This window comes from Neopelma chrysocephalum, unplaced genomic scaffold (assembly GCF_003984885.1).
Source record: "Neopelma chrysocephalum unplaced genomic scaffold, ASM398488v2 Primary Assembly neopelma1_96942, whole genome shotgun sequence".
NCBI classification, from domain to species: Eukaryota; Metazoa; Chordata; class Aves; order Passeriformes; family Pipridae; genus Neopelma; species Neopelma chrysocephalum.
Genome location: NW_020925585.1, coordinates 603403 through 747581, shown reverse-complemented (window position 1 = coordinate 747581; position 144179 = coordinate 603403). Strand labels below are relative to the sequence as shown.

Genomic DNA, 144179 nt, shown 5'->3' with positions numbered 1-144179 from the left:
TCAGTTTTCGGTCAGACTCTTTCACATTTTTCAAAATTTAACTTTCGCAAGACTAATATTTTCCATGGAAATTAATTCTACAGAAACAATGATAAATAATTGTTACAAGAAAACACCACTGGTTCAAACGTTCCTGTGCCAAGTGTTCTGTGATGGCGGTGCTTAGAGCAAGCCAACAGTGCTTTTTCCATGCTACCCTTTTCTGCTTAACAAACTTCTGTTGTCACTGAAACCCTTAAAATGCCCAACGTGCATCATTTGCTTACAGTCTTGGCAAGAGCAGTGTCGTGTGTTCTGCTAAGCAACGGAGATCTACTGCAAACAAATTTTAGTACCTGTTTCAGACTGAAACTTTTGGTGTGGCAGGTATGCTGCTAAAGCAGACATGAAGCAAACCTGTCAAATGGGCTTCTACAACACTGTGTCCTTCAACCATGTGAATTCCCAGGCCAGAGACACAAAAAGGAAAATTACAGAAGGCTTTCAGAGAAGTAAAATCAGGTTGTCTGATCAGAATGAGTTGCATTGCAAAAAACCAGTATGCGAAAGAGGAAAGTAATAGTAGGCTAGGCCTTCTGACACTGCAATGCCAGTAAGATCAACGGTTAATTCACCTTAATGCCATGTATGGCAAAAGATGTTTATCAAATGACTAGCCCTTGAATCAAAAGCAAATGCCATTTAACCTCCACTTGGCCTTAGGGGTTAAACAAAATTTGTATTGCACAAAATTTATTGTCAGCATGACACAGAGCTTACACCGTTTAACACAATTAAAATGCAGATGGTCTTTTTACCAGTCTTTGCAGAATGCTTTGATGCCAGGAAAAATACATGAAAAAATTATTTTACCTCCAGCACTGATGCTATCACTGCAAGCTGTTGACTTCAAGTTATTTGAGGTATACAAAACTGTGATCACTGTATGTGACAGGTAAAAAAATAATAAAGAATAGTGTAGCTACAGAATTGAAATCCAGGAAAATTAAAGTTACCCTTTGCCTCATAGATCTAACAGAAAGTTTATAAATAGAAATATAAGTATGCTTGCATTTTGTAAACACCTACATTCCCTTATGGTACAAAATTGCTTTTAATCTCTTTCTGTTTGAATCTTTTCAGTACTCCACTGTCAACTCTCACTGTCTAGATAGAATACAAACAAAAGACACAGGAATTACTTTTACCAGAGGAAGAAAAACAGCATAAGTGAATTGCTTTCCATTGCATATCTTCTTCAAGCCAAACTCAATCACATAGTGGACAAGATGCTTCTGGAACAGGCTTTATTATATGAAGTAATTTACATTTCATCTCCATATTTAATTAGGGCATCCTGGAACACTGGGAGGGTAATACAGAAGCCATGGGAAACTTATCAAAGAATATCAATGTGTCTGATAATTTCCCAAAGGGTCTGAGGAAAACATCAATAAAAATATTTGTATCTCAGCAAGACAGGAACAGCTCTGATATAATTACTTTGCACATATTTTTGTAACCATCATTTAAATTAATAACTCTTTTGCTTCTGTTGCCCTTTTTTTTTTCCTGCAAAACTCTGGGTGGGATCCTATCTGAAGGTCAACTTGGAAGCAGCAGAGGAACAATAAACAAACTATGAGTATGAAAAATGCCTTAAAGAGCAGCTTCGATGGGGTGAAGGTGAGAGGTCATCAATTGCTAGGACTTCTTTATTTTCACTGTTTATTATAGCTCATTTGCTCATTAAGAAAAAACAAATGAGGAAAGTCCATTTCGTTACACGTTTTTTTTTCTTTCCGGCTTGCTTTTCTGAAAGTTTGGAAATGTTTGTTATATGTCTTTCCCATTACCAGTCTTTTTTTTCTCCTGTGTGTAAAGCAGCAATGTTAGGTTCACTGAAGATTTTCCTATGACAACATGTTTTGTTAACTAAAAATTTAAGAACTTGACTATTCAACCCATTAAATCAGTCTGTGTTTCATATGATTCAGTTGTTGTGAAGGCATTACTTAGGAGACCAATGTATTTATTTTTTGACATTGCCCTGGTAGATGCCATGCTTTTGCTTTACTCTACAGATTAGCATGCATCAAAGCATACCTTCAACTGACATCTGAAAGGATATCAGGAAATGAATTACCCTCCGGGTTCAGGAACTTTTCTTTCCTGAGAAACAGAAAGGTTACACTGAGGCCGAGAGGACCATGTGCCATGTTTTCATTACAATTTCCAATGGACAACCAGAAGACAGAAAAGATGTTTCAGCTAAAAACACAGTTCAAACTTGTACAACCAGATTTCCCTTTGAAGCTGGAAGTTTTCCAGGAAGATGGATATGGCTGCAGCTGAAGCAACAATCATTTTTCATTCAGTGAAATACTACCACACATTCCAAAGCTGGACTATTCCAAGCAAATTACACAGTGCTAATGACATTCCCCTGTGTGACCACCGAAAAATACCTTGTGCTATTTTTCCCCAAAACTGTATTTACCTCACAATTATACTCCTATGATACCTCTGATAATACTTCTCAGTAACAGAGATTTGTGGGACAAATATCAGATCCTCTGAATTAATATCATTAACAACAGGAAGGGAAATTCTGAAAAAGAATTTTGAAACTCAAAAATGCAGTAAGAGACAGGAAGGATCCTTGTTCTTGGACACAAAAAGAACAAATCCAGTATTTAGAAGAAGTAACAGAAGAATAAATAGCAGCATGAAGATTGTAAGATGATGAACTTCTCAAAAAAAAATCTTACAGAAAGAACAATTTTAATTGATGCATCAAATTTCTCTCTCTTGGCAAAAGGGGATAAAATCATTGGTTATTAAAGACACCTATATATAAATTTTTTCTGTCGATGGTTGTGCAATGCTTCAGCCATTAATCTTACACTGCTCACTCTATCACAAAGGAGGCAGTTTATATTGCCCTGAACACTAGGATTAGTTTATGCTCCCTCTTCAGGGCTGTTGTTGCAGGACATGGTAACCACATTTATTGGCCTGCCTTCCCAGAAGGCGGCCCGACAGTCATCACTCCACACACACCAGAGCGCTCTGCTGCAAGTTTCCTCCCCTGACTGCCAAGAACTTCAGATGAATTGGATTTGCAGAAATCTGAACTCCTTGCCTCCCGCTCGGGGCAGCCCAATGCTCCTTTATACAGACTATACGTTTCTTCCAGCCCTCTCGGAGGGGCTGACTCACTGCAGCCTCACACAGTCTGACATTCACTCCTTCTCCCTTTGCAACACATCCCAAATAGGCAGCCACCATTGCCAAAAGCTGTCCCAAGAGCTGGAATCACCCTGTCTCCAGGGCAGCCCTCTTTACCCTGCTATTGCAGTGTCGAGCCACAGGGGAGCCAGTGGCTTAAATCCCTACCACTTCTTTCTGCAATTACATGCTAAAGATTTTTATTTTTAATCTCTCAGCCTTTCTCTTCCTATTTCTTCACAGTACCCCCACCAAAATGGGTCTACAAGCAGAATAGCTACAAGTGATATCCTATTCTCTCTCTTTTTCCATTCATTAACTGCATTGGAAATAAATAAGACAGGAATAATGCCAGCAGAAAGGATTGATTTCCAGATCTTCCTTAAAAATCCCTCACAAGTAAGATCCAGAATTTAATTACAGCCAAAAAAAGTCAAGAACTGCACTTAGACAAGTTTTTATCTCATACTTCTAAGCCAAGATGTCACTAAAATAACAGCTGCATATTATAAATGTAACATGGACTCTAAAATCTCTCTCACTCAAACAAATAGCGGAGAAAGTCAGAGATTCTCCAGTCTTCAGATGGGTTTGAAAACACTTCTGAAAGAGGACAAACAAAGTCTTGGTGTGAGAAGCAGAGAGTGTCCGCTTTGCAAGATCAGCAGTCCCGTTGAATTAATAATGAATGAAAGAATCTGTCACTCTCGCATTGGTCGCTATCTCCGTTTCTTCTCTCTGCTTCCTCTTTCTTTTCCTATTTTGCAATCTTTCCTTGTCTCTTTTTGTTTATTTTTGTACTCTATATCCTCCTAACTGTTGACTTTTCTAATGTTTTCTTCTGTGGCACACCTGTCAGTGCCAGCTTCCTTCTTCATCCTCTTTTCTGTCACATGTTCATGTCCCCAGACATCTACACCTGCCATCCATCTTTGTCAAGGATACTCTTTTAGACACCTGTTTTCTTCAGGCCCATATCCATTTGCTATTCAATATGTGTGAGTAACCTGTAACTGGGAGCACTTTGTTATCTCCTAATTCACCTATGTGAAAAATACTCCTAGTTGTCCTTCAGTATTTCTGCTACTTCCTCTCAGTCATCTTCTAGATTTCTCTCAGCCTTTCTAGATACCACCACAGCCCACAAGTTCTCTAGGATTTTCCGTCCTCCTCATTATTTTGTACACAGTTTTTGCTGCTGGAGAGAAGCAGGAATTGAGGAATTGAAAACATAGCATGGGAGCCATTTCCAGTTGCCATCACTTGCTTAAGTTGTCCTTTGTGCCTGGTGAGAAGCAGGAGCAGCAGCTGCACCCTTCCTTATAGCCTAATTAGGAAAAGCGGGGAACACGACAATCTGGTTAAGCACAAGGAGGGGACCAGCAAGGAGATGAGGCGAGTGATATACCACAAGGTTTCTGAGAAGGTAGAGACCAAGGTACTACAGGAGAAACCAGAGGGTCTGCGGAGGAATAAAAATGGCCACAAAAGGCTTCTAGAAATCAGATGCCTGACTGAAATGAAGGAGCTTATCCCTTTCTTGTAGGAGGGGAAGCCCCTTTTATCTTCTTGCTATTAAGTGGATTTAAAGCCATTATAAAGGAAGACAATGGAGTTAATATTTTACCCATTTTCTCCCCTGATGCTGATCCCCACATATTGACCCCTTTCAGTACCTGCTTGAGTATTTTCTCTTTCTCTATCCTCCTCATCTCTCTGTCTGCATATTCAACTGAGCAGTTCACTTCACATTCCCTAAGCTCAGAGGATTTCCTCAGCCCTTCCAAGTCCTGTATGATGCAAGCGTGCCAGACAAACATTTAGCCCTCAAATGTACTTATGTGGCCTCTTGTTTTCCCCTTGTGTGGCTCTGAAGGGTTATGAAAATAGGAGGCCAAACAAATTCATGCCAGCAGTAATTCCAACCCCACCCTGCAGAATGGGCAGACACCACAAGGCCCAAGGAACAGCCAAATTTCATGATTATATTTAAATAAATGTTAACGGTTGAAAAGACTGCTCTGTTTCCCCAGTTTTCCTCTCTCCTCGTGTTCTTTCACTGCAGGGGGCTATCAGCACCTTGGCAAACTTGGCTGCAGCATGAGGAGACCTCACTTTGTAGGAACAAAAAGTTCCTTTGAAAGCTTGACACTACTCACGTAACAAAGCAATGTTAGTAAACATAATTCCAGCAAGCACCACAATGCTTAATGATTTCGGGAGTTAAGAAAAGGCACAGATGAGGTGGGGAGAACCAAACGCTTTTCCAAATATTTTAAGTTCAGTGTTTGCCAACACTGAACTGTTGGAGGAGGGAGACACAAACAGAAATATTAATAACAAGAAAATAAAGGATTTAGAACAGTATTTCACTTCATTTTGTAGGCGGTTTGGGTACTTTGTTTACTCTGATTTTTTTTTTCTGTACTCGGCTGAGAGTACCTGTGTATTATCTAGACACTCCAGGCAGGAATTTGTAGTTGCCTTTTGTTGAATTGTTCACAAATGGTATGGGCAGCATGTTTCTGTATCTCTTTATCCCCTTGGTGTTCTTCTCATCCTTGATTCTACAGCAGACTTCTTTGCTCTGCTTCTGACTGTGTATGAACAGTACTTTTTGGTATTACCAGAATTAAACAAGCACTTCCATAAGCCTTTGGAAAAGTGGAATTTTTGTCACCTGCTTTGAAAAGAAAAAGAGAGATATTGTCTATATATGAAACTTATTTTTTAAAGGAGATATAATTAGGAAAAAGTCGAGACTGTGCTCAGTCCTATTGTTTTCTGGGAACTGAGAATATGAGTGGGTTTTTCAGCCATTTCACTTTAATTTCACTCTGTACTGTGATTTGAATGCTGTCAATACAAATTAAACAGGGCATATGAGGTTATTTTTAAAGAACTTTGTATGGCCAAATAATTTAGAAAGGTTTACTCTACAATGTTTAGAATCCTGCTGAAAATTTTACAAATCCTATCTCCATAGTGGTTTTGTTTGCTTGTTTGTTTATTGTTTTTAATGGCATATGCTCCATTTGTTTATTTTTTAATTGTGTTAATGAAGAAACTTGCAGTGTAGCTCGGACCTCACTGTAACTCACTATTATTACATCTTCTTGATGTTGTTTGTATTACAAATAACAGAAATATTAACAGCCACCTTGCGATAGGTAGCTGTCAGCTGTAAAAATACTATGACACATTTGCATTTTTGGCTTCAGTATTTTTTAGCAGTAAGAATGGGGCTCGTGTTCTTATTGGCTTGACATCAGTTATACTATCAGTGCAATACCATGATGAAAAGTTTTGAGTCTATTAATTAAACATCAGAGAACTTGACCGATAAAGACATTGTATAAGTTGGGCAGTTTTGGATATATGCTCAACGTAGATTACTTTTATCATCCTTACACATTTGTTTTTTCCTTCTCATCTCCCCTATTTCTGTTTGCATGGATTGCTAGTGGCTGACTCTTGCAGATTTGACTTTAAAATGCTTGAGTAGGTTGTACAAGGTAATAAGAGAGCAACAACATTGTATCAAGGTTTCACAGACAGCACAGGGCTGTTTGACTCCCATATCCTCCTTGCAGATGGCAAGACAGTGAACAACAAAAAGCCAAGTGGAATAAGCATAACACATTCTCCATATTCTCTGTATTTTCCTCACATGGCTACTTGTCATGTAATGGATCTGTATAGCTGATTAACTGTGCCACAGAAGACAAGACAGTGCTGACTCTGCAAGAACCTATACAGTCTCCTTGAATTGCTACCTTGGGGCAAAATGCAAAAGTAGTGTGGCAGTTTTAAAGCAGAATACAGCACTTGGATTGGGTTTGGATTGGGATTAACTCAGTGGAGAGCCAAATTTGTTGTCTCTGCACTGCACACACTGAATGAATACTGTGGAACCCTCTGGAGCTGCATCCAGTGGGCTCTTCTTTGCCAGCTTGACGCCAGCGGATTTTATGCACTTGTGTTCATGCCATATCAAGCATGATCTGGCTCCTACTATGCTGCAGAGCACTCTGGATTCCTAGAAAGCTCGTTAGCTCTGTTGCAATGTGGTGCACTCAGAGAGCAGTTCAGGTCGGGTGCTGTGTCTAAATGAGTCCTCTTCCAGTTTGGAGTGTCAGGGGGATGCAGTGCAGGGATACTCCTAGGTCTGGCTAGTCTTGAGACTGCTCCCAGTACTTGCATCATCCATATTTTTCTGCTATGTTTGTTTCTTTCCATCAGATAGTGGAGAATTCACCGTAATTATTTTTGGCTAGAGTACTGCTGCTAAGAACTATTTCAAAGTGGTGTAATGCAGAATGGGCTCATGCCAACGTACAGTTCCTTTGTTTTAGAGAAAATGGTTACTGAAGGTCAGACTAAGAGATCAGAAACCCCTGTAAAAATCGGCCTGATGCAGGAAAAGGATTGAACCAATGTTACCTACTTGTCACATCAGTGTCCTTGCACTGGGGAAGGCAAGTTTAGAGGAAAGCCTTAACCTACTCTGTTCAAAATGCATTGACAGCTATTGGGACAGAAGGACTTTCCAGCCTGGTGGTAAACATAATTATCTTCCCTGACAAAGCAGTGTCAGGCCAAGGGATTTGAGAGCAGATCCATCTCAGTACTTTCTACCCTCCTGAGCAGTAGCTCTTCTTTGCTTCGGTGTTCAAACTATGACTACCGTGACCTAAGGGAGGTGTCAGATCTGCATCCTCCATATCACCAACTGCTCTGAAGACTTCAATTATCATTAAAAGTACTGCTATCAGCATTCCCTGTCTCAAAAACATATGAACTGCCTGCATGATTTCTTTCCTATACAGGGAGTTTATAGGCCTGTGAAAAGAAAGAAACAACAAAAAAAACAATTAAATGCAGTTGGTCTGAAAAATACATATATTTTTATTTATTTTGTTCATCAGAATGTAAAAATACCTATTTTTCACAGTCTAATCATTGTTTAACTGTCATGGTAAGCTGTCACCTTGTTTCTCACATGAATATCCCTACCACTGTATTCTTAAGCTTACACAGAGTAACTCCTGCAATCATTGCTTACAGGCCTCTCTAAAATGCCACAATCAATGGAATTTACTTTCATCCATTTTGTGAACAAAGACAAAACCCCATCCTTTTCAAAATTTAGTCACTGGACTCTAGCAAGATCCTCTGGAGAAGTTCTGTTTTGAAAGAATGTTACAAAAAATGTGAAAGCTTCTACACTGGCATAACATGAGAAGACCCTACAGAAATTGAAATGCCAGACTAGTGAGCTGGAATTTGCCTGCGTTGCTAACTGGGAAGGGAGAAGGGGAAGAACAGTACACATTCCTACTCCAGAAGGAAAAACCTGGTTGTGACTCAGACAGGGGAGAATTTTTTCCAAGAACAGTTCATCCTAGTGAAACTAAGATACTCAGGTCATGTTGCCAAGGTCATTGACATTTTTGTTTATCTGATCCTTAAAGGGAAGTTAAAAGTCTTGGGCTATATCCTCAGTAAGACAAACTGCTGCTACTCCACTGGAGGCAGTTAATGACACTACAGCTTTCACAGGAGTTTCTTAAGAGTTTCTTTCCCATGTTATTTCAGTTCTATATGACATCCAGTTTTCATAATCTTTCCACAGTTGATTTCTGACTTTTCACAGTCTGGCTTTCCTATATGTAATCCTGTAGCTGCATGGTTACAAATAGAATAGTGGAATGCATACAAGAAAACTTGCTTGAAGTCAAAAACAATGTAATGGACATGTTGTATTAATATCTACAGCAACATTGGACCATAACTTGCTGGCACTTGCTATCTCCTACCTCCTTCATTCTCAATCAGCTCGTTAGATGTCTGCCCTTTTCCTCCTTTCATGTACCCTCTTGAGATAAAGCAGCTCTCTTAAGCCATTAAACATCGCATTTAATAAATGTTAAATGACCTCCATATAGAATAAGCTGTACGAAAAACTCCTAATAGAATATGCTGCACAAACCCCATCTTCATTGCTTTCACAGCAACTCCTTGCTGGAGGCAAGAATTTGAAAATAACTTCTCACTCTAGATAGTGTCATTTTTGTTATCTCAATGTGTTGAGTTCCCTGCGTAGTTTAAAAATCGAGGGATTTAACTCTAGCACAGTATCAGGGTTGAGCTCTTCTTATTTGCCTTCTGAGTGGACAAGCACTCCTTGCTGGCCAGATAAGGAAGTATGAGTCTCAGATTCACTGGGTGTGAAGTCAACCAAATGCCAGCATTTCATTCTCCCTGTTGCTTCAGCATTTTGCAGGCCTATAGTGAACCAAAAGGCCAGATTCAACAGTCCTGGGTTCAAAAGTTATTTGACTTTTCAATAAAAGCAGTGATCCTCACACAGTCTGATAGCTAGGGTTTTAAGAACAACTCTGTCTGATGAGAATTCTCCACTCATACGTTTTGTCTTTGATCACACACCTGAACTGTGAACTTGGCAGGGCAAGTTTTCTCTCTCCTATGATCAGACAATAGAGAGTAACTTTGATGCATCAGAGGTCCTCTGGAAGTTTCGTCTTCCCAAGCATCATGGGGTAACCTGGCATATACAGTGTCACTATGGAGAGTTTTATGTACAAACATATTCCATGTTATAAACAGATCAAATGATTGATTATTCTCGGTATCTTTGAGTCATTTATCCAACAGAGTGCAGCATGATAGTTCCTGGTAATACTCCTCAAGGAAAACTTTTGTGTAGGTTATCTCTGTATCTTCTCATCAAGAATAGGGTCCAGATTTCCTCAACCACATAAAACCAGTCAGTCAGAAGCCACTGCCATTTTATGTCTGACCTCAGTATTGCTTAATAAAACATTTTTTCTGTTTTGGAAAACTTGTCTATTCAAAGTACAAGTAGAGACCCTAGTAACATCTTCAAGCAGCCTCACTGTGAAAAGAGTATTCAAGAAAAAAGTATACTGAAGGTTTAATAACAAATATATTTAGAAAACAGTAATATCACATGGGAAACCACATATTTCAACATATTACTCTGTACAAGTTTTTTTGTTACAGAACAATTACTAAATCAAAGTGTTGACTATTAAGAGAGAGACTTATTTCATGACTAAACATTCTCCTTATATAAAATTACACATAAGATCTACACAAAAAATACTAACTTCATCAGACAGTTTTGTCTACAAACAAGGCTCTGCGTATCTCTAAAAAATTCAATAAAATCTTGTCTGAATGTATTAAAAGGCCATGTCCATTAAACAGTCAGTTTTTGTTGTTCCCCTGAGAGACTGCTTGCGGCAAATTTTACTGTATTTCCTTCCCTCCTGGTATTGACTTATAATAAAAGAAAAATATTTTTTCCCTGTTTAATGCATTTTCCAAAATTACATCAGTGCCCATCCACTTCAAACAATTTTTAACAAAGGCTTTGTCCAGCTGGGTAAACAAAAAGATTTTACATATATTTCATTGTGCATTTTTTACTTTTTTTATTGTGAAATATTAAAGCAACACTTCTTGCCACTACTTAGATGAATAATATTTTACATGTTTAAACTGAGCTCTAGGTGCTTTTACTGTCACAAGAGTAGTTAAGAAAAACATCCTGGTGTAATAAGCTTGCAACCTCACATGAAAATAGGGCATTAGTACGCAGCAGGGATATCTCTGAAACAATAAATACTGGCTGAAAAAAAAAAGATGAACTGCTCATGCTGATACACCTGTCATAAAGATGAGCGGCATAAGATATCTTAGCTTGTTTTCTTTTTCAGCAGATTAAACACAGATCGTTACCAAAGTGGATGAACAGATTTCCTGAGTGCACAACTATTCCCAAAAAAGTAGCAACACAGGCAGCATACCCAGTGCCCCCTAAGATAAAACTGTTTTTATCTCCAGCTGTTGAGGGCATGCACTTGGAATATGCTTAGAATGAAGCTTTAAGTATAAACTTTTGTGTTTGGGATTTTTTTAATTAAAAACATAAAATTCAAGGAAGCAAACCCAGTATGAGCCATTCTTCTTTCTTTGGTGCTTTAAGCAGATTCTGTTTAAAGCTGCATTGGATTCCATGTGACGTTAAGGAAAGGAAACCCTGTTCCTGAGGACAAGCTGAGTGGCAGGGTGGGCAAAGGAAGAGTGCCCCTGTTTATGGATTAGTTTCAACAGCTCAGGTTCCTCTTCCTTTTTTTTCTTAAGGACATAAAGACAGCAAAAAAGAAGTTGACAATACAGAGGAGAGACCACATTTGACTTTTATATAGCCCTGAAATAGTCTTCAAAACAAATCCAGCTTTCACTTACATTGTCATGATCTCAGTGGAGTCAAATTTTCTTGCAATGTGCTGCTATTGACTAGAAAAAATTTAAGAGAAAGGCACTTCTTCCTCCACTGAATTTTAAACACACGGATGAGTGCTCATTGCTGCCAGAGTTATCCTGGCTGTGGTGTCTCACCACAGAAAGTCCACTGAATCCAGAGTCTCTGAAAGTTGCAATGTAAATCAGTAATTACTTGTAATATGAGGTACCAATCAAGCTTGCATGTTTCTTTATGTCAAGGTTTCATCTTTCCCCAGTGGCATGTATTTTAGACGATCAGAGAAACTGGTGACTGTGCAGCTAATTCACAAGTACATGGCAGAGGAATTCTGGGTCTTGCTCCAGGGTGGTCTTCCTGCATAATCTTTACAGTTAAGGGTCATTCCTTGTCTAATGACAACTGAGACCTTTGCATGCCACATAACACAGTAACACGTTGTGGTGTGTTAGCCCTGGCTAACAGCCGAACTTCTGTCCAGCAGCTCCACTATCCCTCTCCATCAGGACTGGGAGAGAAAGGAGATTGAGAAAGTTCATGGGTTGAGATAAAGAGAGGGAAATTGCTTACCAGTTGCTGTCATGGGCAAAATATACTTGGGGAAAATAAATTTATTTTATTACCATTTAAAATAGATTCAGATGGTGAGAAACAAAGACAATCAGTGAAGCCATCTGTCCACCCTCCTTTCCCAGGCCCACACTGGCTCCTTCACTCCTGACTCCTCTATCCCACCCTGAGTGGCCCAGGGAGGCTGCAGTCAGTACAGAGCAGTTGTCCATCTTCTGCTCCTTCCTCCTCACACTGTTCCCATGCTCTAGCATGGGTCCCCTTCATGAGCTCCAGTTCTTCAGGATAAACACATGCCAGAATGGGTTTTCTGTGGTCTTCAGGGAATTTCTGTTCTGCCATGGAGCACCTCCTTCTCATTCTCTGACCTTGGTGTTTCCCTGTGCTGCTTCTCACTTTTTGTTCTGTCCTTCTCTTTTTATGGCATTTTCTGCCCTTTCTTAAATGTGTGTTCCCAGACACAAAACCAGCATGGCTGAATGGCTTAGCCATGTCCTGTGGTGGGCCCATTGGAGCTGTCTTAAATGGCTGTGGTGGCATGGGGCAGCCTCTGATTTCTTTTTGTTTTGCAGAGACCACTCCCTTGCGCAAATCTTGCCATGGACACAGTTCAAATGGAGAACAACATATTTCCTAACTGTGCAAAGAGGTTCCTGCCATAATGTCTGTTTTGCCATATTACTGTGTGCTGTGACATTATGTAATGCAAAGTGACAAAAATTTGTGATTGGAATGTGGTATAAAACTTATAGTTTGCTAGTATTGAAGATTTGTAAATATACTCTTCATGACCTTTTTTTCTAGCAAATTTCATTTCTCTGTATTCTTCTCTCACCTTCCAGAAAACCTTATGAATGCTGTTAGATTGAACTAGGTGTGAAGTAAACAGAAAAGAAATGTAAACAAAGGAAAATAAATACTGTATCTACAATAATTTAATAATCTAAACAAAGACAGGAACCAGATACATATGGATGTGCCTCTGTATGTGTGCTTGTGTGTAAGAAGAGAGAGAAAGATGAAGGGGAACTTGGGAACTTACACACTCTGGGCATTATGAGGCAATTCAAATAGCCACAGATGCAGTTATTTATGGCAAAAGAAAATATATGCATCGGTGCAGACTGAACTAGGCTCGAACAGTGTTCATCTGCCTGTAACTTAGCCAGTAAATCTGAACCATAAAAGATCCCTCCATTCTTCAGCTGGAGTGCCAAGGCTGTGAGGAATGTAGAGTTAAGATAAAAACGATTAATGGAGTAGTACCTGATTTCAGGCATGGAAGGTGATTTGTGGTGTCAGACCCTGGCTGAAAAAAAGCAATGTGTTGAGGACAGTGGTGGCTAAAGCACATTGGATCCAATCTGCTACAACACATGACAGAAAAATCAGCATCTGTTTAATATTACACCTATAACAAATATTTTAAAGAAAGGAGTTTGGAAGGCAACTGCAGAAACTGCAGACTATAAAATAAATTCTTAACTCTTATGACCAACAATCATTCCTGTATCAGCCCCTTAATACTAAATGGCCTGAGCTTTACACAAATTATGAGCAGTAAAATGTAGTGTATCACATGGGCAAGGAAACAGAAAAATCTGTTTGGAAATTTCTGAAAGTGAAAAGTCACATATGCAATGCAAACACGTTTTGGCTGCACTGGATCCTGAAGTATGATGAAGTAAACAAGGAAATGCTTTCAAATTTAATTGCCTTTTTGAAGTACATTAATGTTTTCAGAAGAAAAGGTTTTAGGTCCTCATATATTTGATTCTAGGAGACATTTATTTTTCCTAGTCTCCTTTCTTTGTTCCTTTTCAGAACTTCAATAGTTCTCAAAACAGAAGCAGAGTAAAGGAAACTTACGGGAGGAAATGAGAAAAAGATATTTTTGAAAGAGAAAAAGGGGGTATGTTTAGCCAATATATTTCAATTGCTGTCCTAAAGGAACTTGTCTGACAGTTTCCTGCTGACCTGTGATTTGTACTGGGTCACTCAATGTATATGTGAAATAAAACCTCTCCTGTTTTTAGTACTTACTGGCACACAAGGAGAGATGCAGTAGATTAAGTACAAAGTATTTTAATTCAGTTTACAGAGTGTCTGCAGGTCAGGGTAGGGGCAAATTGACTAAGCACGGAGAGGATGCCACTATGAATTCTTCTAGAGTAGTTATATGGACAGTTATATGGCTGTCAACCTGTTAAATTTCATAGCAGCACAGTTGCTATTTGTCTGTTTTTCCAGAATGTTTATAATCAAAATAATTTCTTTATTAAAATACAGTGATGATTCCTTACACCAGGGATTTTTTGTGCCTTCAGTTTATTGAAACCATAACAGAAATACTTTCTGAATACACAGAAATAATTAAATTACTAAGTAGTAGTTTTACTTAGCAGCTGAATTACTGGCTATTGTATGGAATGATCATAGAAGGTTGGAAGGGGATGTCAAGGATCATTTAGCCCAACTCTATTCAGCCAAATCTTAAAAGTGTCAAGTGCTGGGGAATCCACCGCTTTCCTGGGGAGATGAATCCAATAGCTGATTGTTCTCATTGTGAAAATTTTTCCTCTAGTGTCTGAATGGAATCTCCCTGTGGAGTAACTTGTACCAATTACCCAATGTCTTTTCCATGTGATTCCTTTTAAAAAGGGAGACTCTACTTTCTTTGTAGCCATCCTTTAAATACTGAAGCATGGTTATTAGGTCTCCCCAAAGCCTTTTCCCATCTGGCAGGCTTCCTGGTTCTTTGTGTCAGTTCACTGGACCCTCTCCAGCCTGCCCACACCTTTTTTTTGTATAGCAGAGACAAAAATTGAATACAGTATTCCAGGTGTAGCCTGACAAGTGCTGAGTTGAGTGAGATAAGGACTTCTCTATCTCTGCCCATGATATTCTTGTTGATGCAGCCCAGCATTCTGTTGGCTTTCTCTGCCACAGCAGGACAATTCACTCAGATTGAACTTATTGTTCACTAGGATCTCCAGGTCCCAGCCAGGTAGATCCCAGCCCATGCTGCACTCATGGATTATGTTTTCCTAGGTGCAAGACCTTACACTTGTCTCTGTTGAACTTTGTAAGGTTCTCGTTAGCCTACTAATCCAGCCTCTACAGTTCTTCTGGAGAACTATGCGCAGTTTTGGGCAACACAATATAAACTTCTAACTTGGCATATTGTTTAATTCTATGGCTCCTGAGGGGTGGCTCTCTCTTTCACAGTGTCCACACCCCCACCCAGTTTGGAATCATCAGCAAACTTTATCAGGGTACACTTGATTCCATTTTCCAGATGACTTACAAAACTATGAAACAGCATCGGGCCCAATATCAATCCCCGTGAGACCCCACTTGTGCCAGGCTGACACTTTTAAAAGGAGCTATTTGCCACCACCCTCTTGGTGCGACTGGGTAGCCAGTTACCCACCCGCTGCATGGACCACTTGTCTAGGGCCATAACACATCAGTTATCCTCTAGGAGGAGGCTGTGGGAAATTGTGCAATTTATTCACTTGTCTTAGACATAAAATGACACCTACTTTGATAAACACTGAGCACTTAGGTTTTTTCTAGTTTTCCAGTCGCTATACCTGTTTTTCCCTTATGCAAGAAAAGAAGCAAAACTTAGCCACAGATACATAGCATCATGTCCTGTCCTAAAATGAGGCGAAAGCATGACAGCTATGTTAGTACAAGACTATGTGCTCCAGCATTTCTTGCTTCATATTGCTTGTTGAGAATTCTCCCATCTCGTCCTTGTAGATTTAGCTATTCATCCTTGTAGATCTAGCTGAAACAGGTGAGTTTTGCTTCACAAATAATAACCTTACTATGACTATAAACTGCAATAATATTTGGGAGCAATGTTCTTTTCCTTTTAAATTGGGTAGCCAACTAAAGTAACTAGTGCTTTAGTTCCAATTTCAGAAGTAGTTCATACTGACTGAAAGCCTGAAATGGCGGGGCCACCAGCTGTGGCACTCTCCATTGTCAAATTGTGGGAATGGAATTGTCAGCACGGTAGTACAAAACAATGGAATAATCATGTCCTGTTAGCTGGGACAAAGCGAGTTTCATAGGATAGCTTAACAGAGATGCACACTTGGAGTGAGAAGCCAGAGAAAAAAGAACTGATGGAAAAAAATAAAATATGCAATACCTTATACTCCAAAAAAGATAAAGAGTTCAGAGCAAATTTCTATTTTGGACAACCATAATTGAGCCAGGAGCACAGAATTATCTTGATGAGAAATCACAGACCATCAGATTGCTGGCAGCCCCCAGAAAATCTAAGTACCATTCACAGGTATAATTAAAGCTTTATATAGAGTTGTGTCTGGTTTAGACTATATAAAAATTCTTAAATTAAGTGAATTATAAATACTACGAGCATATCAGCCTTCCAAAATTCTGTTTGTTTGCTTATACATGATAGATATGTTATTTTAACAAGGAAGTAAGTTATAAATAGTTTTTGCATCAATCAGTGTGATGCAACTATAAAGGGAAATTTGTATGGGTATAGTTGTTACTGTTCATATTATCACTTGGCTTTTATGCCAAGGCCAACATCTTTCTTTCTTGAACAATTCTAGACATATAACGGCTGCCAGTTATTTAAACCCTAATTCTCCCCTCATCTCACGTAACATGCTGTACCTCAAACAACACAGCATTCCTTACCTTTGTGCTGGACAACCGGGTTAAACTCAAAAGAAGGCTGTCACCTACTAAGTTATCACCCTATAGTGCAGTATTTTATAGCAGTGTACTTTCATAAAGATGGAGAGAGCTGACCAGAGCCTACCTTCTTCTGGACTACATTTAAGACATTGCTTCTCACCTATTCTCTTGTATTGTTTGAGCCAATCTCCAGCTCTCTGTTTAAAATTACTTTATATGTATGTTTTCTTACACAGATTTAAAATATTTTTTAAAAGAAAAATATTTGCCTCTCTTCAGTCTCTAGTGGGTTTTCTGACTTCAGTTAAAATCACATCACTAAGAAATGAGCCTGGAGTACAAAATTCCATCAAAAATACAATGTTTTAAAAGTTTATAAAAAAATCTCTGCCTGAATATTAATTTGGTACTACTATTTGAAAAATCAGATTAGTTAATCATACACAGACACGTGGCCCTCAAGCTAGTAGAAGAGTAGCAAAAATCAGTCCTGAAGGACAAAGGAATCCAGGAAGGCCTGATGTGCTTTAAAAAGGAATTGTTAAATATTCAGGAACAGACAGCCTCCATGTGTAGAAAGACACAAGTCATCAGGAAAAAGACCAGCCTGGTTAAACTTAGGCTGGAACTTAGACAAAAAAAGAGAATGTATCACCTCTGGAAGGAGGATTGGGTAACTTGGGAGGACTATAAAGATGTCTCGAGGTCATTTAGGGAGCAGATTAGAAAGGTCAAAGGCCAACTAGAACTTGATTTGGTAGCTACAGCTAAATAAAACAAAAAAAGCTTCTTTAAATACATTGTCAGCAAAAGGAAAGTCAAGGAAAGTTTCCATCATTTATTGAATGCAGAGGGCAGTGTAATGACGGGATGAGGAAAAGGCAGAGGCGCTCAATGCCTACTTTGCCTTGGTCTCTAATATCAAGATCAGTTATCTTCATAACACCCAGCTCACACAGCTGGAAAGTGGTGATGGGGAGATGAACGAAGCCCCCACAATCCAGGAGGAGATGGTTAGTGATCTGCTATGCCAGTTAGACATGTGCAAGTCTATGGGGCCTGGTGGGATCCACCCCAGAGTAATGAGAGGACTAGCTAAAGAACTTGCCAAACCACTCTCAATCATCTACCAGTAGTTCTGGTTTACTGGAGAAGTTCCAGATGACTTGAAATTAACAAATCTAAAACCCACTCACAAGAAGGGTCAGAAGGATGATCTGGGGAAGTCCAGGCCTGTCAGCCTGACCTCAGTTCTGGGCAAGGTTATGGAAGAGATCATCATGAGTGCCATTACATGGTACATGCAGGACAACCAGGGGATCAAGCCCAGCCAACGCAGATTTACAAAAGGAAGGTCCTGCTTGACTAACCTGATCTTCTTCTTCTATGATGAAGTGACATACTTAGTAGATGAGGGAAATGTTGTGGATATAGTCTTACCTAGACCTCAGTAAAGCATTTGACACCGTCTCCCGCAGCATCCTAGAAAAACTGGTTGCTCATGGCTTGGATGGGTGGGCCCTCTGATGGGTAAAAAACTGACTGAATGACTGGGCCCAGAGAGTTGTGGAGAATGGAGCTAAATCCAGTTGGTGGCTGGTCACAAGCAGCATTCCCCAGGGCTCAGTTTTGGGGATGGTCCCGTTTAACATCTTCATTGATGATCTGAATGTGGGGATTGAGTGCACCCTCAGTAAATTTGCACTAGGTTGGGTAGGAGTGTTGATCTGCTTGAGGGCAGGAAGGTTCTACAGAGAGAACTGGATCAATGGGCTAAGCACAACTGCATGAGGTTCAACGAGGTGAAGTGCTGGGTCCTGCCCTTGGGTCACAGCAACCCCATGCAGCACTACAGGCTTGGGGAGGAGTGGCTTGAGAGCTGCTCATCAGAAAGGGACTTGGGGGTGCTGGTTGACAGGCAGCTGGATATGAATCAGGAGTGTGCCCAGGTGTATCAAGAGTAGTGTATCCAGCAGGACTAGGGCAGTGATCATCCACCCTGTACTCGGCACTGGTGAGGCCAGACGTGGAGTATTGCGTTCAGTTCTAGGCCCCTCACTTTAGAAAGAACATTGAGGAGCTGGAGTGTGTCCAGCAAAGGACAACAAGGCTCACGAGAGGTGTAGAAAACTTGTCTTGTGAGGAACAGCTGAGAGAGCTGGATTTGTTTAGCCTGGAGAAGAGGAGGCTCAGGGAAGACCTGAGCTTTCTACAATGACCTGAAAGGAGGTTGTGGTGAGGTGGGGGCCGGTGTCTTCTACTGTGCCTGCAGTGAGAGGACTAAGGGAAATGGCCTTAAGCTGAGACAGGGGAGATTCAGCTCAGATATTAGACAAATTTTTATGCTGCTAGAGTGGTGAGGTTTTGGAATAGGTTGCTGAGGGTGGTGGTGGAGTCACCATCCTTGAAGGTGTTTAAGAGGTGTGTGGATCTGGTGCTGGGTGATGTGGTTTAGTGTTTCAGGGGTTACAGTGGCAGTGCTGGGTTGATGGTTGGACTTGATGATCTTAAAGGATTCTTTCAACCTTGCTAATTCCAGGTACCTATGATTCTATGAAATGGCTACCTTATCAAAGAGTAAATAGGCTGATGGTGATGATAAAAACCAATTTAGATTATAAACTTTATACACAGTAAAAGACAATGTGGGAAATAGATGTGAAACCACACAAAATTTTTTGTTGATGAATTTGAGTTGGTTTCACCAGGGAACATTATTTTTTAATAGAAATTAAATCTATATACTAAGTAGAAAAACTATTGTACAAACATGAAGATTTACTAAAGGAATTACAAAGTGATGCTTACCTTTCTAACAGTTTTCATGCATTATTTCCCCTTAAAAGTCCTGAAGTTTTTCATGGATTTGCTATTCTGAATTGTGTAGATACATAATGAATAATCTACATGTAGTCACTGCTGGAATATTTCTTTATTTTCCATTTAAACTATAAGACTATCTCACCTGGAACTCCAAGACACTGATGTGCCTTAGATATCCACACCCTCTACCTGACACATGAGGTAAGCTCTTTCATACTCTGGCTATGGATATACCTAGAACAACATAGCATATGATGCCTTGTGGCTAGTGTGCTAATAGTCACTGTATATCTGCAGCTGTAGGACAGCCAGAAGTTCTAACTTTTTTTAGTGTTACCATGTTATAAAAAGCCAAATTTCAGCATGTGGACATTTTCACTGAAACCTACCAGAATGTCTGTTAAATCTGGCAGGCAGATTATTTTGGGAGCACTATGAAGTTATTTAGACAAATTCTTTAGTCTAAACAGTCAGTTTAAGTCTCATCCCAGAAGTTAAAGACTTCTCTTACTCCTGGGAGGTCTTGGAACTACCAACATTCCTCCTGGACAATTTGGGATCTGAATGGAATTATCTTCAAATGGAGATTAATAAATAACATAGCTAAAGGAAAAGGGAAGTTTCAAGAATGTCCCAATATTCTGGCTTTCATGACAACATTGTATCCACATGTTTGTGAAAGTCTATGAATTTGTGAAATCCCAAACTTTGCCATAATTGTAGATCTTCATGCAAGTCTTCTAACAGAGCAAGTAACTAGGAATTTGGTGAATTAAAAATGTTGGTTTTGCATTATAAAACACGGGGCCTTGTGATTCAAAGGAGGAAAATCTGGGATGATTTAGTACTGTGTCTCAATTTCACCCCTAAGCTTGCTGCTTATGTGACCCTTATGAAAACGTCCTTCCAAGACACCTGGTTTGTTCGCTGTCTCTCACACTTCCATGGCTGGGAGAGTCTTTGCCCAGGTATGGGTCTTCAAAAATCTCTTTTACTGCTCCAGTGTTTTCATTTCACAGAAACAGCAGACAGCAAGTCAGAGAATAACTTTCTAAATTAAATGTAGTGATCGTGCTTACATTTAATACATGCATACATAAAAGTATAACACACACAAAATAAGTATATGTAAAAATAAAATATACACGTTATAATATCTGTTTACAGTGCAGGTGAAAACGAATTCCCGATACATGCACAGGATATACATAGAAGTAACACACTTCAGCTTATATGGCAATCCAAGATGATTTCCTTCAAATTTATAAACATGGGAACTCAGATCCCAGCTCCAACATAAGACTGTTTATGTGAAGTCAGACTCAGTGCTACTTCTCTTTCCAACATCTTTTCCAAATTGTGCCATCGAAGTTGCACTTAAAATTTCTCATTCTTCTGAACAATAAATGGAGGCTTCAGGGTTCCTAATTCAAAAGCTTTTACCATGTGTGCCACTGCTATAATTTATGCTGCCCCTGCCAGTGCTCAGCACAGGATGACTAGGGGGGCATATAGCAGCAGGCTTTGTCTGGGGTGATCTCCCTTGGGAACACATTTCTAACCAGGGGAAGTCAGCAGACTGCAGTCGTCCTGAACACAGCTGCTTTTAGGTCACTGGGTTTAATAGATACATATGTGTTCTATCTTCCATTAGCTTCTCAGTTTGGTTCACAACTCCAGCCCCAGAAGGTGAAGGCTGGTGAAAAAAAAAACACAACAAACCGAATCATTTTAGTGTGAACTTGGAAATGGTCGTATTTTTGAGTACTAAAAAAAATTCTCCCTATTTCCCTTCCCTGCACCAGTCATGACTTTTAATCTCTATTGTTCCTTTGCCTGCATCAGTTTTCTCCTTTATGAAATGAAAGGTCCTTCCTATTCCAAGGGACAACCTCATCAAATTAGAAAGTAGAAAACTTAATATTTAAAAAATTATCTACTGCAAGGGTTCTGAAACACTTAAACAGGCCCAGAAAGCATGAGGGATCTTCATCCCTGAAGACACTTGGAATCCATCTGGGCATTGACCTGAGCAAGCTGCTGAAACTGGGCCTCGTGTTTAATGAAGAAACATGCACTTCTGCACTCTGAAATATCCCTACCTGTAATGATCTATTACCTCATAACAGCTTCCTGTCATTATAAGTATTTCAGTCAGGATGTTACCAAAAGCATTAAAAAAACCCCAAAATCGAGCATTGACTGCATGGCCCAAGTCAGTGACACAGACAGGTACCACAGCAGCACAAGGAGCAAACATCTCACCAAGTCTGACATGAGTGATGCCTCTCAGTCTGGTACCACTACACTGATGAGAGGAGTCATTTGTACTGCTGAAAAACCATGTTCACAAGGGATTGGACGAGGCAAGGCAAAAATTCTGTTCAAAGAATGCATAATGTTCTCAGGAGGCCCATTTTGGATATATTAAACCTGAAAAATTACCAGACGTAACCACGAGAGGGCAATGAGCACACAGAATACTGCTGATAGCTAGAAAGGCCTGCACTATTGAATGATATGCCATTTTCTTCTTTTTAATCAAGGGCTAAATATTTGTTTGCACCACCATTGGCTCTGAAGAAGCTGCAGTTCTGAGGTTAAATATTACAGCATTGCACACAATAGATCCAAGGGTCTCACAAAACAAAACAAAGGTTTCCACATCAGTCTTGCTAAAATAAAAATCAGTTCACAATTGCTGCCGAGAATTTCCTCTTGGGCTAAATGGAAGAATGTGTTTAACTGGAGAGGTTCCCAGAATTAATGCCACAGAAATTTGCATTAAAAAAAAAAGCCAAAAAAACCAAACAACAAACCAACAATCAGCATTTTGAAGTGAAAAATCCATTGCAAATGTCTGTTCTAAGAAATTGCTTTCACAACAGTCTTCGCATGAATGCACTCTGAACTGCTTCTTTCTCAACATATATTCTTTTTAAGAAGCCTGTTCATTTTAGTCTCTTTCAGAATGTTTAACTTTTGGTGAACTCTGAAAAATCTATGTGTTCATTAACAAAAGGAGGACAGTGTTTGTTTGGTTTCCCCAGAAAGAACGCTTGCTGCTCTATGTGTTGCTGTTAAGTCCACTGCAGACATAAACAACAATAAATTGTCCTGCTGGATTGGGGCATATAATTTTCTCAGTTTTCTTTAACAGAAAACTTCCTTTAAGAAGACAGGGTAAGTTTTAACTTCAAAGATGCTGTTAAAAAAAAAAAAGTTGCTTCAGCTGAAATAAAAATAACCTTCTCCAAAAGCAAATGAATAAGTTACATCATTATTCTCAGGTATAAACAAGTGCAGGGGTTTATACTGGAGGTTTTTTATAGCTGAAGTGGAAACATGTTCCATCAAAAAAAATATTTCAGAAGCTTAAGTCCTGATTTTTTATTTTTTCACCTTAGTAATTTAGGTGGCATGTGTTGGATTCTGTTTTTGTCCTAAAGGTATTGGTTTAATATTTTATAACATAATATTTAAAGTCCTGAGGAATTCAGAATACTTTCAGTATCCACAGGAGAAAACAAACACATATTGCCTGCATACCTAATAGTCTAGTGGTTTACTGCAGTGAAAATCTATCCCCCGCGCTTTATGGTTTAACATCAGTGCTTAGGATTTTATATGTTTAAATGAGTTGAGTTTGTATTTCTCAAGGGTATTGCTATCTCACACTTAACATACAAAGTTTGTTCACTGCTTGTAACATAGTTACAACATAATGCATTGTAAGTATCTGTACAGTTTATAAAAACATCGTTTCATGTGATATGAATAATAACATGACCATTTTTTTTGCCATAGAACATTACTGAATTAAACCATATTCTTAAACAGAACAAACTTTATTGTTTCTGAGATCATTAGTTTTACAATTGAGGTGCTGCCACAGCAAGCAAAATTAAAATGAAGGCAAATTTGTCTCAACAGTGTAAGAGATGTTCTCTAGATGCTGCATAGCCAATGATTCAAAAGAACAGGAAGGAATGTGCCAGTAATCTCTTTTTATTTGCAGGCTTCTTGGAAGAAGTACTTTTCAGTAAGGATTTCATCACATGCAGCATGGAGGTGCACAGGACTCTGTGGGACTGCACAGGTGAGGCATGACTGACTGGGTCACACTACTGCAGTGAAAATCTGTCCATTTTTCTGGCCTCTGCTTTTGACTGGAAAGAAAGGAATCTGGCCAGTTTCTTCAGGTATGGAATATAGTTTACCTGACATGTTTTAACTCTGAGCAAGAGCTGCAAATCATGATGAGCTCCACAGGGAGCTCTGTGGTCCCCTGGTACCAGGCTATTTTTGAGAAGTCCCTCCACCCAGTATGCCTTTTAACTACAATGTGCATCTTCAATGTAATTTTATAAACTCCAGCTATGATTGTGTGTTCTGAATATAAATTTTGAGTGGTGAAGGAATTCGAATTTTTTCAGGCAATGTAGTACTCACTCTGATCCCAATCTTCAGAAAGCAAAAACCATTTAACAAAAGAGAAGACTTAGCAATTTCTCTTAATTAATGTGTTTGATAACTCCATGAGAAAAGGATACCAAACTGTCTTCAGATGCTTGGACACAAAAACTTCCCAAAATGCTTGTTGGGGGGGGATTTAGTCGGTTTATTCCCCCCCCAGCTGACACTCACTAGTGGTGAAGCACTAGTCCAGAAGCACTCCATCACTTGGCAGCAGGAATGCAAAGTTAGATAAATACATTTTCAGCTCACCAGAAGCTGCATCCTAAATTGCTGCTTTACAGCAGCATGCCTCTTTCTCACAGTTGGAATACCGGGGAAGGACAGTCTCTCCGAAGACCAGATAATGGTAGGGTTCATTTCAAAAGGTGTTTCAAAGCTGTTGCAGCTCTTCAGGACATCCCTGACACTCTCTCACATAAAGGAAGTAGCCAGAACGAAAAAGTGAGGGACTGTATAAAGATGAGTGAGCAAGAACAGTGAACAAAACTTTGCTTTATTTTTCTTAATTCTGCCATCAACACTTTTCATGCTTAAAACTTTTTCATTCATGCTTATGTTAGCAGGTCTTTTCTTACTACAGATGTTGTCCTGAGGTGTTCAATTCAAATTATAAACAAGGCACAGTTTTGTTTTGTTTTGTAGGGAAGGAAAAAACTATTGCATCAGCTGACTTTGGGTTGTGGTGTGCTCTCTATCATTTGACCTCTTTAATCCAAGACTGTCTTTCTAAAAAAGATATCTTAGCTCAGAAACTAATTATGACCTATATGCAGAAATTACTGGGTGAAATTCCATTGCCTCTGTTATGAAGAAGATCAGACTGTACAGGTCCTTCCTGGCTTTAAAATTTTGAAAATGCAAATTCTTACACATGTAATCTCTACTTACAGATTTCCTCAGAGGTTTCTATAAAAGAATATTTCATTTTCTTTCTGTCCCACACTGCTCACTAACACTTCAACAGAGATGACGTGCTCTTCGTGAGTAGTGTGCAAAGAGCAGTGATGGGACAGATTTCTATAATCTCAAAAGCAAGTGCTTTTGAATCTTCCATGACATAATGCAAATCAAAGTTGCTACTTGCTGTTTTTCAGTCTTTGGCAAATACTAACCTCTAAGGACAGTGCAGTAATGATGGAAAGGCAAGTAGTAGTTTGAGAAATACAGTACCTCTTTCTTATTAGCTCAGGACTTTTAGATTGTGCTCTGGTTCTACTTCCCATCATATTCAAACTTAAATGTTAATTAAACAAAGATTTTACAACAGGAGAGTTTTGCTGGTAACCATTATAATTTTAATGTAAAGTGAAATCCAAAGCCAGACTTACAACAAATAGTTTTGGACACCACAGTATAAAAAAAGACATTAAGCTATTAGAGAGTTACCAAAGGAGGGCCAAAAAGATGGTGAAGAGTCTGGAGAGGAAACTGTATGAGGAGTGGCTGAAATAATTTGGTTTGTTCAGCCTGGAGAAGAGGAGACTGAGGGGAGACCTCATTGTGATCCTCAGCATCCTCACAAGGGGAAGCAGAGGGGTAGGTACTGATCTCTTCACTCTTGTGGACGGTGATAGGACTCAAGGAAATGGCATGAAACTGAACCAGAGGAGGTTTAGGTTGGATATCAGGAAAAGTTCTTCTCCCAAAGGGTGGTTGGGCACTGAAACAGGCTCCCCAGGGAAGTGATCACAGCACCAAGCCTGACAGAGTTCAAGAAGCATTTGACAATGTTCTCAGGCACATGGTGTTGTTCTTCGGGTGGTCCTGTGCAGGACCAGGAGTTGGACTTGATGGTTTTGATTGGTCCCTTCCAACTCAGCATATCCTATGATTTTATGAATTAAATGTGGAAAATACAGTATCTAGAAGAATTTTCATTCTTTAAAAAGTACGTCACAGGACACATACAAACATGTTAAATGCTCTACATTCAGCTCCATAGTCTCATTCTGGTGTGACTCAATTAACTTCCAAGGGAGTTGTTCATTATAACTCAGTATTGTCTACAAAACTTTTATCCACAAAATACTGTATTTCTTGCATGAGTGTGTGGGAAACATTTGCTTCTGGAACCAGACATTCAATAATCTTCATTCTCCTCAAGCAGCATTTTTGCTTCTTAAACTCACCGATGTTTAATCATGTTCTGTCTTCCTATGGAGTCTCTTCCGTTATGATTCCTAGAGAAGCCCTATAGGAGTTTCTATAGTCTCTGCTCTTCATTCCACAAGAGGTACATGACAGTGAGTAAAACCATGCCACCAAGTGAAGACTTTCTTACTCCTTATTAATTTCTCATGACTCTTTGGAAAAACTGTTTCTGGCTTCCCCTAAAAAGCTTGACTTCAATGGAGCAGGCACAGAAACCTTCCACTTGAAAAAGCAGGAAAATTAGGAGCAGGCACAACTCGCTACAGCCCTTTCAGATTGTTGAGCTAGAAAGTGTAGTCTGTCATACTATGACTGAGAAGACTCCATTCTGCAGAATAGCTGTCCCTGTGATGGAGGTGACCAGAAGTGTAAAATCTCCTGAAGGTTAGGACTGTATGTATTTTTTTAATGATGGTCTGTGTAGATCCAAGAACTTGATTTTGTTCGAGCAATTCAGGGAAATGGTACTTGTACCTAGATACAATGTTATATAGATAGATACATACACAAAATTCTGTTAAACAAGAACAACTACAGAAAGAAATTACCATGGTGAAACTACACCAAAATAAAACTACTTGGGCTTAACTGTAGATTTGTTGAGGAAGATAAGTATAGGGTTTAATTGTTCCTGTTTTTCCTCATCTCATGTTCTCACGTGATGATCCCAGTGTCACCACACAGATAACTCATACAAACCCAGCCACTGTGTGAAACCACAGCTTTTCCCTGTCGCTTTCAATGCTACAGAGAATTCAATATTGCACCAGAGTCAAGAGTGTCATCTGTCCACTCCCTCAGCCCATTGTCTATTCTTTTTAGGCCCTAGCAGCATCAGCCCATTGCCTCACCTCATGCTATCACACCACCCAGACATATGTCACAAGGACACAACACAAGTCATCTGGAGGGATGGAGAAGGGGCTTCACTTTCTCAGTTAAAGGCAGCAGCCACCTCTGTCACTACAGTATACAACTGAATGTATATATTTTTGAATCATGTACCTATTTTCATGGAAGTCTCTGTTTGACTGACATGACATTGAATGTTGGGATGATTTTGAATGCTTTGAAATGGCACACATCTAGTGCAGTTTAAACCAATTACTGTGTTAGGCTTCAACTCAGATAGAATAAATCCAGTGAAATCAACCTGGCATACCATGACAGGTTCCTAGCTTGCCCTCAAAGAACGGTCTTCAATTAGTAGCTGCTTGAGTCTGTTGACTGTGAGGGAAAAATAGCATTTAATGTCAACTTTTATTTCAGCTCATTAAAGCCAAATATAAACATTCCTTTCAATCTAACAGTATGACCTAATGTTTTACTTCAAATTTCCCCAATCACAGCGAATATCTAAAGTGAAGTCTGACAATCACCTGTGGATGAAAATAGGATTTAGATTAGGAATGTATTTCAAAAAGGATCTACTAAAAAGCAGAACAGTAAAAGAGTTCATAATATTGGTATGTAAGACAAAATATTATGATGAAATCTAGACCAAAGGGAAAACCACCATGGGTGTTTTATTTGAGTCAGAATTGCTGAGTGCCAGCTCTGTTCAATAATATACACAGCTGCATGAGGGTTTTCACATGTTCTAAATGTTGCATCTGTTCAATGTAGCATTCTATATTCAGTGCTGCTCTTCATATTGCAGCAGTGGCCAAAAGTAATAGTGAGACTCAGTGCCCTACTGTGAGCATCACTAAGCCTGCACATAGAAAGCCATGGTCCCTGCCCTGGAGAGTTTATAATCTGGCTTGAGAAAGGACAAAACAATTGGAAAAAAAAACAAGACAGCAGTGAGGAGGAAAGATAACAGAACCAAGATCCTGTACTGAGATAGGATGAGAATCTGACCAACAAACAACTTCTCAAAAGGTTTAGTGTACTCTTCATCTTATGAAGAAGGTAAATAAACAAAGCCAGTTCTTCCCAAGACTCATTCAATTAGGCACTGCTATTTTCAATCTTCCTAAGATAGTTAAATTAGTTATGCCTAGAGAAATAAATGCTCAGAAGCCAAGAAAGGCTCACCAGTCCAGACCATCAGTTTAGGCAAACTGACATACCTCTCTGTAAACTGATTTGTTTCAGGACTGGAAAGATGTCTATTTTCATAGAATCATAGAATGGTTTTGTTTAGAAGGGACCTTCAAAGATCATCTTGTTCCATCTTCTCTGACATGGGCAGGAATGCCTTTCACTGGACCAGGCTCCAAGCCCTAACCAACCTGGCCTTGAATTCTTCCAGTGATGTGGCATCCACTGTTTCTCTGGGCAACCTGTTTCAGTGTCTCACCACCAACATTGTAAAAAATTTCTTCCTTGTATCTAACCTAAATCTACCTGCTTTCAGTTTAAACCTGTTGCTCCTTGTCCTGTCACTACAAACCTCAGTAATAAGTCTCTCTTCATCTTTCTTTGTTATAAGTCACATCTCTATACTAAAAGGCTACTATATATGGTCTCCCCAGGCTGAACAACCCTAACTCTCTTAGCCTGTCTTCATAAGTAAGGTGATTCAGCCCCCTGATCATTTCTGTGGCCCTCCTCTGGACCTGCTCCAAAAGGTCCACGTCTTTCTCATGCTGAGGACCCCAGAGCTGGACAGAGTACTCCAGGTGGTGTCTTACAAGAACACAGTAGAGGAGCAGAATTGTCCAGGATGCAGCTGGCTGTCTGGGCTGCAAGTGCATGTTCAGCAAAGAAACTGTCACTCACCTTGGTGTCACACCAGAAAACTTTCTAAGAGTGCATTCATCCTACTGTCTGTGTCATTAATAAAGATATTAAGCAGTACAGGTCAGAATAGGGACCCTTAAGGGACACCCCTTGTTACTGATCATGATTTGGACACTGAGCTGTTGATAGCAACTCTTTGGATTTCACCCTTGGTGAAGCCATGTTGGCTGTCTCTAATGACCACCCTGTCATCCATATGCCCTGACATATCTTCCAGGAGGATGCATCAGATATGTTTATGTAATCCAAATAGAAAACCTTTTGCAGAGTTTACATACAAAACTTTCCAAACATAATTGTCTGATAAGCAAAATAAAACCAGTATGTGTTAATGATATCAAATATTTCCTTCCTAATAGAAAGCTAGGAATGAAGACTTAGTTGCACATGTGAGGGTATTTATTTTAGAAACATCCTGCCCCCTGATTAGGCATTTATGTTTGGACATCAGATACAGCAAAGCACTGCTGTAGATATCTCTGAGGGATAGATACCTTAACTATTCTGGTTTTCGATGTGATTTCGACTAATATAACTCACAAGTCTGAACCTGCCTCTCTTATCAGAAGACCTTTGTCAGGTTTCCGTGTCCTGCTAGAAGTAGATCTCACTGTGGAGAAGCTGGACAATCCAACTGTTTCTATTCTTCCCTCATTTCTTTTTGAATACAAATGACAAACTCTATTTCCAATGTGCTTGATACTCCCCTCTAAAACATTCTCTCTAATGCAAAGATGTAGAGAGGTTATTTGTTGTTTGTTCTGTATATATTTTTCAGTGAAAACAAAGTAGTAGATAATTAAAATCCTAGATGCAGGGATAGAGGAATTCTTCTGCCAGTTCTTTATTACCTTCATCAGTGTCCCACTTTTTATGTAATTCACATTTGCATTATGAAGGCAATATTGATTGCTATTTTAATTAAGCCTTTGAATGCACATTATCTGTATAACACCAAATTCTTTTCTAATGTAAATTATGAAAATTCACCGTGGGATTTGAAAGGGGGGGTCTTCTCCGGTATTTTTCCATCAGACATTGACGTTCCACAAAGAAAATTACCTGTCTCTGTGACAGCCATTCAAATTCAGGAATGGTTATGAAGACAAAGATGCTATACACTAGATGAAAAAGAACTATCAGATCAAGTTATATAGGACAGTTAGGAATTATATCTACTTGTAAAATAGTCAACCTACATATGATGACCAAGATATAATGAATCTAGAACTCCTTTATGCTATTTTTGGAATGAAAGCTTTAAAGACATCACTGCCACACTAGCTATTTTTTATGAGATGCATAGTAAAATCATGTTCCAAAATTTCTGCTGACATGTTCTGCTCTTACATTATGTTCGACAGTGTTCCCCTTTGTGAATGGTTTACAGGGACTTCTCCCCTGCTGAAGACAGAAGGTAAATGACAAATTTTGAAAGCTATTCATTCCTCTCCCTTTATACATAATGTCCATAATCTCAAAAAAGCCTGGTGAATGTCTCAATTCAAAACTAATTGTTCTCTCAAGGCTTTCTTAGCTTGGACTTACTAGTTGTGTTTTTTTTGCTTTTGTGCAAAATATGCAGAAGGAAAGACTAATTTTGGAGTGCTGCCACAGCAGAGACATGCCTGTGTATAGAAATGTCCAGCCAGGGTTTTTTGAGTTTTTCATGATAATGTCTCCTCAGTATTTAAAATCTTCAATAAAATTAGGTAGCTGTGTCTGAGGTGGTGGGCAGTTCTTTAGCACGTGCTCTGCTTGTGATGACAATTCAGGACTGAACTTCTCTAAACCACAAAGTACTGTTTACACATGTATTGTACTAATCTAATTTGCATTTTATTAACCTTGCTAAATGAAACTAACTAGTCCCTATCATAAGCATCAATGCATAGATAATGGCCTTTTCACTTCGAGTGTCTTGGATTTCTATTCCTTTGTATGTGTCATCCGACAACTTTCTGAAATCAAAACAAACGTACCTGATTATGTTGCTGATACTAAGCTTTGCACACACAAAGACAGTAGTTAGGGAAGCTTTCGTGACATGTAAGAGAAGAATTAACTCTGGTGGAGTTTCAAATCTGACTGAAATTGCAATAGCTGCATATTTATCTATTTATCTCACATTTTGAGAAATCTCACTTTTATAGAAATCTTGGAAGACAAAGAGAAACAAATAGAAAAGTTAGAAAAATATTAAGAGATGAAACACACTATAAATTCAAGAAATTAGAGGTTTTTTTTTTAATTTTCAATACGCTGCTTTAAAATCTAGGTTCAAGAAAGAAACTATGACACTGCATCCCGTGAAGCCACTCATATTCAGATTTAACAACACATCAATGATCTAGGTTTAAAAAATACTGCTATTAAAACCTCATTGCAAATCCATGATTTGACAAAAAGTCCATTGACATCAGAAGGCTTTGTCTTCAGCTCTCACATAAGAAAGAGCAAGAGCAGTCTCAGGTCCTGTAGATGCTTTTCTTGACAATGCTGTCAGATCCTGAAGAGATAGACAAGTGTGGTTAATTTACTTCATTTGGTATAGGTATGTGAAATTCAGCAGTCCTAAATATGATGTATAAGACAAAGCAACCACAAACTACTACAGTCATGCACATAGATAAACCCAAAATATTAGATAGGGAACAGGTGGCCATTAATTTTGAATCGACATTACCTGCTAATAAAACTCTAATAATTTTCTTTCTTCAACAAATTGACAAGTACATTGAATCAACAAAAATCTATTTGTTCCTTTATAAATTCAGATCAGAAAACAAAATGTCTGAAAGTTTCCTTTTGCTTTGGTAGTGGGAAGTTGCCTGATTAGAGACTTCAAAATCAGACATACACAGGGTAACTAAATTTAACCAGAAAACTAACTTTTGTAAAAATAAATTCTTACAGCCTGCTTCAAAGACTGCTGATGTCAGAAAAAGTCTACAACCCTTGCCTCTAATTAAGTTGGTTTGTTAAAAAAGTCTCATTACAGACCTGAATCTGAACATACTCAGAGTTCTTAGTTTCTAGTGAAGTTTATATCCTGTAAAGAATACCTTTACATCTTAATTCCAACTATTAAGGAGAATTCATTATAATTAGGATCCTTTTAATCCAATGCACTGACGAGTGACTTTCTAAATAAAGATACCTGAACCTTATGTAAAATATGCTTCAGAAAAATCCAGTGTTCTGGTTGCAACAAAATTACACAATTTTTAATGTTTGAATGCAAAAAATGACAAGTTATAAAATCTGTTTTAAGTAAGATCTACAGAACAAGATAAATTTGAATAATCTAGTTGCAACTCAGTGTTTATGTGAACAGAAGAATCAGAGTGTGTACTCTGTCTACTCAAGCATAAATCAGATGAGTATACTGAATTTTTCTCAGATACAAAAAGCTGAAACCAACCACGACTTTTTGAGATTTTTCTAATAGTGACTCCTCAATAACCAACCCTTCAATCCCAAATGAATAACAACCAGCTTATAAATATACTTAACAGATATTAAGTTTGTTTAGTTTCCTCTTAGGATTTTTAAAAATTATTTATATTTCTTTTTTTACATATGTGACTCTAGCTACCAATTTATCACTAAACAAGAACACAAATTAGCCATCCCACAACAACAGAATTGATATTACTTTAAAAATAATATTAAAAGTAACAAATAATGTGATTCATGTAAACTGTCATTTAAAACTACTTCACTTTTTCTACACTGAATATAAATTACCTCCTTATCTCAGGTTTTGAGACATTACTGCAATTACTTACTGATATCTGCTTCAATTAGTGTCATCTTTCAGTGAAGGAAATTTTATTTCTCAGCTGATACAGACTGTATTTATTTCTGCAGGTGGCAGAAATCAAAATCCCTAGTGAAACAAATACCCAGGCATACCAGTCATTCCAGGCAAAAAATAAAGGGGTGGGCAAATGCTTCAGTAACCAAGTTAACTATGATCCAGCATCAGAACTGGGCTTTACAAAGAAGCTGTATTGACCTTGTGAGAAAGTTTAATACCAGAGTGCTTGACAGTTTCTAGGGCATTTTTAAAGCAATCACAGTACTTGACTTGCTTACAAGACTTTTTAAAGTATTGCAGAAATGTTCACCTCCACACCTCGGGTCACAGAGTTGGGCTTTTTGATGGTCTAGACAGACGCGTGATGTAAAAACTTGGTATAAATGGGCAACCTGTGAGGAGAGGACAGTAGTTAAAGGGACATAGGCACCTAATGCTAAGTGAAGGACTTGACTCTCCAGGGGTGCTGATGGTGGTCTGCAGGCATTATGAAACCTAAATTAATTAACAAATAAAACTGGTACTATGGAAAAAATGACAAACAACATGAATGACTGATAGATGGGCAAAAATATTAGTCTCAAATATGCTTTCTCCAGTTTCATGACAAATAGTAACTTAATCAGGCAGGAAAAAAAAATGGCTAGGATCCCACTGTGTGGAAACATTGTCTAATATCACACATTGGGCAACAACCTCCTGTTTGTAACACTAGTAAGATCTAGAGGAAGATTAGAAAGACAGAAACCTCATTCCTTCAGTGTTGCATTTTCCCTAACTTCAACCTTTCCATTTTACTCAGTCTTAGTCACTGATTGTTCTGGGCAAACTCTTAAATGGAGAATAATGTTTTCAAAGCTACAATGAGAAAGATCAGAGGAAATGAGCAGCCTGCAAATATGATGAATAAGAGAACCCAAATCCAATCACATCTGTAGAAGGCTGCCCAACCCTAACTAGCTCCAAGCCGGACCATCATGAACAATCTGCTTGTGGAAAGACACCAGTTACTGCTCTAGTTGGGGGCCCAGTCCAGCAGATGCTCCCCACCAGCCTGGTGCTGGCTAGTAATGATAACAAGCACCCACTTTGCTATTGGATGGATTCTCAAGTAAGAAGACTTTGCTGTCTTTGATGGGTACCTCCCTGTGTTCCTCAGTATTCTCCAGACTGAGATTTTTTTCAGTTAACTGCTGATTTCCCAGTGATTTTAATCCTCTAGGTTGTTTGGGTGACTGGAGGGAAATGAAGTCCACAGGACTGCACACTTGTCTCCTAAGATGGAGACCAGGGCAAGCAAGCTTGCTCTGCTGAGCAGCTGGTGCCAGGCGCTGGTCACTGCCAATAGCCCACCTCTCCACAGGGAGAACTTTGACACTCAGGGTGGCATCACTGATTTCAGGGTGGTGAAAGTGCTTTAAAGACAAGTGCTAACACTAATAATTCGACAGCAGTGTAAATCAGCATTCACAGTCCATCACAGCCACAATGCAGGACTGCATTTTGCTGTTTTTCAATTATTAAATGTGAACCATTTGAAGTAATATGCAATTAAAATAAACTACAATACAACAAATGACTGGAGAACAACAAAAGGTAGTGGCAGATATCCACCTGGCCAATAACAGATAGTTTATTAACCTGATCTGGGGAGGCCGGCAGTGGTTGGAAAGTGCCTTGAATCTACCTGAGTAGGGTAAAAACCTCCAACCCCGGGCTGATCATCTTTGTCAGGAATCACTTAAGAAATATCCTCACCACCACACTTCTGGTGAAGGAGGACTTTTGTGTATTTTTCTCAGTTCCTTTGCAAGTATTCATAAGCAAACAGCCCCTGGAAAAATACAACCAAAAGGAGTTTTGGCAGAAATCCACGGACCTTAATTCTTTTGCCTTGCTGGGTGATTGGACTTATCAAAACATAGCCTTGATGAACTCTTGTAAAAGCAGGAAGGGAGGGAGAGGCTTTCAGGCCACAGTCTGCTCTTCTTCCCCAGCACAGTTTTGGGGAGACACTGCCCGAACTCGGTTTATTTGTTCTGGTGACGGGGCTAAGCCTCTCCCATGTGAAATTTCACTTTTCAATGAAAACTTACTCCGGGAGGAGCATCGCCAGTATATTTCTCGTGTGACTCATACGCACAAAACCCAAAAGTCAATAGTCAAGAGTTTATTTGATGGAGGTTTTCTTCTAATTAAGAGGTCATTAAGGGGATCCGACCGTTACTCAGCGCTGAGACGAAGGTCCCCAGCAGCTGCTCCAGCCCGGGAGATGTGCCGGCCAGCACATTTTCCAGAAACATGTTTCCTCTATCGCCAGCGGCCCCTTCCCCCTCCCCGTCACCCCGTTTTTAGTCTCTCCAGTGCTGATGAGCTAATAGCATTTTTCCTTTGCATACTTTGGCGCTGCCCCACGGCATACTCTGGCAGCCTACGTGTGTCTGAGCGCGCCCGCCCGCCGCAGGCTCGGCTCGGCACGGCTCGGCGCGGCTCGGGGCGCGGGGGGAGACAGGCAGGGAAGGAGGGGGGAGGTAGGCAAGGAGGGGGGGAGGCAGGCAGGGAGGGAGGATGGGGAGCCCCCGCCGACGCGCCGGCCCGAGCCGCCCCGTTCCCCCCGGGCCGCCCCCGCACGGGGCGGGCGGGCGGGGGGCGGCCGTGGGGGGAACTGTCAGGGCCGCACGTTTCCAGCCGCATTACGTGAACAAATGGCGGGGGCGCAGCCAGCCCAGCCAGCGGGGCTTGTGTAACTTTGCGAGCGTGCCAGCAAGTTTAAAGTCCCTGGTCTCTCCTCCTCCTCCTCCTCCTCCTTCCCTCGCTCCAGACACCAGCGCGGGCCGAAGGACGATGAGAGGCTGATTGTTTGCTCCGGCTCCCATTCGCATCCCCTCGCCTATAAATACTGGGGAGAAGAAAAGCCGCTCCCGCCGCCTCCCCCGGGCCGCGTTTCCTTTCCGACGGCCCGACCTGCCCGATGGCACCGCCCGGGTGCCGCAGCGCTTGAGACCCCGCCTGACCCTTCCAGAGGTGCAGCCCGCACTCCCCGTCCTCCCGCACCACCCCGCCCCATCCCCAGCAGGAAAGGAGCCCCTCTCTCTCCGCTCGGCCCCCTCCCCCCCGGTTTCTCCCGTATCTCTCTTCTCGCCGGCTCCTAGGAAAGAGGAGAAGATGCGATTCGCGCCGCCGGGGCTCCGGCTCGCCCAGCTCCTCGCGTGCATCTACTGGAGCTGCCTGTGGCCTGCCGGCTGCCAGCAACAGCAGCCGCTGCGCCGGGATCCCCCGCCGCCCCCCGCCGGCTGGAGGCAGCGGATCCAGTGGGAGAACAACGGGCAGGTGTACAGCCTGCTCAGCCTGGGCTCCCAGTACCAGCCCCCGCGGCGCAGGCAGGCGGCGGAGGCGGCGGGCAGCCCCATCCTGCTGCTGAGGAACAACGGGACGGCGCTACCCCGCAGAGCCGCCACCCGCGCCGCCGCCGCGCAGCCACAGCCCCCGCCCGCCGCCGGCACCCGGGGTGGCTCCGGTGCTCGGCACTGGTTCCAGGCCGGCTACCAGCCTTCCTCCGGAGGCCGCGCCGCCGCCGGGCAGCGGAGCCAAGCGCTCGCCACCCCCGCGGCCAGGAGCGCCTCCTCGGGGGCGCCACGACCCAGCGCCCCCGCCAGCCCCGCCGGCGGCCCCGGCACGGACGGCAACGGGAGCAGCACCAGGGCCGGCGGGCTGCCGCCCCTCAGCAACTTCAGGCCCGGGCGGGAAGATGTCATGGTAGGAGACGACCCCTACAACCCCTACAAGTACACGGACGATAACCCTTACTACAACTATTATGACACCTATGAGAGGCCCCGCCAGGGCAGCAGGTACAGACCTGGCTACGGCACCGGCTACTTCCAGTACGGTAAGAGCCCTCCTTCCCGCCCGTCCCGGCCCGGCCCGTCCCTCCCGGCCCCGTCGCACCGCCCCGCTAGCTCCCGCGCACGCCGGTCCCGGCGGGATGCGCTGCGGGGGTCGCCGGCGCTGCCAGCCCCCCTCCTGGGGCAAAACCCGACCAGGCGGGCGATCACCCGGCTCCCGGCCCGCGGGAATCCCGGCGGAAAGCCCGGCGGGAATCCCAGCGGCCCGCGGTCCCCGCGGCTGGAAGAGCGGGGAGCCGCGGAGGGCACGTCGATTAGCCCACCGCGGGATTCCGGGCGTCGTGCTTGCGATGTGGTCTTTGGGAAAAGCCGAAGAGCCTGAGCAAAGGGGAGGAGAGCGAGGTTAACGGAGGGCAGGGGTCCGTAACAAAACGACGGCTTCTAACGATTGGGATGGTAGCCAAATGTCTGCAAACGTGTCCTGGGTTGATCTTGCTGTTATGTGGTTGGTTTGATGAACTGCAGGTCTCCCTGACTTAGTCCCGGATCCCTATTACATCCAGGCGTCCACATATGTCCAGAGAATGTCCATGTATAACTTGAGATGTGCTGCCGAGGAGAACTGCTTGGCAAGGTAGGCATCACCTCAGGCTTTTGCCCATCCACTGTGAGTTCTTGCGCTTCTGTGTCCACTGTGGAGTACCTGTGAACATGGTGAAGAGTGGAGAAGAGTGAGGTTGGAGGCCCAAGGAAACACAAGCCAGTTTGAAACCTTCTTCCAAGCTTGTGGCAGATGGTGGGGTATACACATCAGAAAGCAATACTGCCATACTAGAGAGACAAGCTACAGATCTTTTGAAAAACCTGCACATTGTCAAAAGTTATATTACACATTTCTATTGTCAGGCTCATTTGAATATATCTGAATTTTGTGAAATGGAGGCAGCTAAAAAACCTATTTGAATCAGGTGGTTTTCATCTCCCTCCTCTAATCCCATAAGATCACATGCAACTCCACTAAAAAAAGACAAAACAAAAACCTATTCTTAACCAGCACAAGTTACTATTAAAATTATAACAAGCTAATTTTTTCTGGGCCTATGCCTTGTAATGTCTCTTAAAACTAAAATCTCCCTGAAAAGTGTTTCAAAGTCTCTTAAGGGGTTGAAATAACAGCTTTGCTATGAAGTTTGATTTTGTCCAGTTGGCAGAGAGGGATTTTTCCTGTTTTGTTTGGAAAGAAATCAGTATAGCTGTTTTTAACCATTTTAACTTGTTTGATACCTTATCATTTAAAACAGATTTATATATTTACCAGCATCATTAATTCATATCAGACTTTTTCCAGGGTCATGCTCTTCGTTCACTTGCTGGAAAAAGAAAACATGACATAGGAAGCAGTATTTTTATGCTAGATTCACAGTGAATACTAATTGAAATGTTCTTGCTAGCTATCAGTTGATTAAAATATTCCAGTATTTAAAAGACTGTAGATAATAGCTATGTGAAATAGGATAATACAACCTGTTCATATATATATATATATATATATATACTTTTTACAACAGAATCAAACAACTGTTGTGTGATCTTACATACACAGGGAGTTATTTCTGTTAACAGCAATTGATGAATTGTAATTTTGGTACCAGAGTAATTTTACAGTTTAGCAGAGATCTGCTTTATAGATGGACTCAATCAGTGGTCAAACTTCCATTTAGAATATTAGAAGTAGATCTGAATCTTACTCAGGTCTTAGTCTGACACCAGGCATTTCCACACCATATGGAATTCCTGTGAACCTCCAATGCATGAAGTTTAAGGGGGCTGAAAAGACCTCTGCTGTCAGTTACTTCTGAGACAATAGAAAGTGTTTTTTAAAATGTTTCTTGCATATACTTGCACATTTTTTTCTTTTTTTCCATTATTGCAGTTCAGCTTATCGAGCAGATGTCAGAGACTATGACAATCGGGTGCTCCTGAGATTCCCCCAAAGAGTGAAAAATCAAGGCACATCAGATTTTCTGCCCAGCAGACCCCGCTATTCATGGGAGTGGCATAGCTGTCACCAGTGAGTAAACTGATCAGTATGAAATCTTCTAACTATGTTTTTCACTAACAAATTGTCACTTATAAGGTGACATTTTCTGAAACTGCAGTGAAGCAGAGAGAAGCCATGAAGAAACTTCAGCCTTTTACTGCCTGATACATTTTATGTAGTGGTAATTACTCTTTTTATAGACACATGAAACCAAAAGGGATATGAAGCTTATGTAAGAAACTCATACAAAGTCTAAATTATTTAAAAATTCGAGTCTCAATCCAGTTTTGATGTAGATTATAGTCCAGTTACATTTAAGTGTAACCAGTTAATAAAAGTCCCAATCATGTTAAAATAAATGGAAACCCTAAAATGTACATCTACTAGCATGGTCCCAATGATATACTATTGTAAACAGTGACCCATACCTCTTGACCTGAATTTCATGAGATGGTTCTTGAATGCTCTGATCAATATGGAATTGAAAAGCTACTGAGTTGATTGATCCTATTATCAATAATATCCTTATCAGATGATGATACTTTGACACAGCAGCAAAGCTCTAAAAATAGCATAATTGTTGGAAACATGGAAAGGCAAATGAAGTAGGACATTTTCAACATTCTGGGAGCAAGTAACACAGCAAACTTGTATCTTTTCAGAAAACTCACATTCAGCAGTTTTCAGGTTTGTTGTATTTTTTGCTATTTCACAGCAGAACCAGTTGTAAAATAGTAGTACTTAGAATAGTTACTTCCACCTTATTTAAAATACAACTCTGCTGCTACAGGTACATAAATGATAACTTAATATTATTCTTTAAAAAAAATGGTATGCAATGTGGGCTTGATCTGAAGGCCTCTGAGCCTTCAGAGGCTTTAAGTACTGAATGAAAAATCAGTATCGTTAGAACAAATTCTTTCAAAAAAAGACTAGTATTATCAGTTTATAAATCTTGTAAGGATAAAAAGAGCTAAAAATAAATAAAATCAAACAAGAAAGCCTCTAAAAATGCTTTAGTTAACCCCCATTCCTGAAAAAAATCAATCACCAATAACAAAAATACCCCAACTCTAGTGCTTAAAAAGCTGATAAATAGATGAAATGGAGAGACCAATTGAAATCTTCCATTTGCAGAAGAGCAATTTCTTGCTCTGCCACAACAGCCCAGCTATTGCTGTCCAGATGTAAAGTGTCTCTGATGTTGATTCAGTTCTTGGACAGAACATACATTGCCACAAAAAAATGCATCTCTCGTGATCATTTCCATAACAGTGAAACAAGCTCATTTGGAAATGAACTGCAACTGCCAATTAGTTTGGCTAGCCATCAGACTTCAGTGTTAGTCATCATCATCTGTGGACTGGTTTTAGTGTTCTCGATGCACATGCTTGTGAGACTTGTGTGCTGTTTTGTTTCACCAATACATTTGAATTCTGTTTAATTAGACTTTTTTCATATACCTCTTGAGCTGAAGGCATTCGTAAGTAACAGCAGCCAAAGATATAGTGAAGGTAGATAAGACAAGTGTAGTTTAGAAAAAGTGGAATTACAAGAATAATAGATGTTGAACTCTACAGTAAGAGCCTGAACTCACTTTGTGTGAGAGCAAAAAAAATGCATCACTTTGCCCAGATCAAAAGCATACACACTTTTGAAATAGAGATGACATTAAGTACAGACTGCAAAAAGAGTTGACATGGAATGAAATCTGCATTGCCAGTACGCAGAAGTCCATTTCTTTACGCAGATTTTGTTTTCACCACTGTTATAAATGTGTTACATTGATTGAGGGCCACCGAAATGTGAAAGTAAATTGTTGGGGTTTTGCTAGCAAGTAGCAAACTTCCCTGGAATTTACAGTATGTAAGGTAAGCATTCCTAGTGAAATTCTGGCTAAAGGCAGTTTAAGATATACAATTCAAATATGAACTACTTAATACTTGCTATTGTTATTGGAAAAGAGCTGAAACAGGAAATTTTGGAAAAACAGTGCTGCTATGGAATCTTTCCCATGACAAATTAAAATCTATTATTTATTTACAGAAGATGGCATGTAGTAATTGAAAATCAGAGTAATAAAAATAATTGAGTAGCCAGTAATATGAAAGTATAATAATGCACAGATTTTGTTTAACAAATAAAATTTGGCCACATTTAACAGGAGGTAGATCAAATAGGAATATGTTAAAATGTTATTTATACGATCTGATCCATCTCTAATAATGTATCTATGGCTTAACAGACATTATCACAGCATGGATGAATTCAGCCACTATGACTTGTTGGATGCGAGCTCACACAGGAAAGTTGCTGAAGGACACAAAGCAAGTTTCTGTCTTGAAGATACCTCCTGTGATTATGGATATTATAGACGGTATGCATGCACAGCACATACACAGGTAAGAGTCGGTTTGGAGACAAGTTTTTTTCCTCCTCTAGTCTATATTTGGGTAACTTTTCTGCTAATCATCTGACTCCCTAAATTAACTGACGACCTAACTAACTTCTGAACTTCCTGTCAGAGGCCAGGATACCATCTTGGAGACTTATAATTTACCCAGGTGCTGCTAACTGGGTTTCTCAGTAAAATGCACTGACACTCATTAAGTTAGCACTACTGCTAAATGAACTCTATGAAAACACACCACAAGTTCTTGTGGCTATAGGTCCAGACAAGCGAGCTAAAGGGAACTCAAGACAGCCAGTAAAGAACTCGCTCCAATGTCCATCCCCCCACAACTGCTCAGTTATATCCTTGGCTGGTCCTAGAGTTCAGCACTAATATTTTCACCCTTTCAGAGTCTGAAGCTGTAAGGTTCTGGATTCCCTTAGTACCTATTGCTACTGGCTGGCAGTCTGACGCAGAAATCTTACAGCATTATTTTATGCCTGTATTTAAGGCATAAAAGATATAAAGAGAATGGCAGCCATGTGAACATTATGATGGGCCATGTACAAATGTAAAGCCAGATGCTAGGGCTCATTAAAGGAACAGATGAAAAATGGAATGAAACATTAAGACAAAAAAATCCTTGAAAGACTCCTACCTTGAATATTGCATCACCATCTCTCAAAAATGCTGCAGAAAAGCTTAAAAAATCCAAACCAGCCAACCACAGGAGAACAAGGATGATCAGCAATGTAGTATGGCTAAGAGATTTCATTGACTTTTTTTTCCATTTGGAAAACCAAATAAGAATGAAACTTGAGCGGTCCTGGATTGAAAGAGGAAATTGTTGATATTTATTCTTTCTCACAATACAAGAGTTTAAGACCTGCTAGACAACAGCTTTAAAACAGAAAGGAGTACTCTTTTGACACATGAATAAAGTATTAAATGCCTTGCCCTAGATGTTGCAGAGATCAAAAATATTTACACGTGTTCAAGAAAAATTCAGACAAAATAATGGTCGCTATTAAACACAAAAAAAATCTGATGGTACCCCATGTCTTAAATACAGTTAAATGCCTGGTGGAAGGAATTTGCCTGACATTACTCATCCCATTTCTTAGGTTCTTTTGTCCTCAAGCATATGGTGCTGACCATTGTCAGAGACATGACACTGAGCTTGATGGATCTGTAGTTTAACTCAATGTGGCCATACTTACACGTACATCTGTATCCCTTATTCTGCAGCTTTTAATCTAGGAGGTAGTTATTTTATCACAGAGAAATAACAGGTATGCTTCACTGGCTGACGTGTCCACATTCAAATTTTAACTATAATGAATGATGTGCAATACATAAAGGCTTTGAAGAGGTTTTATAAATATCTTTTCTCCTTCGTAGACTATGACATCTAACTAAGCAACATATGTATTTTACAGCTGGGGTATTTGTGTCACTAGAATCATGGCTGTGTCAGTGTTTCCACTGGAAGCCCATGTTTCAGGGGTTTGTAATTGGACTGTAAAACTTTCCTCCAGCCTCAGACTTGGCACATACATGCTGGGTCAAGAGGGAATTCCTACAGGACTTGGGTTTTCTGCACTCTGTGTGTTGCCAGAACAGATCAGCTTTGTCTAGAGCAATCTGTGTTGGACACAGTTAAAGACACCAGATTTGAACCACTGATACGTTCATAGTTAGGGATTCTTACTGATGTTCCTAACAACAAAGAATTTTTCAGAAAAGATTCATCTGGAAGAAATGCTACATTTTCAGTTCCCTCAGAATCTTGTGCTACTGTATGCCTGAAGAGACACCATTTCCATGCAAAACTCAATGTGAAAATAGCTCTTGAGTCTACTGTTCAAAGTTGGCACTTTGGCAGAGTACATCCATAGCAAGAAGTTGCATCATTCCTAAGGGTAGAGAGAGAGGTTCCAGCATGGTGATCGGGTTTGTATTCAAGGACCCCAGAAGTGATTTACTTGAGATTTACAGATACTTATTCTCATCTTATGTAAAGAACAGGAAATAATAACAGTCTTTACATGAAAGGAGTACTGTAACAAGTGATAATAAAATACAGATATCTCACAGATGAGCAACTGTAAATATTATAGATGTTTTCTCTTTAGTAAAAAAGTAATAAAGTGCAGTCTATCAAAATGGTATGTTTGACTTAGGTATTCTACTTTAGATACACAAATAAAACGCCAAGAAAAAACAAGACTAATTTTCTGAGTTAATTTTCTTAGTGAAGTGCGATGGTTAAGTGAACTTCAGTCTGAGTGTCCCTAATGTCTAGAATGTTACTATTCCTAATGATTAATTTTTTCCTTACATCCACCTTAACTTCATTTTTAAGGGTCTGAGCCCTGGCTGTTACGACACTTACAATGCTGACATAGATTGCCAGTGGATTGATATTACAGATGTAAAACCCGGAAACTACATTCTGAAGGTAAGTGTATTGGGAGTGGTGAGGTGTGGGTTTTTGTTTGTTTGTTTGGGTTTTTTTTGGTTTTGTTTGCTTTTTAAAGAAGCAAATCATAAGCATACATCCTTTTGAATGTATGTGAGCAGCTGAAACCTGGAAATAGATAAACACTATGCCTTCTCCCCTTAAGGTGAGTGTAAACCCCAGCTATTTGGTGCCTGAATCCGATTACTCCAACAATATAGTGCGCTGTGATATACGCTATACAGGCCACCATGCATATGCCTCTGGCTGCACAATTTCACCGTAAGTACTTTCCTTTGTTTTCTGTCACTGTCTTAGATTCATTGTAGTGAAGTTGACAAACAGATTTATAAAGCTTAGAGATTTACTTTATCTTGAAGAAAATAACTTCCACTATTAGTTCTACTGATATTAATTTCTTCAGTATTTTGTTTCTGGGGTTTCAGGAATTTAGAAGTTTGTGGGAATTTTGCTCTTGCACTTGTGCCATCAGAATATATAGCACTTTCAAAATTGCTCTTAATGTCTGGGCTGCTCTGGCTCACACCTTCCTTGTATTTGCACTAGAACCTTTCTGTGATCATTCGCTACCCATTTATGCCGCCCACACAGAACTGTTTAGCAGTTACAGAGCTCTTAAGACATTCTGTAAAATCCCACACATGTATGTTACTTTGCTGCTGCTGCTGCTTACACAGCAGCCATCCTCCCTGAAACAGTTCTTTCACACACACTCTATCTACAGTTTAGTTCTTCAAAAGTTTAAACAAGGCCAAATGTATCTTTAAAATCTTTTCTCCAAAAAAGAAAATTCATTTAATAAATGACCTCATGGTAGATCTACCGTACCTTAGTATCTGTCAAATACGCACACACACAAAGCAGTCTTCTGTAACAGAGAGGTAAGCAGTTCTCAGGATAATATTTTAGTTGCTCATCCAAAATATTCATCAAGTGATTTCATTTGGATTGCATAAGGAGTATTAACATTTTATAGAGCTTTATATGAAATAAATTCCAGAGCAGTAAATGAAAAGTAAAATAGATGACCAGTGTAGTCTTATAGAACAGCATCAGTGAAACAAATACACTGAATTAATGTGACTAGCTTAATTAGCTTGTAAAATATTAATTCCTTACTTTGCATTAGGAAATCAGTAGTTAAATGAGGCTAAAGGGAGGAATGTTTTTTCATGCCAGTGTGGAGATTTGTATTTGTAATCACATTTTGATCATACTCATGACAAGTAAAATGGCTTCAGCAAAGTCCTCTGTTCTTGCTGTGTGTTGGTCAGACTTCACGAAAAGGAGGAAAAAAGAATAGGTGTTCTGCAGGTCGTGAGAGATTATTTTTGGTGGACCTAAGGCAGGAGCTTTTCAAGCATTTCTATGTAACAGGACTGATTTCTCCTTCTTGGAATACTGCATCTGCTCACATTCATGTGGAAGGGAAACTTATGCTTCATACTTTTAACTTCTAGTCTCCCCATCTTATCTCTGAAAATGTTATGGAGTACAGAGAGTAAAAGAATTATTAAGGTTGGAAAAGACTTTCAAGATCATCAAGTCCAACTATCAACCTACGACCACCATGTTCACTATTAAACCATGTCCTCAAGTGCCATATTCACATGTTTTTTTGAACACTTTAAGTGATGATGACGACACCACTTCCTTGAGCAGTCTGTTCCAATGTTTTGCAACAATTTGTGTGAAATATTTTTTCCTAATATCTAATCTAAACCGCTCCTGATGCAAGTTGAGGCCATTTCCTCTTGTCCTGTGACTTGTTACCTGAGAGAAGAGACCGACCCCCACCTCCCTACAGCCTCCTTTCAGATAGTTGTAGAGAGCAATAAGGTCTCCCCGAGTGTCCTTTTCTCCAGGATAAACCACCCTCTCTCTCTCTCTTTCTCTCTCTCTGTATATATATAATGTACATATATTCATGCAGGGTGAGGAAACAAAATTTCTCTTAACTGTTTGCTGACTTGTGCCTTCAAGCTGATAAATGAGTACTTAGCAGATATTCTTTTTGTACCTGCTTGGTCACCTGCACAAAATTATTTCTTTTCTTTTCACAGATACTGAGCAAGGTACAAGAAAATGGATGAGATGGTGCCAAATGTTTTGAACTGAAGTATCATTATATAAACTTCAATAGGATGCAAACACTATAGAAACAAAACTACAGAACATACATACATACACCCACACACCTTATATGATTTCGAAGCACTCCAGCAGCTTCTCAACCAAAACTTTACTGGAGTTTAAGAATTTAAATTGACATTACTTGTATTACTATTGAAATGTGTGGAATTGGTGATTAATGCACAGATATTTTACATTTTGAAAATCTAACTCATTCATAAAAACCTGACCATGTCTTAGCTCCTTGAAATTTGGAGTTTAGATGATAATAGGCTTCAGTGGTAATATAACTGGTGAATGAGTTGAACATATTTTAAAAGGTAGAAAAAAAGTATGCAATATGAATCAAATAAAATGCAAGAGAAAGTACTAATGTCAGCTATCTCAGAAAATACCATAATGAAAACCAGCTTAAGAGTAATGATACAGTACCATTAAAAATACTTGCTAGAACACATTGATATGAATGAGAGAAGTATGTTCAGTTTTCAAGGAATATTAACATATAGCAGAGAAATACATATATATTATATATATCAGTTATACCCCTGCAAGAAAAGTTACGTTTACATTTTTAATACATTAGAAGTTTTTCCATTTTCTTAAGTGAAAAACAGTTGGGGTTTTGAAATACACCTTTCCTCTGTGAAAATTAGTTAAAAAACTTACCCACCTTTCTATGTTCAAGAGATTTTTCAAGGTGGGACTTTTAAAAGACTTCCGCAAAATTAATGCGGATAAAAATAATACCTATCAAGAAATGGGCTCTTGGAGATGAAGAAGAGCCCCTGATGTGGTCATCTGTGAGAAACATTCAACTTGAACAGATTAACCATCAAAATAATACTGGCAATTAACTCAGGTGGCACCACAAAGAGAAGTAGGTCAGAATCTTAATGAAGTATTTTTAGTGTGAAAAAGCCTACTACCTGCTTCCCCCTTAAGTACTGTAGTTGACTTTAAAAATGTGTATCTCAGTATTCAAAATAATGAAGTTGAAAATATACTATATAGAGAGGGAGAACAAAAGTCAGTATATTAACATCCTATTTTAGGCTATTCAGGAACCAAATACAACATTGTTAAGGGGAAAAACTTCAAGCTCAAATTAATGTTTTTTTTGAACTGCTTAACTGGTGCTGGGTACACTACTCCTTCTCCTCCCATCCCAAAATTATTTTGCTTTTGCAGTGCACCCTGCTGTAAGCTACAGTAGCTGTGATTTTTGTTTTAAACTGTGAAATGACATATCACAAGGGGATCTGGCGTTTTTTTCAGAAGATTTCTGATCATGTAAAATAAGGATCTACCTTTGAATCAATGTAACCTAGAATTATTGATTGGCATTGGTTAAATGTGATCAGTTCAAAACACCTAATGAAACAGGGAAAGCTCAATATATTAAAAAAAAATGAAAAATAGTTGTGCTATTGAAAATAGTTAAAAATTTAAAAATCTGAGGAGTATGGAGTATTTTTTGTTATCACTATATTATCACTGAGAATATTTCAGGCAGTATTTGGAAATATTTTATGCATTGGAACCCTATAGATTTAATTTGGATGTTTGATGAATTGCCATAATATCCTTTAAGGATCAGCTGTTCTTTAGTACATATATTTATTTCCTGATTATAAAGTATTTCCATCTTAATCATAACTTGGTTACAAATTTGCACAACTAGAACTTAAAAAGGACCTAAGAACCAGCAACCTGGTGATTACTATCCACCAGTGGGAGAGGGTGTAGAATGAATACCATTTATACCTGCAGGTCCCTTTTTGTTTGGTGCGAGATCCATTTTGGCAATCAGTAACCAGTATGGGCAATGAACAGAAGCAAAATTTGGAAACTTGATTTATTAGAAAGCCATTTGTTACATATGTCTGCAAAAATGAGGGTGTGTTCAAAGTCTAGGCTTCTGAAATCTCAGCCCAAAGAGCTTTTAAGTTTAAGAGGTGTTGAGGTATGCAAGCGCATTCACCTTTCTATAGACTTAGGTCAAAACTGGGGTGAAAGTCCTGAGAGCAGCTTGGGCAATGGACACAAAAGCTACTGAATGGAAGCTAGGCTGTGGGCATGAGCTTCTTCCTGGCAAGAGGTTGTGTGCTCGTACCTCATTGTGCCTGATGCTGAATGTGGGATATGAGAGCACTAATGGGAAACAGAGCAGCTGCAGAAAGCGAGATTATCCCCTGCCTCATGAGACAGGAATCTGCTCACATGACTGTACCCAAACTACTTGCAGAACTCCACTGAAGTCAGCAAGCAGCCAAAAGGCCTTGAGCATCTGTGTAGGTGGAGCAAGTGGAAATGGCCAGGTTCAGAAAGGTGTTGAACGCTGTAACTTTGAATCTTGGGGATATTGTAGCTACAAAAATGTAGCTTTTTTTTCCGTAGCAAAATATTGTATTTGTTTTTAAATGTGTGTTAAGCAACATTACATTGATGTACAATAGCACAAAAACTGCCTAAGATAACATGAACAGTCTATTTAGAAAAACAAGGGATTTTAGGATTAAAAAAAAAAAGGAATGTGACTTTAACCCTGTCTATGGTAAATCACAACGCAGTAGAAGAGTTTATTACATAGCATGTGTAGAAGTTCTAAATAGGGGAGTGCCAACCAGTATTTTCAGTATCTTGGCTCTGCAGATTTGACCCAGACACCTTAACTTACTTTTTTCATACTGGAAAATAATTATGGGATTATGTGCATTTTTGTTGAAAAAACATTTATAAAACTGTTTTGATAAAAGCTTTTGTTTTTACAGCAAATTATATTTGGATCCCATTTCACGAGACATTGGGTTGATTCCCATCATCTTTGAAAGGCATCTTGCCATTGGTCTCAGTAGGAGAAAAATCAGATTTAAATTTTGTGAGATTTCTAGTATAAATTTGCTGTCTTGCAGTCTCAAATTTCTTCTGAAAAGTCAGATTGTAAAAATGTATGTGAAGCAATTACCTCCCACATTTCAGATCTTAACATAAAAATTGCCTGTAATGAATATGTTGTATGTCAGGTTCATTACAGGAGGGGTTTGTTATATATTTTTTTTTTAATCCTGAAACACATTTGATATTTGCATATTTCTAGACAAAAGTGTAACAAAAATGACAGATTGGTCACCAATGGAACCAACATATTGTGTAGATTATGTTTTTGTGTTACTAAAGTCTACTCATTTTCTCTCTGCTCTAGAGTTTACTGGGCAGGATTGAATGAGTGCAAACACCAAATGTACCTTCTTATAGTCATTCATGCATTGTTTGCAGTGTGCTCATTCAAAACCAGCAGGGTGAGTTTCACAAATGAGACATTGAAAAGTGGTTTATCCTGTGTCTCACACTTATGCCGACAAGGCATTTTCATTTTCTCCAAATCCTAAAAGGTGCTGAAAGATTTTAACTTGAATTAAAACCAAAGAGTATGTTATTGGGAGGTTTTTATTATGCAACTAATGCTACAGATACAGTGAAATGCCACTTGTTTTTGCAACTTTTTAGAAGGTTTTTCGTTATTTCCTTCACCTTTCTTCCAAGAGTCTTAATTTCAGTAACTTTGCATCTTTACCTGAAGAGCTCTAATTTATAATATTCAGGCACTAGCTTTGTATTCTTCATTGCACTTTCATATTCTTGTGTTACATGCCCGTATTATGGTTGCAAGTTTATGTGAAAATGACTTGAATAAAATGTTTCAAGCGTTCTACTTGTTGAAGTATTATACTTACTGTATAGGCCAGATCCATCTCTTTATGAGATTTAAGGTTGTTATATCTGTAGAAAAACGAGGAAGATTTTGTCATGCTGACATGGTCTCAGAAAAAAAGTCACAAGTTAGAAACAAGAAAGAAAAATTACTCCTCACACTACACAAAGGATTAACATGTGAAGGCTAAACAGGACAAGGCATTTGGTTCATCTGGATACAGGATTTCCTTACCATATTGTCTGTCTTTGTAAAAGCAGGAACTCAGAAATCACTTTCAGAATTTCTGCTCCAAAAATTGTACTTTCATGGGAAGAACATTTGAACAGTACATGGTAGAAAGTCTATGTACTCTAGAAAATTGACTAACACATTAAATATGCGATTACTCAAAAAATATTTTATCCTGTTATTTACATTTTCTGAGTACAGACTCATGTCCTGCTGCCTCTTCACTCTGTATGCTAAACTGATGAAATAGTCTGAGTTGTGAAGCATCTCTTGTCCTTCACTGAAGGACTAATACAGAAAAGCATGGTTAAAAGCTTCGGAGAGTTGCTCTAGTAAGAGGTTGTTAAACACTTAAATATCGACTAATGGCACTCTTGGTTTCGAGTAAATGGAGACAAAACCAATGTAATAACTTTTAAGATTCATAAAATAAATGTAGAAATATTTCAGATATGAACCACTTTGTGTAATGTTTCTATAATTTATTTTAAAAAATTGTTCCTATTCTACTACTTATTAGAACTAAGAGCTTCAAATTGAGAATTTCTTCAAGTACTATTCCTAGAACATAGAATTTGGTGTGCATCAAAATCTGTGCAAATACAAAAATGAAGTAAAAAATGCATACAATAATTTCAGAAAGTATATTCAAATCTGTTGAAAATAAAGCATGTCCTACTTCCAAAATATCTTCTACGGACTATTCTACTATCTCATTTTCACATTAGATCACCTGTGTAGTATCACAAAATGATCTATCACCACTACACATTTACAAAGCAGCTCAACACATTTGGTTAAGAAAGTATTGCTGTAACTGAATTTTCATTCAAGCCCTCTTTCTCCTGATCTAATCATTCCATAAAAACTGATGTAAGAAGTATTTATGCCTGTTCAGAAGCCTTCAAGCTGCTGCTATCAACAGTACATCTGTTTTTTTTTAAAAACCACCAAATTTAAACGAGTAATGACTGTCTTAAAAGACACTGAAAAATCTGAGATTGTTTTGCTGGTAATTCTGAAGTGAAAAATTGTGAACCTGAAGCAGCCTAGTAATATCCAACCGAAGGGACCTGACTGAAGACACTTCTTATGGTACTGAACTGGAAAGCATGGTTCAACATTTTTAAATCTAATCATCACAGAATGAAAAAACTTTCCACATCACTATAAAAATAAATTGGTAGTACTTTGTGAGAAGTCTCTGTCTAAACAGTACTACAGATAAATGAGTTATGTTAAAGTCACGTATATACTCAACATGTTATGTTGTTACAATGAACATAATGTTGATAAACTTTATCAACAACCTCCAGGCAAGTTCATTGGGTTTATCAGTTCACAAATAAATTGCCCAGTTACATGTAAAAAATATTATCAAGTCTCCACTGTCACTACTCCTTTGTATAGTGTATTAAGGCTGTGATCCAGGTGAGTCACTAAGTACCAACTAAAAGTAGTAGTAACCCATTAAAATATGAAGCAATGCCAGTAACCTAATCTCTCTTCTCTCATTCACGTTTAGTGTACGTTATCTTTTTTCTTTTCTTTAAAATAAGAGCTCAGAAGTGTTTTTGAAGACAAAAAAAGAGATGTTTTGATAAGTCAGGCTTCCTTCAGGAAGAATTCTGTGGCCACAAATTACAGCTGTAATAATGCAGTAAGAAACTTGCTCATGTGCCAAGATAAACTAATGCTCCTAGATCTCTAAGCACATGCAAAAAAGCATTTTAGAACATAAGCTTCTTAGTGTCTTGGACTTTTTCCAAACTGCAATCATTAACTTTTTGATCTTTAATGTAAATAACTCTTAAAATAGGGTCCATCTGCTAAAAGAAAGGTAAGCTGCCCATGAAAAATTGTGTTATAGCTGAAAACATCTACCAAAAGTAATTTTCCTCGCCTTTGACTGGAACCAGAGAAGTCTATGGCATTCAGCTAGGATTTATTTACTTATTTTATTTAAAGCATTAAGGATTAACATTTGCATCTGGAAATCCTGAAGTTTGTATAAAACAGGTAAATGCATGGCTTTTTCTATGAAATACAATCCTTCACTATAAAACCACAGTACACGTTTCTGTGTTTTATTTTGATGCTTCTGGCCATAAATATTGTTGCATACAGTATAGTGAGAATAACAGCAAAAAAACCCACTGGAAAATGGAAGTTTATTTGAATTTCGCATTCCTCTAGAGGCAATGCCATTCAAGAAAGATAGTATCACATACACTGACATTTGCTCAAGATCCAGAAAAGAAAGCCTAACTAAGTGGGACAAAACATGCCTAGCTACTCATACAAAAACAGACGAACTGGGATGTTTAGTCTTCAAGAACTTAACACAGGATGGGAGAATGGGTCTGTTTTTATACGAGACTAGATCATGGTCAGCATTTTATCTTTCTACCTGCATTTAGCAAAATAAACAACTCTAGGTAAGTCCAATTATAACTCCATTCCTAAAATAATTCCATTCCTAAAATAATTCCATTCCTCCTTGTAGCCTATTTATTCCATTCTTCCTTGTAGCCTGTTTTATACTTGGAAATCTGGGCTCATTGTCTGGATGTTATTGCCTATCTACATATCTGGAGACCAGAGAATACCATTGTGATATTTGCTGGGACTTTAGGGAAAAAAATCCCCGAACGCCCATTAAGACATAAAGCCTGCAGGAGAAGGAGACAGAGATGGCCATACCAATAACGGAGTAACACAACATTAAAAAAACTGAAGTTGTTCCTGACATTTGACTCTAATGCCATCACAAGTGGAATACTCTGAGGTATTAAAGAATGAAAACATGTTTTAGACAGCTTCCAGTACCTGCCCTATGGTCAGGAGTAGATGTGGTAAGAAGAGACTTCTAAACATAATTTAGTTCAAACCCACTGACCAAGCACCCAACTTGAAACGGCTACCCAGGAATAACTCAGTCAAGTTCTGAATGTCTCCAAGGATAGAGACTCCACAATCTTTCTGGGCACCTGTGTATTGGGGAGCCCAGTACTAGATCCAACACTTTAGAAGCGGCCTGATCTGTGCTTAGTACAGGGCAAGAATCACATCTCTCATACTGCTGGCAGTGCTCCTTCTAATGCAGACCAGGAGGCTGTTGGGCTTCTTTGACAAGACATAGAAAAATATTGTTTTTCGTAAGACTGTAATATGTAGGAAGGCCTTCAACACTTTAAGGGATTACATATTCTACAAGTTTGCATGGATTTAAGAGCAGAAAATCTGCAGAAAGGAAATCCATAGGGGATTATTAAACACAATAATCTACAATAATCTACAATCTACAAAACATCCTGGAGCTGTAAAACTGGAAGCTCCAAGATATGGATGTTGCATGATGTATGACTGTGTGCTCCCTCTATCCTATGCTTAAAACATCCATTTTTGACTGCTTTTCATGATACTAGGCTAGATGGTCCTTTGGTCTGATGCAGGACTTTCCTTAAGCATGTAGTGGGTTGATCCTGGCCAGATACCAGGTATCCACTAAAGCCTCTCTCTCACTCTCCCTCTGCAACTGGACAGAGGACAGAAAAAAAAACAGCTAAGGATTCATGAGTTGAGATAACAGCTGGGAGAGGTCAGATACTGATTACCTTCACAGGCAAAACAGACTCAAAGCAGGGATAGTACTTAAATTTATTACTAACAGGATCAGAGCCAAAGAGTGAGAAATAAAAGTCTTAAAAAACACCTTCCCCCCATCCCTCCTTCCATGTTCTCCCTCCTCCCCCCAGCAGTGCAGGGGGACAGGGAATGGGAGTTACGGTCAGTTGTTGTTTCTGCCGCTGCTCAGAGAGAGGAGTCCTTCCCCTGCTCCCGTGGGGTCCCTCCCATGGGAAACAGGCCCTGACGGACCTCTCTGGCATGAGCCATCCCTCGGGCAGCAGTTCTTCCCAAACTGCTGTCCCGTGGGTCACTCCTCCATGGGGTGCAGTCCTACATGAATGAGCCCCCACAAGGGCCACAAGTCCTACCCAGGAAAAACTTGCTCCAGCGTGGGCTTCCCTCTCCAGGGGCTGCAGGTCTCCAGCAGGACCCTGCTCCATCTTGGGCCTCCTTCATGCATCCATCTGCTCCAGCATGGGCTCCTCCATGGGCTGCAGGTGGGTCTCTGCACCCTGATGGTCCTCCATGGGCTGCAGGGGCACAGCTGCTCCACCCTGGTCTGCACCAGGGGCTGCAGGGCCTCAGCTCTGGCACCTGGAGCACCTCCTGCCCCTCCTTCTGCACTGACCTTGGTGTCTACCTTGTTGTTCCCATGTTCTCACTCCGCTCTTCCCCGGCTGGAATTCTTTCTGCGCAACAACCTTCTGTTCTTAAATACGTTATCACAGAGGCGTTACTGCTACTCCTGATTGGCTCGGCCTTGGCCAGTGGCAGGAAGTCCATCCTGGAGCCGGCTGGCATTGGCTCCATGGGACAGGAGAAGCTTCTAGCAGCTTCTAACAGAAGCCACCCTGGTAGCCCCTCCCGCTACCAAAACCCAGCCACAGAAACCCACTATAAGGCATTACAAAATGCTGTATGAGTAGTACAGTGTATTATCTTACATCCACAAGTGTCATTTACCAAATTTCTGAATTAACTTGATTATGAAAGGTAACTATAATTACGTAAACACTGCTACAAATTAATTACAAGTTCAGAATTCGTTTCAATTAAGTAGTATGAAAAGCACTTGAATAAAAATTCCATGAACCTTTTATGTCACAACCCAATCAAATGAACTCTCAGTGTCAGACAGGCACTTAAAAGTCAAATGTTTCTTAATGTACAAAGACCCTTCAGTTTCTCATATTCTTTCACAAAGCACAAGCCGCATATGATAAAGGACCCAGCTATAACTACCAGAACAAAGTATTAAAGACACCCTTTTGGTTCTTCAAATTGGCAGTATAATCAGACGACAGAGATCACAGTTTAAAAGGACAATATTTAATTGATCTCCAGAAATTTTTGTATCATGCTTACAGGTGATCAGCTTTTCCAGCTACTTGATACATTCATGAATTTTTGAGGTCTGTTCAAGTTCAAAAATCTCTTACTTTTCCTCAGTTGAGATTTATTTGACAATCCAAATTCACATATAAAATACATTTTTACATTAAAAAAAAAAAAAAACTCCAAAGAATCTGTACTATTCCTACAGGGCAAAAATGATGTTCCTAAAAACCATTACTTTGTTAGGGTGTATTTCACAAATGGGGGCACTATGCAATGGAACTTATGAACCAACACCACATGGCCACTATATTAATCCACAGACAGCACACAGAATAAATGAAGCAACCTTGATTATTCTAAGACGGTAAGATCTAGCAGTTGCAGTTTTATAGGTTGCAAAGGATATGGACAGTAAAACAAAAATGTTCAAACAGCAGTTGCAAAAATCTTTTTTTTTTAAACCTTAATTTACATATAATTTAGTCATCAAATTTAATCTTTTTTCCCTGGAATGCTGTAATTTGAGACACTTGTTCTTTGCGTCTCCTGCTTGCTTCCCATGAAGGATGAAGAGGCTGCTCCAAACCTGCTTTCTTATTGTCACATTTAATACCTGAAGCTTTTGCAAATGGTTGCTTCTTCAGCTGTGGTTCTCTTTTAAGAAAACCTGTGCAAGTACAAAACAAAGCATTAACTACATCATGAACCTTCATAAATATATGCAAACTACTCTGGGATTGCAGATATTTTCAAAAATTTAATAATGACCCATGGGGAACACAGTCATCTGAATATTCACAGCAAGACTTCCTCACCTTGCAGCCCAGTAAATTGCCATTCAGCGGACTGCAGATAGTTAAGATTTATTATTACAGACTACACTTAAAATTTGTGTAGACAAATATTCAGCACAGTCTAAACTTTTTTCTTCACAACAAACCAATGAGATATTACACAATATAACTCATTATGACTGAAATTATATCCTCGATCAAATGAATTCCAAAATGGTATCATACAGTACAAATGGAATAAAATACTGTATTTTCAGGAGCTACTGGAGTAATTACTTAAGAGACAAGGTTCTAGGTACATATTAAAATCTGTACCTTTACCTCTGCACAAGTAAAACTAACTGCTTGACAGATGGAAAAGCACTTTCCTGTGTAAACCGTACTTTAAGTATTCCTAATACTAAAAAAATAGAACATAGCAGATAATATTCACGATTAAAATGAAAGCTCAACAATTTGACCATTTTAACAACAAATGTTAAAATATGTTCCACAAATTTGAAGAGAAAAAAGTATAGCTTATCCTAACTAGACTGCAGAGGCAACAAAATCTCAAGATAATTTTACTCTTGTAATTTTACCAGGTTAAGTAATACATACCTGTTCTTCCATTTTTGAGTGGCTGGTCTTTAGGATTTCTAAAAATAAAAAGAGAATTTAGGATTTTTAAAGAAATTTGTAAGACTACAAACATCTGTGAATAAAGAATCATTACCACCAAAACACGCATGCAATAACTTTTCAAGCTTATCGTGCAAGCCCCTTAAATGCTGTTTTACCTTTGTTAATAAAGAATTAAAAATAGAAGTATTCAGAAGTGACTGAATTCGGATGCAGGTCTAGCTAGGAATACTAGGTGTACATCAGTGCTAATGTTAATCTAAAAAATACCTAATGTCAAGAAAGCGCAAGAAGACTGACAGATAGTTTCTGTGAACATGTTCACAGAACATTTAATGGGCTCAAATTCTCTTTGTTTGGTAAGGAATACTAAAAATCACAACAATTTCCATTACTGTGAAGGAGGGAAGGAATGCAGAACATAACATGGGGAAAAGGTTTACCTTTTTCTGGCTTGAGATTTCTGATTAGAGGTCAACAAAGAACTGCAGAACACTGATTCTAGCCTGATTGCTTTTGCAGGTGGCTTTCTTTCTTCCATGATCAAATCTTGTGCTGTCCCAGGAACTGTGCTCTTTTCTTTCTTCACTACATTTTTCTGAAGTCTATCTTTATCTTTTGTTGAAGAAGGATTAGTTACTGCTGCTGTCTTTTTCTTTCTTTTTACTTTGCCAATGAAGAAATCATCATTGCTGTCACTGTCAGAATTTGATGACTCGTTATAAAACCTTTCTTCCGTACTATCATCGAAGTATTCCTTTTCACTAGGATGCTCCTGGTCACTATCACCAATTTTCTCTATTATTGCATTTAATTTGTTCATACTCATATTTTCTTTCCTTTTTTGATAGCTACATTTCTTTTCTGTTTTCTTCTCAGTGACTATTTGCATTTCTACTGCCTGAAATGAAGATTCTTCTGGAGCATATGCTTTCTCCATTTCCAAAGTTTTCTGCTCAGATGCACTCTCACAAAGTTCTTCAGCCACCCTGTCAGTCTCCATTTTCATACTCAGTTTTGTTTTGTGTCCACATCCTTGCTGTTTTTGAGCTAGTTTAGGAGCTTGGTCATCCAAGTTGCTATTGAATTGTTGTGCTGCTTTAGGCTGTTCTTCTGACTTAGCCTTTTTCAAAGGAGTGGCTTTGTCTGGGTTCTTTCTTGCATCCTTAAAAGCTTTCACAGCAGCTGTGCAAGGGGGAGAGAAAATATTTTGTTGCAGCTACATGTCAATTTACATAAGTTATTTTTACATAATAAAACATTTTTGCAAGTTAAATATGTAGTTTTGAATATGTAGCATATTTTGAATGTCCTTATCAATCATTTACTGAACACATGGGGCAAGACCATAGAGTACAGCATCAACAAAAGCGAGGACAAGAAATTATTATAAATGAAATACAATATGAAATTTTTGGTTTAACTGTGAACTTTAAGCAAATAATCTGCAGTTGATAATCATGTTCACTTAGGGCATTACTTTGAGTGTAAAACTGCAAACTAATAATAAATTGCACATATATAATTAAATGAATATTTGATATGCTCTGTTATTAATCAAGTAACTTTGTGACATTATTACTAGGACTTGACCCTTTTTAGCATCAATTTTATGTAGAAAATTTCCGTTTCAAGAGAACAAGAGAGAACCTAAAAAACCAGGAAAGACACCCTAAGGATTCTGGGGACAGATTTCGGGGAAGATTTAGAACGTAATTTGTAAAACCTTTTAGTTGCCTTTGGAAACCCAGTTGTAATGGTCCTTTTACATTCCCATTTAATTAAAAAATATTCCATTACATTAATTTGATTTTTAGAGTTCCCATTATAAACCCTGTTCATTCAACACCCTGTTTGTTCTTAAATGTCATATTGCATGCAGTCACATATAAGACCACTTCAACCAGTGTAAATGATTACAAGTTTGTGGCACTTGGTTCACTGCAGTTAGTTAGGGTAACTACAGAAGCTTTTAGTTTTGGGGTTTTTTTTCACTTTTGTTTGTGCCAGAAATATACAGGAACAAAGTACCACACCAGTAAGCTACTGAAGTAATAAACAAGTTAAAATATTTCATACCTTTAAGTTCAACAAATCTAGGCTTTAAAGTTGGATGTGTTGCAAGTCGTGCCATCGCTCGCTCAGTTGCAGTACAATTTGGCTGTACAAGAAAAATTCAAAGGCATGAAGTCAAAAAAATGGTGATTACTTACAGGAGTCTGTATCAGTTATGCTACAATGCATATTACTGTGATTCTGCACAATGAACTGAACAAGAGGAAAGCTTATGATACTGTAATAATTTTACTTTGCCTGTATTATCATAATTCTAAATGCAGAAAAATCTGACTGTCTAATCATGATAGAAACATAACAGATATGTAGATCATATGATATTTCTCAGGTACTGAATAGGGATAACATGATTTATTTTTTAAAGCATACCAGACACATCTTTTAGTGCTAGCACACTGATTTTACATTTACAATTTCTTACACATGAAAAGCAAATTCATGAACCCACTGAATGAAAGACATCATATTGGTAGAAGGCATCTGCTTGAAGAAATATAGCAGATTGCAAGAAGTGCAGTATGGATGCCATAAAATTTGGCAAAACGACACAGCAGGAAGGAATATGCATTAAATGTGGTTGAGATGCAAGGTCTAACTTGACCATAAAGACTAATAACCTTGAATTTGATGCAGTAGAATAATGGAACTCTGCCAATTGATTCAAAGAAGAAAACTGATCTTCTTGCTTTAATTTTAAGGAAAAAAAAGAGAAAAGAAGAAATTCCTTCTTTTCTGACTTTCCCTTTTATATCCTGGAAATAAGGTATGACACTTTGTAAAAGCTCTCATTTTCAGGTTCTTGTCTTCTTGTTAGCACTCTCCTTGATGCCTTAAGCCCATAATGATTTTCTTATTTTTCTACCTTATAAGTTTTATAGGTAATAGAAGTAGATTTTAGAAACCCTTTCTCCCTCCTCCCCATAGTACCCTTTAGTTTATACATTCCTTAATCATCTCACCCCATTCCATACCCGCCTATCACCCTACCCCCATATCCAGTAGAAAATGTTTTGTCTCTTGTCAAGGCAACCCTGTCTTGTTTGGAGAACGCTTGTATCTTGGCCTAAACCGCAGGACAGAGTCAAGGAACTGGGTCAACCCTGCTCTCTGTACACTGAAGATGATGAAGATGATGAAGAGGGGGTCCCAAAAAGCACCCCAGACCCAATTCCGAGAGGCGGGCCAGGGGGTGGACCAGGCCAAAAGTTAGAGGATGGACACACTTGGGATTGGCCAGATATTGTTATAAATGTAACATCTTGGGCACAGTCCGGCGCGCGTCGTGTAACATCTTTTGCCTTGGCATAATTAAACCCTTTCTTATCTCACCCCAGCTTACGGCTCCTGAATTTTTTCGTAGCACCAGCTCAGCAGGCATCACCTTGAAGAACAAAATAAGAGAGACCTAAGACTTCCAAAGGCAGTCTTAGGGTTTTTGTGGAGGTTTTTTGTTTGTTTGATTTTAAGGGAGGAAAATGAGGTGTAATACGTATGTAAAACACAAATTTAGCAGGAAGATTTCTTAAAGTCTGCTTTGGGAGAGAGTAAAGGAGATATAAATTTCTCCCTTCCTCCTAGTGGTTCTGTAATGGATACATGTTTAAAGTGTTGCTATCTGTGGTTTGAGCTATATGCTACAGGAAGTATCACAGCAGAAGGCACCCGAATCAACAGATGACGATACTTGTAAAGAACCAGGCAAGTGCCCTGTGACCCAATCTGTACTGATTTTGGTGCCCATCAACTCAAAAAATCTGTGGCCTCTCCTGTCCTCAGCAACCACCGCAATAGATGGAGCCTAAGCCACAGGTATGTAACCGGTAGAGAATAAGGGATGGAGGTACTGGCTCTGCCCTAGGATGGAGTTAACATTCTCCATAGCAGGCAAGATGGTGCTGTGCTTTGGATCTCTGACTAAAACATCTTAGTGTTGGTAACACACCAATATTTTAGTCATTGATGAGCAGCGCTTGCACTGTATCAGAGCCTTCTCTGTTTTTCGCTCTGCCCTCCCAACAGGCAGGCAGGGAGTGGACAAGAGGTTGGAAAGGAAACACACCTGGTACAGCTGATCTATATGGACCAAAAGGACATTCCATTCCATATCAAGTTGTGCTTAGCAATAAAAGCTTGAGGTAAGGAAAAGGAATGGGGGGATATGTGCGGTTATGGCATTTGTCTTCCCAAGTAACCTTTTAGAGGAATGAAGCCCTGCTGTCTGGGTTGTGGCTAAACATTTGCCTGTTGAAGGGAAATAGCAAATAAAATCCTTATTCTCTTTTGCTTGCACATACAGCTTTGATTCACATATTGAACTGTCTTTATCTCAAGATAGAGTTTTTCTCACTTCTTCTCACTGGATGCTATCCCCATCTTGCAGGGGAGGTAAGCGAGCAGTTGTTGGGTGCTTAGCTGCTGGCTGGGGTCAAATCACCACAACACAAACCCTACTTAATACATCAGCAATGGACATTTAACATAGCTGACTGAATTCACATAAGAGTGCTCAGTGGCAAATGTTACTTGTTTGTGTGTACCTGCTCTTCCAACAGAATCATGTGACTCAGAGTATAAACAATTATATATTAATTGCATAAAGATAGATGGACACTTCCCACCAACTACTAGAGCAGGAGAGTCAGTTTCAGTGCTTTGGTCTGAAGGAAAGAGAGCACAAGAAGGCACTACAACTACAGCAGAGTCAGTACTTCTAAATGCAGAAATATTTAATTGGTTTGCAAAATGTAAATCTTATTCCTCAACCAATGCAAAGCAAATCCCATTTTGTGTTTCTTTTGCCATAGTTTTATACAAAATATACTTCAGGTACATCAGCATATTTCATGTTTGAAGTGCAGAGCATCCGGGAATTCTAGCACTTTCCTTTTTCCTCAAGTCTCTGTTACTACAACATTAGTTCTCTCGGCCAAGAAAAAACTGGAAAAATCTTTTCTCTGAACACTGTCTACAGAACTATGAACACAGGTCAGAGCAGACAGGACAAAAGATGGGTCCATTTCCAAGGGCCACAGTCTGGCTTACTTTCAGGCTAGCCTAGGTCTGCGAACTTGAAATCTGAATTCTAATCCCCATGTGACAATGCTGCATGCTGACACCAGATTCTTGGGACAGAGAGCTCACATTTCTGAAGATCATATGCTATTTTCTTTGGAGATTTTTCTATAGCTGGAAAATCTATTTCTGAACTTAATTAATACACTTTTTCCCTCAGCTACTTCCTGTGGGTTTTGAAAGAATATACCATGAAGTTCAGAAAGCAGCAGCAGCTTCTGTGCAACATCTGGCGTCCTTTAATTCAAATATTTATAGAAAGGGTTTAAGCATGTACAGGCCAATCCATATGGAATAACCACATTTTTTCCTTATAGCAAAATATTTCACAAACACAATTCACACTGATAGACAGTAGCTAACAAACAATATGGCATTCACATTCTTTAAGATTTCCCACTTTTCTCTGTAGTTTGTTTTGGGTTTTTTTTGACATAGGCAATGCTCAATGTATTTTTCCTCGGTATTTTCCAGTATATAAAACCTTATAGAAACATAGAGAATAGAGAAAATAAAACTTGAAAGAAAAATGTCAACTCTCTTTACAAGCAAGAATACCCTCTCCCCACTTCTGCCACCCCCTTTATGTTTAATTAGATACTAGAATTGTACACTTTTATTCTGACATATTCCTGCTACTTCTTGTACTATTTTGCACTATGTATTTTTTATGCAAGAATGTACTAGTACTTTCTATATGAACACTCTCCCTCCTTCAGTGCAACTGAGGTGCTGCAAAGTGAACAAAGAAATGGAGCAGTACATAGTCACACTTCTTGGTGAGAAGTTGTAAGTTACTGTGATGGTTTTGGCTGGGGTAGAGTTAATTCTCTTCACAGTGGGTTGTATGGGGCTGTGTTTTGGATTTATGCTGAACACAGGGTTGATAGTATGGAGATGTTTTTGTTATTGCTGAGCAGTGCTTACACAGAGCCAAGGCCTTTTCTGCTTTTCGTATTGCCACGCTGGCAAGGAAGTTGGGGCTGCATGGGAGGTTGACAGGAGAGACAGCTGGGACAGGTGACCCAAATTGACCAAAGGGATATTCCAGGCCATATGCCATCATGCTCAGTGTACAAATCTGTGGGGAAGAAGGGCAGATGTTTGGAGTGATGATGTTTGTCTTCCCAAGTAACTGTTACATGTGATAGGGCCCTGCCCTCCTGGAGAGGCAGAACACCTGCCTGCCTATGGGAAGCAGTGAATTAATTCCTTGTTTTGCTTTGCTTGTGTGCACGGCTTTTGCTTTCCCTATTAAACTGTCTTTGTCTCAACCCATGAGTATTATGGCTTTTACCCTTCCAATTCTCTTCCCAAGTATCCTGCTGGTGGGGGAGTGAACGAGAGGCTGCCTGGGGCTTGGCTCTGGCTGGGGTGAAACCACGACAGTTAAATACAGAACCACCTGAAAGTCAGTCTCCTCAATCTTTTTATCTTGGCAAGTATTTCCATATATAATATTGAAACTGTCTGTCATCACTGACATCATGCATGCCCCACATAAGGGAGACAAACTTTGCACCAAGAGGCAGTGACTGGGAATAGAATGGACATTACAAGCTTGCTAAGATAAAAGAAGATTCACAACAAACAGCAAGGTTTGAGATGTGCTGGAACAGGGGTCAGAAGCATGGAATGGCTCCAAAAGCTGGCACCACAGGGTAAAAAAAACCCAACAGTATAATGTAAACATCAGGCATAACCTGCTTCATACAACGCAGTGAGAATGAGAAACTGAGCGTCTCACAGTCTCGGAGCAGATGGGATTACAGGAGCTGAAAGGCATGCCTTGGTAGTACACCTGAAACAGTAGAGCTTCAGGATGAATTAAAGGGCAGAAACCTGTGATTAACTCGGGAGCATGAAATGGAGACTTCTGACTATCGCTTAATTTTGATTAATCTTCCTGTTTCAAGACTAATTTTGTTTGTACCCTCTCTGCTACAGTTATGATCAATAACGGGAAAAAAAGAGCTCATACTTTTAATTCTTCATCTGCATTTTGTGCAAAAGGGAATTGCCTTGTGATACGTCTCATCAGAAACAAGACTGCTACTAGAAGAGTATACTACTAAAAAGACAACTACTAGAATTTCAGCTGGGTGACAGTGCTACCAAACCGATAATGTTTAGTGGTGCTGCATCTCTCATTTCAGATCATCTGTTATTTAAAATAATGACACTCAAATGGAGAGAGCCAGAAACCCCACTAACAAGTATGCAGTACATGGCAAAAACCATGACACAAAAAGCAATCTCGAAGTATGTCACACTAGCTTCTAAACTATCCAGAAGTACGCTTTAATGTCAAATGTTAACAACCCGATTTTAAGCAAAAAATGGCAGAGACAAGGCTAACCAGAGTAAGCATAAAAAAAGTAAGACCTAATTCTGGGCCAAAACAAGATGGCATTGCAATAGCCTTTGTAGCAGCTTAGGAGAAGAGCTCTCTACTGAAAAAAAACCCAAAACACCAAAACCCCAAACAACTAGAAAACCTGTTAACCCACATGTTCTTTGCAGAGCTCTAACTAGTTACAGCTGTCTTTCATAACAGCAGATGTGATTAATGTGAAGTCACAAGAGTGGTTGAAGATGCCAAATCATGGCTGCCACCCAAGTCCATACTATGTCCTTATACTACTTTGGAAGAAGATGCTTGAGAGAAGTTACTTTCTGACTGTGAAATGCAGCTAGGTTCTCCCTCTTTCTTTATGTCTGTAAGAAATACAGTATGTGATCTGTGGCCACCAAACATGGTGAAGATTTGGGTATGAGAGGCAACTGGTTAATGGTATCATTCATGACAGCATTGCACTCTCAGCTCCTGACAACAAGAGGTTGTTATTGACTGTGTCTCAGCTTAATAATGGGACAATGAGTGAACTAAGGGATGTAGAAAACAGGTTACATGTGGCAAGACTTCATAAGAGTGGTTCTCCCAAATACAGAAGTAACAGGAAGCAATCCCATTATAATCAAAGAAGAGAAATGCCAGCATTAAATACTTTAGAATCTGCACTGGAAATGGATAGCCAAAACCTGTCAGATCTATAATAATCTATTACTTCATTTTCACTCAAGCTTTACCAATGTTGCATGTAACACCAAAATGATGGTACAGGTGTTATGAAGTAGCAGTTATACCAGCTTAATAATAAGACAGGTGAGAAGTTCTTACAGAAATCAATTCTGTATGGATCTCAGGAAATCATCCAAGCTCCAGCAGAATTTTTTTTAATTGGATGATATATGATTTTTAAAATAGGTTGATGAAAAATTTCAAATTGAAGCTAAAATACATGTCTTAATAGATCTAAAAGCTTTGCAAAAACTCATAACGAAAATGTCTTGTGGTAGAACAAGAGAAGAAAAACTGAACAATTTCTTACAAAACTTCAAGATACACAAGTAAACTTGTTTATTATTGTTTTCAATGCTTGCCACAGTTCATATGAATTTACATGTTTTTCTGTTATTGTGGTAATTCAACCATGAAAATATTTGGATATTTACTTTATTTATCTTGCAAGCTGTGATGGGTTGACCTTGGCTGGATGCCAGGTGCCCAGTGAAGCTGCTTTATCACTTCCCTCCTCAGCAGAACAAGGGAGAGAAAATACAACAGAAGGTTCATGGGTCAAGATAAGGACAGGGAGAGACCATTCAGCAATTAATGTGACAGGCAAACAGATCTGACTTGGGGAAACAATATAATCTACTGCCAATCAAATTAGATCAGGGTAATGAGAACTAAAAACAAAATCTTAAACCACCTTCCCTCCACCCCTCCCTTCTTCCCAGGTTCAACTTCACTCCCAATTTTCTCCTCCCTCCACCCCAAGGGTACAGTGGGACAGAAAATGGGGGCTGTGGTCAAGTCATCACACTTTGTCATTCCTTCCTCCTCAGGAGGAGGACTCCTCACACTCTTCCCCAGCTCCATTGTGGGATCCCTCCCATGTGAGACAGTCCTCCATGAATTTCTCCAACATGACTCCTTCTCACAGGCTGCAGTTTGTCATGAACTGCTCGCGTGTGAGTCCCTTGTGGGGTCACAAGTCCTGCCAACAAACCTTCTCCCACATGGGCTCCTCTTTCCATGGGGTCACAGGTCCTGCCAGAAGCCTGCTCCAGCACAGGCTTCTCATAGATCACAGCCTCTTTTGGGCACATCCACCTGCTCTGGCATTGGTCCTCCACGGGCCGCAGGTGGATCTCTGTTCCACCATGGACCTCCATGGGCTGCAGGTGCACAGCTGCCTCACCACGGTCTTCACCACAGGCTGCAGGGGAATCTCTGCTGCGGTGCCTGGAGCATTTTCCCTTCTACTTCTTCACTGATTTTGCTGTCTGTAGGGCTGTTTCTCCCACATAATCTCACTCCTCTCTTCTCTGGTTGCAATTGTTCCTGTGCATTCCCCCCCATTCCTTCTTAACGATGTTATCCCAGAGATCCTGCCACCATTGCTGGTGGGCTCAGCCTTGGCCAGTGGTAAGTCTGTCTTGGAGCTGGCTGGCTCTGGCTTTATCAGACAGGGGAAGCTTCCAGCAGCTTCTCACAGAAGTCACACCTGTAGCCAACCCCACTACCAAACCCTTGTTATGCAAATCCAACACAAAACCGTTACGAAGAACATTATGAAGCTGAAGACTCATGGCAACATGGGGTATCCTGGGCAATCTTGTTGCTCATCTGTAGAGCTGCACACAACAGAAGGCAGAAGTCTGGAAAATCTAGCTGACCTTGTGCTACCAGCAGTAACATTGACTCAACTCATCACTGCCTTCCACAGACTCTTGGATCAAGAATCAGGGAGGAGCATGAGATTCTTCTAAATACTATGAAGGTACTTACACTGCCCTAATTTCATTTGAATGTCTGGACCACAGCTATTCTTTTCCCCATAAATTTTTTCACTTACATTCACATTCACTTCCACATTAAGTGTGGTTTGTCTTTTATCAAAAAGAAGTATGATGTATAAACATGTTTCTATCACTGCTCCTCTTTTAAAATAAAAGCTTCAAAATAGATTGTAAATTCAAACAAAAATAGATTTCTTGCTATTCTTTGCTGCATACATGATAAAAACACCTACTATCCAAGCATTTGAAAAAGTTTAAAGGCCCTTTCAAAAGCCTAGAACTTTGTAAGTGTTAGATGACCATATTTAACTGGAGTATAAAAGAGTCTATAATAGAGTTTCTTTAGATTAACCTGTCATAACTAATTAAGCCAATCATACAAGTGTGAGGTAAATGCTTATTTTTCACATTAGGAAATGGTCAAATAAAAAATGGAGCATTTAATCTCAAACTTCCAGAGTGATCTACAGCAGAGATTGGCATAAACCCCAGACCCGACCAAGTACAAATTATGTACTTAATCTTCTCAATTCTTTCTTTCTTCTCTTTATGCAAAGAATAATTCCCATGATTGTTTCAATAAAGGCAAGTCAGAGCAAAAAATTCCAGAATGAAGTAGGCATGGATTCTTAATTATTTCCTCATGGAGAACAGGGTGAACTCTAGGTGTAAGCAGAAACAGCAAGATTGTGGGAAAACTCAAATGCTGCTTCTCCAGTTTTTCCAAGGCTATAATACTCTCAGTTTGGCATCCAACAAGGAAAAAAAAAAACTTCTTAAGGTTATGAAAGAAGACATAAAGTGAGCACTGTGATAACTCCTCCCCCAGTTACGGTGGTCTAATTCATTGTGACTGTATCACTATAAAATATATGCATCTTGCCAAACTGAGTAAAAAATTTTGGGACACAGCACAGTAAAATAGATGCCACTAGAAAAACACCCAAACTCCACAAAAGAAAACCAAGTAAGAAAACCAACCAAATAAGGCAAGAAACTAAACTGCAAAGCAAAATACAATGAACCAGAAATCCGGAAACAAAAGATATACTTCAGGGGGAACAGAATCAAAACACATCTCGGGTAACAGACAGTAGCTGTGAACAATATATAGAGAAAGTTCTTTGCCTCAAAATTCACATAGTCTTAAGAGAAGCTAATGAAGTTTGGAGGAAATGTCATACATAAATTAGTTTAACACCCACTAGATATCAGATCTGAAACCAGAACTGACCTTTACAGAAAAGTGAAATCAACAGATCATTTGTCTGTAACTGGCCATCTAGAATGAGGATCTGAAAACTGAAAATAGGCAATTGTTTATTAATGCTGAATAGGGAGTTAAGCTGGTTAATATCAGAATGAAATCTGAAAGATAACTTTTGGGGGAAAAAAATTAAAACCTGATTATTTATACTTATTTGTTATAGAAAAGAGAGCAGAAACACAAAGGAGACCAACAACATCCAGGCAGTGCTGTAAACAGAATTCTCTGTTTACAGAGCAGTAAACAGAATTCTCTGACTTCACTGCAACATGAATGCACCTGAGCTCCCAAGGTTCAGCTGTGAACCCGGGGCATGTCCAAAGACTGAGTGAAAGTACATGGTAGCACAGAATTGGTGTGATAGAGGGATGAGCTCTGTATTATTAAAACTATCAATGGACCAAAACTTCACAGTATTCTGTTTTGGATGAACCAAAGAAGTTTCAGAATTGAGATACTGCTCTCCTTATGACATAAATCTGCTGAAAAAACTCCGTACTGAACTATCAGGGATGTAATCTTGATACAGCCTTACAATATTTCACTATAAAACAGATGCTCAAACCTCAAGTTACCACTTGTCAGATGAAGCCCAACACAGTACCATATGTATAAGCACATACAAAATTAAGTTTAAAGTAGAGACATTCGACATAGTTGAGATCTTCAAATTCAAACAATCTCCAATTTAATCAGGTATATTTCAGATAATTTACAATGAAAATGAAAAAAGGTTACCCTTGCCAACAAACCCCATCTTGCTCAGACCTCCACATTTACAAGCATTGCCACCAGGGAACACATCTATATATAACTAAAGTGCTGTCAAGTCAATGTCTTTAAATAAAACTCTTGGGAGAGACATATTTCTGCTCAGAGCACTGTTGATGGAACTAAATATGACAGCCAGGGATTTGGAAGCACAGATGACTTAAAGACTTCATGAACACTGCACGCACTAACGAGGGGTAGGCCATGTTATCATATGCTACTCAAAACAAGACAGCATTTCTTGGCATACCACACTGCAATTTATGTGCACAATTGAAAACAGATTTGGTTTTTTTTAAATATATATGTTTTTCAGACTTTTTCTGAAAAAGACAATGGAAATACAAATGCAGCTCACTAAAAAACTATTAAAACATCTGAGATAGACACACCAGTTCTTTGGCATCAAAATGTAGACTTTCCATCATTAAGTCTATTGACAATGGATTTGAAACCTACTCTAATGATAAACACATGTCAGATATATATGTAACCCCTGATATTACTTGAGCATATCAGCAGATGACGGATGTAAATTAAATGGCAATCCTGGATGTTCAGATTTTATAGCAAGTATTTCACTATATGGCACACTGAATCTTTATGCTTAGAGGCTCTTGGGCATCTTCTAGGCCAGTACATTATTATTACTTAACTCCGGCATCTAGAGTTTTCCTAATGTGAAATGACCACAAAACCATTCCAATCAATTTGGCAATTACTCATATTCCAAACCCAAGAAAAAACTAGACCATAATCTTTTAAATTTAATGCCATTATACTTCCACTAAGTGACTGGTTACCTCTCATTTTCTCTTATCTACTAATATTACCATAGAGGGGCAAAGTGCTTTAACCTTATGGTCTTATTTTACCAAGCTCTAACTTTTTAATATTGATGGTCTTAGCAGCTACATTCATTGACATCCCAATAGATAAGATTTTTAAGAACAGAATTCCAGTAATTCATGAACATCAAATTTTTCTCCTTCTAAAGTTAAGTTTTTAAAAGTTCAAGCAGTAGTAACTTTTCATTTAGTTTTCCACTGTTAATAAAATGATGGGCTTCATATCAAGTTGAAAGAGGCCTTCTAATTCCATAACTTCCTTTTTTTTTAATTTTTATAACTATCGATTTCTTAATTCTGAGTTGCAGCACTTTAAAAACTGATCCACACAGAAAAGAGAGGAAGAAATCAGAATGATATTGCACTTTATTTCTATATGATACATCATGAAAAACTGATAGAGTTTCATTTATAAAAATAAAAGGAGCAAAAGACAATAGCAGATGTTTTTAATTTTTAGAAATATCAGGAATGTCAGATTTACTTTTTTTCCTGTTTTTGCAATGCAATTCTGAGCCACACCACAAAGCAAATATACAGAGCCTTTCCAGTTAGTAATGCATGAGTGTCAGTCTTTAACACAAGTAATTACAATTGTTTATATAACATTAAAGACATCTTAACGTTTTAAGTTCTCTAAGCAGCCAAAATAATGTTTCAACTCGTAAATTCTGCCTTATGTTCTCTCTCCTTGCACTTAATTTCTAGATAGAAGTGCATTCACTTAGCACACTATCATAGAGTGCCAACTGTATGGTGCTTCTCAAAACAGGATCAAGAGATAATAAACTATGGCCGTTCTTCCCTCAAGGGTACACTGATCTTTGTTTCTTACATGAACACACACAAAAAAGCCCTGCTGGAAGTTAATGCTCTTAAAACAGCTTCATGAACCTTAGTCAAAAGTGTTCCATGAGTACCAATACTTACAGGATTTACAGACAGATCACAGAATCACAGAATATGCCATGTTGAAAGAGACCCACAAAGATCATCCTGTCCAACCCTTAGCCCTGCACAGGACATCCCCAAAAGTCACACCATGTGCCTGAGAGTATCATCCAAACACTTCTTGAACTCTTGTCAAGGCTTGGTGCTGTGACCACTTCCCTGGGGAGCCTGTTCGAATGCCCAACCACCATCCGTGAGAAAACATTTTGCTTTCTCCTTTGGTTGCACATATCCTTCTCTCTGTCCCTTCATGTGGATCAACTTTACAAACTGATTATTTTCCTGGTGGATACATAAAGGATGTAATTCAAAGATTCTGTCTTAAGTACCCATATGGATTAAGGGTAATTGAAAACTTTCACTATTATTATCTGTCCTAAATTTGTAGCTTCTCTAATCTCATTTAACATTTTCTGTTCACCATCATCATTCTGACTGGAGGCTGTAGGACATTGCAAGTATCAAATTTTTATGCCAGTTGGAAATTCCAATCAAAATGCTTCTTAGGGCTTTTGTTTTCCATTAATATGACTGAGCTGTTAAGACTTAAAATACAGTGCTTCACAGAACAGCACCACTCTCATGCATGTACCTCATATCCCATTATTCCTCTAAAGATGGTGAATTTCATTAATTATCTTGAAGACCTGGTGGAAGGAGAATATCTATTTTATATGTGATGATATTATATGTCAAGTATCCTAGTTTCCCTCCACTATTTTTTTCGGTGCAAGGATTAGTATGGAAGCATTCATAATATACACCCTTTCCCTGTAGCTTAGTATTGGAGGTGTCAATCAACTAGCACTGTAGGCAGTCTGATTTACCTTCATTATTTATTGGATCAAGCTGTTCCATTCTTGGGCTTTAAGAGACATCCTGAAAAGTAGCCATATGTTCCCTGTATGTCATGTCATTGTGAATATGATTTTTCTCCATACATATCACCTTCCCCACGCTCTAAAGTATTCCTTTATGTCCTTTAAAGTTTTCAGTGCAATTTTGACTATGCTGCAGGTCATCCTTTCTGTCCAGCTTTCTCTGGCCCCACAGGTACTCCAAATACCTAAACGTCTCATTTTTTATAACATACTCTCACCCATGCATTCAGATTCTGCCTCTTAGGCATTGTATGCAAGCCTGAACAATATTCTGGAGAAGGAGATGGTGAACGTCATTAACTTGGCCTTCCTGAATTTAAAAAAAACCCAAAGTTGCCACACCAACCACCATGAGAATCTTGCCATGACACATTTTTTGTCCTGTATTTTTTTCAAGAAAAGCATAGAAACAAGACTACTTCTAATATTTTCCTCCACTGTTCCAATGACAGCTCATACCCAGAAAGATATTTATACACCTCACTCAAATACTCATTTAAAATAAGAATGAAAGTTGTGAGTTGCTTGTCTTTCATGAGTGCCATGATATAAATCTTTTTGGGACTGAAGTAGTACAGCCATGTGCATGTGCAGCACCATGCATCACATCATCACTACCACAGGCATATCCGACCTCAAAAGCACTGCTCTTCCAACCCACCTTTCATCCATTTCTACTCTCTCAAGTATGTTTATTGTATTTGAATTACCCAGATGATCAAAGACAAATATCACTTACAAAAATGTGAATCAAATTCCTCTGAGCCTTACTGAGAATAATATGCCTGCCCACATTCTGGTCTGACACACCAAGTAAGTGAAATGAGCACATTCAAATCAAAGGCAATCACACCACTTTTGAGTTTGAGCCTGGTCTAGGGATGGGACTGTACTTTAATAAGCTTGAACGGTCTGTTCATCTAGGCAACAAAATTAAGAAATACGGCTTCACAGGAATGCAAATGAGTGGTAGAAAGATTCTTGGACTAGCAATTTAAAATTTGAAAGGAGACAGGCCTTTTGTATCAAAGATAAACAATACCTCTGTGGAAAACTGCCAAAGTTACTAGCAGTTTATTTCAACACTGAACTTAAAAAATATTCTTTCCAGAATGAACAAAATCAAAGCTGTAGTTAAAATGAGATCACTGCAATTTCTACTCTGCTATTGGAGATGATGCTAACTTTGGTCTAGTTTACCTCCTTGCTCTCAAACAGTGGTACTACAGCGGCATGTGTGTGGCAGCCTAGTTTGAATGCAAAGGGGCTAATGGAGAAGTGATCTACAAATTGTTCCAGAGACAGTAAGGGGAAGAGTGTGGTGGGGGAAGGAATGGCTGTCCACAGATGGGAGTGTGATAGACAGAACCTAATATACAGGATATGTACTTTCTCACTGGAAGCCTGGGGATGGATTGATACTGGCTAGGCTGGCAGACAGACAGACAGTCAGGTAGAGAAGTAGGTGGAAGAAGACTAGAGAAAGATTTGTCAAAAATCGACACTTTTATACTAACATAAAACTTCATTTGCAACCACAGCAATGGACTCTAGGCTCTAAAATACAGACTAGTATACACGAAAGCCATGCTAAACAGCTTGCAGTTCAGGTGATCAAATTTGTAAGGTGAGGAACCTTCAGGAAAAGAAAACAACGAACAATCAGTCACACAGAGAAACTATTTACGCCTCAATGTGATATTCATCAATGAATGTAAAATTCTTCACTTCATCAGTAATCTAAGGAAGACCACAGACATTCCTGTTTAACATTAACATCTGGTGTTTGACATGGAAAATTCTCAGAAAACAGTGGCTTCATACATTCAGTGTAACTGAATTCAAACAGAGTCAAAATACTCAAGACAAAAAGAATTCAACTCTGCAGTACTGATTCCCAGCATCAAGCCAATTATTTTAGTCTGTGATGCCAGAAATTTTACAACTAAATCAATGCATCACATATCCAATAAATATTAACATGTTGACAGATACAACTATTACAGAGAGAAAAGCATATCTGGCATCTGATATGCAAATGAATATCTATTGTTCCATACTGAAGTAAGAAGGGAAGATAACACTGTAACATATAGGAAAATAAATTGAATATAATTATTTTACTATTCTCAGCATAAACACATTGTTGGAGAATGGAAACGTGTACCTATAAGGCAACCCATTCCTTCTGGAGCAAAAGGAAGTAAGATAACAATATTTCCAATAATTAATATTTATAAAGAAAGGGGAGAGGAGTGAGATGGAGACTGTCAACCATGTCCAGATAGGCAATCATTAAACTATTAAATCATTCAGTGTAACAACAGAATTTAGATAAAAAGGAGAATGAAGTTTTTCATGGGTTCCTCAAAAACACCAGCCATTTGCCCCCATATAGCCAAAATTGAACCACAAAACTGCAAAGTATTAATGATAAGCACATTATACCAAGCTTATGGACTATCACATCATGATTCAGTAGTTTTCTCCCTATGGTTTATGGACTGCAAACAAAATATTTCCATAAGCAATGTTAAAAATCCATGTACATAATTGTCTCCTATTAAACGCAGTAAGAACAAAACCAGAAGTTTTATATCAATAATAACATCTATCCTAATCAGTATGTTGTGTAGTGAGTAGAATTCTTCAGGAGGGCTGGGGGGAGGAGAAGGGAAGGGATTTTGAAGAAATCCCCCAAACCTCAAACAAGAGACAGCAACTCTTTTGTGCCTGATCAAAAGCCTTTGAAGCTAACAGCAAGTGTTCAATTAAAATGCAAAAGGCTTTTTTTAGGGACCCTTTTTATGATTTAGTGCATTTCCTCAGATTAAATCTAAAGTGAATACAGAGGGGTTTTTCTAGATATTTTCCACCAGGGTGTACATTTTTAAAATAAATGAAGGCAAAGATCACAAGTGTACAGTTAGGATTTTCATTTAAAATAGAAACATTTATATTTTTCAAAGTTAGAAAATACAAATACGACTGTTCCTCTAGGGATGCAGATGTGTTTAATCAAAAATTCTACTTGATTCAGAAAATGCATCTGTCTCTGCCACAAAGTTCAAGAGTACTAGCACTATCAAGTTTAAAATTTCCTTAATAAATAAATGTATTTATTAGAACAATGTCTTGTAATCAAAGATTACCATCAAGTGAGATACCGTGGGAAACCTGATGCTCCAATTATTTACTTACTCACTGTTAATTGATGCCTCAAAGCTAGCAGCCTTTCATAAATTGCCTTTCACAAACCGTTGGTGTGAAAAATGTTTTCAATATAAATCTACAAAGAAGAACAAAAACCAAAGCAAGCACTGTGACTACTCCACTCTTGCTCTTTTTGGTTGGTGATAAGAGAGGGGTTGTGGATTGATATAGTAATCTCAGGCCATCATTTGCATAGTTTAAAAATTATATGAATCTGAGAAATGCTATTTTGATAATGTGACTGAAAGACTCCTTTGAAAAAAATGAAGTTAATACATAATCAGCCTGTAAACTTCATCCTTTTTCTTCCTGTCTGTCTTGAACAGAAGCACATTTCTGCCTCTTTCTCATACCCTTTTTGTCCAAGGACTTCCTTAGTCCTGCACCAGAGATCCAGTGAATTCAAGAAGTTTGGGAGATGAAACAGGGTCTTTTCATATGTGAATCAGTAAAAATCTCATCTGATAAATCATCAAAAACCTTTTCTTATTACTCTTAGCAATTTAATTGGTTCCCCAATCCCAAGTTCACTTAAGCCATATAGGTAAAGATATTAAAATCACTCATCCATGAAAAAATTCCCAGAACTTTTAACTGCAACATATCAGTTTTTGGGCATCTATAAAAATATCTGAACCTGAAGCCACACAGCATTAATGTACATCCTCCAAAATCATGTTAAGCCTAGCTGTCCTCATCAAGCAGCTTATATTTTTAATGATCAAAATCATACTGTGCACATGGTTGCTGTGCATGAGCTGCCTGAGATCCTGCTTTTAAAGTCTTCGAATTCCTTTTAAATTCCAAACAAGACAAAGCTGGTTCCTGAACATGAAGCAATCCAAAATAAGCTTGCCAGACCTTATATTAGCAAGAAAGAAAAAAAGAAAAAAAAAGAAAAAAAAAGGGCTTCTAAGAGCTAGTGATGACTTACATTTCTGGTCTAAAAAAAATTTCACAACACACTTAGAAACTATAGCAAGCTTTTCAGTAATCTTGAGACTCAGAGGGATGTGGCATTGCATGGCCCTAACAAACTTTAAGTATCATAATATACTCAAAATTTGTTGTGCAGAGTCCTCTTTGCAGAAAAGCATCTGCATGATTCAAACACAGCAGGATTTGAGCAATGGATGAAAATACAAGACTTAGTAGGAAAACGTGTTCTTTTCAAGGACCACAGATAAAAATCAGTGCAAAAAAAAGCAAAACCACGCTACTAAGGTTATGTGAAGATTGAATCTGGAAGCAAAAAACAGAGGTGGCATTTATCATCTGTGAATATTTGTTGGTATTTCTGCAAGTCAGAAGCATGTGCTCAATTCAGTCTTTGATAAAATTAATGGACACTGGTACTTTAGTCTTCACTCATAGAAAAACACAATAGGTCATTTCAATTTCAATCCTCCCCTTGCCAAAATTTGAAAGTCACTCAATTTCGAAGCACATGGACTTTTAGGAAAAATAAAAAGTATTTTCACTTAAAGCAAGATGACACTCCATATAGCTGCTTGTAGTAGAGAGTTCCATCATGCTGGAGCAGAATTCTGTCATTCTCAGTGTTTAAAGGACAGGAATTTTTTTTCATGTGCTTTACACCAAAAAGTTACTGGAAGAAAAGCTAAATGAGATGCTAAAAATAAGTTAGTCAATATCTGTTATTGCTAGTGCCGAGGCAAGAAAACTGGCTGCGGTTATCATGAAGGTGTTCACAGGTGGACCCATGTTCCCTTTTCTGGAGAAACAGCATAAATTATACACATACTTTTCTAATACTGGAAAAACATTAATAAATATTAATCTATTTATCCTGCTATCTTATCTAAATTACCTTAAATCTACGTTAGCAACAAGTTGAAGATAACAGTTAAGACCTTTGTCAGTTCTCAATTCAGTTTTCTGCTTGTAATGAATAGCATTTCTAGGACTGCCTTCCAATTTATAACTTCAGTATGCTGGAGCTCAAAATGCCATCACAGCTGCAAATATGAGTTTAAAAAAAAAAAATAGACAAAAGCTCTACCACATATTTTTCTAATTTTACTAAGGTCTGGCAAATATATTTGCTGCAGACAATGCACAGCTATGTACAGAAAGTGAATAAAGACTTAGTGAGAACCAAGAAAATACAGGTTCCATTTCAACAGTTGGAAATAGCACCAGCAATATAAACAACAGTCAAAGTTGCATGATAAGATTTACTACAATTTTTAAAATAGAATTTTTCACCTGTTGATAACAATGGTGCCAGCTGCAGCAATATTAAAATGGATTAAAATATTTCAGCAGAGGTGCACAAAAAACTGTCCACCTACTGCTTCTTGTCTTACAGCAATGTGGTAACCCTGTAATGCTTTTATAAATTTGGAAAGGCAGAAGTCCTGTGGCTGGTGACTCTTGCCAACTCACTCTGCAACTATTATAAATCTGATCTGCTTATTAGCAACCATGAGTATAGCCATATTGACAGATAAACCACAGGAGCTCACGGTAAACTGCCACTTGCTAAACACTTAGCACAATTTTATTGTACTTGACTGAAATCTATACAAACTTTCTTAAAATAGAAAAGTATGCTTATCTTATTCTGAAAAATATTGGGGAAACACAGTAATGGAACATAAAATCTCAGTGGGCAGAAGGAATTAAACAAATATCTTGACTACATGACCACTATGCAAAACTAATATTCAGCATTCCACAGTGAATTAAAAGCAGATTGCATTTTGTCAAGGAAAACAAACCTATTTTGACAATGAAAACAGCCACGGGATATTTTCCTTCAAATATTTTGAAATTCGAGTTAATGTAAAGGTAAACAGTGTGGTCTGCATTTCCTGAGACTACAGAATATTGCTAGGGATAGAAAATCAATTTTTTTTGTTGTTCATGTAATAGCTAAATGTGGGAAAATAAGAGATAAAATATTGGAAAATTAACTTTTGTTAAAGCACAGAAGGGATGCCTTCTTTAGCTGGGGATATTCTATGGCCAATCAACAGCAACCAATAAAGTCATGATGGCACAACCACTTGTCAACAGTACTGTACTAATTAATTGTACATATTCTTCTACTGCAGTGAGGTTAAAAAGTCTCTATGGGTTTAAAAATGCATCAGCATCAATCCATAAATTTGATTTGAAACATAAGTTCTATCCACTACAAAGTGTGACATTAACAGACTTTCACACCCTTGAAAAACAGGACCACTCTTGAAAAATAGGACCAGCAGCAGAAAATAACAGAAACAACAGATCAAACCCCCAAAACAATTCCATGAGGTTACCTGTATTATACGTTTTCAAGAATTAAAGCAAAATTAAAGCCTATTTTAAGTAAATATGGAAAGCACACCATCAGTCATGACCATGAATATATAAAAAATAACAGGACAAAATAAAAAAGTAAGTTTAATTATATTTCTTCAGCGTTCTTGGACAATAAAATTGTCCTCTTAGAAAATAAAATTCCAACTGTAAACCTATAAACTCCTTTAAAACAATAGCATCAGTTATTTCATTTTGGGGCTCCTACAGTTTATGAAACCAGCATAAGGCTTATGCATTTGAAAAAAGGTCACGTTTGAATTCAGCATCTCTCTTTGAGAACAAAATCCCTCTCTACATGTCCTCACTCATCCAGAATCTTCACTTCTGCATAATTTCTAACATTAGAGTAACCTGTTTCTGACTAGCTCACCTTCAGACTGGAAAAGCTTGGTCAAAAAAATTTAGAAGAATGCAGCTTTTTAGCTCCATGCCAGTATAGCTGTGACCTTTTCCTTACTCTGTTCTATCATTAAGAGAAGGAAAAGCAGTAAGATGCTTCTATCCAAACACTGTGCCATAAACACCAAGTTCCTATGGCGTTTTCCTATTAACTTGATTTTGCTAACATGAAACATTGAAAATCTTCCTGCACACTATGCTGATAACTGAACTACATCACACATGACTGTAATACACAATAGCATAGTTATATTACAAACGAATGGTGCCATTATACGAGTAGATTACCCAATTCTACATTAAAATTTAGCCTTTGGACTATAAGCATTTCAGATTTCAGACTCCCTCAGTGGACCACCCATAGCAGTTTAGGATAATGTGAAAGAAAATACACAATTTCATGTTCTGAGATTTTTAAATTCAGAATTGCTTTCTGGCATCGCTTCTGCAACACATGCCTTGAAATGGTACTGCTCTCAACCTCAGCTGCTTATTTCAACAAGGCTCTTCCCACTTCCATGTCATCTCTTACAGACAACACTACTCAGACAGTTAATATTTAATAATGTACCATCAGTGGGCTTCAAGAGAAACGTTACACTGAAACTAATAAGCCACAGGGGTGTTAAAATTCCACCTTTATTTCAAGCTAATGTTTGTCATGTTTTGTTCACACATGGAAACTTTTCCCTGCATTTAACAGTATTGAGAGCTTTTTTCCAACTGTTGTTGAGAGCTTAGATTATTTACACTAACGGAACCATGTATATGTACTATACAAACTAAACAAATCTATTTATAAACACTAAGAAATCACTACCATCTTCCTGGTATTCTGCTCCAATTACTAGGGATTAGCCCACCAGGCTAGATGACAAGTCACTTGCACAGATATGGAATTTTTTGTAGGTATGTCCTAGTGGATAAACTTCCTTAGAAAAGAAAGATCTACAATGAAGATGCAATACAAAATATAGAATACACCGTGCAAAATGCATGTACTTGCAACCACATATGCATCTTTTCCTAAGGAGTGCTCTCACACTCACAGAAGCAGGGGAAAGAACAAAAACCAGCAAGACTTACCTTTCTGCAGACACTTTCAAAGTTAACTTCGGTCCTAAGAGCAAGTCGGGTAACTTCATCTGGCTTTATTTCCTGTAGATGAAAGATACATTTATTCTTCATATGGTCAGACTTTAGGAAGCCTTTCTAAGGTTCACCTTCCTCAGGAACATTCTAAACATGGCACCTCCCCGAACTCTTAAAGGAAGAAAACCAGTTTGTTATATGGAGATTTTTTTGGTGTGTATGTAAACACTACATTTACTTACTTTTCCAAAACACTACATTATACCTAATATGACTGTATCTACTACTGCAGAAGGCAAGAGAGATTTTTCAACAGCAAAGTATGCAAAAGGTTTTATTTACAGAAGTATACCAATTGCCCACATTGCTGAGCTACAAATGAACTTTGGAAGGCTTTAAATACCCCACTTATCTTAGACTCTGAAATTATATCAGAACTTTTCAACATATGTGAATATATAAGTTTAAGACAATGAAATTGAAATAGAGAAGCAAAAAATATATCTCTTTTCTAAAGAGACTGACTACACATGCACTTTGCATTCCTGGACTCAAGCATTTCCATTGGCAGCCAAAACAGAAGAATGAAAATCCTGGACAAGTGGATTTTGTTAAAAGCTGAATATTTTATGAAACATGCCCCCATGACAGATTTCTCGCTGTTTTAAGACCATATTTTATATATGTTGTACTACAAAATGACCTATTAACCTTATTAGTTGAATTAACTGAATATTGTTTTTTTCCGCCTAGGGCAGTGGGACAAAAAATCATGTTACATAGCAGTTGTTTCTCAGATGGCCATTTTAAAAGCAGTTTAACTACTGTTATGCAGAACCAAATAACTTCCACACATTCATAACACTGGAAAACTGAAAATTCCGTACAGAGAAACTTAGTTATTCTGATAGCTTTCAAATTCAACAACTATATTTGTTGCTTTCTTTTTTTTCCTACTTAACTACCCGTGAAACCTATTCCAACACCTTCATTTTACATTGTGCTCCACTGTTAAGTTCCGTATTCTACCCTTTTTTTGTCCTAAATCTGGAGCAGTCTGCACACTTCCTTAGGTGCAATTTCACAAAAAACTAAGTAGCTTATCTTCTTATACCTTGCATCTCAAAGCCTTCTATACAGAAGGTACCTTACAGACAGTTGCACATTATCTAGATCTTTTAAGGTGTTGCACGAATTTCATATATTTTAAAACTATAAGCAAGTATCTAGTAATGGGGAAAAAAGTAACAGAACTATATTATAATAACAACAACAAAGAAGTATCTTTTTGTGAATGTCAGAAGAGCTTCCTGACAATGAGGTCTAGAAGTCTGCAAAATCATCTCCCAAGGGCACTACTGGAAGCTCAAACACTTAAGAGGACAGAATCCACACTGGAAAAACACCAGTGGATGTAGGAAACAATCTCCTACTGGCAGATGAACAGTTGGATGATCTAATAGAGATGAAAAAGACCTATGATTCAATTTTCCAAGGCTTTTCTAAGTGTTTCACAGATGGTGAAAGTAGGACATGTTGGTTACGTGACACGCTTACTGTCACATAGTTGGTTGTTTGTCTCTTTAGTATTTAAATGAAGCAACTTGTTTCAGAGGGGAAGCAGGTGAACTTCAGGAATCCTTACATGAGAATGTCAAACTTTTAATTTTTATATGACAATATTGCAGAATTCCAAAAACACCGTAGAATCATGGATAATAATGAATGAATTACACTTTGGAATGTGAAGTCATGAATGCCTTCCTGAAATGCCTAGGATACAGAATGAGGCCAAGAACCTCCTTTTAAGGCTTAAATTCCAGAATTTAAAAATCATCTCCTTCACTTGTCTTAGACTTCAAGCATTTTTGAGTTACATATCCTTCAGCAGCACCCTGGTTTTGTAAAAGCAGCCATGTGAGTCAAATTATTATAATGAGTAGACCTTTATTCTGTGTCTATTAATGGCAAGCAGTAGACAAAAAAACCAGAAAAAGGATATAAATATCTTTTCCTCAGCACAGTTTTCTCAACTTTGAGAAGCACATAGCTCAAGAACTCATGACTCAAAACCTTTGTACTGAGTATCTATAATGAAATCCTGTTTCACCAATTATGTTAAGGGATGTTATAAGTGGCTGCCACTTCCCATATCTCTGAGACCAGCCCAGGGATTCCTCCTGCCCTGCTGGTGCAGCCCAGCCGGCTGCATACGGAGACCTGGAGGTGTCTGTCCCAAGTTGATACATGTAGCAGTTGCTTTCTTATTGACAGGTTCAATCAGTAGTGAAGCTCAGTTATGCAGCACGAAGGACTCTCAGGACTCACAGGACTCACATGAATTTAAGCACAGCCAGCCAAGACCTCTTCCTCCTTTTTGCCTGATCAGGACTGAAACTCACTATTGACAATACGCTGCTCCCCACCCCTTCAAATGCACAAACACATGAGCATTCTTGGATCCCTCAGTATCTGCACAGTTTATCCTTCTGTCCATCTAAAACCCCTCTGCCTGGGTCCATAGCTCTTTCCATCCATCCAGAACTCTTGTATCCCTCTCATGGGCCTCCTACTTGCTGTCTGGCAGCAAGTCACTAACAGGCAGATGCAGGCACTCACACTCATCTCACAGGCAGCCCACGCCCACAGGTTCCTCCCAAACAAACAAACACCAGGCCCTCTACCCACTTGATACCCCTTTCAGACCATAGAATCATAGAAACATGGAATGATTTGGACTGGAAAGGACCTTAAGGATCATCAATTTCCAACCTCACCATCAGGTGCAGGGACACCTTCCACTAAACCAGGTTGCTCAGGGCCCCATCCAATCTGGCACTGAACACTTCCAGGAATGGGGCATCTACAGCTTCACAGGGCAACCTGCTCCAGTGCCTCACCACCCTCAGCATAAAGAATTTCTTCCTAATATATCCAATCCTAACCTACTCTCAGTTTAAAGCTATTACCCCGTCCTATCATTACATACCCTTGTAAGAAGTCCCTTTCCCACTCACTGCTGAGGTGAGTGGGAAACCAGTTTGAGGTTTGTTAGCGCATTACACATGCCAAAGAGGCACACATGCGAGGTCAAAGCACATGAACGTAAGACATTCTGCCTGCCCCTGTCAGCAGCAGGCACCAGGCACACAGTCTGTGACCTGTATCCCGGTCCAGATGTTGTGCTAAGAGCCTAACTTGCCTTCTTCCACCAGTTCTCCCAGTAGCTGCCACCTCTCCTTACAGTACTCACACAAAGGGGACAAAGAAGCGAAATTACACAGTTAAGATTTATAAAATGACAGACTATGGTGATCAGTCACAGTGCTTGGTCAAGCAAGTCTATGACTAGCACTGGTTGGGACTGGCCCCTTCTGATACTTATTCCCACTTACGCCCCCTAAGCATTGCTCAGTTAAGTTTTGTACATCCACAGGTCCTCCCATACTCACAATCCTCATGTTCATATCGTTCTCCCTTCTTATCACTTACAAAGTCCAGGCTGGCCTTCCCCAAAGCAGTATCAGTAGTTTATTAATGACCCATTACTTAGTGACTGGAGACTTTGTCCCTGCCTCTGTTTATCCCTTGACTACCAGCCTATTGCTCTCCATGTTTTTGTTCATCCCTTCCCCCTTCACTTTTGTCGTGGTTTGAGACCCCTAAAATCCCATTCCCGAGTCCAAGCCCCCCTCCCACATCTCACCCCAGTGTGAGATGGGTTTTCCAGACACAACACAAGACTCAATATGGGGGGAAGGGAATTATATTACAATCACTACACAAATAAATATTATAATACAGTATATACATAATCTTAACTATCCCTCTCCTATGCTAAATCAGTATTTACATTGGACTTCAATAAAAGTTCAGAAGGGAAGAAGGAAAAGATCCTTTCCACTTATGAGCAGCAGTGTCTCTCTTCTTCCATGCAGCAGCTGTAGCTGGACCTCTTTCCATTACACACGAGGGGGGTCTCCAAGCCTCTCTTGGCCCTTTGACTCCAATCGAAGGTCTCTCTCTTCCGTGGACTGCAATAGCCGGGACAGGCTCGCTTCACCATGTCATATCACAAAGCGCAGGGGTCTTCGCGACAGTCCCTTTCCTCAAGGGGATTCACCCCTGAGTCAGAACGTCTCGGGCAGCTTTCAGCTGAAAGTCCTTGCCTCAAGCGTTCCATCAGAGCTACTTTGCTCTGTCTCAGTTGCCAGCTTGGCAGCAGCAGTGGGGGGGCAAGGCCCTCCTCCACATTCCATCCGGCCGTCCCAGTCCAGCTCCGGGAGGTCTTTGAGCTTCTTAAGCTCTTCTCTCCAGTGCTGCTGCATTGCAAGACACCCCTCAAGTAGGGGTCCATCGCCTCCTCCTAGGAGGTCTCAGAGGGGTTTTGGGGGAATTGGTTCAGTTCTTACCCCAAAACTCTGTCTGTAGAGCTTAGTTCTCTCTCTCTCTCTCTCTCTCTCTCTCTCTCCATTAGACATCTCTGTGTCTTCCTGCTTGGCTGCAGGCCGGTTTTGCTCCTGCTTCTTATCTCTTGGCTTTCTGCCACAATTCTTCATTCACTGCTGCTCCACTGCTGCTTTTCAGTATCTCTGGCTGTCTACTCACAGGAAGGAAACTTCCCCCAGCTCTCAGCTACAGAACCCGGCCCAGTTTAGCACTGTTCCAAGTTCTTGCAGCCCCATCTGGGGGGCTGGGGGGCCGTGACCCCCCAGTGGGGCTCCTGCCCCTTCTCCTCGTGGCTTCACAACATGGCCACTCTCTTCCAACAACTACATCATCCTTCTTTTCTGGTCTGGGGTGATATGTTTAAATTTTGCAGGAGCGCTGATTGGGTCAACACCAAGTGACACCACCCCCTCAGGGGTTACCATTTTTATAACTCCAGGGGGAAAAAACACTTTTTTTCCCCGCCACAACTTTCTATCTCCTTAGCACTGAGAAGGTCCACTACTGGAGGTTCGTAACGGAAAACACTCACTGCTTTCCATACACCCTTTACAGATTACAGCTGTTTTCTGAGATCATGTTATTGCTTTGTGTCATAAGCTCCTGTGCCAGTAGGTTTCCAAAACTGATGAGGTGTTATGTTCCAAGTGAACAAGGAATACAAAAGAGGGAACAAGATAAAATGCTATTTTATGAGGCATCCGATCCACAGTAATCCCAGATTAGGGAAATACAGACAAAACCCCCCTATGCACACGCTCTTTCTCCTTCAAAATAATCTCTGATAAATGTTTTAAACAACTTCCAAATATCTGAAAAAAAAACCCAAAAAAACAACCCAAAGCCTTAAAAGGAAGATGTTGACCTACTGAACTGCCTGCTGAAGAATGATAAAAAACTATCGGGATCAACAGACCCTTCTCCCCTGCAGGCTGACTACGTTTTCTCTTGTGGGAGAGACAATTACAAGAGAGACAATTACAAGAGGTAATACACTGCCAGCACTAATGGCATCAGTGCTATTGCTGGCAAATGCAGACCTGCTGATGGATAGCAGGTAGTAAGCAACAACGCAAGAGATTGTTTTCTTTTACTAACAGACTGCACCCCTATCTCAATTTCTGTCATAAAACCCTTTAAGAGACAGGGACATGAGCAAGGGAAGACTCTCTGCAGGCTGACATACATGACACAAAGCACAGTGGTGTAGCTCTCTGTCCCGGTGCCTGAGCTGAGCCAAAAGCAGACACAGTAGTAACCAAGATGAGACTGGAAGTAGGTGGCAAAAGTGACAGAGTTGCAGCAGCAGGACCAGCCTGACTCAATTTTTCAACAATTTTCACAATGTGGGGACTGAGGCTCCTCCAGGTGTTCACTCCAGCAGGCACTGGAGGGTCAAGAACTGACCCATCAGTCAGCCCGTTGGATCCCATCAGGGCTGCAGGCAGATGACCAGGCCTTACCCTGAGATTAAGCTTAATTGCACAGGACGTGCAAAACTACTGGACATAAGAAAACTGCTGGTTTATGCAACACATAATGCAAGAAGCTGAAGAGTGGATGGATTTTACTGATCATCAGGGGAGAGTTACATGAGAAACAGATGAGCTTTGAGGAAAGGTGGTGTACAGGGCAGATTTCAGGAGTGGGACATCTTGCAAGGTACCAAGGTAACCGTAGTGGTACTAGCACACGGATTTGATATTGCCCACAAAGTTACACTGAAACACCAGATTTGTGTAAAAAGTAACAATGGGTGGGCAAAGACTGGCCTGTGTTGAGAAAATGAGTGCTGGGGCACAGGAAGGGGCAGCTGCAGGGCAGCCATTCTGCTCTGAACTGAACAACCAGAGGAGCAAGCTCGCCCCAGAACTCACAGAAACTTAGTTATTATTAAAAAAAGTCCAAACTTTGCAGTTCTATCTTACACAGAAAGACAAGACTATATTGAAGAGAAGAATGTCAAGCATAAATGGCATATGAAAATACGATTTCATGCTTATATTGATTGTAGTAGCTTCAGACAATACTTTAACCAAATGATACTGAGGAAGATAAACGTTCTAACTGAAAAGGCATGGAAATGCAATTTATTGAATAGCCTTTGGAAGACAGCAAGGACAAAAAACCCACTGTCAGATGAGGCTTCAACACATCTCAGAAATGCAAGATTTTTCACATACAATGTATTCCCAGCTATGCTGTCTCAGGCAGTTTTAGATGACTCAGAAAAAAACCAGTCTGCCAGTAGTGGCCTGTGGAAGCAATTTAGGAGCCCTCACACTATTAAAAACTACACGGTTTCAATTTTGTTTTGACTAGTATTTTTCTTTTACCTCTACATGCAATTTAATAATTTTCCTCATTATTTTTTTACCTTTTCTTAGCTGTACAAGATTTAAGCCTTCCCTTATGAAATGATGATTTTTATGTTAAAATGGAGAGATTTCTACAAAAAAAAATTAATAGAATTAGGGTATACAAATAGATAACAGAACACCCTTACCAAAAGTCAAATATTTCTGGTGAAATCTCAACTGTAGTTTGTTACCCATTACTACACTTTCAACTTTTTAAACATTAACCTCATTTTTACCCTTAAACATGTGTTTGAGACTACTTTCTCACAAGGTTTTTTGTGTTTTTCGACAGCATTCAGTCTCATTTTGTTGCTTTCTGTCATTTTTCTAGGTCCCTTGGTGAGGAGAAAGATATAGGAGAAAAAAAACAAACCTCATTTCAGAACAGGTTATCAGCTTCTTTTTTTCTACAATTTAATCCCTGCATGGTTTCCTGTCATCAACACCAGTTTGTTCCCCTAAGTCTGTAAAAGTTCAGTATTTTAGTCATTCAGAACAAAAGCAGTCTTAGATTCAAGAGTAAATACTACCATTGTTAAAGTACACAAAAATCGTTCATTTACAACATAGCGAAATAAATCAGCCGTGGTTCACCTGAAAGCTTACATGCTTTCCAAAAAGAAACTAAATCAATTATAAGAGTAGAAATTTGTTTCAGTTATGGAGCCCTGTTTTCAGGAAATGCAGTACTCTTAATTGATTATATCAAACTGATTGTAAAGAAAAAGTGCAATTTTTTCCCCTGAGTTTACAAACCCATATCCTTTGTCAGTAACGGTGACCTAAATATATACACAAGAATTTCTACAGATATAAGTCACACTAGTGGACCACCATATCAAAGTAAATAGCATTCTGCCTGTACAAAAAGTAAAATAAAAACACCCCAAGACATATCTCGCCAAGCTCCAATTTCAGCACATGTGAGAGCAAGATGAATAGCAATGTTGCGTGGAGAATCTGGATAAAATTAATAAACAGAATAATAGTACAGAAAATTTAAACTGGTAAGTAAAATCTGACCTTGTCAAGTGTGGCTTAAGCTTATTAGCAAGTTTATTAAATAGATCACTGCTACACTGCCATATCTGCTTTATTACAAAATCACTATGTAATTTTATCAACAGACAAAACTAAGCACTTTCAAGTAGCTGGTTGCCTTCCTGCCTCTCAAGCTCCCTTTTGAGTAACTGAATGTCTTGAACTTTATCTAGTACAGAGTAAAAATTTGAAGGTACATGAGCTCTGCAAGTATTTTCTGCATTTGCTCTGATTTTTTAACTATGACTTTAAAAATAGGAATAAAATGAGAGGCAGTATCTGTCTTGGTAATATCACACAGAAGAGAAGTCTCATTCTAGACAAAGAGCCTGCAGTCTTCCTTACTCCTGGAAATTTCATCTTTCATTTGGCTTTAGTTTTTTCCTCAATGGAATCCAGGCAATCCAGGTCACTCTCATCTTTATCCATCACCTTTAAATTACATAAAAGCCTTCCAGAGAGGTCTACTGATTTGTCTCAAATTCCTCTAACTGTAACCTGATGATAAGTAAACTCAGAACACTGTATTTGCTACTCATTTGTGACTGCACCTTCTGCAGTAACGCGTTTAACACCTGAAGACTCAGACTTTTGTTTTAATGATTTCCTGCTTTGTTGACTGTAACAAATAATCCCCCAAAATAATTTATCTCCTCTGGCTGAATGACAACATGAGAACACCCAAAGGATGCAATTGCACCATTTATTTCACTTAGTGCTAAGAAATAGATTGGATAATCTTTAAGATGTTTCATTCATTGCATTTCAGCAATTCCAAAACCACCCGCCACTGCCTCCTGTTGCAGCAGACACATCTGTGGATGTGAAAGCATTACACCACATTTACCAAGAGTTTCAGGTTACTGCTAAGGAAGACTGAGGTTTTCAACCCACAGGTGAGAATCCAGCAAGCGCCGGTAACAGTCTCGTCAGAGGTAGATTGATTTGATAGGAAATCCAGGATAGTGCTGTTGAGGCCATCCCTGTCATAAGTCTGAACATGACTGATGCCCAGAAAATTATGAAAGTATAGAAGACTGCCAAGCCACTCATCCTGAATACTATTGCCCTTCATGAATCAAGTAAGTATCTGGATATCTCCATGCTAGAAACTTTCCTGTTTTTTTTAAATTTTATTTTATTTTAACAGTCATTTGGAAAAAACCTGCAGCCACCCATCCTGGATTCATCAGCTCACTCACTGGCTTATGCAGCTGAAATAGGGATTTATTCTTGGAGTTCTTGGGTGAATCACACTTGGGGCTCAGGGCAGAGGATGTGCTGAGAAACTTCAGCACCTCTCAGTTTCCACAATCCACTCATACCACATAGAGAAGGGCCTTGCTTTGCCTAGTAAGCCACACTCAGTTCATGCTGGATTTAAATAAAATGTAATTAAACATTGCTTTTAGTACTCAAAAAAGACACAGAAGCATGTATAAAATCCTTAGGCAAAGAAATAAAAGACAAGATATGCATAATCTACACAAAGGTTAAAAAATTCTCTGCCTCACTCAGGTTGATTTGCCATTTTTCCTGGCAAGACGACACTTAGGATTTTCAATGTTTGTGCATATTTGTGCCAGAGCCTACACCTTTCAGATAGAAAAAATGAAGGAGTCTATTTTTGGGAGCTATTGTAATGGTTTCTTTGGTGATTCACTGGCATAAATTCTTGCTTTTTAAATTACAGATAGACACAAAATCTATGTGGTGCTAACAAGTAAATCTTTCTAGAAAACACAGTACTCTGCTGGGTGGTAAAGGAGACCATGAAAGACAGTAACTAACCACTGTAGGGTGAATGTGTGTAGGAAGATGGGATTCCAATTCCTTTTTATCTCATATGATGTAATATTCTGAGAAAGTAAAGACTGTGTGTTGAGATGTAGAGCGCACACAAAATTAATATAAACAAATCAGCATATCATTAATGTATTCTTTACTGTAAGAAAATTACATGTCACATTACAATGGAGGCAGAAATGTCTTTCCAACTAGCAATGTTCTGCATGTTGTGGGAACTTCTCACTATTGAACTGTTTCCATTTTATGAGTCTTAGAAATATTTACTAATATTTTTTGAATAAATACTATTTCAGAACTTTGCACATATTCGGGAACAAAATCTTCTTTTAATAAATGATTTCAAGAAGTTAAATCTTTCCTAAGCTTACACTCAGTGTACCAAGTCTGATAAAAGTTCAAAGACATGCGGATGTACAGATTTAGCTTTCTATGGCAGTCAAGTTTTATTGTAAATACCTGTGTCATAAAGGAACAGACAACTACAGGAAAGCAACACCACAATAAAAAAAAAGATTCCATGGGCTATTTTTTTTTTCCCATCAGCCTATCCAACAAAGTTTTCCCCGGCAACCTGACTGGATGACTTGATTCTGTACCACCACATACTGAAACGAGAGGTTTTATCCAGTAGAAATGAAGACATTATCTCTCTAATTGAAGACAAGTTAAGTGAATTATAATTTAAATACATTCCCCTGTATCATTAGGTTTAAGATTATTATGATGTTCTACAGTAATTATAGTATTTTTTTTAAATATAGGATCTCTCTCTTAAAAAAAATCTTCCTTAAAATCATTCATTTTCAATGTTGTTGGATTAATAGCAACCTGGTAAGGAACACTACAAAATAGATAAAGAAAAAATGGTAAAATTTAATTCTTATTTTAAAATAACCAAAGGCATCACCAGAGGGAATTACCAGAACAGAACTTCCCCAAAAAAATCAAAAGCTTGAGAACCATCTCACTTTAGATGAAATATGGGGTGTTTGATTTTGATGGGAGTTAACTTTTATTAACCTGTTAAAAAAGAAAAAAAAAGAACACTCTAAAATTACAGTTAATCATTAGGAATGCAAGAATGTACTTCAAGTGGAACTTGTCTCGCAATTGTTCTTTTTGTAAACTACACTGGTGTCAGGTTTTTGCTGGCATCAATTTTAAACATTACTAAATGTCTACAGTATTGCTGTCTCAGTTTAGATCCAAGTGAAATTCAGTGTCAACCTGTGAGTTTTCATCCAGTAAGTTTGACACTACAAAATTTTATCGTTTTCTGGTTTTATTGTTCTCTGGAAAATTAAAGTTATTAAAATACTCACGTAGCAAAACTACACAATATTTCTATAAATATAGTTTTGTCCAAATGGGTACCTTCTTCTAGCTAAATACCCTCATTCTGCTATGCTGCATAACCTCTTTTAAAAGCAGAGCAGGCAGCTGAGGGAAAGCCTATTTATTCATGCTTTAAAACCAAACAAAATGAACAAAAACAACTCCCCAAAAGAAGACTTAACATGGCTAGTTGCTTAAGCTGTTGTAAAATACCCAAACTTTATTTGGCAAGTATAGGCTGCTCTTTGCTGCCACGTTTATAAACTAATTTAATATTTCAAGAGGTATGCAAGTCAAATGCCAGCAATTACATCAGTCTACCGAGATGAACACTGTGAACTTGCCATTTTATTTAGTCAATTAGATTAAATGAATTGTTTCATTTTGGAGGTTTACATCTGATTCAGTAGTCACATTCAGGGAGCAAACAGTCACTGTTTTCAGCACAGTATACAAAAACAGCAAGTCTGCAAATCTTGTGACAATTTCAGAAGTAAAAGGTATTATGAAAGTTAACTACAATTACAAGCATATAAAAGAAAAGTTACAAAAAAGGAAAAAAACAAGCTTAAAGTACAGCAAGCATGATGATGCCAAAACTATTGTGATTTAAATATTCTTTTTTCTTCAAACATCTTTTAGTTCTGAATGTTAATGTTCACTTGGACTGTAATGCAATCTGCAAATTCACTCTGAACTGACAATTTGTTCCACAATGCTTTTCTAATATTAAAATAACAACCACATGCAATTTTAGGGTTAATATATTTCCAAGCAGCTCTACGTTGGCTAGAACTGCCTTCGGTTTTGAATTACTATCCCTGGTATTCACCACGGCTGCCAACACTGCTGCTGGCTGCCAGATGATCTGCTTTTGTGAAAACTACGGGAAAGCAGCGGCACCTGCCAGGAGAGGGCGTGAGGCATGCCTGGCACAAGGCACTGCTGTCTCCTGTCCTCTCCTCTCCCACCCCGCAGGAGCATCAGCCAGCTACCAAGGCAGCCAGGGAAGGGACGTGCTGTATTACCACAACATTCTCAAAGAACATGATGGTGGCTGACAAATGGGTGCAATCCACCTAATAATCCCCACCCGCTAGATTCTAGATTGAAATAGATGAGGAAACAGAAATGAAGACAGAAGAACCTGGAGAAAGAAATGCAGGGTGAGGTGGAAGAGCATGAATTTATAGACCCATATACACAACCCCTTTGTCTGCTTCCAGAAGGCATAAATGAAAGAGTTTAAAGATTAGACACAATGCAGAAAGAAAGAACTTCCTATTTCCATTCCTTTTCCCAGTATGCACTATCTCCAGGAAAACTACTCCTCCTCCAGACTTTTCTTCAAGAGGCATGGGGAAGAAAATAAAATACTTTTTGTCATTTCCTAGAGATCCTGAAACTTCAGCAAGGTAAACCTGTCACCTGATTTGCCAAGGTGAAGGATAAAGGTAGAAAGAAGAGATCTGTTAACAAAATGTGAAACAAAGAATTTTGCTTTTAGCATCTCCAGATTTTCAAATTGGTTGTTAAAAGCTCCTGAACAAAATATTGGTATGCAAACTGCAAAAGATTTATCCATGACAAACACATGTACTGTGTAAAACTCCAACATCAGTAGTTCACCTTGTATCCTAGGGAATCCTATTCCAATTTTGTTACACCTTCTATGCCATATTTTATTATCCTTGACACCTTTTTACATACACAAAGATGATTTATGCAGTATACGGTAAAATGATTGATTTTAATAGGAACAGACTGTCTTCTGTCTGAAGACAAGAGCAATATAGCATTTTCACAGATTTTTATGGTAACTGCTACATCCACTTCCTAGTACCTATTGGTAGTAGCCAATTTTGATCCAGTGAAAATGAACTACTGGAAATCTAATACTTACCTTAACCTTACCTAACCAGCACCACCACCAAAATATTATTTTACATTTATTGCCATTGAATTTCTTTAGTCATCTCATTGCCCAGTTAGTCAGTTTTGTAATATTATTCTGTAGTGTTTTTGTGTTAGTATCTTCAATATCCTGAAATTTTGGAATCACCAAGCTCTGTCATTCATTCTCTTTTTCTGAATCATTTCCAGCACTGATCTGCACAAAACTCCACTGTTAGCTTTCCAACACTATGAAAGCCAAGCATCTATTCCTCTCTTCACTTACTATGTTTAATTCTATGACTAAGAGAAAAAAACTTATATTCATGAACAGCTTTTAAAAAAGAAAAACCAAAACAAAACCACAAAAAAACCACTGGAGGCTTTGGTGAAAGCTGGACAATTGCTTTTTTTTAAAAAAAATTTAAAACAATATACAGACTCAATCAGCAACATCCACTGTGTATTTACTCCTTCAAAGAACTCCCACTGATTTGCAAGGCATGACTTTCATCTCCTAAAGGTACAATTATTCTGCCTTATCCTATTCATCCACGTATTCACTAAGCTCATACTTTAATAAAAGTGCCAATGAGTCTATCCAGCACTGAAGTCATGTTTACATTGCTATTACATTCCCAGAACAGACTTTATATTTTATTTAAGCAGGAGGCAGCCATGGGGGAAATAAGATTCTACACACAAAAGCATCAATTGGAATAAGGAGTAATAGCAGCTGCAGTCACAATTCTGAACTAATTAGTTTCCAAGTGACTATAAAGATACTTACAGTAGATCTCCGATTTCTTCCCCCCCTCCCACAACCCCTTCAATTAGAAGAAATAAAACCTTTACCACAATATTAAAGATGAGTTTCTTTTAAATCTGTGAAGAATGAAAGATCTATTTTCTGTGGGAATTTTCTTCAGGAGAAAGAAGATTAAAAAGGACAGTTGATTAAGGATATTGAGACAGTCTAATATTGATCCACCATACAAAGTGTTTACTATTTACTGGAGATATTCTTCTTAACTTCTCCAGAATAAATTAAATACAGAGACCAGCTATTATACAGCAAGAAATTAATTAGAATTGCTTCAGAGATCTCACAAGGATCATCTTATCTGGCAACTACTATTACACCTCAGCATGGGATGGTCAAAATATAAATGAAAGGCATGTAGTACTAACAGAAACATTCTGTTTCAGGTTCTCATGAATTACAGAGAAGGTTAGGAAAAAGGCCCAAGCTGATGCAGTAAAGTGAAATACATGTTGAGCTGATGAAAGACATCAACAAAAAAACCCCCCTATTTTTAATACGCATAAATATTTTCAAAATGAGTGCAAAAACATGATCACACTTCCGTCACTTGACAGAATAATAATAAGGTTTTGGTTTGCTGTCACTGTTCCATTTTCACATACACTAAGGCATATGGATTGCATTTTTTTTTTTTACTACAGCAAAGTTGCCTCTTTATTAAAATAAACAACAAAAATACTTAAGTAGAATTCAGAAAGGAGATGAAGTTTCATCTGCAAGCCATATTTCTTTAAAAAGTGAAAATAACTTATTCTGCATCCTTACCAAAAAAAAATAAGATAGTAAAATTCTTAGGCAAGACTTGATAGGAAAAAGCTTCATCTGCAAACCATACTTTTAAGATAGTTGACAACATGTACTTAGAATCTACTTTAATACTTTCCTTAAGTTGTCTCAAATCCAACAAAAAGCTGCCTTTGTGACCTGTTTTCACTTTGTAACTAGGAATCTAACACATATGAAAGAAAACACATGATAACTGCTTCTATTTAAGCATCTTGTCAACAATAAAGTCTTCAAAAATGAAGCTGATATTTTTACCGATTTTTATATTTAAGAAGCACGGCCCTTTTTTTTTTTTTAATGCAATCCAGGGCAGTATTTTGGTGTAAAAAAATTAAAAATAATTCTGTTACCATAATGAAATAAAACAGTAGGAATGGCTGTCAGGTTATTTTCTCATTCCAAATAAAAATTGTACAGTACAAGATCCCACCCTTATTTTTCTTTCAGTTTTTCTTACAATTTTAAGTATTTTTATTCTTGCTACCTAGGAAAAAATGTTTCATATTCTACAGCTTTCTTATGCTGGGATTGTTAAGATTGCTAATTTAAGATATTTTGACCCTGCCAGAGAAGCAACCAGGAGATGGACTGGGAAAAACAGTTAAGTATGGAGTTTCTCATTTTAGCATAAATATGAATGTAAGCAATGTATCAGTGAAAAGAACATGAAATTCTATGAAGATTAAGAATAGAACTCAGCCAGTGACTGAGTATACCAACCTGTCTTCTCACTATTTTAAGAATCATGTCAGAAAAAGGTGATAGGTAGGAATATTCAAGTAAAGCAGGTATACTGAAAAGACATTTATGTAGTTTCCTCATGAGCCAATCCTTCACCACTCTTACTAATCAATAAAAAAAGCATTAAATATCTCACCCTTTTCCATATCTCCACACTGAGCTGTGGACTCTTACTTTCCTTTAGCTTGACTTCTGTTCCCAGTATACCTAGAGAGTCCATTCCTGCAGAGCTTCACATTCCTCACTAGTTGAAAATCCAAGTTTTGTATTTTGTAACTCTGTGTGCATTCAGGCAGTGTCCCTACATTCCTCTCAGGCTGTCTGTTCCTGCTTCCACCTTTTGTGGACTTTATTTTCCTGTCTTGGCTCAGGAACACACTGTTTACCATGCCATCTTCTTCTGCCTTACATAAAGTGGTCTTTACATTGTGTTTCCTGAGCTTTCTACATCAGCCCTGACATAATCTGAGACAGCTGCTAAATGAATATTCAGACTTAGTTTAACAAAAATAATCCTCCTTGCTAGGGCATACATTACCTAGAAGAGCCACACAGTGCCACTGGCAAAGTATGCTCGTGCTGTTGACAGCACAAGCAGCAAATCTTAGTGTTACCTAACAGCACCTGACTTCTTGCACGTGTACACTCGAGCAATGTACCACTCAAAAGCCCCAGGCTTCCTGCAACACTGCAGAGAAATGCATCATGCATGGATAAAAAGTCAGACACTTGCAAAGCAACTGCTCCATTGAAGGAGGGCAGAATGACTTTGAGCTCTACCTCTTCTTCCTCCCCTGAAATGGGTCTGTCAGTGGCATCTGGCCTACCCCACTGTGAAAGCTGGATCACCCCTGCCTCCATCTTTTCATTGAGAAGCACCAAGGACTGTTCCTAAGCTCATTACACTAAAGCTTAAGAGCTTTCCATTACTCTTTCAAAAATCATTAGAGGTTAAAGATTCTATAAGATCAAGATGGAAGTCTGCTATCTATTATGAAAGAAAACATGCAAGACTGTTGTTGGAAACACATGCTAGCAGAAAGAAAAAGCAAAACTACAAAAAAGTGTATTAGTCCTCACTCTTATTTAAGACAATTTTACAACCAGATGTTAGCTGAAACCCAGGCTACAGAAGACGAAAGCATTAACCAAAAAAGAAAACACTACCAGTAGAAGAAAATGATGAAGCTTTTCAAAAAGGCCTGGAATTTCAGGATACAAAAATTCCACGCAAAAAGACTATTCTAAAAGAAAGACCTATCAAATTCCTTAAGGTGACGTACTATAAAAATAATCAGTAACCCAGTCCTGAGTAAAAGGCCCTTCTCACCCTTACCACTATTCCTTTCATGAAATTGGACGATTGCTGTCCCAAGGCCAAAGACTGTGAAAACATTCTTCAGACTGAAGCTCTACCTTTATAAAACAATTTGGCTTTCAAAACATTAATACTGGAGTTCACACTCAACTATACTTCAGTTTATACCTTGCTAAAATATAAAGTTGAGAGAAAATAACTTAAAGCATTATTTTTTCCTGTATCTCTCATACTAAACTCATTATTCTGTGATAAATATTGTGTTTAAGTGTATCAAAAAACCTGCATTGTATTAACTTATCTGTTCCTCCAGTGACAAACTTCAGGAGAGAGAACATGTCTTTCCAAGACATTTAACCATGGTTGCAAACAACTGCTGCTCATTCCTGAAAACTGGAAGATATTTTTCCTGCAAGCACTGCAAATTGCCTTTTGTCTATATTTCCTTAATGGGCATCCTCCAAATACAATACTGCTATAGCAACACCTGCCATAGTGCCAAGGTTTTCATTGTAAGATAAAGGCAAAAACTACTCCTAATTACATAATAAAGCAATGATAAAGTTATATCAAGACCTCATTTCAGCTAAAAAAATACAAACAATTCAAGACAAGCTACACATTGCTAAGAAATCATTACATCCACTATTTTTATGTAAAGAAGCTTTCAAAAATATCATGGCTAGGCTTTGCGAATGAAGATTTGGTATATATTTCAAAAATATAATAGCTTCCTAAATATGGTAAGAAGTATTCTGCCATGGATAATTAATCCATTTTGACTGGCTTGACAAACAAGTAAAGAAATTCCTGTAAGTATAGACAATTTTACATTTCAAAAAAGCAGTATCGTAGTAGAAGGACTAGAAAGGATCATATTGTTCTTTTTTCTCATCTTTCATGAATTGTTAAATGAATATTTTATATGGTTTTGGCAAAATGAAAGCTGAACTCAAAAAACAGTGTATTATTCCAATAGCTTTGAGAACTCCTGCAAACAATTAACCCAGTTCCTCCATCCACGTAGCTGGCTGGAATTTTTAACTGCTCTCATTTCTCACAATGTTTACTTCTGATTGTTGTGCTTGAGACATTTTTAATTGTATTTGCCAATTAAGTTATTTTTATTATCCAGTTCTAACAATGAAAATATAAAGAATAAAAAATTAAATGTCATTCCAACAATAATACAGCAATATATACTATTTGTAAATTCAAATAACAAAAAGTTTCTTAATACAGTTTTCAGCATATGCAGAACTGTGCATGTGTGACTGCGTATAACATATTAAAAAAAAGTAGATACACGAAGCATCTAATACTGTCCCACTCCCAGGAAATAGTGTATTTACAGTGAAATTACGTAAGCACTGCCTGTTTAGAATCTACTTGAGGACAGCAAAAAAGCATCCCCAAGAGCTAGTGATATGACAAGAGTTATCAAACAGCAAGCATTTTGTCTTTCCTATCATATCAGACCGTAGTTGATAAAGATCCAGAGCAGAAAGAGAACTTAAGATCTTGTAAATGAAAGTTCATATTTGTGTCTCATTCAGAAGGACAGTAGCTCTTTCACATGTCCTGCCAAGCTGCAGGCAGCCTCTAAGCATTGCACCATCAGGCAACTCATTTTTTCAGTTTTGATTTTCTTTCTACTTATAGCCGGTATGAAAGATAACAGCTGTTCACAAAATGGCAGCAGCCATAGTGAAACACTGTGTTAACCAAGAAACAGATTCCCTACGTAAATGAACCAGTACAAAAAGTTTGTGGATTTACAGGCAGCTGAATGTAGAAACGTAATTCTTAAGAAACCAAAGAATTCTCCCTGATTAGGATTTCAGCCCATTAGATTTTTTTTCTGAGTAAAAGAAACTTAAGCCGTTGCATTAAGAACTTCAATAAAACAGATAACAGCCAAGGTCCCAGAATTTCAGTCTTTCTTCCCTAAGCTCAAAACAGTCCCAAGTGGACTTTTTTTTTTCCTAGTTAAGTGATAATGGGAACGGTTTCTTCCATCTTGACTGATGGAAGAAAAATATGTTTAGAAATAGGTGTCTTTTGCAACTGAGAAAAATTCAGAAAAAAATCTGTGCTATTTTCTTTTCTTTTTCAAATATACCTTTTCTTCAACCTACAGCAACCCTTTATGCCTCCAACCAATAAAGAATTTCCAGAAGTTGTAAGCAACCATTTCAATAAATGTTTTATCCTGAAAATACACATGCTGTCAGACCCTGGGGTAATATCCACTTTCTGGCTTCAAACCACTTTGGCTGGTGTAGTTATTTTGTTGGTTTTTTGTCTTTTCAACTGAACTGCTTTTTGCAGTTTGCAGCTCCTCAGGACTCATCATTCAGTATGAGAGAAGACAGATATTTTTTCTTACATAGAACATGTGAGGAGAAGTTCATGGACTTCTTGGCGTAACATGAACAATTTCTATATCCTGCACACAGACAGGCCATCATTTTTTAAAGGATTTGAATCTCCTCTGACATGTGTTTGAGATCCACACAGTGAAACTGCTAGAATAGAGCAGGCTTGTATTATCCAGACTAAGTTGCAACTTCATTGACCATTTACCATTTCTATTCTGTCCATTCTTTCCTAAAAATTCTAAAATACCCATTTGGGTAAAGCAAAGAGCTTTTTATGAACCTTTTGATCAATAACTTAGGTCAAGAGGCTGGTGGGAGTGAGGTTACACCAATACAAAATTTTCCATGATCTCAAATAATGCTACTGGTTTGTGTGAAAGCTGTCTTTTTACTTTTCCATGCTGAATGAGCAATATTTCTATGCCAACACTAAAAGGCTCTCTTAGTCTAGAAATCAACAGTGGTGAAAAAATATGTAAACAACTAGTGCCTTTTAGGTTGTGATTCATAAGAAACAAGAATTTTTCTTCCGCCTAAGAAACCAATATACTGTAGAGCTAGTACGTGTCTATTTGTTCATGTTTAAAGACTAAAAAACTCCAAGTAACCCATCCTTTTTGCTATATTATTAATATAATGGTGTTTTGTTTTTAGCAATAAAGACAGCTTGCAGAACTTATAATTTCACATAATCAAGTGCATTTACTACCTATCTGCCCAAAAAGTGGGAGAGTTTTCACTCCTTCTCAGCTGCTTACTCTGAAGATTCCTCCTTTTTTATAAACTATTTCACAGCAGATTTGCCTTCAGCTCTCCAAATTACAAATCTATCCTCCCTTGAAAATCACTCTTAAGGTTACTGCTGTAAAGTCCTGCATTAAACATGCCAACTGAAGAAACAGCATGAATGTACTTGGTCAATACAGTCCTGAGTGTAGGTAGGCTTTAAGTTCTCTGCATGAGCCAATCCTGGAAGGAAAAGCATAATGCGGACAAAACGAAGACTCCTGGTAATGTGTGCAGAACGAATCTTCAGTGAAACCCTCTCAAGAGCACTCACAGAAGCCCCATAAAACATGGGCTCATGAACTCAGTGTTGCAGCACACCTGATTGCTTGATAAATTCTCTTAGAAACTGAGACACATAAATTTGCCATTAAAAAAAAAAAAGACAAGAGAGAAAGGAGCAAACACAAGGCCAAGTTTAAGACTGATGGCAAGTCAGTAAAGCAGAATGCCTCAATATTACTGCCATGATGCCTGAGCAGTGATTTACTCTTTAATATAGTGCTGCCCATTTTCCCCCTTACCAGTTTGTGAGGACTCTTTATTTTGGAAGTACTATGTTAAAAATCCATGATTCCATCTGATGAATCTGGCACAAAGCACATCTAAATCGGTCAATGAAGCCTTTCCAGTTACCTTTTTTGGAAGAGTAAGATTTGTGCAAAGATGAGGAAAGAAAAGAAGAGACAAAAACCAAAAAAATATCCAAAAAAGCACACAATGATAAGTGTGATTTAATCACTACAGTTGTCAAGGAAACAATGAAACCAGTCATATTGTCTGAAAAAAATAGTCTTAAAACCAGCCTATGCATGACTCCTGTGCTCCAGTCTTATGGCTGGAATCATGCCTCCTCTTTCAGCACACAATTTGATGTACTATCAGTTGAAATTGAGAGATCAGTACAAACCATTACAAAGTTATAAAATTGCTGAAGCATTTTCTGATATGTCATAACATAACAGATACAAAAACTGTATCAATTGATGCGAAGGCTGAAAATAAAAAAAGGTCTGACTCAAGCATCACCAATCTCTTGCAGCTAAAACTTCAAACTACTATAGAACTTTGACATTGGAAGTAAAATAAAAGTAGCATTATACTTAGAGCTGGGAGAACAGACAATAAGGATACTGTACTGTCAGACACAGAAAATGCCTCCCATACTCCCCAGCAGCACAAGAACTTTAATTTCTGTCCTTCAACAGTTGCAGTAAAAAACTTCAAGCACCACACATCACTAAATAAATTCATATTTAGCCTGGAAAGTTTAAGAGTCAAACTGTCACCCTGAGAGATGCAAATATTCATAATTTTCTAGTTGTGTTACAGCAATGTCCAAGCTGACTCCAAAAATACTTTAAGTTTCATGAATGCAGTTGAAGAAAACAGATAAGGCTTTTAGTTACTAGAATTATTGCCTCTAATGTTGAAATATCTAAACATGGCATTACCTTCATTGCATGGATTTCTTCTATTAATCTGTCAACTCGTTTTTGGTTCTTTAATTTCAAGTCTTCTGAGCCCCTGCAAATGAAGTCTGTCTTTATTAAGAAAATCTGGGCTTTGTTCACTTTATTTCCCTATGGGCTAATACAAAGTAGAAAATTAAAAAATCACAAGACAGAGCATAAACACATTCCCTTGTTGTCAAATGAACATTTTAGCAGAGAGCTGAACATAACCTAATGCTTTTGCTGTTCTGAACAGAGAAGAAAATACTGAGGATTTACCAGAACAATATGAAAGACAAATGTTACTGTGTTAGAAATGGTAAACCACAATTCATATCAACAATAGGAGACACCAATATCTCAAATATATATATATACTTTATATTTATTACATATTGCATATTAATACATATATACATTTTGGATCTGTAATATTCAAATGTAAAAGTTCATTGGGTTTGCTTCTTATTTTGCACAACTTGCTGAAATTGTGAGAAGAGTATGCTCAATTTACACTCTGAACACAGTAACAGATGTACCTCATACTACCTCAAATAAGACACATTCTATAATACTTGGGGCCAGTAATCTTTAAAAACAATCTACAAAACATTATTTTAACTGTTTATGTAAGTAATAATTAATACTAACTATTAAAAATCAAGTATGACCCATGTATCTATGCCAACAGAAAATATTTTTTACTACAGAACCTTGAAGACAACTGCAGCGAGAAAACGTTGCACAACCTGAGTTCAACAGCAGAATAATGCAAAAGATCAGGTCTGACACTTTTAAAAGTGCTGTAAAAGGTTCTGTAAGTGATTCAGACTAGCTTCCAATGCACTAAATCCTATTAATAAAGTCCTCCCAATTCTTCTATATGAAACTGCTTTTAGTTAGTATTTCTAGTCTATCTAAAATGATGTAAAGATAAGTCAAACACAATTTATATATTTTAATGCCTAAACTTTCAAGCGTAGTACATTTTTCTTCTACTTCTCCATTTTTGGGAAAACAATTAAGATATTGCCTGACTTACAAACACTGATTTACAAGAACACTGTATTTAAAACTGACTTTTTCAACTTTAATTTCCCGATGTGTCTGGTTAGTCTGCGAATAGTCAGGACTCTGGCCTTCTTCACATCTTTTCTCATCTTCACAACCTGTCAGAAATATGGAAGACATTATGAAGTTTGTTTTCCTTGATTAATTTCCATATACAATACATTCATTATATTGACAAATTTTAGAAATTACTTCAACAAAATGAACTATTTTTGAAAATAAAGTGCATTCCCTCACTAACCAAATCCCAGTTCAAATGAATTCAGATTTCACTTAAAATCAAACTGCTTCCATAAACATCTGAGGAAGAACAACCAGCAGTCTAAAAATGTGTCTGAGGTCTAAACAGAAGACAAGACATTCCTAACTAGCCATACTTTAATATTATTCTTAGAGCTAGACTCAGCTAGAGATTTGAAAAGACTCACCTTTTGCCTTCACTTTGCTTATTTTTGTCCCGGTGAAACAGCACTAGTACTTTTCCATTGGTACATAATATGTAAAAGCGGTTTCATTACAAAATATCTTGAAATATTAAGGGAAAAACTCTCAAAGTAAATATTACTTGGTACAGAACAGAATTTGTGATATGAAATTCTTTTTCTACATTCAAATTCATTTTTGTTGAAAATAAAAATCCAAGTGATTTCCAACTCACTACAGTCTATCTCAACTTGCCATCCTACCCATCACTCTGTTCCCAAAATGTATTTTAAAGTAGGTAGTTTTAAAGAAAATGTGAAAATGATATTTTGGTTTAACTTCTTGCCCCAATAATAAAGAAACAGAATTCTAATTAGTATTAGACAGACAGTATAAAGAAATCTTTGGAATCTTTTGCAATTAACTTCCATCACAGAAAACCTTAAGCCCAGGTGTCTTGTCCATGATGAACATTTTGGAGACACAGGGAGTCAATAATGACTTCCTTTTTAACAACTAAACCTCCCCCCTTATTTATTCATATATATTACTCCATCTACTAAGATTTTGTATTTAACAGTTAAACTTAGAAAACATGAAATATTAAAACAAACTAAGAAAAAAAAAATCAGTCTTCCTGACAAAAGTCAAATTTATCTTAAATTAATCCAGTGGGCTAAGTTTCAAAATTCAGTTGGCAACTCTTTCTCAAGGAAGTTCTTTACATCAGATTTCTACTTTATCTTCTAATTTCTCAGGGATAACATCAAAACAACAGATTGATGGTGACTGCACCATCAAGTCAGTTCCACCAGGAATATTAGTACTACACACCTACATCAAACTTGAGCAAAAAAAAAAGATAAATCTTCAAAGCTCACAGAGTAGTATTTCACACCTGTCATGGGATGCCTGGCCTGTGCAGAGACCATACAGATGAGACTATATAACTTACTAAAAAAAAAAAAAAAAGGAAACATATTTTGCCCACCTGATTATGTTTGTAGCTCATGTAACTGACATAAGCAAGTTTTTAAGCCCTCAGCTGTACTCAGGAGTGGCTTGACTGAAGGCTGAATCAGTCAGAGCAAAACAATTCCTGGCAAGGGCCTAATGCTGATCAGCAGCCTCACCTCTGCCAGGAAAGGGAAGAAACATGTGGAGCTCAAAAGCATGGAAGGCAAACTGGGAGGGGAATCATAGGGAGAGCAGCATTACTGTCACTTGCACCAAGAGAATTGTAAAGGTAAAGGTTTTTGGGACAAGAATAACTGACCTAAGATTGGTCTACTGTTCCAAAATTGTTACAGCTGAGGTCAGTACTTACCTTAGTTACACTAATGAAAATAACTGTGCACACAGGCCTACTTATAAAAGCATTTCTACTTCAGTTAACCATAGCAGAAACCATATGCCAAAAAGCACCCTGTGCCAAGTCTCCGCAGCACTGCTCAAGTCTTAACACGCTAAGGAACAAATCCTACCATTTGCCATCTAGGCATGCAGACATTTCTTTCTGTAAGACTGAAATTATCATAGCTCCCTGTGTTACATATTCTTGGAAGAAAGAAAATAATGCATCTTCTGGTTGAATACCTCTTTGATGCTATGTACATTCGATGAGTTTGCAAACTGTGTATGCCTTCTTAGAAGGCGTGGGGAGGCTGGGTTTGGTTATTTTATTACCATTAAAAACATCCACAAGCTACAAATATATTTGAATTTAAATAACTCATACCTTCCATATTAGTTACTGTGTATAGAAACATGCAATATATTTAACTTTCTCTCAAAAATATTTTGTCATTTTTTTTTTTTTTAGAAATATTAATGCAAACACAGCATGTTTCCAGGGCCTTCAAGAGCCAAACTCCAGCCTCCCCTGCTGCCAGCCAGTGAAGGCTGTATAGACATGACAGCAGGAATGAGGGAAGGTATTCGCTCCTTGGCAGACTAGGCATATCAATTTATGTAATCCAGTCACTTCTTTCACACGGGACAGTATGCATCAACTGTGTTCTTGGAAGTACTCATAAAGTTCTCAAGAAAGCAGTCAGCTCCTTGGGAAAGAAATCAAAAAAGTCTAGCTTCAGATTTTCAGTGTGCCTGGAACAACGGGGTTCAGACCACCAGGGTGGCTCCTAGTCTCCATGTTACAAAGTGAGAGAGGCAACTTTGTCTTGAGTGAAAAAAAACAACAACAACAAAACCCACACAACCCCCCACCAAGCACAGTCATGACTTTTGAAAAATAATAACAAATATTTATTCATAATAAGGTATTTTTTATAAATAGTTCAAGAAAAGACAACAAGAAAAGAAGTCTTTGCACTGAAACTTAAGGCTGCAATATAAGTCAGGGTCAGACTTAACTGTGCTTTACGACCAGGCAATAAGGATTTTTGATCTACTCAGAGGTCACAGTAAGCACAAAAGAATAAACACAAGCAAAACTCAAACCAAACAATTTCTTCTATCAATAGAAACACATTCTAGGATTCCTGGAACTTAAGGAAGTCTGAAATTTTAAGTGGAAATAACCACTTCAAGGATTTCTCTAAACAAAGAAAAAGTGATGCTTTCCTTTGTTGAAGACATTTCTTTATTCTGTAGGAAAACACTATGAGACAAGCTCTTGCTACTTACTAATAGTGCCAAATATCTGTTTTTATGAATTGTTAATAATAGATAATATCAAAATAAGAATAGATATAGATTACATATGAATTATTATATCTAAAAGAAATCACAGAGGAAATGAATTGACTTTTAAAAAACAAGCCTCGGTACTAACACATAGCATGAAAGCACATGAGCATGTTTCCAAAGTTATGGCTATGAATAAAAATCACATCCATTCTGCACTTTCTGCTACAGATTGTAAACAAAGATGAAATGCAAAAAATTCCACGAATTTCCACCTGCAGGTATTCCACAAAGAAAGGCATCATCAACCTGAGAGCTTGCAACCTGCAGTAAGGATTGCCACAAAACATGATGTGCACCAGCCAACTACACACAAACCAGTTCAAGCCATAGGCAGACAGCAGCAGCTGCTGCTGCTTCAAGAAAGGGGAAACAAACAGCATAGCAGGGCATCAGCAGATTAGTAGCCAGACAAGAACTAGAAACTCTCTCCTGCAATTCACCTTTTCCAATGACTGCACATTACTGAGGGGGATTATAATAGGAACTGCTGATTTCAGCACAATCTACATTCAAGTGATACTTGGCACATGGCTACTCCTGGAAGCATCTGGCAATAAAAACAACCCTGATTTGAATGGATGGGTACAAATGACATGGTACAAAGGAACAAGAGGGTACATATCAAACCAAGGGGGTGACTTCTAGCAAACAATCCATATAACAAGTGTGTGTTTAAAGGCATTGCAAGAACTGTACTTAACCCAGAATTTACAGCTGAGAAAGGAAAAAACTAATAGAATCATGGAATAGGTTGGGTTGGAAAAGACCTCCAAGATCATCAAGTCCAACCCCTGATCCAACTCCAATTACTATATCATGGCACTAAGGGCCACGTCCAACCTCTTTTTAAAAACCTTCAGGGATGGTGAATCCACCACCTCTCTGGGTAGGCCGTTCCAATGCCCGATAACCCTCTCTGTAAAGAATTTCTTCCTAACATCTAACCTAAACCTCCCCTGGCAGAGCTTGAGCCCATGTCCCCTTGTCCTATTGTTGGTTGCCCGGGAGAAGAGACCAACCCCCACCTGGCTATAACCTCCCTTCAGGTAGTTGAAGAGAGTGATGAGGTCGCCTCTAAGCCTTCTCTTCTCCAGGCTAAACAACCCCAGCTCCCTCAGCCTCTCCTCATACGACTTCTGCTCGAGTCCCTTCAACAGCCTTGTTGCTCTTCTCTGGACCCGCTCCAGCACCTCAATGTCCTTCCTGAACTGAGGGGTCCAGAACTGAACACAATACTCAAGGTGTGGCCTCACCAATGCAGAGTACAGGGGAAGGATCACTTCCCTGCTCCTGCTGGCCACACTGTTCCTGATGCAGGCCAGAATGCCATTGGCCTTCTTGGCCACCTGGGCACACTGCTGGCTCATGTTCAGCCTCCTGTTGATCAGCACCCCCAAGTCCCTTTCCACCTGGCTGCTCTCCAGCCACTCTGTCCCCAGCCTGTAGCACTGCAGGGGGTTGTTGTGGCCAAAGTGCAGGACCCGGCACTTGGCCTTGTTGAACTTCATTCCATTGGAGTTAGCCCATCTCTCCAGTCTATCCAGATGCCTCTGCAGAGCCCTCCTGCCTTCCGGCAGGTCGACACTCCCTCCCAACTTGGTGTCATCTGCAAATTTGCTGATGATGGACTCAATCCCCTCATCTAAATCATCGATAAAGATGTTCAGTCACTTTGCCTTCCTATTCCAGATTAACCCTGAAGGGTTAATAAGCATTCCCAGGGATTTGCAGTCTTGTGTAGTAGTCCAATCAGGCCTTCTGAATCCTCAGCATGTCCAAGCCCTTCTCATGCCCAAGCAGAGGGAATACAGGGAGAGAAACTAACACAGGATTACTTAATTGTACCTTTGATCTCTAAGTTTCCTTCTAGGTTTTTTTGTTTGTTTTGTTTTGTTTTGTGGTTGGGGTTTTTTTTCCCAATGAAAATACTTCTGTTTGAACTGGTATTTCACTCATAGTTACAAATTAATTTCAACTAACAAAAGCCTTGGAAGGGCTGAATCAGTGCCTGAATCAGTATTAGACTGTCTGGAAAGGGCTTCTGACATCACAGACATTATCCCTTTTAAATTGATGGGACATGGTTATTGAACATAATAAAAGACAAGACACGTGTAATAGAACAGAAAGTTATTTTAAGAGCCTCCCACATAATTTAGCTGTTCCAAAAAATCTTGTATCAAAATCTTCAAGTTTCTTTAAGAGAAACCTAAGACATTTTTTGATAAAACAACACCAAAAAATCCAGGTTTAGTTCTGAAACCCTAAATCACTACAGAATGGTCCTCATATTAGGGATGGCAACAAAAACACACCAAGGAATGTGGACAAAATGACAGTGTAGGTGCAATATTACATTCAAATTCACATGACTAGTCAAAGGTATTTGCCTTCACATTTTTTAAACAACAGCAGCAAAGTTCTCAAAGGAACATTACATTAGAATAAAATGTTATACTTGGCCACTTCTGAAACTTGTTATGAGGTCTGTACAGGCAACATGCCTCCAAACTAACCTAGTGTGCAGCCAATTAGAAAAAAATAAAGTGTGACTAAAGATTTGTAGATGTATCAAGAAAGGTACGTGCCTACTCTGAACAACAGCATCAACTGTACTTGACAAAAAAAAAAAAAGACCCAATACCATTCTTAAAAAAAATCCGATGGATTAAGAGAAGCACTAATATGTTTCTGCCTATGATTCATTTGAGTATATTCTATTCAAAAAGCACTGAAATACTAGAGCAACTGTGAAGGAAAAGTGGATTTTCATGTTACCATATATAAAAACTAATACTGTACATGAAAATACCTGAAGGACCCAGAATGTCTTAAATACTTCTTAACTCAAAGTTACTAGAAGTTAACTTAGGCAGTCAGCCCCAGCTATCCAAAATGCATGAAAGCCAATAAACTGATGGACATGTCTTTTTCCTCTAAGCAGCCTGAAGTACATACAACTGTTCTTCTTGGGCTTCAGCCCAAGAGGTACTGAATATTTTGGTCGTGACCCAATAATGCACTTAAATTATTAAATCCTTAAACAACCAGCACTAGACAGACCAGAATTTCTTCATCTACTTCTGCTTTATGCCAGCACACAGTCTAGTCCTAGTTCTAATACAAGCAACCAGAAAAGACAAATCATTTTGTTCTCATCAAGTAAGGACACTGCATCTAACCTCACCTAAAAAACTAATTGTGAGAGTTTATAACATTGTGAAATATCCATAACGTTGTACAAACATACACCCAGAGGTCAAACAGAGGCCTCCAGACTTTTCTCCAGCATGGTAAAGTCTCTCCCCTATGAAGATTGTCTTCAAGGCCCAGACGCAATTGCAAAGATATTTCATTTACAATTTGAAGATATCATTTCTAAAGCAATGTTCTGTAATTTTACACAGATATATCCAAATCCACTTTGCAATATAGGGTCTCTTATGTCTTTTCTATCACTTGATGCCTGGAAAAAAAAGAGGGTAGTTCTGAGCTTGCTTTTCCACTTCAGTTTCTTCCTGGGCTTTCCAGGCTAACAGGACTTAACTGTCATGAGTGTCACACCTCAGAGTGGGATAAAAAGGAGACAACATCATGAACCTATCCTGTAAATTCTGTCTCAAGAAAGGGTCTATTTTAAATATAGCTGATCATAATGCTATTGACAAATTACCACATACCTGCACAAACCGGGTCTGGTGAATGAACAACAGCAAAAAAATGAAGTGTAGGTACAAGATACACCTCAGTTCTCATGGATTCCCTTCATGCCAAGAACACCCTTGCAGGTTGAAATGAGAGCCTCCTACTACTAAGATCAAAATTACTTAAAGCAAAAGGAAAAATTACGTGTATTTGCTCAAAAGTACATAATAGTTTTTGATTTTACTGCAATAAAAGATTTACTTTTTAACTCCCTCAAGATTAAGCAATGCTGCTAAAGTAGAAAGGGAAAATCATTAAAAACACACTAAAATGAGTTGTGTTTTATAAAATGTCTTTCTTAAAAAAGTTTTGCAAATTGCTTAAATTACACATCAACAAATGTCAAAGCAAGAGATCCAGCTTAAAAAAACCAAACCAAACTAAAAAGAAAGTGAAATGTATTTAAGCTGAGTATTCAAGCTCTCTTCAATACCAGAAAAACATTGAATTAAGTAATGTTTCAGTTTTCACTGGTCTTCTTTCCTTTCCTCGTTTTAGGGCACATCAAAAGCATTGGTTTCATTTTATAGTTTCTTGGCAGTCTCCTAACCAAGAAATTACCATGGCAACAGAGTATTCTCAATGTTAATTTTTGGTGCTATTTGGCAACAGTGAGTTTTAAAATTCAAAACACCTGCAGCTGGATCACATATTAGCCAGAACTAACAATAGTACATAATCTTTTGAGTGAATAATCTAAGTGAAAAAATGTTTCTGGAACTTCATTACAAATATTTCTCTCCATTATCTGGAATGTCAGCTTGAAAGATCTAATGATTTTTAGATTCTTAGGAAAAGTTAGCAATTGCCAAGTTTTTTTTTTTCTTTTTTTTACAAAAAGAACCCCTATATTACAGTATATATTTTACATATGTGAAAAGATGTGGAAATAAGCAATTATAGACTTACACTTTCATATATTTGCATTATAAAAACATATATATTAATAGGATGATAAAGGCAACAAGAACAACATAACACACCTTTGTAGAATATCAGGGTCCAGTTCTGAGACAGTTTTATACAAATATATACCACAAAAAAGAATGTATAAGCAAAACAAACAAGGTGAATTTTCAGCCAGATCAGTTTCCTGAACTGTTTTCCCTTATGGTCACAGGAATATTAGCTAGTTCCAGGGCAAAAGAGCAAAACAAGAATGTAAGAAGGAGATAGAGATGGACTGCAATAAGCTAGAGTACAATAAATGAGCTATCCCTTTATTTAATATACTGATCAAATGTCAGATAGTGCTAAGGAACACAGTTTTTCAGTTAGTTTGTGCCATACCAATGTGGTGTCAATCTTGCTTTTGCCATCTTCAGCTATATGCAGCAAACAGGTGTGAATCAAGTGGATTCAATTATACCCCCATACATCTAACATAACGCACAGTTCATGAAACATGAGGAAAATTCTTCAGGATTAAACTATTGCACCCTGCTGCCCAAAGCAGGCAGAAGTGCCACCACTAGCTGGAGGCATACATAAAGCAAAACACCAGAAGCTTCTCAGGCCTCTGGACACTCATCCTGTCAAATTCCCAAAGTGAGTTGCTGAAGATGAATGGAAAAAAGCACGCTGCCCACTTGGGCATATTTCCACCTTCTTCACAGGAAGAGTACCACACATACTCCTCGTGAGTCAAACCCTTCCTCCACAGTGTGCCCATGCTGCTTTCTTCGTACTTTCTCAACTGAATCACTGAAATATGAGTTTCTTTATTCAATATAGCACTATATTTCCTCCTGCATGGAGAACAGTTGTCATTTCTAGCATAATTTCTCCAAGTGGAAACCACAGTGAGTACTCAAACTGCTAGAAAAGATCATTTTCATCCAAGCTTTTACAAAGCAATTCCAAATATCTAAGATAGTTGGGAGGGAGTAAGGCCAGCCTAGAATTACTTGCTCATTGCCAAAGACCAAAATTTAATGGATTTACTGCTTCAAAGTCGGTGTCTCACTGCATGGAGTCAGACTCTATGTAGTAGTTCAGAAATCACTCAAGTCCAAACCAGAATCATGAGCTGGCTAGACACATTTCTAAACCCTACATCAACAGCAGTAGTTGTAAACGTCCAGATAAGAAAAACTGTGATACACTAGCCTAAAGATGTGATATTACATATCACATTTCACATCTAACCACATGGAAATAAAAATTATACAAGTCTTCCGAAACACAGGACTACCTGAAGGTGATTTCTAACTCTGTATTTAATTGATCAGCTGGATTAGAGTTTGAAACTCCTACCTAGCACTCTGCTAAAAATATTTCCATGAAATGTTGTAGGGGGATGTGATCAAGGCAGTCAATATACCAAAGCTCAAATCAATCCTATGTCTAGGATTTCTTAATTAGACCAGAGCTCCAGCTAAAAGCTACTTGTGAATTTCACACCTCCTTAACCTTTGACTTTACAAGAAGACAGTAACAGTAGTGACAAGAATTATTAGGATGAACAAACAAAAATAAATAATGTGAGTGCTGAAGGCTTTTCCCCCTCTTCAAATGATGAACGTTTTAAAACCAGCTGAAAAGGAGCACTGCTCCCAAGGCAACATTATGAATCTCTATACTACTTGCATAATCTGAAGCATAACACCATACCTTGCCTATTCTGACTCACCACCAACCTTACATTAATTATATGGGTCACAAACATCATCCAAACCTGCAGAGTTGAACTGTCATCATGAAAATTGTCACACAACTGGGTAAGACACCTTTTCCATAACAAATACAGAAGTGCAACCATCGTGTTTCCAGTATTAATTTTGAGGTATCATTGGTGGTGTGATTGCTTTGGCTTGGGATTGTTATTTTTTCTCTTTTTTTTTTTTCCCTCCTTTAAGATGCATTGTCATGTTGCTACTTCATCTTCTTCCACTTCAAGTAAAATAAGCACCTTTCTGTAAAATTTCATGGTTTTCAAAAAAAGACAGTCAAAGAAGTTCACAAACTTATACCTCTATTCTAAGGATATTTAAAAAATATAACATGACTCAGGTTAATGTGTAGGTTTTAAAGATTAACCTCCTTTTATCTAAAAACGACTTGAGTAACACTGTTGAGCACTTGCCAACTTTTCACTTTCTACAATTCACAAACTGCAGTATTAGGGTAACCACTGGCAGGCAGCTAGAGCTCTCTCTTCTGACCACCTGGTACTAGATCACCAAATGCTTTAAATGCAAGTTAAATTCAATTTGTCTGTCAAGGCCCTGAAGCATAAAGGGATGGGTTTATCTGACAGAACTAAGAGATATTACTAGACCTACTGTTACCAGCAATTAAGTATAAATTCCTTTGCAACAAAATGTAAAACTAAAGCATTTCATTAGATATCATTCTATCTTGCATGAAAAGTAGCAGCAGAGTTGACAGCTCATCTGACAGGACAAACTAGTGCATCAGATAATTTTCCCCTCATTCTATCTTGGTGTGATTACCTCAGACATAGGTATCAGTCACTTGAAAAAGTGCACAGTAGAAATGTTTACAAGAGAGGAATGGTATGAATGCATAAACTTTGGCAAACCGTGAACACAGCACTCTTTCCCTTATATTCTTCTCTACTGTCTCTCATTTACATTTCCTTTTACATAGCACTTAACTGTTGAATATTTACAGAATCACAAAACAGTTTGGTTGGACTCAGTGTTTTGCATGGACCCCATGCAGTGAGCAGGACATCTGCAACCAGAACAGGTTGCTCAGAGCACATCCAATCTGTCTTTGAATATTTCCAGGGATGGGGCATCTATCACCTCTCTGGGCAACTTGTTCAAATATTTCAACACTCTCATTGTAAAAAACTTCTTCCTAACATGTAGTCTTAATCAAACCTGTTCTAGTTTAAAACCATTACCCTTGTCCTATTGCAACAAGCCCTACTAAAAGATCTGTCCCCATCTTTCTTATAAGCCCCCTCTGAAGTACTGAAAGGCTGCAATATAGTCTCCCTGAAGTCTTCTCTTCTCCAGGTGCAACAGCTAAAACTCTCTGTTTTTTTCTCATAGGAGAGATGTTCCATCCCTCTGATCATTTTAGTGGCCTTTCTCTGGACCCACTTCAACAGGTCCATGTCTTTCCTGTACTGAGGACTCCAGAGCTGGATGCAGTGCTCCAGGATGGGGCCTTACCAAAGCAGAGTAGAGGGGCAGAATCCTCTCCCTCGCTCGGCTGGCCACACTGCTTTGGATGCAGCCCAGGAAATGACTGGCTTTCTGGGCTGCAAATGCACACTGATGACTCATGTTCAACTTTTCACGACCAGCACCCACAAGTCCTCCTCCATAGGGCTGTTCTCAATTCCTTCATCCCCCAGCCTGTATTGATATTGGGCTGCCTCAGCTCAGGTGTAGGATCTTGCACTTGGCCTTGTCATGCCTCATGAGTTTTAAAATAACAAGCTAGTAAATTGCACTTGATTAAGTGTGCATTCCAAGGGTCCTACTATCATTTGTCTAGCCATCCAGTTGTTCACTTTCAAGAAACTACATGACTTGGGCATTCATGGATCATCCATCCCTCAACAACAGGCCTCCAATGTTCTATGGCCAAACAGCATGTCAACAGTCACGCTCAGATTAGCGTGCACCTTTGCTCTGTCATTAAGTAAAACATCAAGATTCATTTCTGAACCACAACACAGCTGCTCAGCTTCCACTGTAAGATGATCACTCTGCTTGTATGAGAGTACTAACTGAGGGTGAGATGCGAATGGGAAAACAGGGACAGCAGCAGCTGCATGTCAATTAGCCCAATAAGAATGCATGCTGCCCCCTCTTTTTGCACTGGTAGAACTGATCTCATACCGTTTATGCATTCATTTGTTCTGGCAGTGCTTTGGACAACACTCATGGACATGATCTGCACCCAGAAAGGTGACGCAGCTTATGCTGGACGTAATAAGTAAGCTGACAATCAGCATCTGAGCTAACTTAAAGTTTAAGATGGAAATTCTGAAGACTGCCAGCCAAGTTGATTCTCCTATGTATAATTTTGCTTTTCAATAGTTTATTTAGACTTTAAATTCTTTAATTATCACATAAATTTGTATAACTACTTTTAAGTAAAGCTGATAAACTATGATAAACTAAATGCAAAAAAAAATTAAGGAAACCGTATCCTATCCTAAATTTAAAACATATTGTGTCTATGTCAACTTACAAGTCTCTCTTTCTTCACTTTTTTTTCCAAAATTTAGATATTAAAAATTTCTTAGTTGCTCAGTATTTCCAATTAAGTTTAATTAATGATCTTTTTCTTTCGCTAAGAGACAGTGGTATTGGTCTCCTAAGTCACCATAACTTCAAAAATTGAGTGCCAGTGTGCTACAACTTTTCCCAGGTATTCTGAAAGTGTGGAATGTTAAAACTGTGTATTCTGAAATTATATTTATTAGCCTGATTTCTGAGGAAATCAGGTTTGTCAGTATGTTGTTTGTCAGTATCCTTCTCCAGTAACTTTTGGGCTTATTAAACAGTAAGCAAGGTTGACAAAACAGCATAGGCCAGAGCTCCTACACATTTTGTGAAGACTAGTAGCCAAGTAGAAGATAAGAACTAAAATTAGCATGCCTAGCATGGAAGAAATACACAAGCAGAATTCAAATCTTTTCCATTTTGGCTGCCAAATAGTACGTGCATACTCATTTGCCAGCATGTCTGGCTCCAAACCAGCCACAGAACACCAGTCACATCTCCTGATCGTTCAAACAGGTGGGAAACAGGCCATAAATACAGCTACAGAGAGCACTCAAAGAGAGCAACCCCAAGCATAATACTCTAAAAAACTGTAGAGACAGAGGAATAACGCAAGCTACCCGTATGAAGTTTTAAGGAATATTGGCCTCAAAGTTGTAACATGCCAGGCATCATTGGTTCTCAGCTTACACACACAATACATTTTATTCTTACCACATTCTTTGGACTGATGTTTTTAATCTGGTGATTGAAACTTCCAGGGAAATTAGAACCCTGACAACTTGCTGAATGGAATAGAAGAAGGAAAAGTTCTTCTGTGCAAGATACCTCATGTAAAAAAGATACTTCTATAGTAACTTCAATTACTCTCAGCCTACACTGGTCTCACACACCAAGAGGTAAGGGAAAGAATGGGAAGCCTGTGCAATGTTATAGCAGCACAGTATTTGCCAAATATGTAGTTAGACTCATCCACTTCAAAATTCATATTTCAATGTTACTATATAATTGTAATTATGCAAGCAGAGAAGAATCATTAAGAAAAATGGTTTTAAGTTCATTAACAAATAAAACAAATCAGCATTAGCTGAGGACTGATCAAGTTGGAGAAATACCTACTAGATCATTTCTCCATTTCCTTATAAATCTGAAGAATAAAAAAAATAAACTAAATATCGCAATTTTTAGATTGATCATAAATACAGGTATAGCTCGCATTGTGAAAACTGAAATTAAAAGTTACTGATCTTACTATAAGAACAATAAACTTTTTTTTTTTTTAAATTTAAACTATTTTTCTTCAAACTCCTCTATAAAGTTATCCCTCTCCATACAATTAAGAAGAGGCATAAGTACTGGAAAACCAAAAGGCTAGAAGGTTCTTTAGGTATGTGAAAACTCCCATCAAAAAAGGTGAACAATCAACTACCAACAAAATTAACAGCTATCAACTCCTGCTGCTAAAGTGAAATTCAGTTCCGCTTCTGGATAGAAGCAAACCAGGACTCAAATTAAGTCTTGCAACAGTTACAGCTAATTTTCATCATATAAGTAAGTATCATCAGTATTGATAGATTTTGGAGGGATAAGCAGGTCTGTACTACACTCTCCTCGCAACCTGAAGAAATTTTTGTCATGCAAATTTATTTTAAACTGAGGATAAAATTTTCTCCTGTCTCTAATCTGTAACTCCTAAGAGAGTCTGCTTCCTTATCAGATGTTCAGATATGACACTTAAAAAGTTTAGAAAGAAAAAAAATCATCTATATAAATAGTGTTGCAATATCATAACAAAAACCTTCACACAGTAAGTAGAGAAGTATGGGATGGAATAACAGAGCATAATAAGGAAAGCAAAGAATGATGTTTAGTCTAATAAAATGATCAAATAAAAGTTAATGAGTGAAGTTCTAGGAAGTGGAAAAAAATCATAAGCACTTTTCTCCCCATGCCTGTTAAAAAGAACAGAAGAGATATATTTGCAGTTTTAGATGTTCAAAGTATCTTTGGATATCTTCTTAAGAGATCTGTCTTCTCCTTATGGGAAAAAAAAAGCTAACAAAAGCAAAATATTTCAGACTTCGTTTACCAATGGACTATTAAGTCTAGCTTTTCATGCGTCTTATGGTGCCCCTAGCACAAGGACACTTGGCATGCATATAAAAAATAAGTATCACAACGCATTCAATGAGTACAACCCCTATTCAGACCTAGAGTACTCCACTGACTAGTAAAAGCCATGGCCTCAGGAACAACGCTGTGATAAAAATTGATATAAGGGAAATCCAAATTTGCATCACAGATTTTTCTGACTTACACAAGATGAACATTCAGCCTGTGTCAAAGACTACTAAAATCACCAGAATGTGAACTACTGTTGGCTTCAAACATGTTTCAATACTCTTGGTCTGACAGACTCTGAAATACTCTGCTACTTCTCACATGAAAACTGCTCTTCCATTAAGTTGATTTCTACTATAATGTCTCTATGACTTAAATTTTTTGTAGGAACTTTTTTCAGTTAGCAGTTACAGATTATGCGAATAAATAAATAAATAAATATTAAAGAGTGGCACTACCGTGTAAGTTATTTTTCAGTCTTTTTGGAAGGACAGGAAAAATTTTTGCTAATGGGAACGGAAAATTATCTTGCTACACCAGTTAGTGTTCCTTATTCCCTCAGAACAGTTTAAAAAGACCAATTTCATGATGAGAATTTTTCATAAACACAAACACATGGGGAAGTCAGTGTTTAAAAGGAATAAAATCTAATCATCTGTATTCTTCCTGGAATTTTCTTCATGACGTAAAATAGAAGCTGAGGAAAAGGACAAGTATGAAAAGTAGATGGAATAAAGAGCTTAAAATATCGCTGCCAGATGTCTGACATACACTATTCATTTAAAAACTGTACCTTCTAACAATTAGTTCTCCATCAGTTGCCAAGACATCCTACAAGAGATCTACAACTATCCCAGTATTAGTTATTAACAACTCAGAGCAATGCTCAAAGGTTCCTGCAAAATCTTCTTTGTTGGGACAGAACAAGTGCTCCCACATTACCCATCTACCCAATGGTATGTTCATTCTCCAGCCATTTAAAACTTCTCTTCCACACCAAGTGCTAGTTCTGCTGGAGGATTCCCTTCTTCTTCAATCTCCAGCTTTTTCTTACCAAACACAGGTTTCCCCCTTTCCCCTGCTTATGAGCTCTCCTCATTCCTCATCCTACTTTCATCTTGTTCACCCACCTTTCATTTTGACTGTTGGAATATTTAAAGAATTACCAGCTCTCTCTCTATTCCCATCCTTCCTTCATTATTCCTCAACTGCTTCATGAGCAAGTAATCACCTTAACTGCCCTTTCGTTTTACACTGTCTGGAATTCATATCTTAACATGCAGTATAAGTTATGCTCTCCTGAGCTACTAATTTTCTTTGCTGCATTTCTCCAGAGATTATCTGCCTCTGGATGAAATCCCCTATTCATTCTTTGAAGCAGCTGCTATTCAAAACAGTCCTTACCAGCCCCTCATGCAACCAGTCTCTACTCACTCATCTCTTCCTACACTAACATACCTGTACATGACCTTATATTTTTTCTAATCTGCTCTCAAAAAGCAGCAAAGAGGATTCACAGAATCATTTATGTTGAAAAACACCCTTTAGATCATAAAGTCTAACTATAATCCAAATACTGCCAAGCCAATCATTAAACCATGTCCCTGAAGTGCCAGATCTACATGTTTTAAATACCTCCAGGGATGATGACTCAACCACTTCCCTGGGCAGCCTGTTAAAGTGCATTACAGCCCATTAGGTGAAGAAATTTTCCCTAATATCCAATCTAAACTGCCCCTGACACAACTTGATGCCATTTCCTCTTTTGTTGTTACATGGAAAAAGAGATCAATACTCACCTCACTGCAACCTCCTTTCAGGTAGTTGCAGAGAGTGATAAAGTCTCCCCTCAGACACACTTCATTTGGTATTAAATACCATATGAATAAACAGTTATCATTGTGACCCACCTTTGCAATGGAAATAATGTAATGGTAATTTTTTTTGTATAAAATTAGTATAAGAATTTAAAATTCCTTTTCTTTATATGATTTAAAGAACAATTTAAAAAGTCACCAAATCTAGTAGCTGGCCACTTTTCCTTTAATTGCTCTCCACTACTGACCTCCACAGCATAAGACAAACTGAAAAAAAGTTTATCGTTGCCATACCAAAAGGCAGTTTGCAATGAATTCACAACTAATTTATTCTCCTTCTAGGAACGTCCCCTCCTCCAGGCCCCCAAATTCCATTATGAAAACATCTATCACCACCCCTTCCCTTCTACACCCATTTCAGCCTTGCTTCCTTCTTCATTTGGCAGCAAGCTCCAGACCCAGAAATGTAAAGGTTGCAGAAAGACGTCTGCAATGACAGCACTAAGCAATTATGCACATTTTCTGTTACAGAATCTTTTTTTAAATTGTATTTTACTCATGCATATATAGCCATGAATTACATCTGATAAAAAAACTACAGTGTACTGCAAGTATCTCACAGTTCCTTAAAAATAAAAGTTACAAAGTTTCCCATGACCATTTGCATGTTTTTTTCATTATAGTACACTACCACACCAAGGAACCACAGATGTTTTGTTTTATGAGAGCATCTTACTAGCCTACGTGGCCTACCACACACACTTTATATAAACCACTTAAGCTAAGAAAAAGCGTTCATTACTGTCCTGAAGTACAGTAGTTTGATAACGGCTGTATACGATGCTGCCAGAAGCAAAAAACTGCCTAGTTTGCCAAGCTTAATTGCTTCAGTAATCTGCTGAAACAAAATATATGTGAATAGCAGATCAGAATTTGCTGCTAATATTAGTAAAACTGATGATGTGGCAACTCTAGAAACTTTAGAAACAGCTGCTGGAACAGTTCCTAGGGAAAAAAAAAACCACAATTCCTCAGAATTCTATCTCGCAGAGTATAAGTTTGGAAATTTCATAAACTTTCAAAAGACCTTTTCCTTAGGACATTTACATGGTCTGTAAAAGAATGTCAGTAATTTATCACTTCAACTGTTTTAAGCAGAAATCAAGCCGAGTGTAGCACAACTTTCTTCAAGAAACTGTTGTGCCTAGAATTATTTATTAGTAACACAACTAATGCAAGAATTTTTACATGCATTTCCATAGAGCTAAAGTGACTGCTGCCAAGTATTCCAGAGTTTAAAGAGAAAGCCATGTTTGCTTTCCAACTTTGCACAGATTTGTAATTTACAGAAAAAAAATAGTGATTTGCCAGTATACTAAGAAATTAACTGATGGAAAAGATTAGATATTTAGTTCTGAATTGTGTAGAAACTTATCCTTTCTCAGTTCTCGAGACTTTAGACCGACTTTAGTGACATTTAAGAGATAGTATGACCAGCTTCAAGGAAGTATTTAAGACCACATGCAAGCCAGGGATACACGGATCTTGGCAGAGCCAGTATTCAGCCACAGCTTAAACTCTGACCACAGAGCATCCTAAACACCTGTACTTTTTCAAAAGTACCTAGCCACTTTACGTTAAGAATAATTTTGGTCTCAGAAGAACCTAAAGTTGACTCAAGTTGTGCAGGAGTCTCTGATACAGCTTAACCATACTGGTAGACTCCTCAGAACAGTACAAGAACTGTCTAGATGCTGGGGTACTTAACAGAACTGAAAAACCTAATACTACAGACTCAGTTCAGTGTGAGGGAGTCTAGAACAAATGCTTCTACTTCAAGAAAGTGGCCTGGCCAGTATACTGGATAGTATGGATAGCTGGATCAAACAAGGTCCATAAACCAGAGAAAAAACAGCAAAAGGGAACTCAGCAGTAGACTAGCAAGAATTTCATTAGGAGTAAACGGTCCTGAGTTTCAGGTTTTCCTTTCAGGGAGCTCATGTATTTTATGCAAATTGTTGGATAAGCAGCCTTGGCACTGCCAAGGTCTTTCCCTACAGAAATGCTCCCACTGGTGAAATACATGGACCAGACTCCTTTCACCCCATAAAATCTCCTTTCTTTGCCAGACAGTAGCCCAGCAATAGTATTTGTTAGCATTTGTGATTAGTGCACTCTGCTGGTCATTGAGATCACAGGATTCAACTCCTCTCAGACTGAGGGAACCCATACATCAGCTTTGTCATCCACTGTAAAGTTTTACAACTAAGCCATTAAACTAAAAATGCTGCATTTTCGCCATCAGACAGAGGCATGCCTTAAAAGACAGCATGATATTTTAAATTATGAGCAGTAAAACATCACACAACTCAGTCCAATACCACATAACTGGTCAGACGCCTCATCTCAAGCCTCCCTTCCCCTTTAGGCAGCTATAAAGTCATCAGACATGAATATTAAAATGCCCTAAGGGAACTCCTAGATTATGGCATAGCCCAGGGGATAGCACACAAAACAGATCTTCAGTGAGATGCCTGAATCTCTGCACTGGGCTGCTTGCGCAGTATTTTAGACACTTTTAAACACCGTAACGCCTACAGCACTCTGTCAGTATTATTTTGAAAGCTTCAATTTAGGACTCAATTTAGGACTTTACCACAATTTTATCAGTGGTAAAGAAGGTCTAGGAATGCACTTTAAAATATCACAACATACCTTAGATAACACTAGCCATTCAGGTCTAAAACACTAAAAAACTGAATGCTTACGTCAACAGCTCACTGTGGTGGGACAGCCCATCTCCACCCCTCCCATTTATCTTTGGTCCCACATTCCTGAAGCTCTCACTTCCTATAAAACCCTGCTACCTTAAATATGTAGCAGAAGACTACCCTAGCAAAAAATTTATTATGCTTACAGAAGAGGGAGGCAAGACCATGTGGCTGGAATGGGTGAGGAGCAAGGAGAGTGAAAATCCCTAGATTCAGAAACAGTGAGTCCAGGTGCCTGTGAAACCACATTTGGAAAATCACACTCCTTCCAGGGCACATCACATCTGTCTAAACAGCAAAGCAGTTCTTCAAAAAAAGCTTTGTATGAGAGGTGCTTCATTTCTAAAAACTATCCCAGTTTCTACAGTATAAAATGTGGGGTAAAGAAATAGACAATTAATAAACAAAATCTTAAATTATATTGTCTAAGTTGTCATCTTAAGTCAACAAAAACACAGACAGGTGTATCACATCTGAGTGATGTAACAGTCTGACAAAGGCTTAAAGGAAGATCCTAAGTAGGTATAAATAAATACCATGGTGAAGTCAAACTCATTTTGTATAGAATGTTTCTTGCAGAAATCGTGATCAGTCAATGACTAAAAAACTTTATGTTCTTATCAACTTAAAAACTGCATTTATACAAGCATGCTGGACCTACTATATAAAAAACAGAAATACATAATACATTAAGGACTAGCATGGGTAAGCAATCAGGTTTTTCATGTTTAGTGCACCTTACAAAAATCATGATGCAGTTCTTGGTTATACAAGTCAATTCAGTGTCAGGAGGAAAGAATGACCCTCTCAAATTTCCCCCTCCCCATTCCTTCCTGATATTCCATTCAGACAAAATTTTTTATAATGATATACAGAAAATCTGGCTACCAAAAATTATTTACTTTTAAAAGCATATACGTGACCTTTCCACAATTTACAAATGAAGGCACGTATAAATGCAATTTCAGTAACTCTTTTCTGTTTGTCATCTTAGCTGTGTCTGACCACCTAAGGACAAATGACACCTACCAATGCTACACCAAGCCAACACAGCCTTTATATAAGCATCTCCAAATACATGTTTACCTCTGGTTGCACTGTGACAAAAGATTCAAGAGTTACATATATAATTTTGTATGATTACTGAATTACAGGTATAACTCAAGCTGCAGTTTCAGACTTCCAGAGACTCTACCTCAGTCCTTCTTCATGAGTTATTTCCCATGGCTTTTTGTCTGATCTTTTTCTTTATCAGCAACAATACCCCTCTGTGCTTTTGCCATGCACCAGTTAAATTCTTAAGTCAGAGGTCCAGACTGCTTTCTAAGGCTGTCATTCATCTAAACTACAGTCCAGATAATTCAAGAGGTGAGGATGTCAGTTCTAAATCTAAAAGAGTAAAAGAGCTGAGCGTTGCCATGTTGAGTGTCACAGCACAAAATGCTGGAACCCAAAACACTACTGAATGGAATTCACCACCTTCAGCTTCATTACTAAGCTCCCTACATAATTATTTTAATTCAGCACTTTGTTTAGCAGACTGAAAATACAGGAAAAAAAGAACACTTCTATCATGGACAACAAGCATTATGCAGATATCAGCTTTTATTATCTAAACCCCACAGCTTTGTAAATACAGCTCAACGTTTTCTAATTCAGTATTCTAATTCTGTAACATTTTTATAGAGAAAAATTATTTTGTCTATATGCAATTAATTATTAAATACAACTTACCAAAGTTTCCATATCCAAACAAGTTTGGCAAATTTGATTCACATCCCACAGGCAGAAACAACTCTCAACTCTAACAATTTGCTTTACATAATATGATGCCTTACTAATATTCATCTTTAGTCATCACAGCATTCATGTACATACACATTAAAACACTAACTTTTAAAACACCTTATACAGACATCATTTGCATTAGCTTCATGAATTTTCTGCACCGTAGCACCTTGAGGTAGCTGTAAGCAGAATGGAATCCCAAAAAAAAAGAAAAAGGAGGAGGAAAGAGGGTGGGCAGAAAGATATCTATATTTGTTGCAATAATACAATGTTGGTAGCAGACTATGACTGTAAAAACAGAACAACATTATTTAAGAAGCATGGTTCTGAAAAAAAAAACAAAAAGAAAAAACTCCACAAAGCTGGATTGGCTCCAATTCTAAAGCTTGTTTCACGCTATTCTATATTGCTGATCAACAAGGATAATTTTTCACATTAAACGACCTGTCTCCCTTTAAACTTGCCCTCATCCATGGCAGTTGATGATTATGTGCTGCCATCTAGCAAATGTTTCCAGAAAAGTTTACCTTTGGAAGCTATTCTGTGGCAAAATACTTGAAAATTCTTAGAAAGCTTTTTAAAATAGGGAACATATTTGAGACAGCAACAGGTTTTTAAAAAGATTCCTTCAGCCTGCATGCTTATAAAAGTAAGCACAATAGGACAATACAAAAAATTAAGCTTAATACAGACAAACCCTGCAAAAGCAAGATCATATGCAGTGGATATATAATGGAAAAACTGAAATTTCATTCTACAACTTACGCTTTCCTTTGTATAAAAGAAAGCAATGAGTAGAAAATGGTAAGAAATACTGCATTTTCTTCTTTCTCAAAAACCCTAGTCTTCACTGTTTCACTTTGTTCTAACTTTCCGTAGTTTTTATTTCCTTCCCACCCTCCCTCCCTGCCACCCAACTCTTCCCTGGGCACAGAAATCAAAATGCAATGGCCCCATACAGTAACAGAGATGCTTGAATTAAAAAAACAATTGTGTTTCTTAGCCCTTTTCAATATTAATTTTTCAGTCAGGCAGGCACACTGAAACTGTAGCACATTATTTACCAGCAGCTAGACGATGTCTTCCTAAAATTACTGGATCTTGCTAACCATGGGTTCTGCCAAGACCTTGCTTTTTTCTGTTATTACCTCTATATAAATTCAAATAGCAATAAAGAAAAAGAACATTTATACACTTTTGGCACAAGTCTCACTTGTTAACATGAAAATAGTGTTACTTTCTGAAGCTTTGAAACTGCTATAAACAACTTTACATGAAAAGAGAGAGTAATGGACTATCTAAACTAATTATGCTGTGAATAACTCAAAAATTAGGACTGATTTGTTTTTATTTTCTGTCTTATTTCACCTCACCACAACAATTGCAACTTCCTCTTATTTTCACCCTGGATCCTTAACACTGTACAGTCACCTCAAATGTCTCATTCATACAGTCACCTAAACAGTGCAACATTTTCATTCTTCGTTCCTTATTACATCAGAACAGCTGAGAGCATACTGCTTTATGGAGATAGTATTCTTCAAGCAAATTACAATTAAAAAACCCAAAACCAAGTGACTTTTGAGGTCTCTACTCCTTTCCAATCCCTCTGAAATTATCCAATGAGTTCAAAAACTCTCAGAAAGGAAACAGACATCACAGTCCTTTATTTGTCTTATTCCTTGGAAGATTTTCATAATAACAATAATAATAATATTATTCAACTTTCAAGTTTCTTTGGTGATTAGAAGCTAAATCACCACCCAATTAAACTTCCTTTAATTTCAAAGCACATATACACTTTATTTCTTTACAATATTTGAACCAAAGGCTTAATTTTTACTCTGTACTAACAAAACATTCCATTAAGAGTGTGATGGGTTTTTTTCCTGTTTTCACAGCTGTACTAAAAAAACACCTGCCATTAAATTACACTGAACTGTAGTTACCTACTCTAGTAGGTAGGTATTTCCATTCAGAGATAAGCTAAACAAGCATATCTTGTCTGTACAAAGCAGATACTGCACACCTTTTACCTATGACAATATAGTTTACAGGAATGGAAACAAAAAAGTTTTTGGACACTGGTAACTTAGTTTTGTTAGTTACTAGTATCAAACATAAAACAGAAAGTAACTAAAATAAAAGTCAATTAACATTAATATAAGTGCCAGTGTATGTCACAGAGAACCACTGGTCTTAGACTATTTGCTCTTCCTGTAAACAAAATACGAATTGGTACAGAAAATGTTGGATCCAAGAATTTCTTAAGACTCCACCATTTTGCAGGACATGGTAGTTTATTAACTGCAGAAATCTTTCTTTGCCAGAATTAACACCTGAAATACATAAGTATAATACAGCAGAATTTCATAGAATGGCTTGGGTTGGAAGAAAACTTCATCTTATTCCAACCCCCGTGCCATGGGCAGGGATGCCTTCCTCCAGACTAGGTTGCTCAAAGCCCCGTCCAACCTCTACATGCCTTTCTAATATGTCTCTCTCCAGCTTTCTTGTAGGCTTGCCTTAGATACTAAACTCCTGTAAATCCAGCTAGGACAAGCAAGTTTATCAGCTCCATAAGGGTCACAAAGTTGCCTCTGCAACAACTACCATCATGCCTATTAGATATGGCCTAATGGGGAAAGAAATTAGTATGATCCCTAGCATTGGCTGACTGAGAAAAGCCAGAGGTGTACAGAATAGAGCTGCTTTGTAATTACAGTACATCTTTCCCTCAGCAAATTGGAAGAATACACAAAAAAGTTTATTTAATTGATTGCACTTTTAAAAATCATTCCTTTATATGTGGTCAAATCTCCCCATTTCATCTCTATTAGAGGAAGATATATGGTTTTTACTAGTAAAATACATTCTTACAAGGGCATCCCTATAACAAATACACAGAGGGTATTTGTTAAAAAGTTAGCAAATACCCAGGTAATAGTAAGTAATATATTTATTTTATTTATTTCACATTTTATGACTAACAACTGCAGTAATTAACACAGCTCTGACACTTATGAAAGGGCATAGGCATAGAAATGGAAAACACTTTTCAATCTATTCACGCTAGGTCTCCATCCTGTTGTAAGTCAGCCTTACCTTCTGTTCCTCTTGAAAAGACGGCATCCAGGATTTCAGTCTCTGTACTATCTTACATGTTGGATGGACCTGTTACTACAGCACCAACTTTTTGTTCAAGCTCTGGTGAAAACTTCCACCTCCAGAAAATATAAGAACTTACTTTCAGTTTCCTCTTAGAAGAGGGTTATGTTTGAACTATACGATGAAAAGGTATCCCCAACATCCTTATTGAAACTATCCAATCTTTTGTACAGAAACTCATTGTATTCCTTTTCTAAAAAACTCCTCAGTCAAATAATGCTTCTGTTTTCATACTTGTTATACTAATATCTCTGTGGTGAAAGACTATGAAACACCACCTGAATTTGATCAATCAAAAAAAACTCTTCTTCAATGAATGAAATAATCTCTTCTTTGGTGATTTACTGTCATATTTCAATGTGAAATGACTCATTTCTGACCTTACATTTGTGAACTGCAAGGACCAAAAACTTGCAATAAATTACTGAGTAAATATCTGTATTTTAGGTAATATCAAACATTTTTCCTGGTGAACGTGCTAAATTCTTGATCTGCAAATCAATATGCAAATCAACTGTCTCCAAGTTATCATGTGCCTGGAACACAGTCATTTTTGTCCTGTTGATGACAAATATCAATGTTAACCAAACTGTTAATTATGTAGGAATTCTGGAAGTGCGCAGTGATAGCTGCAGATGCTGATACCACACATAGCTGAGCTGTCAGCTACTTTACACTGTTGGTGCAACACCTAAAAATGAGGCCGCTTTAGTTGTGCCAGGCTTATTGCGCAGGATGATTTGCAAATGCATAGCCAAACCACATTACAAAGCGAAACACCCCTGACTAAGTGAATTTACACCATGGAGTGGGAAAAGTATTCTGAAATAAATATTAAACACCAAGTTTCTTTCAGAACAGGAAGAAGTTAGCTCTAACACATGGATTTTTTATTCTCAGTCCCTCCACCTGCAAGAAAATAAGGCAACATCATATGTTTGCTATCCAGGAGACAGGCAGCCCGGTCTTCGGTGGGTCCATGAGAATCACCGGGAAAATGTTGGTGTGAGCACAAACACAGTAAGACAAGAGTGACCAAATGAGGCCCACAGGGAGGACACCGCACTGGGGCACACGTGCGACAGCTGCGCGGCACCCTCCGAAAAGCAGCTTGTCCTCACAATTCGGGGGTTTGTTTGCATCGCAGCCCTTTTGCTGAGCGGGATGCGTTTCCCACCGGGACGGAGGCAGCCGTCTGGAGCCACATGGGGCCTTCCCTACGGCTCCAGGCGGCCACGCCGGCCTCGGAGAGAGTCAATGCCGACCCTGCTCGCCCGCGGGGCAACCCGCCGGTGCCCACTCTGTGTCCCGGCCCCCTCCTCCGGACACTGCCCCCCCTGCGCCGCCGGGCCCTCCCCGGCCTGAGCCTCCCGCACCCGTCCCCCCGGCCCGCTCCCACCTCCACCCCCGAGGACGCGGGGTCTCACCTCGTTGTTGAGGTTCAGCACGGGAGCCATGGCGCCGGCCCCCGCCCGTGGCGCCCCGCACAGCCCCGGTCGCTCCCCACGCCACAGCACGGGAAGAGAGAACCGAAAGTGCGCGCAGGCGCTGCGGCCACGCGTCCTCCGGCCCCGCCCCGGCCCGCTGTGCTTCCGACCCGCCCCGCGTCCTCCGGCCCCGCCCCGCAGAGCTCAGCCGTCCTCCAGCTCCGCCCCGAGCCGGGTGTTCCCCGTCAGGGCCTGCCCGGCATCCCTCTTCAGAAAGCGGTGTAAAAAAGGTGTTGTTTTGGTTCTCGGTGTTGATGTGCGGCGTGCGCGGGAGGAGGATCCCGAACCTGACCTGCCCGAGGCGCGAGGGGCCGCTCTTGGAGAATAGCTGGCTTCGCACGAGGTTAAACTTGAAACTTCCCACCGTGCCCCGTGCTGCGGCGTTGGTCGCATCGCCACCTGGCTGAATCAAAGGCGTAAAGAGGTGTACTCCTCTAAATCCTTAAGCTGAAGTAACGTCTGCCCCTCCGAATAGTTTATAATCTTAGAAATATCCTGAGATTCTTGCTTTTCCCACAGTGTTGCTGCTGAGTTACAGCAGCGAACGGTCCCCGCTGCTGTATGTCTAGACTTTTCTCCATCTCCCCTACCCCACAAAAAAGCCTCCATTTATAAAGTGCTTTACACTTTTAACATTGAATTTTCCATTAGTGCAGAAGGCAGATTATGGGTTGTATAGAAATTGTGCCTCCTGAAGCTTTTGTTGTGCAAAATTTTGTATAAGCGGGTAATTTTAAGTAGCTTTAGTGACGTGTGGCTGAGCACATGTTTTTGGACTTTGTGATGTCTCAGTCTCAGAAGCTGGGCAAGGTTTCATCAGAACTTTCCTCATGATTGCCAATTTATTGTGCTAGAAGGAATTGTTGATTTAAATTGCTGCAAATATTCTTCTAATGAAACAAGACTTTTGTAAAATTCATGCTTAATTGTAGGCAAGTTATAGCATGCATAGAGAATGAATCAGTTATTGTTTCACGTTGCTGTTTATCTGTTGCAGTATTCAAAAGAACTGAGATCATATTTGAAAATATTTGGGGAAATTGTTTTTAAACATAACCTCGTTTTTGTTTATACAAATAAGATCAGTTTCAGGAAATTCTTTGGACATTCACCAGCAATTTGCTGGCCCCTGGATGGCACTGTTGTGCCTGGAATTCTGCTTTGAAGTCTGAATATTTAAACAAATACAACTGTTGTCAGTTGTGTCTGTTACGCATTTTATCTGTGGGATCTAGCATTTGGATCTTGTTATATTTTGGTGTTTGATTTCCAGCTGGTACTTAGGCATCTTCTGTAAGTGAGCTGCAGCTAAGTCACCTTTGACTGTACTTTTTATCAAGTCTACAAGTGAGGTCAGGCCAGGCTAGTCCTTCAAAGTATTACTTTTGAGTTTCATTTCGGATGTTTCTGAAAGTGGTTCTGGATGTTCAGTAGCAGTCTAGGTTTCATTTGGATCTGCAAAGAGCCAACTGAAACTACTTTGAACCTTCCCTTCATATTGTAGTAAAGGACTTTTTTTCCAACAGGAGCTGAATTTCAGTTAAGTAGATAGAATGCCTAGACTCTAACTGCAGATGAGGGTGTTTACTGCAGCTGCTGCATCATAAAAATTCTGATTTGGACAGTTTTATCCAGTTGACCTGAAGTCAGACAACCATCATGGAGTGATCTTTTTTATTGATAGCAAGCAGCTATAGTGTTCTATATGAGAAAGTGCTGAATTTGACTATATCTGAACGTAGAGCAGCCTTGGATGTGAAACACAGAATACCATCAAGAGATTTTTAAGAATTACTGAATATGATCTCATATCTAGATTGGATTTGTATTCACTGAGTGTAAAATTGGATGCAGAAACTTCAGAAGGAAAGATCCAAGGAAAATAAAGAGCTGTTTCCTTTTGTCTTGTATTTCATGCAAAACTAATCCCTAGATATGCCAGTCTTAAATTCCATTGTGCATATTAACAAAGAGAAAAACAAAAGCAGGACCAGGGAGCCAGCTCTGGTTCCGTGAATCTAACCAGTGCCAGCCTGGTGTCACATCAATTAGAGTTGTTACTTGTTTGTTTAGCTTACTGGATCATAACTTCAATTTTCCTCTGAACACTGAAATAACTTCTTTGAAAATTTCTTGTAGGGCCTGATGACATACTTCTGGCCCTTCTTCATCCAACAATTTTGTTTTCTTGTCAGTCAGTCATTGATGAAAATAAGTGGTTTTGTTTCTTTTTCCTTTTTAAACCTCACTGGGCTTCCACCTTTGTGCCTCACAGCTTCTTCGTTGGCCCTTTGTCATACTGTTTTCTGACTTAAATTCATTCTAAGTCAAGATTTTCTTGTCAGCTTGTCACGATCAGGATGCTTTGAGGCATTGCCGCATATAACACTTTCATACTTTGATGCTTTGTTCTGACATTTCTTCCTTTTATTTCAGTATTTCACTCCAATATTTTGGCATGCATTCTCAGTGTTTGAATGCATTTTTCTGGACCATTTTCTTTCCTTTGAGAACAGCTGCCTGTCTGCAGGTTGCAGGTTTTTAGCAGCCCTCTCTGCTAAAACCGTGGCTGGGATCAGCCACATTGCAGATGGCTGGTGCTAGGGGCATTCTGAGAGAAAGCTGGTTTTTTGTAAGCACGACCCAACATTTCACATTACAAGCCAGAAACATCTATTTGTCCTAGTTCTTTCCTTAGAGGGAAGAGAGACCCTTATTTCCCTGAAGTTTTATGAAATGGCTCTTGTCCCTCCCCTACAGCGTGAACTTGCCTAGAAAGTATTATCTCCAAACTCCTTCTGTCTACTTCACTGTAGCCAGGCCAATCTTTCTGAATGTCTTTAAAGAAATGTTCCTTCAGACTGGAGGAACTATCCTTTGGATTCAGGTTGGCTACCTACAGGCAAACAGTTAAGAAAATAAATGTTCATTACACCTAAATGCAAACTGCAGATAGAAAATTGGTACTGCAAAGCTAAATCAAAGATGAAAAGGAAGTCGTGGACAGATTTTCCAGGGCATTTTTGGATGTGAAGATCAAACTATCTCTCTCATGAGAAGCACAATTTTAAACAAGTATAGTCCTAGTTGGCTACAGGAATTTGGACATAGGAATATCCCAGAGTGGTGCGACCATGTATGAAATGGACTCCATGAAAACCTCTCTCTGCACCAGGAGTCCAGGAGATTTTTTCTGTCTTTACTACAACTTTGAAAATGAAGACAAACTGTGCCAAAACTTTGAATCTTTGCCACTTGAAATACATTGAGAGGCCAAGTACTTCCTGATTCCCAACCCCTGTCAACTAAACTGCGTACAACAGCAGTGTGCAAGGGAACACCCCATAAGCCTGACAGTCATTTCTAATAAGTAAATTTTAGAAATTTCAATTAATTTTTTATGTTTCGTGACCAAATTTAAATTTTGTAAGCATAAATTTTCTATATAGAAAAGTCTGAAGGCCAAAGTTCATCACACCCAATGCTAGGCTTTTAAACAGGATGTTTAATCAGGCAGAAGTCAATATGCATTAATTGTCCCTCCCGTTCCTTTCAGAGGGACACATAGGGATACTTCCAGAAATCATTTAAATTTATCTAAGACCGTGTTGCTGAGGGTAATAGAAGTGAGTAGATTCTTAGCCTAAATATCACAATTAAGAATTAGTTAGGGGGGCTGAATCTTGGCATGGATATCATTGTTGTAGCTGTGAAGAAAAGTTCAGAAATTCAGCAATTAAAAATCAGTTTTTGATTCAGTGTCATCTTTCATGTACAAAAGCAGCTGGGGAATTGGAGTCTCATCTTCTAAGGGACACCTGACTAATCAATCTTGCTCCCTCTTTTCTTTCCCCTTTAAAACGGATGTAGGAGTTAAGTCTGAAGCTGAGCACAATTCAGCTAGAATTCCTCCCTCACAGGAGTCAAGTCAAAGGAACTCATCAAACTCCACAGACAGAAGGTGATCTGGTGGAGGCTTTGCACTTTTAAAGAGAAGCTTTAGTTTACTAATGCAAATGATTAAAGTACAAAGAGTACTTCTTTGGAAACTGCATATTTGCTCAATATTGTTATGTGTTGATTAATGAGAACTATGTTTCAGTGTTGACATTAATAGTTTTGATATATGAGAAAGCTAAAAGACATATAAGAACAAATTTTAACAGTATAAGTTCTCTGAATTTCTTTCACTCTGCTAATTAACACTTATTTTTACCAGGATGTGCAAAAGATTGTTGCTTTTTAACCCTAGTTTTTTTTGAAGGCATTGTTTCCTCATATCCTATTTTCAAAGTAAACTAAATTTGTGCTAGAAAAAAAAATTCTACTTTTTTCCCCAAGAAAATCAGGAAAATATAAACAAAAGTTTAGAATGCACTATGAGTCTTCTTAAAGTAATTAGTTATTCACAGTGGCTCTTGCAACACTCACATTTTCTGTCATTGGTTTTCTGGCTTTAAAGAAACAGCTGCTGTCACGAGCATGATCACAGAACTAATGGAGGTTCTAAAAGGTTTGAGTAGCTAAGAACATGAGTTAGGTTATGTTAGGTGCATATTGCATTTTATGTTCTCATATATATTTCTTCAGCTGCCGTTGTATATCTTCACTTGGTCATCTGTTACAGCTTTGAATAGGAAAGTACATTTCTGGTGAATTTAAGGATACATATAATATAACAACTGGATTGTAGCAACTTCAGAACAGAAAGTTCTACTTGTAAGCATGTAAGTCCAATCAATAGATATTCGTTTGTAGTATCAAGTCTTCAAAGATAACTTTGTCATTTCTTTCATTAAAATGAGCAAAATAAACCAGTTTGGGATAATCTCTCTTCAATACGTGGTTTACAAAACAGGTTGTTTTTTGTTTTATACTACGTAAAGGAACAAAAAAGCTGGAAGTCTGTGCTTTAAAGTTGGGCAGTGGGTTTTTTTGTTGATTTTTTTTTATGTGGTTCTAGCTTAGAACTAATTTACCATTAGTCTTAGAAAGCTAATATTAATACCTAAGCACAATTTTATGATGCAACTTTGAGAGTAAGAGTCTGTGGTGAAAATTCTGATTAATGAATGTCCAACTACAGCAGTGTTAGCAGAATCATGTTTTTGGGTTTTTAAAAGTGGAGTTGAAAAACACAGACAAAAAATTAATAAGTCTTCTTAATTTACAAGGTTGTTGAACCAACACAACCAGTAAAAAGTGTTTCATTTAAAAGCACTCCATGTCACTGCAAGAGTACATTATGTGATTTACTCGGGGTTTATGTAACATGTGATCCTTTGGCAAAGATTAAATATACTGAGCTTGCAAGCCACAAAATGATGAAAAAATCTGATGTCTTTCCCATATCAAAGCAGTTGTTGAATGTTTGCTGTGAGACAAGTGAAAACAACATAATTTCCTGAATTGTAAGGACTGATGGCTGACATGCTGGAAAGTAACTTTGCAGGAAAGGACTATTGTGTCCCTGTAGACACTGGCTGACCATGAGCCAGCAATGCACCCTCATGGCAAAGAAGGCCAGAAGTCTCTTGGGTTACGTTAGAAAAGATATTGCCAGGAGATTGAGGATGGTGATCCTTCTCCTCTACTCAGACCTGGTGATACACCTCTGAAAAGCTCAGCCCAGTTTAGGGCTTCCGAATGCAAGAAAGGTATGGACATCCTGGCTGAAGTCAAGGGGGGAGTCATGAGAATGCGTACAGGACTAGAATATCAAGGAACAGGTGAGAGAGCTGGGACTGCACAGCCCTGAGAAAGCTCAGGGGGATCTTACCAATGTGTATAAATATGTGATGTAAGTAGTGGTGCCCACTTATAGGACAAGAGGCAGTGGGTGCAAACTGATAATAATATCAAAACCCAGTATATAAGTACATTTTTGATGTTTGTTTTTCTGTATTGAAACAGAGTATAGGTAAGGTGATGGAAATAGGTAAGTGATGGAAAGAAGAGTCTTTGCAGTTCCTAACTGATCAGTGTTTATGATGCAGGTCTCAACTCTTTGGGATTCTTTTGAGCAACTTTAATGTCATATCTTTAGGAAATATGCCTATAGCAGAATCTAGTATTTCTGTCAATGAAAGAATCTGTCAATGATGAAGAGATGTTAGCCAACATACTTGAATGATTTGTATGAAAGAGAATGCATTCCTATTTCTGATTTTTCTTTTTCTGACATAATTTTCTAAGAAGGTGGACTTTCCTTTCTGTAGCAAGTGAGTAGAGCTAGAACATGTAAGACTCGTGGATGGTGTTCCTGAATAAATAGTTTAAGCATCTGCCATGGTTTTCTTCACACTTTGAAGAAATTAGGCCTGGCTTTTTGGTTCATTGAAGACTATACTGAATAGAGCTTCCACCTCGTGATTTTCAGGGATTTCCTGATTTTTTTTTCCTGTCTTTTTTTTTTTTCCAAATTGCCTAAATTATATACATCTGGCCTTGTTTCTAACTTTCATTTCTGAAATAAAAGCCTGCTTTAGATGCAATAGGCTGTGAAACAGAATATGCAAGTGATAATGTCTGTTGGTTTGGGTTTTTTTCTTTTTCATTTTTCTTGCAAATGCATTGAAGTTTCCAGCTAGCACTCCAGCAATTTTATTAACCTCTGCATTTTAATTTATTTTAGCTGTAGGGAGAATATTTAAATTTCTTACTTGCTTTTTTCTTGATTTTTTAGCATTAGTGAATGCTTGCTAATAAAACATTAGCTCTTATTGTTTTTCCACTGTTTTGACTAGTGTGTGTGTGTGTGTGTGCATGTACGCCGTGAATCTGTGACTTTGTTTTGAAATTGCATGAGGGAATAAATAGAAAAATCGTTTGTACTATCGATAAAAATATTGAGGAATTCATTCACAGGTCTTCATAATGCTGCTGCAGCAGCCTCTGCACAGATAAGTTAGTGCAGACATAGATTAGTTAGTGCAGTATAGATTTTGTTTCTTTTGAAGCAAATAGAGATGGGAGAATAGCTAAGTGAGTTACTTGGCTTCTCTGTTGCATCTGTTGCAACAGAAAACTCTCAAAAGTGTTGACAACAGTGGCAGGGAATCTTTCAGTCACAGTATTTTTTGTTTTTATTAGTTTTGTATAGGGATGACTGGCTTGATATAGTAAGTAAATTTGCATATGAGTTCTCATGAAAATGGACACCATAAGTAAATATCCATAAGTGATGGTAATTATGGTAATATACCACTCTGAATGAATAGCTGTTATTTTAGGAAGAAATGCATGTACGTAGAGATTTTTTTGGGTTCTCTGCCAATCAATGTACAAAATCTCTATAACCTGTAACAGTATCTTGAGTAATATCTGAATGTAATTCTTCTGCTCATGGCAGTTCTGCCTGGAAAATGAGCAAGTATATTCATGATGGTCCAATCGGAAAGGAGCATACTTAAACTGCAATTTTCAAGTGAATATATGAGTAAAAAATTCTGTGAAATGATTTCTCATCATCTGATTTTTTGCTGTCCAATGTTGCATTATCTACCTCGGGGAGAACTTTAGAGAAAAGGAGTGCCATAACAGACATGGTAATAAGGTCTTTTCAGATTGCTCAGTATTTAAGAATTTAAATTGGTAAGGTCCTAAGTGGTTTGCTCAAAGTTCTTGCTCAAATTTGTGATAAAGCAAAGAAATAAATTTCATTTATGTTTTTAGTTTCGTGGCCTATCTATTGCATCAACAACATTTTAACTACTGGTTTCCAAGGGAAGGTTATGTCAGTCCTTCTGATTTCTGATTCTTCTTTCATTTTGTTGATAGGTGAAAGGCCTGACTCTGAATGAGAGTTGTGCAATGCAATAGTTTGGAAGGGAGATAGAAAGTTGATAGCTAAGCCTCCATATGACTTCTCTGCTTAATTTCTAGAGGGATAAATAATGCTAATGGATTCAAAATGTACTCCTCACTCTGACATGGAAGCTCCTTGGGAAGAAGCAAGGTCAGGATAGTCCTTAGCCACTGAATTGTTCTCTGCAGTTGGTGGCAGCAGACTATCAGGTCGCTTTAATTTATGTGAGTGTCAAGTAAGCCAACTGTAGTGCTGCTGAAAGTTAAAAACTGACAAAAACTCCTTGCTGAGCATAGCTCAACTGGGAATCAAGAATTCTAGGCTGAAATTGTATTGGAAATCTGCAGTGCAAAATAGGCTTCACATGTAAAGAGTTGATTTCAGCTCATGTAAATATTTCATCCACTTTGCCATATCTTTTTTATACCATTCAAGTAGCTTACTAAAGGTCAAAAAATAAGATTAGAGTCAATCTGAGTGGTTTGGGATGGGCACAGGATTAGTCTCATTATAATTATCTGACCTATGGGGATTTTTCTACTACCTTAAGGAGATACTTCTTTTAGAGATGATGAGTTGTTTTATGATACCATTAAAATGAAAAATCAGTGAAAAAGACCAGAAGCCAATTTCCATACTACTTTTTGAGTGTTTATATAGTCATTAAATTAATACATGGGCATCCATGAACTATGCAAGTACAGCAAAAGGAATGAGGAGATTCACCTTGCACACATAGCCTGAAAAACACTGTGTGAATAATTTATTTTTGTGCCTTGGTTTCCAACCAGAAACTCAAAGGAAAAGAGTTCAAACTTACCTGATTAGACATTTAAAATAGTGCTTATTTACAACAATTTTGCACTTATCATTTAAACCACCTTTCCTATTGTGTACAATATTTGGAAGAATGCCTTTATTTATATCATTGTTTGACAATTTATTGAAAAGTCATGAATAAATTACAACTTCTTTATTCAAAGAGGTTGCTGAACAATCTTCATTTTGCTGTGTTGGTTTTGTAACAGATGTCTGAGTGGTTAAAAATTCGCATTGCTGCCATGTGTGATGCTTTGGATGATTCTGTTATTGACTCATAAGACACCTGCTCCACCTGAGAACCCTGATTTCAGTTGTCTATGGTAGATTACTCTTGTAATATTATAATCACTAAGGCATAAATTCTCATTTTCTGATTTTCTAAAAAATTAGATATTTTCAGCAGATTTCTCTCTGCATCTTGAACATTAGAGAAAGAGTATGTGTTCTTGATACACAAAAAGATATCTCTTCACATCCTTAATTAATGTTAATGACGTTGATATTAAAGTAATTTGAATATTTTCATCAAGTCTGCTATAGCAGCTTAATTTTAAATTTGATAATAGGAATTGCGGGTTTTCTTGGTTGGTTCTCATAGATCTTGTGTATGAACTTCTGATCTCTTCTAGGAATTAATGTTGTAGAGCATGGTGCTAATAACACCAGAGTTGTGGGTTTGATCCCTGTATGGGCCACTTATTTAAGAGTTGGACTCGATGCTTGTGGGTCACTTCCAGCTCAGAATATTCTGTGATTCTGTGTGATTCTGTCAAATTTATGGTTCAGGACAGTAAGGTCAAGAGTTCAGGTTTTAATATTCTCTGTGTTATATTCCTTAAGGAATGCATTAGAGAATCTTTCTCAATTTCTTGTCTCTCCATCCCAATAAAAACATTAAAGGAGCAACTTCAGGAAGAAAAAATCCACCTTGGAATATACCCTAACATGATGTTTAGATAGCTATCCCAGGAAATAGCTGTTCTGGTACATATGATAAAGGATAAAGTAGAAATACACCCAACTATTGGACTCTGCGTAAATGATAGACTCTCTTTTCACTTGTTCTCCAAATTCCAACTTGTATTCCTCTGGTTTACTTCTCTGATATGAGTAAGTTTAACAGATTTTTTTTTTTTAAATTTTTTTTCCTAGTTCTGAGTTGGCTACAGCTGGATTTTTCAGCAAATACTTTATTAAAATTTGTTCATGCCTGCAGCATATCATTTAGAAACTCTATACCTAAACCTCTTTCATTGTTATGTTTGTAAGTTCAATGGCAAGAAGAATTAAATGCATTTTGAATATGTTCGATAAATCAAGGAATGTTTATACTGGCAGCAGAAGTCAGTACTTCTGATAGTCTGAAGGATGAAAAAATGCATAAATCTTGCAAAACCTTATTTTATATGGCTGACAGAAAGCTGATTTGCACTTAAGGTAATGCCTAAAAATGAAGAAATCCTACGGAGTTTGTTGTTGGCTATTATAAGAAGGAGGTCCAAAACCCAACAACATTCATTTACATGGATGTTCAGATATATTTTTTGGCATATTTTCAGGATATGTTGATCAAATGGATTTTCAGTCAGCTTAAGTCAGCAAAGACAAAATAATTTATATAAATTTTAAAGTAATAGTGACCAAATTCCATCTGCTTTATGAATACCAATCCATGCAAGTGCTTGTTAAAGTATAGTTAGCAGGTTTTAAGTCATGTGTCTGGTATGTGATGATTCTACATGATAGGAGTAAAAATAGCCCCATGATACGGGTGGAGGGACACACCACATGTATTGGAAGAGAAGGTGTTTTCTTTCTCTTAAAAGAAACAGCAAAAATGTAAAGCTGATATTTTTAACTTTGTGTCACTTAACTGTTAATTAAGGTGGATATGGAAAAAGTTCAGCTTTTAATATCACCAAGCAATGCCTTCAGACATCACTCAACAGTCAGATCTAATCATATATTTCAGCTCTTCTTACAAATTTTGCCCATTAATAAATAAAGAGACTGTGTTCTGTCATCAAAACCTGGAAGCACCTTTGGGAGGAAAGTGTTCACAGATTGAAGAAACCTTTAAGGAGTTTATAAGCATGTTTGACCTATCTTTTGCTCTATTGATACTGAAATCCTTTTATTTATAAGAAAGAAAAGTAAGACTCCTGTTGGAGTTGTTGAAGGACTCTGAGCTGCTAGAGGGGACAGCTTTCTAAAAGTTCACACTATTTTTCTGGAAGTTCAGTTTTTTTCAATCTTCAAGGGAAATCTTGACAGCAGGGGCAAGATGCAGAGATATTCAGGTCAGGAGAGAACCCTTTTTCAAGATAACAGAACTCTTTACGCTTGTGTATCACTAGCTGATTTTACTACCCTGAAGTTTTTTCTCTTAACTGAGTTTAATATCTGAGACCCAGAAAATATCCAGACAAGAGAAAAATCTATAAATAATTTTTTGAAAGGTAAATTCAATCACAGGAGTCTTGATATTATGGAAGTTATGAGGTCAGGAGTTATTTTGTTTAGAAAGTAAATATTCTCTAGTGTTACAAGTTTTATATCTGTTCTTCCAAAATGAAGGCTCTGCTTTATTTAGATTATATAATATTTATTTATTATATGCATATATAAGAGCATAGGTATAAAATACATATATGCTTATAATGTAATGCTTAGATATGATCTTGACTTTAAGGATGTATTTCACAGCTTTTATGAACTAAGCTGTAAAACTACTTTGTTTCATGAGGACCTTGGAGTTTTGTATGTTGATAGAAATCAGTTTTGTGTATACATCCTTAAAAACTGTGCTTTCATTGCAATATAAAACTTTTATTTAAGGAGTCCACCAAGGTTTGTCTAAGGTTACTTTATTATTCATCTCCTTATAAGAAAAAATAAAGTACAGTTAGAACTTTGTGATTTTCTGAAATATGTAAAAACAGTCTTTCTGTCTACAGCCACTGTTATTCAGATTTAAATGCGAACACCAGCTCACATCTGTAATCTCTAGTTCTCAACAGAACAGGAAATGTGAGGAACAGAATTGTACTAACAATAATATGACTGTTGATTCATTCCAAATTGCTTGATACCAGGGTGATTATTGCAGGAGCCTTCCGTAGGAGAGCTGTCATTACTAATGGTTGTTGGCAGTGTGGTTTGTGGCAAAGAATTTGATGGGCAGTAGCTGAAAACAAAACTGCAACGTTAAGTTAGAGGGTAGTATTTAAAAGTTACTCAAATGTTTGATCTCTCCTAGAAAGGGCTCTTCACTACTGCATAAAAGATCGCAAAACTCAAGATTTGAATATTTGAAGTAGTCTGTAGGGATACAGACTCTAATGCAGCTCAACTAACATAAGAAATATATGAATGAGTATGTGAAAGTAGTCAGATATATAATCGGATATCACTCAACCAAGGTAAGAAATGTGTTTCTTCAGTTCTTCCTTTTGACTTCTTTATGAGGAATGATTGCAAGCAATAATGAGACTGAAGTTGCATTCTCTTCAGAAAAATATAATTGGACCATATCCCCTTGAAAATCCCTTAGATAATATAACCAACTACCCTCAGTCGCCTGGTTACAACACAATATTGTATAAACCTCTTGCAATGGAAGATGTAGAAGTGAGGATTCCATAGGGCCAGTTCTTTTCTCAAACTCATATTGTATGGAGCAGGAAGTATATATAATTGTGTGATGGCAAAGCTGTTTTGCCATTCGTGCTCTGAGATCCTCACTGGAGATGTCTCTGTGTTCATCTAGATAAAAAGGGCAGTTAGCTTGCCAATAGAGATAAAAAAAGTACATGAATATCCTTAGTTGGGTCAGTCTACGTTATGATTTTGAAATAAAATAGAGTTTTCAGTTCAGAAAGGTCTTTATGGTCATAAATGAATTTATATTATGGCATTTCACTTACTTTACAGGTACTACCCCCATGGTAGTCACGAGAGCCCCTGCTGAAGCAGGAAAGTTAGCATTTCATTGCTAACTCTCATTTCAGTAGTGATTTTTCCTATGAATTTAATTTAAGAACAATTCGCTGTCTAATAACTTACAAAATCATATTACCAAGCTCTATATTGTTAGGTTAGAATTCAATTATGTAAATCATAAATTAATTAGTTCACAAATAGTTGTTTAAGTATTGAATACTGTTTGCAGTACTTTTTACTTTATAAGGTTACTTTTAAAAGCTGATATGTTGTTAGTTTCTGTCACTATACTGATATATGCTTTGTAATAATATCTTTTTCTTGTATTCTTGGGGTATTCAGGATACAGAAGCAAATGGATGTTGGGGCATTTAGTATTTTTTCAACACTTGTTCCCAACATCTGTTTCTTATTTGAACTTTCTGTACTCTTATTTTCCTGCCCTTTCTGGGCCTCACTGTGAAACAGAGCTGCCAAAAGGGAAAAGAAAAAAAGAGAAGTTTCTGGTCCCTTGAAACTGTGGTCAGGCAGCAGTGATCTGCAGTGTTTTCTTTTTACACTACCAAACATGCAAGCATGTGCTCACTCTTATTCTACATTTTTTTCTTGCAGGAAAAGCTCTAGCCAACTTTATGACAGAAGAAAAGAAGCAAGAAAGGCTGATAGATGATTCTCAGGTTCCAAAAGATGTTTTAGAGATTGTGATCTGCAAACAGATCTGGACTAAGTCATGCTTCACAGGAAAATCATTTACCGAGGCCCAGTGGACAGCAGCCCTTCTTTTGAGAGTGCTTACCTCAGAAAATCCAAGATGCTCCAAAGAGCTGAGTTGCAAATAAGTGTTTTAAGTTTGCTTAAGGAATCCCTGGCAAAGGTATTGGCAAAAGCAGGTTTAATATAAAAGAGAAAGCATGAAAAAGTTCATTGGCAAAGTTTACTCTACTACTTACTAGACAGTTAAAACACACCCTTTAGAAAGAAAGCAAACAAAAATCTAAAATTATTCAATCTACAACCTAAGTCAACCCAAAAATTAACTGTGTGGAGGCTTTATGGGGTGAGGATTAGATGGGGGAGAAAAGGGTAAGGGTAGGAAATGGTAAGGATAAAAAGGAATGAGGGAAACCTTCCCATTGAGTTGCAAGGTTCAGAGTAGACCCTCTTGCTAAACTGAGTCCTGGACTTGACCAACATCTTAGGCCTAAAGGTTTAACAGCACTTAAACTTAACAGCACTTAATTAGTAGCTTAAGTTAAACAATTTAACAAAGGATTCATATAGAATTTACTATAGCACAACAGTAACTCACAGGCCCAACTTACAAATCTAAAGTGCTTGAGAATCTAGGAGAGCAACATTCATAGTACCTTTGCTATAGCATATTTATACCCACATGCACACAGACCTGAAGGAGTATATGTAAGACACATACCTGTGAAAAATTCCCCTCAAGTTCAGTAAAGTACTCACTTTGGATGTCTTCACATCCTTTTAACAGGAGAACGGTTGAGCCTCAAGGAGTGGGGGATCCAGCCCAGGATCCGTTATCTTTGGAGGTGTTAGTCCTCCAAGTATAGCAAACTTGAGAGTTTGCTGGCTCTGAGAGGTGACCCGCTCAGAGGGAGATGCTGGTCGCAGCCCGCTGTGGTCCAGGAGAGCTCAAAGGGTCTCAGGACTGCTGTTTATAGCATCGCAAGAGAGTGGGATTTAGTCATAGTAATTTTTCATCCTGGCTAGGTCAGTAACTTCCTTTGAAAGCTTGATAACAAAAATGTTATTCTGCTTGCATTGTTATTCAGGCAAGGTTGTTCTTTAAAAAACAGGAGCTCATTAGGCAGCACTGGTTCCTTGGGAGCAGAGAGTGCTTTTGATGAGCTCAAGTGGAGTTTAGCCCAGGTGCAGTTCATCAAGACCGAGGCCAACAAACATTTTTCAGATCAAAGTGTGGCCTGAGGGAGACAGCACCACACAAATTGTCAGGACATTGCACTCTGGTAGAGTTGGTCCATGTTTCACTAAGAAGAACTAGCAGTACTATCCACCTCCTACTTCATCAACTGTCCAGTGAAACATTTTAGGAACAAGTTAAAGAGATTTAGTGAAACTGACCTGTCTCTGGATTTTCTTTTTTTATAAAAAAAAAAAAAAGTAGACAAGCATTCTTAGGAAATTAATTTATAGTTAAATGGCATACAAGAATAAAATTGTATAGGATATTTTTCTAAAAGATTGAAAATTTTTCTTAGAATTCTGAGAAGGTGAAATTTCTCTAGAACATAGTGGCAGTGATTCATGGGCTGCAGTAAAAGGGACTCTGGGAGTCTGGACAGTAAGAATGTCCTTAAGTGTTATCAGAACTTGTGTATTTGGAGCATGGTGCAATACTGAAAGTGAAGTCTGTGCTAGGGGTTAAAAGAGCATGCTATGCACAAAATGTGGTCAAAGGAAGGTTGGTCGAGGCTAAAATCTGTTTTGTCCTCACAGAAGTACAGCTAGACACCGTTTTGAGATATACCAGTCAGCTCTCAACTTTTTTTTTTTTTTGTAAACTAATGTGTGATGGCATTTCAGTGTTCTAGCAGTTGACAAGGGAAGAAAAAACTGTTTTGAACACATTATGCAATGCCTTTGCATCCATGGTCTTTTCTGCCTTCCAGTTCCTTCTACAATGAAATAAAATTTTTCTCTCCTGTAGCACCAGCCAGCTTCAAGAGAGAGAAGTTTGTATTGCATTGTGGGAAATGCTATTTGGAGAGCCTAGGCCAAAATAGATGCCTGACATATAATTTTCATAATGCAGTATAGTGCCTGGGAAATGCTACTTTGTACTTTTTATTTCAAAAATATTTTTGGTGCATTATAAGATATGAGTCAGAGAGACCCACAATGAAATATTTGATTTTGACTTCACATCAGAAAAACAGTTTTTAGGTAAAATAATTCCTTGTGGAAAATTCACAAGGAGTTTTAGTATTAATATTAATTAAAAAACTGCTTATTCACTAAACATGTGGACCTCTGTTAGCTGTAGTGAAATTATAATCTGAATGCAACAGCCTCCAGGAAGAGACAAACATTACAGTAGAAACTGGTGATACAACATCAGTCATGTTCTTCCTAGTTAAAATTATTCAGGAACTTATTTCTAAAGACTAGATACAATTTCTGTCATAGACATGTTTATACTATTAACATTGTGAGTAGTTACATTGAATGTTAAAAAGTGTCAAACACACAAAAAACGAGTCACAGACTTCCCCCCCCCCCACCCACCCAAGCTGAGTCCCTACATACAGGATTCAGTTGTTCCAAATTTTGATCTTGAAGCATTTGTAGGCATAATTTCCTTTACAATTACTTAGTGTGAAAATATTTTTAACTAGAAACTTATGTTTTCAGGCAATAATCCAATTCAGAGCTGCTGTTCAGTCAGTTCCATAGATGACATCTCCCTAATGTGGATCTGTTTATACACCTTCACACTCTTCAGTTTTATTGTCACAAGGACAACAATATTGCCCTGTGTAGAGGTATGGCAGTTGTATATTAGAAGTCATCTGCATAGTTTGAAAACAATAGCAGACAAGGATAAAGGATTTTAGAAGTAGTGGGTAATCCTACTTTACTTCTATAAAATATAGAAAATCATGTGGATAGCACTTAGGGCCTTCAGAATTTCTGCTCAGAGAAGTAGAGAACTGAAGTGGTACTTAAAAATTGTTAGAAATAGGAGAGACCCAGGTGTCAGGCTTAAGTACTTCTAGACATGAACTGAGAAGGAAAAGTGGTCATACTGGCAGATGTCATAGTTCTTACAGTCTGCTCCGTGTGAGAGAATAATGTTGTGTACTTCATTATCTTATGACAAACACTTCATTGCTTTTAATAGCACTGAAGAATAAACCATCGTGAATACTTTTTGAGGCTGTTAGTTATTATCATCATTGTTTTCAGATGCTGAACACATCCAAAGGAAATAAAGGATCTGAGACAGAGCTAGGGAAGGTTCTGAAAATTCTTGAGTTCCAGTCCTTTACCTTAACCAGAGGACATATTCAAGACCATTTTCTTAGTACACAGATGAAGAAACAAAAAAGGTGGTTAGGTGTAGCTCATTTCTTAACTTTTCCTGTTAAGTCTGAATCTCCTGAAGGTTATGTGTGGGCTGACTTGCATATCCTGTGCTACTGGATGGACATCAGGAAAAAAACAGAGGTGAAGAAATGGTAAAAAGACTTTTAAAATGAACTTGCTTCAAAAGTTCAGGTTTCAGTAGCTCTTTTGAGTCAAAGTAGCTATTTGATCAAAGTCTGTGACTTACTACACTACAGATACTAAAAAAGTGGCATATGCAATTGAGCCTACTGTTATGTGTGCGGGAAGTTCCTTGCTCCATGCATTAAGTGTAATGTTACAAGACTTAGCATCTGGAAATTCAGAATTCTATTACTGCCTAATGTAGTATTTTCAGAGAGCCCATCAGCAGTTTTGCTCAGGCAAAAGTATGACAACTTTCCACACAGAATCATAGAATCATAGAATGGTTTGGGTTGGAACGGACCTTGAAGATCATCCAATTCCAAACCCCCTACCATGGGCAAGGACACTTCCTACTAGACCAGGTTGCTCAAAGTCCCATTCAAGCTGGCCTTGAGCACTGCCAGGGATGTGACATCAAGGACTTCCCTGAGCAGCCTGTGCCAGTGCCTCACCACCCTCACAGTAAAGAATTTCTTCCTAATATCTAATCTAAACCTGCCCTCTTTCAGCTTAAAGCCACTCCTCCTTGTCCTGTCGCTACATGCCCTTGTAAGAAGTCCCTCTCCATCTTTCTTGTAGGCTCCCTTCAGGTACTGGAAGGCAACCATTTGGTCACCCTGAAGCCTTCTCCTCACCAGAAATTTAAAATTCTCACACAGGATCTGAAACACAAGTGAAGAATTTTTCTACTTAGGCATTGGTATGATATTTCAAAGAATGTGATTTTAAAGCAAGATCTATGTTTCAAAGCTGACTTTTGTGTGGTATAGCTGTGGAAAGAGGCTTAGCAGTATCACCTGGTTTCTACTAGCCTTCCTCCTGTTGAAGAGCTGTTTTACTAGTTTTTGACAGGAAATTAACTGGAAGCCCTGTAGAGTCTTGATTAAAAATTATTGCTGATGCTAGCCAAAAGCAGTCTTTTTATTCAGAGTAACTAGATTTTGTGATTTATTATTAAGAAAATGACTGGCAAAAGGAGGTTGTCCCCTGTCCATTTAATGAGCGCAGAATGTGCCACTGAAGCAATTCTCTTTTACTTGGGTTAGACTATCCTATATACCCCAAATAAACGCTTAGATGTTACATATTGTAACTGCT

General features: G+C 38.3%; 2 protein-coding genes across 4 annotated transcripts; one reads left to right on the top strand and one right to left on the bottom strand.

Moving 5' to 3' along the window:
- The first annotated feature begins 35503 nt into the window (after positions 1-35503).
- LOX (lysyl oxidase) lies at positions 35504-49413 on the top strand. Of its 2 annotated transcripts, XM_027670876.1 has the most exons (7): positions 35504-36696; positions 37178-37286; positions 38586-38723; positions 40939-41095; positions 43451-43546; positions 43713-43828; positions 45631-49413. In XM_027670876.1, the coding sequence occupies exons 1-7, from the start codon at positions 35973-35975 to the stop codon at positions 45635-45637; spliced, it is 1347 nt and encodes a 448-aa protein (XP_027526677.1). In that variant the 5' UTR covers positions 35504-35972; the 3' UTR covers positions 45638-49413. The 2 variants fall into 2 exon arrangements, with proteins under 2 accessions (XP_027526677.1, XP_027526678.1); XM_027670877.1 differs by lacking the exon at positions 45631-49413 and having other exon boundaries at positions 43713-43832.
- A 5017-nt stretch (positions 49414-54430) lies between these two features.
- Positions 54431-126316, bottom strand: SRFBP1 (serum response factor binding protein 1). 2 transcript variants are annotated; one of them, XM_027670878.1, is made up of 8 exons: positions 126191-126316; positions 101058-101146; positions 99978-100050; positions 78793-78864; positions 58109-58190; positions 56473-57214; positions 56009-56046; positions 54431-55281 (listed from the first exon to the last, which is right to left on the bottom strand). In XM_027670878.1, the coding sequence occupies exons 1-8, from the start codon at positions 126218-126220 to the stop codon at positions 55094-55096; spliced, it is 1314 nt and encodes a 437-aa protein (XP_027526679.1). In that variant the 5' UTR covers positions 126221-126316; the 3' UTR covers positions 54431-55093. The 2 variants fall into 2 exon arrangements, with proteins under 2 accessions (XP_027526679.1, XP_027526680.1); XM_027670879.1 differs by lacking the exon at positions 126191-126316 and adding an exon at positions 121080-121182 and having other exon boundaries at positions 101058-101150.
- Positions 126317-144179: the final 17863 nt, after the last annotated feature.

What these genes read in the sequence shown, in the direction of transcription:
- LOX (XM_027670876.1), top strand. Translation starts at nt 35,973, where the DNA reads ATGCGATTCGCGCCGCCGGGGCTCCGGCTCGCCCAGCTCCTCGCGTGC. An exon ending in CACCGGCTACTTCCAGTACG is followed by an intron (nt 36,697 to 37,177) that starts GTAAGAGCCCTC and finishes GATGAACTGCAG; the next exon opens with GTCTCCCTGACTTAGTCCCG. An exon ending in CCGGAAACTACATTCTGAAG is followed by an intron (nt 43,547 to 43,712) that starts GTAAGTGTATTG and finishes TCTCCCCTTAAG; the next exon opens with GTGAGTGTAAACCCCAGCTA.
- SRFBP1 (XM_027670878.1), bottom strand. Translation starts at nt 126,220, where the DNA reads ATGGCTCCCGTGCTGAACCTCAACAACGAG. An exon ending in AAGAAATCCATGCAATGAAG is followed by an intron (nt 78,865 to 99,977) that starts GTAATGCCATGT and finishes TTTCATCTACAG; the next exon opens with GAAATAAAGCCAGATGAAGT. An exon ending in AAATCTCAAGCCAGAAAAAG is followed by an intron (nt 56,047 to 56,472) that starts GTAAACCTTTTC and finishes TTTTATTTTTAG; the next exon opens with AAATCCTAAAGACCAGCCAC.